At 42.1% G+C, this 139,216-nt stretch overlaps 1 protein-coding gene across 1 annotated transcript; it reads left to right on the top strand.

Annotated features, from left to right (window-relative positions):
- The first annotated feature begins 67,842 nt into the window (after positions 1-67,842).
- On the top strand, positions 67,843-116,229 carry LOC115098898 (transient receptor potential cation channel subfamily M member 6-like). Its single transcript, XM_029615993.1, has 8 exons — positions 67,843-67,919; positions 79,820-79,899; positions 82,587-82,625; positions 94,260-94,440; positions 95,284-95,497; positions 106,185-106,309; positions 112,960-113,131; positions 116,051-116,229. The coding sequence occupies exons 1-8, from the start codon at positions 67,860-67,862 to the stop codon at positions 116,227-116,229; spliced, it is 1,050 nt and encodes a 349-aa protein (XP_029471853.1). The 5' UTR covers positions 67,843-67,859.
- The last annotated feature ends 22,987 nt before the right edge of the window (positions 116,230-139,216 follow it).

Raw genomic sequence — 139,216 nt, 5'->3', positions numbered from 1 at the left:
TCAGCTTTTGGCAGGCAGGGACAGCTTAACATCATTCTCAGGGCAATGGGCCCAGAATTTACAGATGCCTCTGTCACATGGTAGGAGCAATGGATGGCCCAAGATGGCGCCAGCCGTCCATTGCTCCTACCAGGTGATAGAGGCCGGCCAATGGCAGAGATAGCCCCTGTCACATGGTAAGGGCAAAGGGCCATCGACATCATTTTGATTAGTGGCAGCCGACGGCCTGAGAGGGGGAAATCTCTCCCGGGACCCCGCTGGACCACCAGGGACTTTCGGTAAGTCTTTGGGGGGTCGGGAGGGTGGTGGCTTGCAATTAATTAAATTTGAAGGGTTGGGGTAGGTTTTTTTTTTTTAATGTGCCCTTCCCCCCCCCACTGATATATGATAAGAAAACCACACAAAATTAGTGGGTTTTCTTATCATTTCGTTGTCCCCCTGAACAACGACGAAATAAGAAATATCGTCTCTATTTCCTATTTCGTTGTAAAACAAATGCACATCCCTATTGGTAAGCAGTGGGAAAATTGTGATTTAAGTGACTTAATAAGCATGTGGATAAAGATGAACCAGTAAATGTAGTGTATTTGGATTTTCAGAAGGTGTTTGACAAAGTCCCTCATGAAGGCTTCTAAGAAAACTAAAAAATTATGGGATAGGAGGCGATGTCTTTTCATAGATTACAAACTGGCTAAAAGACAGGAAACAGAGAGTAGGATTAAATGGTCAGTTTTCTCAGTCAAAAAGGGTAAACAGTGGAGTGCTTCAGGGATCTATACTTGGACTGGTGCTTTTCAATATATTTATAAATGATCTGGAAAGGAATACAAGTGAGGTAATCAAATTTGCACATGATACAAAATTATTCAGAGTAATTAAATCACAAGTAGATTGAGATAAATTTCAGGAGGACCTTACGTGACTAGAAGATCGGGCATTCAAATGGCAGATTAAATTTTAATGTGGACAACTGCAAGATGATGCTTATAGGGAAAAATAACCCAAGCTGTACTTATATGATGTTAGGTTCCATATTAGGAGCTACCACCCAGGAAAGAGATCTAGGCATCATAGTGGATAATACATTGAAATCATCAGCTCAGTGTGCTGCAGCAGTCAAAAAAGCAAACAGAATGTTAGGAATTATTAGGAAGGGAATGGTTAATAAAATGGAAAATGTCATAATGCCTCTGTATCGCTCCATGGTGAGATTGCACCTTGAATACTGTGTACAATTCTGGTCGCCGCATCTAAAAAAAGATATATAGTTGCAATGGAAAAGGTACAGAGAAAGGCAACCAAAATGATAAAGGGGATAGAACAACTCCCCTATGAGGAAAGGCTGAAGAGGTTAGGGCTGTTCAGATTGGAGAAGAGATGGCTGAGGGGGTATATGATAGAGGTCTTTAAAACCATGAGACATCTTGAACGAGTAGATGTGAATCGGTTATTTACACTTTTGGATAATAGAAGGACTAGGGGCACTCCATGAAGTTAGCAAGTAGCACATTTAAGACTAATTGGAAAAAATTCTTTTTCACTCAACAAACAATTAAGCTCTGGAATTTGTTGCCAGAGGAAGTGGTTAGTGCAGTCTGTATAGCTGCGTTTAAAAAAGGTTTGGATAAATTCTTGGAGGAGAAGTCCATTAACTGCTATTAATCAAGTTTACTAAGGGAATAGCCACTGCTATTAATTGCATCAGTAGCATGGGATCTTCTTGGTGTTTGGGTACTTGCCAGGTTCTTGTGGCCTGGCTTGGCCTCTGTAGGAAACAGGATGCTGGGCTTGATGGACCCTTGGTCTGACCCAGCATGGCAAGTTCTTATATTCTCATGTTACTCCTCACATTGCATCACGTGACCTCCTGAGCTAATTTTTAAACATTCTGATTTGAAGTCTGATATCACAGCAGTCTATTTGCCATTTGAATTTGCTGCTGCCACTCATTCGTTAGCTTGGTGATTCTTTGGGTGGCTTGTTGCTTGACCGCATCTCTATTGAGTTTCTTATTAGCTTTGGTTTTTGGTTGCCAGGTTTTCTATTTAGCATTTGCCAACTTCTCTTATTCTTCAGTTCCTTGCTTCGAGTCTATCACTTTATCATTTTGCAAGTGGAATTTCTGTGATAATTACTTCTTTTCTTTTTAAGCATAAAAAATTCACACTGTGCTTTCTCCTCAAATTCCTTTAACTGGTCACAAAACGTCTGTCTGAAACAATTCAGTTTGGACCCGATCTTTAAATATATTTATGACCATTGTACGTTCAGATAGGGTTTCTGAAGAAATTTTCTGTTTAACCGATAAGATCTTATCCAGAACAATAACAAAAAAATTACTTGACGCAAGCAAATCCTTGGCTTTGCAGGTGAAAAACGCTTTATAGTATCTAAGCATTTTTGGTAAACATTGAGATGCAACCTTGCTTTTCTACAGCTAATCAGTGATCTCTGCTCATAGTAGATGCCATTGTAAACTAAAGATGAAAGCAAAAGATTAGGGCCATGACTCTTCCTGGGTGGAACTGTTCTACTTCTGTCCCACTGCATCTCCAGGATTTAGTGGAAGCCAAGCTTACATGATGCCTTAAATACTCTCAATCTTGAGTTACCTGAAGGATGTGAACTTGCTTATGATATATTTAGCATGAGATAAATGTGTTGTTTTTATTTTGATTGGCACACAGTCACACATTAAGTGAAATGTATTTACTCATATTTTTATTCATACATGATTAATTCTGATATTTTTAGTATATTTATCATAACTGATTTATATTATTGCACAAGCAATGGAAAAATATTGATGCTTATTTGCTTTATTCATTTTTGCATTGACATTTATATCATTGCATTTATCATTTTACTTTGTGTTATTCTGAGTTCAACTTGCACAGTTATATTGCTAATTAGGTTTAAAAGGTAATGTGTCCCTTGCAGGGTATTCCATCTTAAAAGGGGGGAAAATGTAGAGATAAGCTGGGCACCCTAAAAGGAATGTGCATTTGTACCAAGGTCTGCAGGCCTCAGCAATACAAACTGAACCAAAGTTACAGGCCTGTGTAGCACAAAGATTGAGTTCCAGTCATGTGGTGGCCCCTGCAGTTGCCACTGTTCTTTATATCAGACATCTTTCTGTATCTTAGCTGGTACTGCCAAGCCATGGCTTTGACTTACTTTGTTTCTAAACCTTAAGAAATATATAAGCATTCTGCTCTGTTTACATGATCTTTGCATTACATTTTATCTGATTTTAAATGTTAGATAAACCATGTAAGATTAAAATCCCTTACAATCCCCAGCCCATGACCTGAGGGAATTTACCCCACCCAGTTTTGTAGTGTCCAGTGGCTCTCCGGGACTGGGATGTTGACTACCGAGGAAGGTGAGGGTTACACTTTTATCACAAAGGTGGCCATTAAGTTTTTGGGAAGACATTGATGTTTTGCATACTTCAAGTGATCGTGAATACTCAAAAAAAACCCAAACAAACAAAAAAAAAAAACCTGAAGGCTTGTTTTAACATAGAGATGCCATGTAAAGATGGAAAAGAATGTTGCATGCTAACACATAACATAGTAGATGACAGCTGAAAAAGATCAATTGGCTCATCCATTCTGCCCAGTTATTACCAACAAGGATATATCCCAGCTGCCAGCTATAAAGAGTGGCCAATTTTGGAGGACAGTTTCTGTCATCTTCATCCTTTGTACTCTAGCCCAGTGTTCCCAGCCCTCTCCTGGAGGCACATCTATCCAATCAGGCTTTCAGGGTTGCTATAATGGATTTGCACACAATGGGTCTCCACAGAATGGAAATCCTATCTCGTGCATTCATTGTGGCAATCCTGAAAACCCGACTGGATAGGTTAGCCTCCAGGAGAGGGTTGAGAAACTCGGACCTTGCAGGATAGTAAAGAAGCTAGAACAATTTAGTTCACATCCAGCACTAGAGAGCAAATGATCTTCATACAGTTACGAAACAGAAACCATACAAGCCTATGGGCCGGATTTTAAAAGCTCTACGCGTGTAAATTGCCTTATGTGCGCCGGGCCTATTTTCAAAAGGTCCGGCGATGCGCGTAAAGCCCCGGGATGCGTGTAAGTCCCAGGGCTTTCAAAAAGGGGCGGAGCAGGGGCGTGGCCAGAGGCTTCCGGCACAGTGGCCATTTGCTGCTGTGCCGGGGATCGTGCGCTGGCCGACTGCTGGCGCGCAACTTACTTCAGCCCCAGGACTGAAGTAAGTTTGTAAATAACAGAAAAAACAAGGAAAAGGTAGGGGGGAAAGGGCGGGGGAGGCGAGGTGGGGTGGGAGGGAATGGGGGAAGGTGGCTCGGCTCGGCGCACGCAAGGTGCACAATTGTGCGCCCTCTTTTGCGCGCTGACCCCCAATTTTATAACATGTGTGCGCGCTGGGTAGCGCACGTGGACGCACTCACACATCTATTAAAATCTACCCCATGTGTATTGTGTATACCAGGATTTTCTAGCACTGCGCTTATATTATGCATACATTATTAATGAATAGAAAATTATGCATCAGATCTCCTGGGAACGCATTTTCTCAGAATAAAGAATTATAAGTTTTCGAGATCAGGGGCAGAACCAAGATGGCTGCTGCATAGCAGACACGTTTCAGCACAGCTCCTGGGAACTCCCGGTATATATATATTTTTTTTACTATTGCCACTGATATTCTTTTCCTCAATGGGGAAACAGAAAGGAGCTTTTCGGCAGGGCCAGACAGCAAGTTCGCCTGTTCCCTTTCGCCAAACATGATTGACTGAAGCGTGATTCACCCAGAGTTCGGTGATCGAAGCCGGCTTGGCTGGACTTGGACACCAGCCCATCAGTGGCAGATATATCTCTTAGCCCTGATCACCGTTTCACTCCATGCCCTCCCGCTGGACATGTTGCCTCGGTTGAGGCCTTTTTAGGAGCATCTGGGGAGCTGGAAGGCTCCGTTTTTTTTATATCTGGCCCAGCCTCTGCCATCTTGCCAGTGCAATTCCAGCGTGTGATCGCCAAAGAAGGGCCTAGAGGGGCACGGCTTACTGTGGAAAGTTCGGTTCCAATACCTCCATTGATGTAGGATTTGAAAAAAGCAGGTTTGGCAGAAATAATATCTACTGGGACTCCTACCCTAAAAAAAAAACTAAAACCTTTGCTCCATCTCTCTGACTTTCGCACGGTCCTACAAACCACTATTCTTTCTAAAATCGATTACTGCAACTCTCTCCTCTCATCCACCCCCATCTTAAAGGATTTACACTGGCTCCCTATCGCCTCCTGATTCCAGTACAAAACCCTCTCCATCATACATAAAGCACTTCACAACACCAATATGAGATGATTCAATGACTCTCTGCTATTCCATTCCCCCTCTAGACCGACCAGAAACCAGTACCTTGCCACTATACGTACACCCTTCCCCAAACTCACCAATCTTGCAACATCTAAAGCACGCGCTCTCTCCATTGCCAGCCCAGTCCTATGGAACTCGATGCCTGCAAATCTCCGTCTGGAACCTTGCCCAAAGATCTTCAAGCAAAAATGAAAGGCGTGGCTGTTCACTCAGGCTTACACCTAAGCTCCCTCATCCCCGCTATAACCTCTCAACTACTCAGTTTCCCCTCTGTACCCGCCCATTATATCTTTCCTCCCACCATTTGTACAATATCCTCCTCCCTTTAATCACCCCCTCCCTTTCCCTTCATTGCTGCCCTTTCTAACCCATTAACCTTATTCCATGTAACTTAGTCTTAGTCATGTAACTAATAGGTAACTTAGCTCTAGTCATCTTGTAAATTGTGTGTGTGTGTGTGTATATATATATATATATATATATATATATATATATAGCCTATTTTGTATTATATTTTGTTATTGATCTTTTGTTATTGATCTTTTCACGTTCCCTGTCAAGCGCTAATTTAGCAGAGTTCTCTGTTTATTGTAACCCTATGTGATATCCCATTGAACGTCGGTATGTAAAACCTGTTAAATAAAAATAAATAAAATAAATAAAAAAAGTTCTAAAAGTTCCAGAGAAAGCACTTCCTCCTATAGAGAAGGGTTTTTCCCCCAGCTAATAGAAGAGCACTGGATAATAATGCTGTGGATTTTCCTTCTAATCTAACTGATTTTCTTGAAAATTCTGGAGAAGAAACTGATTGATCGAGCTACATTATTAGTGTCATCTGTCCTTAAGCAAGATCGCAATAATATTCTGCATCTTTATTTTGGAAATAAAGACTTTATTTAGAGGCCAAAAGATTTGGATTTTTCCAGATATAACTAAGGCAACGCAAGAACGGAGGAAGAAGTTCTTAGCAATGAAGGACTCAGTTTTTTCCTTGGGAGCAACCTGTATTATTCGTTATCCCTGTAAATGTGTGATAACTCTTGATTTTACCAAATTTGTTTTCTTTGATCCTACCCAGTTACAATTTTTCTTGGAAGCTCGTCGAGGAGTTCAGACCCTTTCTAATACGAATAGAGAGGATATTGTGTAAAGTGGGTTGTTTTTTCTGTTAAGCAGCTACCTTCCTGTTTATTAAGTAAGCTGCATAGTTTTAAAGCCATTCCGCATAGTCTTTTCCCATATGTTCCTCCTCCCACATATTGTAGTCTAAAGTGGCAACTAGAATATTTTTCCTTTGGTGTGATTACTGTATAATTCTTCTGTTTTCAATATGCCAGTATTTCTATATTGAATATTTTATGTATATTTGATTTGAAAATTATAGAGTAAAAAAAAAAAAGAATTGTTTTCTAGACTCTGCGAATGTTGCCCCTTCTTTTATTATTGGACCAGTGCTTTTCAATATATTTATAAATGATCTGGAAAGGAATATGGCGACTGAGGTTATCAAATTTGCGGATGATACAAAATTATTCAGAGTAGTTAAATCACAAGCGGATTGTGATACATTACAGGAGGACCTTGCAAGATTGGGCATCCAAATGGCAGATGAAATTTAATGTGGACAAGTGCAAGGTGTTGCATATAGGGAAAAATAACCCTTGCTGTAGTTACATGATGTTAGGTTCCATATTAGGAGCTACCACCCAGGAAAAAGATCTAGGCGTCATAGTGGATAATACTTTAAAATCGTCTGCTCAGTGTGCTCCAGCAGTCAAAAAGCAGAATGTTAGGAATTATTAGGAAGGGAATGGTTAATAAAACAGAAAATGTCATAATGCCTCTATATCGCTCCATGGTGACCGCACCTTGAATACTGTGTACAATTCTGGTCACTGCATCTCCAAAAAAGATATAGTTGCGATGGAGAAGGTGCAGAGAAGGGCAACCAAAATGATAAAGGGGATGGAACAGCTCCCCTATGAGGAAAGGCTGAAGAGGTTAGGGCTGTTCAGCTTGAAGCAGAGACGGCTGAGGGGGGATATGATAGAGGTCTTTAAAATCATGAGAGGTCTTGAACGAGTAGATGTGAATCGGTTATTTACACTTTCGGATAATAGAAGGACTAGGGGGCACTCCATGAAGTTAGCAAGTAGCACATTTAAGACTAATCGGAGAAAATTCTTTTTCACTTAGTGTACAATAAAGCTCTGTAATTTGTTGACAGAGGATGTAGTTAGTGCAGTTGGTGTAGCTGGGTTTAAAAAAGGTTTGGATAAGTTCTTGGAAGAGAAGTCCATTAACTGCTATTAATCAAGTTGACTTAGGGAATGGCCTCTGCTTTTACTGGCATCAGTAGCATGGGATCTTCTTGGTGTTTGGGTACTTGTCAGGTTCTTGTGGCCTGGTTTGGCCTCTGTTGGAAACAGGATGCTGGGCTTGATGGACCCTTGGTCTGACCCAGTATGGCATGTTCTTATGTTCTAAACAGGCCAAGAATAACTGTATCAAGTATTTGATATAAGCAACTTTTTTCTATGTAATATAATTTCCAGGGATGTCTGGAAATAGAAATGGTAATACCGTTTTCCTAAAATCGAAAACCCTTTTTTGATGAATGTGAGTGATTTACATAGTCTCTATTTTAAGAATTTGGAATTCCTAGTTTCTTGGCCACGGCAAAGTGTTCTGACTGGTGTGCGTGTGTATACATATCTATCTGTCTGTTTATCGTGATCTTGGGCTTCTGTGATTCTGCCCATGCATAGCACTTGGGCCATGGCCCACCCACTTTTTTTCTCAGGCCCACCTAAGTTTTTTCCATTGTTTTGCTATAGGGCCAAATGGCTAATGGCAAACAGCATCATGGTGCAGTCAAACAGATTGCCTGGTGGTGACTTTGGCAAGCGACATTGCAGTCCAAACAAATGCTGCTAGTGTCAGGAAGCAGGCTCAGCAGTCGCAGGGTAGAAGGTGGAAACCATGCACTCAGGGGAGGAGCCAAAGCTGGATCAGAGTAGCTCATGGCTGCAGGAGCTTTTCCAGCCAGCATTTACGTGATGATCAGCAATAGCAGGCGTCCCTCCTATTACAGAATATCAGCATCACTGGGAGGACAGGCAGCCTGTCCTCAGATTACTCATCTGAATGGTGCTGCTGTCAATGTGAGACAGCTTGAGGAGGTGTGAGGGGGAAATGTGGGGGAAGGAGGAGAGGGGTGAATGAAACTGCTAAGAATGGGGGGGGGGGGGAGGGGGAGAGGAGTAAGTGTGAGACTGCTGGGGATTGGGGAGGGGTAAGTGTAGACTGCTGGGGATGTAGGGAAAGAGGAGAAGGATGAATGTGAAACTGCCAGGAAAAGGTGGAGAGAAGGATGAGTGCAATACTGCCAGGGACAGGTGGACAGGGCTAAGGGTGAGACTGCTGGGGATGGGTGAGGAGGGAGAGGGGGTGAATGTGAGACTGCCAGGGATGTGGGGAGAGGGGTGAGTGTGAGACTGTCGGGGGCAGGTGTATAGGGGGAGAGAGGTGAATGAGAATACTGGGGATGGTGGGGAGGAGGAGAGGGGTGAGTGTGAGACTCCTAGAGATTGGTAGGAGGAGAAGGGCAAGTGTGAGACTGTTAGGAATGGGAGGGTATAAGAAGGCTGAGTGTGAAATTGCTGAGGAAAGGGGATGAGTGTGAAATTCTCACTCTTCATGCCCTCCCTGTCCCCTGTACTTCAGCAGTCTCTCAGTTTTCAGCCCATCAGCTATCTCTTTCAATGCCCCTCCTCTCTACCAGGGTCTCTCTCTCTCTCTCTCTCGCTCATCATGGGAGGATGGGCATTGAGATCATGGGGAAAGAGTTTTGAGAGAGAGACTGCTGGGGATAGGAGTTTAGATTTAAGAGATCCAATTCAATAAACTTTCTGGCCTCACAAGTTTGTACATGTGTTACCAAAATAGATAAAATTTTTAAAATAAAAAGGAACATAACGTGAACAAATTACATAACTGTGATAACTGTAAAATAAAAGTACAGTTTGAAACAAGGGCAATAGCAAGATCAATTCTCAGGTTCTGGTACAGGTCCATTTTGCACCTTGTCAGATAACGTTTCTGGCCTAGACTGGTTGCAGGATACAACAGATTTTGTTGCTGTAGGATAGTATCATCTTAGATTATTTTCTGATGTATTTTTAGGTGTTTTATGCTTACTGCACTTGAGCTCTTGTTGTATACCTCCCAGGGTCTACTTTAGTTGAGGAAGGCGGAATATAAATGTGAATGTTGTGAATTCCCAGGAGTTTGTCCTGCTCATTCATTTGTGGGAAGAGATTAACTTTGTCCGGTTCTGAGAAATGTGTATCTTTGAGACTATTGTATTTTGCACAGTTTTTGGAAGAAATGCATTTCTGTTTTTCCAGTGTTGCACTGCAGACACAGTCAGGCTTTTTGGAGGTTTCCAGGTTGACTTTTGTCTATATTTCTATTTCTAGCTTGTGGTCAAGTATTCTCTCCTTGCTGAGGGTTTATGTACTGCATGCGTGACTGAGATGAAGTAATCTGCTAGCATGTTTCTTTGTAGGGATCTGTAGCAGCCAGTTTGTTTTTTCTATTTTCTAATCTGCACTTCCCTGTAGAAGAGTGCATTGTGTTACAGGGAAGTGGTTCTCAACCTTTCATGACTACTGTACTTTTTTCAAGAGTTTGATTTCTTGCGTACACCTAGAGTCCTAAAAATACAAAATTCACAACAAATAACATTGAATAGAAGCTATAGTAACACTTAACCTGCCAAAACATGCACTGTTTAGTATGCATGTACACTTGTATACACAAGATTACACCTGCTGAAGAGGTGCAACTGGGAGTTACGCTCACACCCATAAATTTTCAAAGTGGATTTATGCGCACAAATCCGCTTTGAATATTCTGGCTATAAAGTCTGTAGATAAAAGGGACCCATACCCTTTAGCCTATACAGTTTGAAAATTTTCCCTCAAAATATTTAAAGTATTAACTATGAAATATGAGCATAGTTGCTCACTATTTAGAAATCTGTTGTCAGGTGCACTCTAAAGAATCACTCATCAATAAGAGTGTAACTGCCGTGGCTCAGACCTGTATGCTTATGTCCATCCACCCATGTGAACCTTGGACCCAGCTAAAAAAAAAAAAATCAGCTCTGGCTCTGCCATTGGATTCCGCGGCCATGCAGCAAACCACATAATTAGCCTGTTACATAATTTACAAGCTGCTCCACAAACATGAAGCTCCCTCTCTCCTAATTCAATCATGTAAAGAAAGCTTAGGATGCTGGCTTTCTCTTTCTCTCACCGTCAGAATGGAGTGATCCCTTAACCATCTTTTAAATCCAATATCCTTTTGAAATAATGCTTGGATGGAGTGATGAAATAATTCTAAAAGGACATTTTTGATATAAAGATTCTTGCACTTAACATATGTGGCCAACCATACACCAGCCACAAAGACTTGGATGTGTTTTGGAAGATTGCAACTGCTGATACCCTACAGCTGGTAGAGAGAGCTTTTAATTTCAGTTTAGAGAAGCCTTGACAACTGGTATAACTGCTCACAAGTTTCAAACTTGTGCTAATTCAGCCCCCTTCTGAGTCTATAAGCGCACACGCCTTCCTGTGCCATTAACAGCAGGACCAACTGCTGATTGTCGAGGCCATTTTCAGCATGCATAAGCTCATGTACTCTTTTTCAAGAAAATATAAAACAATAGTGACTATTACAGTTGTTTGTAATTTATGTCATGATCATTTTTACACTTGATAATTTTTGTTTGTATATAGTTTACATATTTAAAAACAATGCAAAAGGTTTTAATAATAAAAAATAAAACTTGTTTTTTGTGCACAGTGAGAGATGTGACTCTCTATGCAAAATTGGTGCAAATTTGCCACATAATTGCTGTAAAATTTCAAAGAAGCTGCCAAAGTGTGACAAGAGTATAGTTTTGGGGTATCTTGTGTGGCTAATTCTTACAGTTAGTGGGTAATTTCATGCTATGGATCTTAGGACTTTAAGGAGGTGAAGTGTCCTTTTGTAGTCAGTGGATTTCCCTATTGTCAGAATCCTCCTACTCATGGATCCTAAACCTCCAACAATGAGACAAAGGGTGTATCAAAGCTGTCATTTGTCCTCTCAGGTAAGCACTTGGTGGTATAAGTACTCCTCCCTGAGGAGAGAGAATACCTGGGGTTCCTGTCCCTAGCATGTTGCTAATTCTAAGTGTCATACACCTAGGACTAGTGTAAATCAGTAACCAGGGGTCTGTGCGGAAGATTGAATTCCAATACTTCAACTTTGTCTTTGATAACAGTGCCAGGAGTCTTTGCCTTTTAAACAAAACCTAGAACTGGACTCCTGTCAAATCTTGGAATGTCCTACCAGTGACTTCAAAACTCCTGCACAATTCCAGCCCCCAGTGATAACTGAGAAAGCCACAGTTCAGTTCCCAAATTATTTTATTCATTAGCTATTATCTAACCCTGAACCACAAGAGAACAACAGTTTGAAGCATGTATTAGCACTGTTTTAGATAGCTTAACCTCCAAGTTTCCCAACCAGTCTCAAACACATGGAGAAATGTACAACTCCTAGTTCTACATTATTATTTGTACAGATTGAGTGGATTCCATTCCAGAGTTTTCCAAGGAATAGACTAGAATAACCCTGGAGCGCTGAATATACGGTGAGCAGCATAGGTTACAGCCGTTAATGACAGGGGACTTTTCAGTCTCATATATTTGGGATTTTCCAATGCCACAGTTCCTCAAAAGCCTAAACCAAAAACTAATTGAGCATGGTTTTAAAATGAATTCAGCAGTCCAAATGTACGAGGTTTCAAAATCAACTAACTAGCACACCTGCAAACTACAGCAGCATGGGTTAAGGTAGCTTCAACCTAGTATGTCTGTGTGTATATTGCTCAGCCTTCCTGCTGCCCATAATATTGGGTTCCTCTCTCAAAGAATATTCTGGTCAATAACTTTAAAACTTAAAGGGGAACAAAAAAAAAGAAAAAAACCCCCTCTCCTTGAAATTGGCTGCAAGTTTGATTAAGGGTCTCTGTCATCTGAGTAAGCTGATTCTAGACTTTTTTTTTTCTCTTCGTGCAGTCACTCTGTCTCTCTTAGGAGCTGTGCAATAATAAAGCTAACATTCTGCAGTGTTCTATTAGTTTAATACAGAGTCTAACAAGCTAACTTTTTATCTCTTGCATATTTATTTCGTATCCTAAAAACAGGATTAGCTGTGGGGACCCCCAGACAGGTTTGGTAAGCCCTGGCTTAATAGCCACTAAAGTTTGTGAATGGGTCCCCGTAAAACATAAACATATTTTTTGTAAATCTGGGGCCATTACATATACCTCCAGCCCCCAGTCTTTTGCGACAGATTTTTCAAGATCCTGTGGCAAAAGTTAGCAAATTCTGTGTGCAAGGGACCGTTGGTTTTCCCTTACTAAGGGGTTCAGTGAGGAAGTGAGTAAGAGAGGCTTGGGTTTTATGTGGGAATGTGCAGATGAGGCGTCCTAGCTATTTATCATCCCACTGCACCTGCTATCCTCTTCGATTTTGATTTAGACTTTCAAGCAGTAAGGAGCTTGTTTCCTTCTGCGTAATTTTTATAAGTTATGGGAAACGAGTACTGAAATGTTCTCATTTAGGGACCGGCCTCCCATTTGGCCTGTTGATCCACCATTGTAATTGCTTTGGACTCTTAATTTTAAGACAAATTTGAGAATTCTAGTCCTGGGGGAATTCTGTGCTAGAATTCCCCCCTCCTGCGCAGAATTGCCATTTTCTGCGCAGAATTTGGCGATGATGAATGCCCCAGCGTGCCATCAGTGGAGCCTTGTCCCGCTCGTATTGAAGATGAAGGTCCCAGTGAGTGTGTGTAAGACTGCAAGGTGGGGGGGTGGGGGTAAGAGAGCATGTGCGTGGGTACTTGAGTGTGGGCTCCAGAGAGGGAGCCTATGTGAGGAGATTGTGAAGGAGTGTGTATGTGTGTGAGAGTGTTATGGTTATTGATGTTTGGGTGGATCCTTGGACACTGTGGCAGCTGACCTCGCCCATGGGGGGCAGTCCCGTGAGGGACCACGGTGTCAGGCTAGATTCTGGACAGACAAACACAGATTTGAATCTTTATTTAAACAGTCTTGGAAACCACTAGAGGTGGCAGTAGTGAGTAGTATATGTTGAGCCCGGCTGGGCGAGTATCCCACAGAACGCTGGAACAGCGAATCCTCTGCTTGGCTGTGCTGTAGTGGAAAGAGACCGAGAGTTATGAGTACACAGTGAGAAACATACAGAGTCCCAGGTAGAATAGGAGAAGCTCTGAGACAGGGAGAGCAGGCCCTCGAGGAGCGAGTACCTGATCCCTTAGAGTAGAGAGACTCAGTGATATTGTACTCACACAGCGATTCCACTAGACGAGAGGTCTGGCACTGGAACAGAGGGCAGGCCCTCGAGGAGCTAGTACCTGGTTCCAGGGAAGCAGTACTGTGGAATAGATGGTAGTTGTACTCACAGATGGAAACTGTTAGTGAAGACTTCCAAGTAGAAAGGGTTGTAGATGCAGGTAGTGATTCAGGGAACATGGGCCCTCGAGGAGCGAGTACCGGTTTCCTGATAGCACCTGAAAGAAGCAGAAGAGGCCCCCGAGGAGTGGGTACCCCATTAGCAATAAGAGTTCCAGATAACGCTGGAGTGGCAGAGTAGCTTGGTACGGAGAGCGAATCCCATCCATAGAGTTCCGGGTTGCTAACTTGTAAAGCCAGCAAAAAATAGGCTTAAATATCCGGGCAGTGTGACGCCATCTCAGGGGGACGCCCCTGAGGATCACGCCAACGAGGAAATAAAGATGAGGACAGTGTGCACACGTGCACCCTATGGTACCTTGAAGGAGCATGGCGGGAAGCCGCACCAAAGCCGGTCCGGGGATGCCGGAGAGGTTGGCAGACAGACGCCGTGGCAGCCAGTAGTCCGAGGTGAGTGGGAGGAGCCGCAAGAAGAGTGAGGTAGGCGGGGCGAAGCCGTCGCAGACCAACGGTCGCAACAGAGACATTGGGAGCTGCTGTGTGTGAAAAAGGGATTGTGTATATGTGAGAGTGCTTGTTTGTGAGAGAGGGAGCCTGTGTGAAGGGATTGTGTATGTGTGAGAGAGAGGCTGTGTGAGAGACATAGGTAGCCTGTGTGGATGTGTATGCAAGAGAGATGGACCCTGTATGAGGGGATGTGTGTGTGAGAGAGAGAGAGAGACCCTGTATGAGGGGATGTGTGTGCGTGAAAAAGAGAGAGACCCTGTATTAGGGGATGTGTGTATGTGCACTAGAGAGAGGGAGCATGTGTGTGAGAGGGACAGAAGGAGCCTGTGTGAGGGGCAGTACTGAGAGAGGGGTCAAACTCTGGGAGTGGAGAGAGAATGGAAGGAGTTGAAGCTAGAGATGGAGGGGAGAGATGCTGGCAGGTGGAGGAGATGGGGCCTGAGAGGGCAAAGTGGCCAGGGGAGTAGGGAAAGAGAATGGAAGGGACACTCTTACAGTAAACTTCTAGGGAATTTCTGCTCAAAATATTAAAAATTCTGCATCTTTAAGTAATTTTTTCTGTATTACATTTTAAATGAATGACTTAAAGACTGTAATATATATTGTGTTATTTTGATCAATATAAAGTTTGTAGAATTTCAAGTTTTTGTGCATAGAATTCCCTGTGAGAGCCAAGCCCCCTGGTTGCAGTGGAAAGGCTGTCCCTGTATCCTAGGCTGGATTTGGGGTAAGGAAGACCTGCTGTATGTTATATCTCCTGCCAGTGACCTGGTGCAGAGGAAGAATAGTTTTGCATTAGCAGTATTTTGAACTATCCCCTCTCTTTGGAGACATGGAAACTTTATTCCATCCTTCCTGCTTCTTGCTTGATTTTTTCCCCTTTCGGGGTCATCTAATATTTTTACCCACATGGAGCTGATAACCCATGCTTACCTGGGAGTCAGAATACCAGATCTTTTGGAAGAGGGAAGTCTTTCATCCAGAAAGATACAGAGATGTGTTAGATTCCATCTAAAGCAAGGGATCCCAGTAAAGTGCACTACCAGGAGAAACAAAGAAGATACAGCATAAAGGTAATAAGAACTTTGTTGCTATTGAGAGAAATCTTACATGAGAGAGTGAGAAGGCGCTGCCTAACGAGATAAAAGAATCAAGAAAGAGAGTGAAGTTCCCTTCTGGTGCTGTCTGAGGAGTTAAAGGAAGTCTTAAGGATTTCTTGGAAGAGATGAAACCTGAGATTAAGTTCTGATCGCGTTTTGGGACCGTATACATTCTAAGCACCTTCAGTGGGAAGACTTAAGAATTAAATTGGGAGTTAAAAAGCGATTGGATTACATTCAATCTATTAGGATATTGGAGAAAGAAATTGGAGAACAAAAGGAATTCAGTGAAAATCTAAGAGCTTCCAGTTGAGAATAGAGACTTTGATGAAGAATTGGAGTCACAAGGTTATTCATTCTTCTTGCTAGCTTATTTACTTGAACTGCAAAGAGAATTAAATTGTAAATCGCATCTCATTATCTAATCTACTATCAGTAAAGAAGTTGGATATTGCCATTCTTCTCCTGTGTGCTAATTGGATGCAGAGACAATGTAAAGCTTAGTGTTGTGTTCTGAGGACAGGAAAAGGGTTTTGAGATGCAAAGAAACGGGGTATATAAGAACTGTTGTTCGTCCTCACACTTAGGAGCGTGGGTCTCAGAGAGTAAAGCTATTTGGTGGGAGGAAAAGAGTTTCATAGCGATATTGGCGTGATGGTGTGAAAAGGATCCATCTCAAATTCTTACTGTGTGCTCCGGGTGCCAGTTAAAAGGATTTGTCCCACCCAGGGGTTAGTGTGTAAGGATTTAGTGGTGTTAGTGTTGATCTCTGTACAAAAGACAGCTTTGAAGTATGAAGCAGGAACAGTTGTGAAGGAGAGATTATAGCTACTCTATTGGGACTACATCTCCCAGGTTCCCCAGCACCTAGTTTGAGAGAGGTGGTGCAGGAAGGGCTCAGTCATGTGCCCACCAATAGGCTGCTAGTGCCCATAAAAGGAACCAAAGGGAAACTGAGAGTATGAGGTGGAGAGAAGGAACAGCATTCAGTTTAGCCATGGAGTTCAATGCCTAGAAGGAGACAATCAGATGGACGTTTCAGTTTTTCAGCTAAGTCTGTTCCTTAAAAAGCAGCAGGGAGACTTTACCCCCTAAAAAAATGGTAACAGAATGTGAGAACCCTGTGTAAAAAAAATAACAGCATATACTAGGTTTCCAGTGTATGCAAATTTCTCATGCATATTCATTGTGGATATTCTGAAAACCCAACTGGCAATAGAGTCCCAGGACAGGTTAGGGAAGTCCTGGCATTGTTGGTAAGAGAGGCAGCTGATCATTTTAGGAGGCTGAATTAATTCAGGTTTTGCATACTGCATCCATACATTTACAGTTCAGAATGATTTCCCTAACAAATATACAGGGATAAGCATTCAACTTACCTGACTCTGCTGACCAGTAGCTCTGGAAAGTCTTCAAGGACAAAATAAGTCTCCGACCTTTCTGGACGCTAGACCAATAGTGTCCTGGAGCTGGTTGTTTATTATTTAGTTTTAGTTTATATTTTGCCTTTCAGGCACTTTGAAGCAGATTACGTTGAGGTACTGTAGGTATTTCCCTGTTCCAGAGAGGTTACAGCCCAAGGGCCTGATTTATTAAGTCTTTTCTTCCATTCCCTGTCTATGGGAAAAATGCTTAATAAATGAGGCTTTAAAGTTTGTACATGAGACAATGGAGGATAAAGTGACTTTCTCAAGGCGTGGCAGTGGGATCTGAACCCTGGATTCCCTGACTTACAGCCCACTGCTTTTAACCATCAAGCTACTCCTCTGGCTATGCTTGGCTGCTCCAAGTGCAGACAGAGTTCTGAATTGTGACTCGCCCTTTTCTACTAGAATTGTTTCCAGGTTAAATAAAATGAGTTGGTGTAAGGCCTCAGTAAATGCTTTTTTCATCTTTTTATTTCCCCTTAATCCTTGTTTCTTTTTCTCAGTTACTCCACAGTTTGCTAGGCATTGGCTTGGCTTGTATGTTGTTTGCATGTTAATCATTGAGAAGCTGTGTGAGAAAGACAGTGGTGCTGACTGCAGTGGATTGCTTGGAAATGATTCCAAAGGTTGTTCTGTATCTTGAAGTAATAGTGCCTCAGAGTTCATTGTCTCAGTTTGGCAGAATGAAAAGCAGACTAGACAAGGCTAAGTCAGAAAGGGCATGTTTCTGAAAGGAAAAGTTCATGTTGGTGATATGTCTCCAAGCTGGTTAGAGGCAGTATTTTATAAAAGTAAATGAAAATCAAACCCGTGAAATGGATTTATATTGCCAGCCTGTACAGATAGTGCTACATGTGAACATTAAAGGTAGGGATGGGCAGTTATGATTGAATCTGGAAATGTTTCTCTTTTCTGCCAGAAAATCCAGTTTGTTTTGACCTAGAAGAATTGAAACCATTTTGTATATGACCTGGATTCAACTTCATTGCCTCTGACTAGACCCGGTTCAAACTTTGCTAAAATGTATTGATGTGCAAGATCATGTTTTGAACATTGGCTCTTGAAATGTCCTGAATATTTGTGACATTTCCCAATATTCTGGGCATTTTAATAGTGTTTTCGTGGTAGACATGGGATCAGAACGTAACCTTCCATCCCCTCAAGCAGAAATCTCTGAAGCATCAGATTTCCCATCAAATCTAACTCATGTTGCTAGGCTGGATCATTTGGGCCCTAGAGATCGAGACTAAAATATTCTAATATCAAGTTAAGGATCCTTAAAAGCTTGGAATGTAGTAATTTATTTTTGGGTTATCTAAATTTCATATTTTCAGTTATAATACACTTGCCATATCTCCTTGATGTACATATCTTTGCAAGGTTATATAAAGTAGGCCAAACAGCAGTAGAATATTATGTCCAGTTCTGGAGGCTGTACCTTCAAAAGCATATTTAATTTATTTACTCATTTTTATACCCTGCAGATCCAATATAGGATTGATCAGGACAGCTGATATGGACAAAGTAGACAGAGAAAAGCCACTAAAATGATGCAGAGTCTTCACCAGAAGTCCTACAAATTGAGATTAAGAACCTAAATATGTACACTTGAGGGTGGAAAAGTTTTCTGAAAACTTGGCAACCAAAATCTTTTAGGAAGCAGTGGAAAACTCCGCCTACCTTGCCCAACTTTTCAAATTTGTTTATTCATAACTTACATTTTTTTCTTTTCTTGTTTTTTCTAATTTTTTTAAATTTCTGAATATATAATGCATAGAATATTAAGAAAACAATCCTGAGTGGCAATAACATGAAATGAACATAATTTGACAAGAAAATTTTACACCTTCCCCCCACCCCCCCTGTTGTGGGTTACCAAAATAAATACTTCATAATAGCAGCTTAAGAAAGATCTTTATTTAGATAAAGTATTGGAATATTCCAGGAGAGGCGATTCAGAAGCAGTCTCGGAGAGCATTGTTAGCACAATAGATTAAATCAATTAACTAGTTTGTTTTCATAATATTTTTCTATTTGGGTGACTGTTATGTTTGCCAGCTCACTTACCCCACACTGCCCAGCCATGCCAGCACCTCCACTCTGAGTGGCCAGGAACGCCACAGCTCCATGCGGCCAAGGATACCACCGTCATCGACTGCCAGGCTCTCCCTTAGGCATGCACCGACACTTAAAGGCCCTGCAGTGGGAACAGCGCTTGTTGGTACCCACAGATGACGTCACACAGCCAGGTATTTAAATCCTGGCCATGCAACAATACAGTGCCTCAGCGATGGGTCGACTATCTTCAGGATAGTGTAAGTTCCAGCGTTCCAGTTTCTGTTCCAGCCTTGCCTTCATTCTCCAGCCTGCCCAGTGTGTCTCCAGCCTTGCCCAGCCTGCCTTTGTCTCCTCAGTCTGCCCTTCAGCATCCATGTTCCTATCCTTGGACAGATTTCTGGTAATTGACCTTAGCCTGGACTCTCGACATCCCTGCCTGCCGCCTGCCTTCAATCTCAACCTGACTCCAGATATTCTCTTCTGCCTGTTTCCCAGAGACTGCTCCTTAAGACCTGCTGTTCCCTGGAACCCAAAGGCTCAACCAGAGGGGAAAGGGGCTGGCTCAGGCGAAGCTCCAGTTCAGTCTTTGCACAGTCTGTTCCACCAGGTGGCAGTGGGAACCTACAGGGTCTTCCCTGTAGGTTGCACCAACCTCACCCCAACACAAGGGTCCACAGACCAGCAGTGACATTAAAACATCTTGTTAATAGGATATTTTTATTTCATATATATTAATGAAGCTGGGATTCTTGCAAGTCATGTTATTTCTTGTAAATTGAGCCCAGAAGGCAGGAACGAAATTTAAGGCTGAACTCAATATATGTTTTGACTTTTGGCCTACATTCTACCATTCAACATGTTCTGGCATGTCGGCAATCTCCAATAATTCTACAAGTCTAATCCAGTATAAATTTCCAGTGCAATCATAACAGCTTTATAGGAAAATCCTTTTCAAAGTACCTTAACACCCCCCTCCAACTATATGATTTCTGGCACTTCAGGCCTTCTAGTAGTGAGGCATTCAAACTAATAGGGATGTGCATTCATTTTGTTTTATTATTTTGTGTGTAAGTAGTGAAACAGACTTTAAAAAAGAAACTAATAAAAATTGTTCTTACGTACACCCCTAGAAGCCCACAAAGTGAAAAGATATAGAAACATAGAAACATAGAAATGACGGCAGAAGAAGACCAAACGAAGAGTACAAACACACAAACTAGTTATTTGAAACAAAAGTAGCAAATATGGCTATTATATAAACATAGCAATAGCAATTAGAGCTAGATATAAACACAATTTTAACCCAGTGCTAAAGTAGGGGATGTTAGAGGCAATTGCAGGATAGCTTTATTCCTCAGGAGAAAAGAAAGATGCTGAGAAAGAAAGATGCTGAGGATCAAAAAAAATTAGTAAGCCTGTTGATATGAAATTGTACATTTTGCAGGGAGATTTGGGAAAAAATAATGAGCCTCTGCTTGGTCCATTTTGCTACTTAACTCTAAGAAGAACTTTTTCCTTTTTTATGTGGCCCAAGCCATAATTGGGAAATACTTGCACATTTTAAGTTTATAAATAATTAGTGATGTGCATTCGTTTTGGGCGAATTCAACGAAATTGTCTAATTCGTCCTGGTTCGGAGGACCTGAAAAACGGACGCAATTGTTCCGATAAATGAATTTTTCCGAAATTTCGGGTTAGTGCGCGCTAACTCCTGTTAGTGCGCTAACCCGAAAAACAGCGTTTCCCCCACAAAAAAAAAAACCCGAACCGCGGGAAAAATGAAATTTCCCGCTGCCAAAAACGAAGCCCGAATCGAAGTGCAGTATCGCTGCACATCTCTATAAATGATACATTTCAGGATCAGAAAAGCTGTTTAAGAATTCATTCTTTGACTGCACGGTGAAATTCATAATCTGGGAAGAGCTCACTTCTAACTCTTCCTCCAGTCTTTTCTAACAAAGCCAGTTTCTAAGCTAATAAAAGATGAGGAATATGAGCCCGATTGATCTCATGGATGATCCTCTTAGCTGGAGGTGGTGGACTTTAATGGTCAATGGTATTGCCTCAGTAGGTACCTTCAAGATCTCACATGGGCTTTTCCTGAACATATTCACCAGGCTTTCTCCAAAAATTTCCAAAAAATAGCCCTGTCTCTTTCCTCCAGCACAGTCATTTACATATAGCAGTTCAGTGGTGGCTGGTTTTTTCCCCCAGCACAGTTAATTCTCCGTAGCTGCAGGGGGGATTGCCAGCTCCTACTTGTAAGAAAACCCAAAAGCTGAATTACTCAATTTCAGTCGATAAGGATTTCAGCCTTTTCCTACTCCTCCCCTGCAATCCAGTTGGGGAATAGTCCCAGCTTTTTGGACCCACCGGATTCGGCTCCTCCCTGTTTGGTTTCCCCAGTGGCTTTGTCTATCCTGTAGCTCCTTCCTAATTAGGTCACCACCTGGTTCCTGGTCTTGCACAGTCTCCCTTTCCTTAGTCCCGTGGCTCTCTGGGAGCCATAGTTGTCCCTTCCCCCACCTCTAGCTCTGCCTACGCTGGCTTCTGCTTTCTGCTTACTATCCTTTAGTCTGAGTGATAGGACATACCTCCTATTACATGTGTTAAAGCTATTAAAGGGTATTGGAAGTAGAAGAGGACATAGGAAATAATGAATTCTTGGATTGATGCGCACTGAAGTTAGGTAACTTCTGTTGGGGATCATTGGCTTTCAGTGGTTTTATATAATTGACACTTTTTCATGCTGTTCTGCAAACAATTTTTTTTTTTTAAGTTTGGGCAATACATTTTTATGACAAGACTCTCTCATTTTTATCATACGTGTTCACATTGCTCCTCAAGGTAGCACTGCAAAAATCGGTTCCTAGATTGATTGATTATTCACAAATGCAAGCATTTAGTCCAGTGAGAGAGACTGTCCAGACTGAAGTAGCAAGAAGTGAAAACCAGAAACATTTCCAGCTTACTCCAAAAAAAAGCAGTGCAATCAGTAAGACCTTTGCTTAATGAAAATAAAATCATCATGAGCCTTCGAAAATGCTTCGATACATTTTCCTGATTGTTGTGTCCGCATTACGCCCTGAGCCTGTGGGTAGCCTTCAGTTAAATCCTGTGGCCATGTTGCTATAATTCATCAGTATCGGGTATTGTAAGTTCTCTCCATAAGCATGTTTCATCCTTGCTTGTGCTGCTAGACAGCCGGTTAACCCTTTGATCCAGCTTCAGCTAATGGACTCGGTACTAAACTTCCAAAACGTTTTATTACAACATTGACAACTTCATACTCACTGTGACGAATTGGCATCAAGATTAACTGCACAGATTCTGGAATTGTCACAGCTGTGATGAGTTTCTCTGATGTTTTAGTTGAGTTTAATTGAAGCAAATGGCAACTGTGATAGAAGCCAGAGTTGTAAATGCAAGTGTGATGATAAACCATGCCTTTCTCAGGAGTTTGTGGATAAGAGATACAGAAGGAGCAAGCTAGCCTGCTGAGAGCCTTTATCATCGTGAAAATCCCTCCAAGCAATAAACTGTCCCAGGCTGCTTTGGGTCAAAGGGACCAACTTAAAAAGGGAGAAACATATAAGAAAAAAAAAATGGCAGAATAGGCGATGACCAATTGGGAAGTTCAAAACAATAAAAACAGCAGCTCTGATGACCTATTGGATGAAAGGTCTTAATCCCTGCAGAAAATCTAAGCTGAACAATATTATAAGAAGACACAGGGTGGCAGTGCAATAAGGGAAATATATCAAATAAACTGTGAAGACAGAACAAATTGTAACACAGTAACAGGGAGTGTAGCAGTATTTATAGGGTTGTTTTGTTTTACCACGTTGTATAGTTTTGTTAAGTCTGTCTTATTTTTTGTTACGTTTGTGTTATTCTTTGTTTTAATTCTTGAAATCTATATCAAACAAAACTTTTCGCATTAATCAAATATAAATGCTTTAAATAAAATAAGTAATGCTACAAATATGCTTTGTGCAAGGTTTAACTTTTCTGTAATGCTTCGTTTGCATATGCTGTACGTTTTTGGTTTCTTTTAATGCCTAGGAAGGAGGCATTGAAACTAATGGTAAGAATATTGTGTAACCAATGAAAGTGGGTGGCGAATTCCCCACAAAAAGGGAGAACTAGCAACTCTGCAAAATGTGTCCTTGCATAAGAGTGAAAAGAGCCAGGCTCAGTTCTGAACTGGGGCCTCTTCAATTGGTGGGTTGCAGCTCTGTCCCTGAATCATAGGGTGGGTCACTTTACTTGCTGTCCCAGTGTTCCTGGCAACTCAATGGTTCTTTGGAGGAGAGCCAAACTGTTGATCCTAGAGGAAACTCTGTACCTTGCCCTGAATCCTTGAACCAGAACCCTTGTCTCTAGTCCTGTACCTTGGATCCAGAGCATCTTGTGCCTGTTATCCATATGGATATCATGCCTTGTATTGTGGTAGCCTCATGATCAGTTATCTGGTACTGCAGACCAGTGGTAGCAGCCTCTGCTGTGTTTTGTGTTTGATTTACATGGTGAAGTAACTTTCTTTGAGTTGGACAATAAAATACAAGAGTTTAAACCTGGCCAGGAACTGTTTCATGCCTTGCTTGTATCTGGGAATAATGATCATACCATATAGTGATAATTCCACATGTCCCCTTCCTCTAGCTCTGTAATATATAGCTTTAATGCAAACCCCCACTACACATCTTCCAGGCAGAGCACAGCCCCAAAGCCACCAGAGGGAACCAACATTTCCATCTCCTAGCTCAGATTTTGTCAGTCTGTTGAAATGGAATGTCATTCCTTTTGTTGTCTCTGCACAGAAGTTTCAGAAATGTCTTGCTGTGAGCAGCCATTGATTAGAAAATGACTGGGAGGGGGGGAAGAGAGGAGAAAAGAAGAGCCCGAGGAGGTTTACATTTTTACATTACCTTTTTCTAATTGTCTGGGACTGACACGCAGTGTGCCGCGAATGAGGTATCTGACTGCCAAGCCCCCAATCTGAACGGAGTTCATGAGAGGGGAGGAGCCTCCGCCGACGTCATCAGGGAGGGACCGGAAGCTCTTCAAAAACCGGCCCCTCCTGCGGCTTATTCGGGGAGGAGAGGAGAAAAGAGGAGCATGAGGAGGTTTACATTACCTTTTTCTAATTGCCTGGGACTGACACGCTGTGTGCCCCGAACGAGATATCTGGCTGCCAAGCCCCCAATCTGAACGGACTTCGTGAGAGGGAAGGAGCCTCCGCCGACTTCATCAGGGAGGGACCGGAAGCTCTTCAAAAACCGGTCCCTCCTGCGGTGCGTAGGTGCCGCCGGCACGTCGCCCAAGCCGCGTGCGTGCCTAAGGGGTGCACAGCTTTGCCTGAACTTTCATCTTGGTAAACCCATAATAAGAACAAGACGTTTCGTCAACTGTAAGTGAGACTTTTATAATTTAATTTCTTGCTCCTCTCTCTCCTCAGCTTCCCCCCAAGCCAGGGGGACAATAGAATTAACATTATTAGAGGAGCATAAAAGATGAGGGGACTGAATAATACCAGTAAACCTTTCTTTATTCTCATGCCTCATACCAAGAGAAAGGCTCGCTTAAGGGAGACACAGACCTCGTCTCCCTTATTAACACCAACGCAGCCTCAAATCTCCTCTTTTTTTAATGCTACAAATGGTAAAATGCCAGTTGAGCAGACTGCTGTACATGAAGCTTCGGAGTGAGAAGCTACTGCACTGGTCAGTGACATCTCTTTGACCCCTGGAGCCCCTAAAATTCCCTCCCCACCATTAGTAAAAGGGAAAATATCTGCTCAACCTATAGAGGATGTATCCATAGATGAAATCCTTATGTTATCTAAGACTGGAGAAAAGAATGGCAACCTAGCTGAAGGGGGGAGAAATCAAATCACAACCTGTTATGAACAAACTTCTACCACAGAAACCTTTGGAAATAACTATGGACACATTATGGACAGCTATCAAATCATTAGAATTGGCCATAAATAAACTAACTCAGATTGCAGCTAACTCTCAACAAAACATAATGAATGTGGAAAGCATGGCTTTAACATCTCAAAATAACTTGGCTAAATATGAAGGAAGATTAGAAAAAGTGGAAAATATTCAGCAAAATCTTATAAAATCTGAATTAGTAAATTCAAAGAAATTGGAATATATAGCAAATCAACTTAAGTATACTAATTTAAGAGTTTTGAATTTTCCAAAACAAGATCTGATACCTCCTGCTGAGATGTTTAAGGAGTATATGGTAAATGTATTAAAAATACCTAACCAAGCACTACCTGCTTTAGAGAAAATGTATTATATCTCCTTGAAATCGGATACAGAAATACAGTCAGGTAAAAGACAGTCAGGAATTTTAAATCTATCAGAAATAATTGAAACATCAATAGATAACAGATATAAAAACTAGAGCTACACTTGTGGTATCATTTCTGTTTTCCAAAGAAAGAGATACTGTGTTGCGTCTGTTTCTGAGAAATAGACTAGAGAAATTCCATGGGTATCAGGTTTGGGTATACCCAGACCTATATAGATCTACGCAGATCAGACGAAAAGAATTCCTCAAATTAAAATCAGAGTTACTTCTTAGAGGAGCTGGATTCATGCTAAAGTTTCCTTGTCGGTGTGAAGTTAATTACTTGGAGCATAAATATGTATTCTTTGAAATTTCTGAATTACAGGTTTTTTTTAGATTCGCATCCCCCCAGTACAGGACTAGGTTAGGGGCAATACATATGATACCATTGAATATGTATAAATATTTCCTGTTATATCGCTCAGTAATATAAATTGTCATGCCTTGGAATTTCCTGTGTAGAAACAGATTGATTGTAAATATTCTATATATTACTTGTAAGGCAATATTTACTATATACGATTGTGGTATGAGTGTTGAATCATCTGTATAAATTATACAAAATGTTTTGTGTAAGATTATTGAAAATGCAAAAATTAAAAATAAAAATAAATAAATAAATAAACTGACTGGGACAGGTAATTAAGGACATCTTTAGAGTTGCCAAGATCAAAGTTAATTGAATTTGGCTGGAAAGATAAATTGCAAGCATATTGTGAAGAAGTATCAAAGAAAAAGGATTAGAGAATGTTACTGTTGATGATTTGGTGCAAAAATCGCTCCATAAGGCAGAGTGCATCTGCAAACGTCACAGGAAGTATTAAATTACTTAAATTACCACTAGCGCTGCAGGACAATGATGTGCCCCAAGTCAACCTGCCACTCTGTAGCATCCGGGACCTGCACCAGAGGACTGTTTTTTTCTGCCCTCCGATGTTTGTATGAGTTCAACTCCTCTCTGTGACCCATCCTCTGCCTGCCTGGCTCAGCCGTCACCAGCCAGTGCTTCGTCCCTTGGTGACATCATCACCAGGCATGGGTGAAAAGCTGGTTGGAATGAGTCAGATGGTCACTGTCAAAGGGGCGTGCTTAAGGCACATTCCCCCTTGTGAGCCACTTTGTACCATCTTATTGGTTTTTTTTTTTTTTTTTACAGTGCTTTTCCGTTTATTTAATATGTGTTTTGGGCCTGCCTCTTGTGGGGTATTCTATCTCACTGTAACAGGGTTTCTCAAAATAAATAAATAAAAACAATTACTTGGAAAAAGAGCTGAGGAAAAAGTGTTTGAAGCCCTGGAGGAGTTTGAGCACCTTAGGCAAAGTGACTGGGTTTTTATTTTGAAACATAAAAGAAACAGGGCCAACTAAAGACTGGATGCTCTGAATGCTTTTTGTATTTATCCTCTAAAGAGTTAAAGAGAAATGTTTTGGGGGTTATTAAGACTTTGGGCACTATTTGGGAGTGATGCTCACTGCACGGAGCAAAAGGAAACCAACGAACCAGCAGTTTAGCCCAGGGCTTATATGTAGCAGTTGTCATAGCACCTGTGTTTGCCGTTAGGAGGGCCTGGTGCTGAGAGAAAAAATAAACAGGATGATCTCCTGCTGGGGGAAACAAACAGGGGAGTTTTTGCAAGGTGCGCATGTAGGAGTTTGCTACAGAAACAGAGAGCGCCAGATGTGCCCAGTTCATCTGCACAGTGGTTATAAAGTTTCTCGGGTTTGAAAAGAAATTGTCTGAATCTGTTAAGGAGTTGTTTAATTTTTGAAAAAGTGCTGTTTTGATTTTCTGGAGAAAGAGAATTGTGTGTTAATTCAAAGCCTGGGTGAATGAGTAGATGATTGCATTCGAAGTTGGGCCTCTAAAAAGTTGTGGACATAATAGGATTAATTCCCAGCATGCTGCTCCAGTTTAATTTATCATTACTCCATGTCACAATCTGGTTGAGAAGAGTGTGAAAGTTTTTTGTTTTTTTTTTTTTTAACAGAAATATATCTCTTGGTTGTAAGAAAAGTCAAAGTGGGAAGCTGACCAGATATATACTGCTAATCTATATGAAGATAAGAGGTTCATAGTGATTATTTTGTACCTCTCTTTTGAAGTTATTGTTGGCTACAGCAGGAAAACTTTACTAAAAAGAGTTTTTCAGCAAATATAGGCTGACCACTAACAACTTTTGCTTCCCTTTTGGAGGAGAGCATTTTGGAGGTCTTATGTAGTGTCTGCTGCCTTCTTGCAAAGTTGTGATTTCCCTCTACACTGAATATACAGGCCACAGATCCTTAATTCAGGCTGCAGTCAGTTTGTAGAAGCCTGGCAGAATTCATTACCCATTGACACAATACGGGGATATAGAAAAATAAATACCAAGTTCTGGTGTCCGGTACTGTGTAATGGAAAATAATCATGCATACGGTTGTTGTTGTTCACATCTTACTACAGTATCTTTTTTACTTTGTGTGATCTAAAAGATAATTAATTTTTTTCATTTTTTAATTTTTTTTTGTGATAAAGCTTTTTTATGTGTCTGTATCAGTCGTTCCTCAAATGACTATAGCTCCCCCAACTTCATTTCATCAAATGATGTTGACCTTATCTCATCAGTCATATTTGGCAAAAGTCATTCACATCAGCGGTTCCTCTGTTCAAATAATTTCTTCAATAGTAAAACTTGCCCGCCTGATACTCGGTTTCGACACGTAAGCATCTGCTTCAGGGGCTGGAGAAATAAGTGCAGACAAGTGTAAATGTTAACAGCATAAGTTATTGGACACCAGATACAAGATAACTACAGTGTAACTTACTTTAACGAGGATTCATTTCCTTCCTTTAACCACCATTTTTCTATCAGATGGTGTTGGTCCGAATTTCAGCATAATTTAAACAATTTTCCACCAATCACTAACCTTACCGGAAGCAGAAGTCTCCCTCATTATCAAGTGATATCCTCTACTATTTTACTTTTATTCATTAGTTGTTTTCCATCTCAACTGGAGTCCGGTGCCACTTAATCCCGAGATGAGTTCTCTCTAAGATCTGCTATTAAGAATACTGTTTAGAGGATCATAGTTCCCTGTCAGTTCCACCATACCCAAAGTGTTGCAAGTGCGCTCGTTAAAGAATGCTGTATATAGTCCTCTGCAACGTCCGTGAAAATTTCCCCACAATGTCCCAGATCCGTCTTTCATAACATGGTGCATCAAATGTAGTTCTCTTTCAGGTCACTTTTAAAATATCATCTCAAGAAACTACGAAGTTAACAATTTAAAAATAGAATTACTTTGCACCATATTGATCGTTGCTCTTACCGGCTCAATCTATTAAGAGAAAGTTGTTACGGACCTAAAAGAGATGGTGACCAATCAATGCAGTGTGTGAAGAAAACTTCCTCTAGGGTGTGCATGTTTATATCTTTAAGTCTGTCCCCATATTGCTTTAGAATCAAGACCACAGATCATTTTAGTAGCCACTCTCTGGACTGACTCCAACCAGTTTATGTCCTTCTGAAGGTGCGGTCTCCAGAACTGCACAGAATATTCCAAGTGAGGTCTCACCAGGGTCCTATACAGAGGCAATATCACCTCCCTTTTTCTGCTGATCCTTCCTCTCCCTATGCAGCCAAGCATCTTTTTGGCTTTTTAGTCACTTTATCCACCTGTCTGGCCACCTTAAAATCATCAGATACAGTTACCCCCAGGTCCTGCTCTTCTTTCATGCTTAGAGCCTTTTCAATTGCTTGAGCCCACAGTTTGGAACAATCTACCAATACAGCTCTGGAGGATTACAGACCCGAAAGAATTCAGGAAGAACCTGAAAACATGTTTATTTAAAGAAGCTTTATGTAACCTGGCCTGAACTTGGAGGGTGTAGGATACAAGTAAATTTAAATAAGTAGAAGAATTTCACCTCTAATACTGTACTTCTCCCTTGAGTTTTTGCACCCTAAATACATTACTCTGCATTTTTTTTAGCATTCAGTTTTACCTGACAATCTTTGGACCATTCCTCACATTTCACTAGATCCCACTTCATATTTTCCAACCTTCCTGGCAATCTACCATGTTGCATATTTTGGTATAATCTTCAAAAAGGCAAACCTTTTTGCCACAATCCTCCTGCTAGGTTGCTCATGAAAATGTTGAAAAGAACCAGGCCCAGGAGTGGTCCCTGAGGCACACCACTAGTAACTCCCCCCTCCTCAGAATAAAGAGCATTTACCACTACCCTTTATTGCTTCCCACTCAAGACAGTTTCTAACTCAGTCACTCACTCTAGGTTCCATACCAAGGGCGTTCAATTTATAAGTCTTCTGTGCAGAACTATGTCAAAAACCTTACTGAAATCCAGATACATTGTCTAGCGCTTTCACTTGATCCAACTCTCTGGTCACCTAATCATATTTTATCAAATTTGTCTGACAAGATCAACCTCTGGTAAAACCTTGCTGTCTCAGATCTTACAAACCATTGGATTCTAGCAACTTCACTAACCTCTGTTTTAGCAGCGATTCCATTAATTTGCTCACCATAGAGGTCAGACTAACTGGCCTGTAGTTCCCAGTCTCCTCCTTATTTCCACTTTTATGAATTGGAGCCACATCCAGTCCTCTGGAGCTACTCCTGACTCTAAAGAAGCATTGAAAAAGTCGGCCAGTGCAGCTGTCAGGATATCTCTTAAGTTCCCTCAGTACCCTTTGAAGTATCCCATCAGGCCCCATTGCCTTATTTATTTTAAATATAGTTGTTCCTCATGAATATACTGTTCAGAACATTGAGTTTTACCTTGCTTTTCAATCTTATTTGTGTTCATTTTATGTGGTCCTGCTCCAGGCTCTTGCACAAACACCAAACAGTAATATTTGTTAATCAATTTTGGTTTACCTCATCAGCCTTTACATATTCCTCCTGCCCCTTCACCTCTGAATCTAACAATGCCGCTTTTGCACTTCCTTCTATCACTAATAAAATCTTGTGCCCCCCTTTTTCTGTATTTGCTATTTTTAATTCTGTTTGAATTTTTGTATTCCTATTTTCCCAGCTTCCCTTTAGCTTCTCCAGATATTGTTGCCTGTCTTCGTCTTTCTGTGATCTCTTGTAGTTTATAAATGCTAACCTTTTCTCTATTACCTTTTCAGCTACTTCTTTAGAAAACCATAGCAGCCTCTTTCCTGTATTTACCTTTCTAACAGAAAAGGTTAGTTGCACTTGTATCTCCCCTTTTGTTTACCCACTACTCTTCTTTTTTATTTTAATTAAAGTTTTATTATGATCAATAATAACACACAAAGACTGTGCTCACTGGCACAGTAAACATTAGAGTAAAGCAAACAAATTATTAATCAAAGTTATACAATCATAACATCCCCTCACCCGCTCGAACCCTCCCTAGATCGTCCATTGTTATCATTTAGGATCTCTTATGTCCATAACGTATTCACCTTTAGAAGTCTAAAGGATCAGTCTCAGCAATCTGTTGCTGTTTTTGTTGCTCTTCATTGCTCATATAACATTGCTCTAATTTATCGTGAAACGTGGCAGTCAATTTATTAAGATAGTAGACACCAGCCATTTTCCCCAAGACTTCTGCTAGGCATGGACATTCTTTTTGCTTCCATGTTGCAGCAATTGCTAATCGGGTGGCTCTGACCATCTGGGATATCAAAACCTGGCGATCCTTATTGAAGTCCGGATGTGGAAGAGTAAGCAAACATTTAATGTCCTTAGATATCAAACTTCTCAACATCTCAGAAAGAGTTTGAAAAACAGAGTCCCAAAGTGTGCATATGTCCGGGCATGACCACCACATAGGCAGGAATGTTCCATCTTGTGTGCGGTTTCTCCAACATTTACCAGAATGATTAGGATATATCGTATGCAGTTTATAAGGAGTAAGATACCATCTCTATAGCAATTTATATCCATTTTCCATGAGAATGGTTGATACAGAAGTACACTTAATCCTATAAAAACAGGCATTCCACTCCTCTTCATCTAATGCCTCCCCCAGATCTTTTTCCCAGGCTTGAATGTGTTTAGGCAATTCTTTTATATCTCCCAAAAGATAGAGGTATAGTTTTGAAATCAAACTCTTAGATTTTCCTGACGTGACGCATAAGCCCTCAAATAGTGATCTTTCTAATTGTAATTGATCTTTAACTGTGGAGGACGAAATGTAATGCACTAGCTGCATATACAAAAATATGTCTGAACTGGGCAAGTTAAATTTGTCCTGTAACCATTCATAACTTAATAGGTGGTTTTGTTCCCATAGATGCCCATAGATGCCCTAATGTTTGTATGCCCAGCTTATGCCATTGCTGAAATCTACCTTGTGTGAGACCTGGTGGGAATTCTTTATTGTCGCAAATAGGGGAATTTCTAAAGATTATCTGATTTCCTATTAATCCGCGTTTTCATTTATCCTATAGTCTAAAAGTATGTATAGAATATGACTAAATAGACTTCTCAACTATCCTACTATTTTGTGGGAGCCAAATTTGCCCAGCGCACTGTTAACCCGCGTTTGGACGTGTGTTTTTGACGCGCTAGCTTTACCCCTTATTCAGTAAGGGGTAATAGTGCGTCGAAAACGCGCGTCCAACCCTCCGAAACTAATAGCTCCCGCAACATGCAAATGCATGTTGATGGCCCTATTAGTTATTCCCGTGCGATTCAGTAAGTAAAATGTGCAGCCAAGCTGCACATTTTACTTTCAGAAATTAGCGCCTGGTGCCGGTATTAATTTCTGTTGGCACCAGGAAAGTGCACAGAAAAGCAGTAAAAACTGCTTTCTGTATACCCTCCGACTTAATATCATGGCGATATTAAGTCGGAGGTCCCAAAAGTTAAAAATAATTTAAAAAAAATAAAAATTTTAAATCGGCCCGTGGCTCATGGGTTGAAAACCGGACGCTCAATTTTGCCGGCGTCCGGTTTCCGAACCCGTGGCTGTCAGCGGGTTTGAGAAAAGACGCCAGCAAAATTGAGCGTCGGCTGTCAAAATTGCTGACAGCCACCGCTCCTGTCAAAAAAGAGGCGCTAGGGACGCACTAGTGTCCCTAGCGCCTCTTTTTACCGCGGGCCCTCATTTGCATGCGGGCCGATACTAAATTGAGCGCACAGGAGAGTGGCCTGTGCGATCACCGGGAGAGCGGGCGCTCGCCGGCTCTTCCACGACTTTTACTGTATCGGCCCGTATGATAGGCTGTATGTTAGCCAGTCTATAATATAGGTGGGGGAAGTGAGACTCCTCGTGTCTTCCAACTGACCCAGATTAACAATTGAAAACTTCAGTACACCTGAAAGCCATTAATGAATAAACTGAAACATATGCATTATATTTTGTCTTAACCCCCATTTGTTTGCCAAGACATAACGTAAATTAATGTTCTAATTACCATAAAGTATTTTTTTTTAAATGTAACCAAACATATAGCCGACTGCTTGAACTACCTGGAAACTATTTAAGGAAAAAAAAAACCCTATAAGGAATGCAGGTAAGTCTGACTGCCAAATAATAGAGCAGTGGTGTGACTCCCGTGTGGATGAGTATTGATCATGTTTCTACATTTTTGGATGAGGAAGAGCCTCCCGAATTCCTCCTTAGCCTTCTCCTGACATTTGTTATCCTTTGCCATCTTGTTGTGTCTTTCATTCTTGGAGGATTCTTGGAGGACCGAAGGCAAGGATGTTATTTATTTATTTATTTGTGCTTTTCTATACCGGCATTCACGGTTGGTCGTATCATGTCGGTTTACATAGAACAAGGGGTGAGCAATAAATTATAACATACAGAATTATAACCTGAGTATATACAGTACGAACTATAACAAGTGCAAAGAAAAAAGAAGTTACAATAAAACAGGGATGATTCGAACTGGGAGTAAAAGAAGAAGATGGTAACTGTTTAACATAAGTGATAGAACGTTGCAGTAACTAGTGATGTCTGGATCAGTTTGATGGAGGATAATCAGTAAGGCTCAGTTATCCCAGCTGCTTTAAGAATTTGTGCAGCTTCTGTGTGGGTTTTGACCCTTGAGGTGACTCTGCTAAGCATAAAGGCAAGCCCAAAGGGAAACAGCCATTAATATTTTTTTTCTCAGCGCAGGGCTTCAGTAATCCCTTGTAGTCTTTTTCTTTTCTGCAGCGTTAGCGGTGAAAGGTCAGCAAATATCATTATTTTGTGTCCTTGCAATATTGTTTGGCTGCCCTTCCTAGCTGCTTGAAAAATTTCCTCCTTCAACTGATAAGTCCTGTAGCAGGCTATTATATATCTCGGTAGATTTCTCCTCTGGCCCAGGGATCTGTGCGCTCTCTCTACATATATTTCTTCAATATCGCTTTCCTTTCTTGTTTTAAGGAGGATGAATTTGCTAATTTGCTGAATTACCATTCTGGCGTCTTTGTGCTCCTCGTGTTCCGGGATCCCCTGGAAACAGAGATTGCAACGTCTGGATCTGTTCTCTAGATCTTCTATCTTTTTTTGGGCCAAGCTCTGCAATATTTCCATAGCCATAAATTTTTTTGAGAATTTATCCACGGCAACCATTTGCTCCTTTAATTGATTTTCTATATCATCTACGCATTGTCATATTGCTCCGATATCTTGTCTAAGCTCGGCAACCATTTGAGATAGTTCTGTTTTAATACCTCTGATATTGTTTAAGTCTTCAAACCATCTAATGAAGTCTGATTTAGAGACTGCGTCATATTGGTTTAAGTTTGTTCCTTCTGGTTGCTGACTGTCTCTTGAGATCTCGTTGTTCTGCTGCAGTTCTGGCAGCCATTTTGTCTTTCGGGCCATCGTTGTTTTCTGAAGAAGCTACAGCATAGGAGAACTGGTGCAAATCTACCGTTTTTATTTTTAGATGCCATCTGGGAAGGTAACAGTTTTGTAATTTGTCAAATAAGAGAGCTTTTGACGCGTTTCTGGGTCCCAAAACAGTGATTTACACGGTGGGGGAATGGGAGCTCTGCAGCTATGCTTCCATTCATGCTGGTGACGTCACTTCCCCCTCTACTCACTACTCTTCTAAATCCCCTAGATTTTCCCAACCAGCTAATGACTCCTTGAGGTATTCCCCCTGTTTTAACAGTTTTCTTGAAGTCTAAGACCCCCCTGCCTTTGAATGAACCTTCATCTCTCTACTCTTAATACTGCTCTAATACTGAACCACACTATCCAGTGATCATTGGATTTCAGATGATCATAAACTACAACAGCAGAGATACTGTCACCATTGGTAAGCACCAAGTCAGTATCACCCCCTTCCATGTGGGTTCTGTTACCAGTTGACAGAAAAATTTCCTTGCACAAAATCCAGGATTTTCCTGGACACCACAGCTGGGATGTCCTAATCAATATCCCAAGCAGATTGAAATCTCCTAACAATAGCACCTCCCCTTTCATAACAATTTTGTGAATATCCTCCATTAAATCTCTGCCCATCTCCTCCATCTGTAATAGAGGTCTTTATATTACACCAGTACAAGTAGATATTCCATTCCTTCTTACCTCTTAAGCCCTGCAGTTCTGTTTTTAATCCTACCTAATAAACGAAGGATGACCGACGTGCCACAAATGCGCAGTAGAGACCAGCTCTACCGCGCATGTGCGGGCGAGCACGTCGGTCTGAGCCAGAAAAAAAAGAAAAAAAATGGCGGCGTCGAGTGGCAGCGGCGTCCAGTGGCAGTGGCGGCGTCGGGAGGCAGCGGTGGCAGCGTTGAGTGGCGGCGGCGGCGGGTGGCAGCGGCGGCGTCGGGTGGTGGCGTCGGGTGGCAGTGGCGGTGGCGGCGTTGAGTGGCAGCAGTGGCGGCGGCGGCGTCCGGTGGTAGCGGCGGCGGGTGGCAGCGGAGGCGTTCGGTGGCAGCGGCGGCGGCGGCAACGAGGGAGGAGAGAGAGAGGGAGGGACTGACAGAGAGAGGGAGGGACTGAGTGAGAGGGGAGGAGAGAGAGGGAGTGGGACTGAGTGAGAGGGAGGGAGTGGGACTGAGTGAGAGGGAAGGAGTGAGACTGAGTGAGAGGGAGGGAGTGGGACTGAGTGAGAGGGGGGACTGAGTGAGAGGGGGGACTGAGTGAGGAGAGAGAGAGGGAGAGGGAGAGAGGGGGGGGAGAGAGAGGGAGAGGGAGGGAGAGGGAGGGAGGGAGTGGGACTGAGAGTGGGACTGAGGGGGAGGGAGTGGGACTGAGGGAGAGTGAGAGGGAGTGGGACTGAGGGAGAGTGAGAGGGAGGGGGGACTGAGGGAGAGGGAGGGAGGGAGAGGGACTGAGTGGGAGGGAGGGAGGGAGGTAGGGGTGGTGAAGAGGGGGAGGTGAGAGACAGAGGGATGTAGCCCGTTTTAACGGGCTTAACGGCTTGTAATTTTATATGTAATGCCACACCTCCTCCCTTTCATCCTATCCAGTTCTTCCTGAATAGATTAGATTGTAGCCCTAGTATAACTATATTCCAGTCATGGTTTTCTGTGTACTAAGTCTCCGTAATAGCCACTATATCTAAATCCGTTCCTTTAATGACTTCCTCTAAATCCGGGACTTTATTTTGGATACTGTGAGCATTAGTGTACATTGCTTTCCATATACTGCCCACTTTTTCTCATTTATATACAAGTATTTAATGTTTTATTTACCTTTTAGGGTTTTGTCCACTCATCCCCGACAATTCTAATTTAAAGCTCTTCTCAGTAGGTTTGCTGGGCCATCCATTGCTCCTACCATGTGACAGGGGCCGACCAATGGCACCGGTAGCCCCTGTCACATGGTAAGGGCAAAGAGCTACAGGCGCTATTTTGATTACTGGCAGCTGACGGCCCGAGAAGGGGAGATTGCTTTCGGGACTCCTGCTGGACTACCAGGGTCTTTCAGCAAGTCTTGGGGAGGGGGGGTCGGAACAGTGGGGTTTTGTAATTAATTAAATTTGAAGGGTTGGGGTTTTTTTGGGGGGTGGCTGAAAAAAATCGGCCTGAACTGCAGGAAAATGAAATTTCCCGTGGCAGGCCGATAACGAAGGCCAAATCAAAAGGTTCGGCTGAATCACATCTCTGTTGATAAGTGTTTTCGCTTCCTGGACCATGAGACGTTTCAAGGACTGCTGAGCAGAGATGGGGTCAACTTGGCGAAGAAGGGGCATAGCATTTTCCAACACAGACCAGCAAACCTACTGAGAAGAGCTTTAAATTAGAATTGTCGGGGATGGGTGGACAAAACCCTAAAAGGCTGAAGGGTTGGGGTGGGTTTGGGGTTTTTTTTAATGTGCCCCCCCGAAATGCAATGAAATAGGAAATATCATCTTTATTTCCTATTTCGTTGCAAACGAATGCACATCCCTACTTATCAACACCATCTATGCAGCCATTAGTTTATCTCCAGAATCTGAGCTTCCTGCATGGGCCTTTATCCTTGACGGGGAGGATGGAGGAGAATACCACCTGTGCACCTGTCTGCTTTACCCTCTCTCCCAGAGCCATGAAGTCACTTTTGATAAGATCTGCGTGGTGCCTTGCAGTATTATTCATGCCAACATGGATGAGCATCATCAGATAGTACTCATTAGGCTTGAGCATTTATAGCAATCTCTCTGTAATGTCTTGGATTTTGGCACTTGGCCCACAGCACACTTTCTGAGACAACATATCTGGTCAGCAGATGGATGCCTCCGTGCCCCTCAGAAGCAAGTCATCAATAACCAATACCTTCTGCCTCCTAGGTGCAGTGTTTGTTGAGCTTGCTGCTTTGGGGTCTGCATGTTTTGGTTCTTTCTCAACCTGGTGATGGTTTCTCTTCCTCCTCTTTCAGGGCTGCATACTGGTTCTTTAGCTCAAAGGAAATCAGAGTCAGGGTGTAGGGTCTAGTAGCCGTAGTAATCTTAATTGAGCTCTCATCTCATAGTCCAGTTATACCTGTCTACTAGAGTTCTCCCCCTTTGATGCCTTGACAAGCATTTTATTGATGTGGTCCTCATTTTCCCGAATGCTTCTCAAACTCGCCACTTCCTTTCTGAGTTGTGCCATCTCTTTCCTGAGGGAGTCAATCTGCAGATATCTTTCACACTGAACTGGTTCCTCACTATGGATCAAGACATCTGTCTGGACAACAGTAAAAGTGGTAACAGTAGCAACAGCTTTGGCAGTACAATGCTTCCTGGCCAGTTCTTGGTAGCTTAAGGTACCTGTTAAAAGAATCGAGAAAGATCTGCCAAAGTCCTTGCCTTTTCTTCAACTGTCCTGAAAGTAAAATTAGCTAGCCTATGGGAATCCTTACTTTTGGTCCTGTTTACTTGTTTATTTGATGCTTGGAAGTATGAAGAGTCTTATCTTAATCTTTCAGACTAAAAAGTATATTTATAAATCTATGAAGAATATAGTTTGGGGTTGTACCCTTTGTAGGCTGCTGAGGGTATAAAAAATAAACCAGAGCAGCTAGTAATTATTTTTATCACAATGCTCAAATATGATACAACTAATCAAGCTCAGAAGAAATTTACTTAATTTATTCTGTCTGCAGAAGACACAGAATGAACTAAATCACTTGCTATCCCTCTACTTTCTGGTATCGAGCAGTACTTTTCTCCAACTGATAACTAGTAATTTATACTAATTTATGATCTTAATCTGTTTACCTATGGTCTCTCTAATAGTCCTACTATTTCTTGTACTTTTTGTGAGGGCTAATGTTATACTTGTTTAAAGTCACTAATAAGTGCAGTTGTATACTATTTTCCAAAACCCTTTTAAATATGTTTTTGTATCTATTAAGGGGATCCATTTTCAACTACTGTGTGGCTTGGCTAGTTACCCAGATAAACATTTCTGGCTAACTAGTAGGGTATATTCAGTAGTGCAGTCAAGCCGCTGAATATACCCGGCTATTAAAGTAACCCAGTTATATGTAACTGGCTAAATTTAGGACAGCCTTATGGCCTGACTCCTCTCCTTCTCGGAATTTCTCTTGCCTGCCCATGGAGCGCCCCCTTCGGATAAGGGCTAAATATAGCTGGGTAAGCCATTTACACAGATAGCTATTACATTATTCTTCTAAATGTTTTTTGAATCTGGACCTCTAAGTGTCTATTTTATAAACAATCCTGTTGCCTTAGCTACTGTAGATCAGACTAATTGAAAATAAATTACCTGAAGTATACATTTATGATATTACTAATTAGCTCCACTTGAACTTTTGTGTTTTGATTCCACAAATGACTAAATTTATCTAAATTAGTTCGTTGTGCTACTTTGCCAACCAATATCATATTATTCTGTGTAGTCCAACCCCCTAATTAGTGGGTTAGTCTATAAAGTTATAATTGAACCTAGGGGTAGGTGGGAGTTGAGATGGTGGGAAGGGAGTCCCTTCCCTTCTGCGCTTCCTTTCTAAGCCTAAGTAGAAAAAATGTCCAAGAAGCAAAAAAACCAAAACACTTTTTTTTTTTTTTTTAAATAAAAAGTACAAAAGCAATTAATAAAACAAAATCCCCCTTCAGAATAAGATCTCAGCAGTTGAATTCAAGTTAGAAAAATAACCTGACATTCTCTATATTTATTTTGTCTGGCCAGACTAGAGAAACAGACTACTGATGTTAATGTTACAGACTAAGTTCTACAGAGACACAGTCTGGATGAACTGAAATTTGTTTTTGTCAAACTTATACTTACCTGGGTGAGTTTGCAGAAGTGAGACTGAAAGGATCAATCTTTATAACACTGGAGTGTCTAACACTGTATAACACTGGAGTGTTCTAAAAAAGAAATGAGATACCTGCTTTATGGTATATGGTGAAATAATTTGAGTTTTTAGTGCTCTTGGAAAGTCTTGAACTAAAGTCAGAAAACAACATAGGTAAGAAGGTTTTTTTTTGTGCAACACATTTACTGTTTGGTATTGTTCAAAGTATAACTGATAAGTCTTGCATTGTTTGATTTCTCATCACTGTGTTTTATATGCTTTATCAAATGTTATGAAGAAGTTTTTTGTAACTGCTGGAGTTTGTTTTATTAAATTTTTCTTCATCTTAAAATAAAAGGAAAATAAATTAGAAGTGTTACACTAACAAATTTGCAATTTCTTCCAACCAAAATGTACTTAGCTCTTGTTTTCCCTCCCTACCTCTGGGAGACTGATTTGGGGTATGTTTTTGGGTCCCTTTAATGTACAGAACCTGATAGGGAAAAGGAGTTCTGTTTTGTTTTTTTTGTGGCAGCCAGCGAGAGAATGCATCTCAGAAAAAACTCTGAAATTAACAACCACAATTTCCCCTCTACCATGTGCAGAAGGGTTTTTCTGTTCCTCTGTGTGTTACACCCATAATTACTGAAAGTGGCAGGTATGGTGAACCTTGTAATCTGACCATGCCTTGGTTTAGAAGAGAGAGATGGTGCATTTGCATCCTGTTATCATGTCACGGTTATCAGTCTGATGGGAGACTTCAGTTGCTTAATCCTCCTTATTGGAATATGCATCTGGCAAATGTTAGATTTATTTCTAGAAACTGTTCAACTATTTTTAACTTAATTATAGATAAGCAGGTCAACTTAATATGCTTTAACAAAACCTGCCTTAACAGGTCTGAGGTTGTCCTCTCCCAAATCCATCCATCTGGCTTTTCTGTTTACCATCAGCCACATTTGGAGAAAAGGGGTGGGAGTGGCAATGGATTTTCAGAATCTAATTAAGTTAAGAAAACTGCTTGTACATCAACCTCATGGCTCACAGTGCTCATTTTCATATTTAGTTGGTCCTGAAAAAGTTGATATATTATTGGCAAGTTTTTTTGTATCCTATAGATACACACAAACTTATGCCTACATATAAAAAAAAACATAAAACTATTGCTGATGCAATTTTATATCCCCAGGTTGGTGTTCGTAGTTGATGATAATATTCATGTGGAGATGACCTGCTTTGTCTGTGCTGCAGATGTTTTTATCTGTAATGTCTTTCTTGGGCTTATCCAAGGCTGTCCAGGCATCAACACACATTACTGGCCATATGCTTGTTTTAATTTTCCATTCAGCTGATAAGCTGTGGGTTTTAAAAGTTGAGGAAATTAGTTGACACTTTTTTCCCTGTGAAGACTTAACACTATAGAATTTGGGAAATCTTTCTCTAGATAAAAGATTCAGTCATCATATTGTAAGTTAAAAATTTCTGACTTGGCATAGCTCCATAATGATATAGACATTTTAGTTACTAATTGGACTAGAGAGATCAGGGTAGCTCTAGACAAAATTGTTCCACTAAAATGTTTTCAAGTCTCCCAATAATAATAGTTCATTCAGTATATTTTTATGTTTCTTGTTTATTTTCCTTTTATTGTTATGGATTAGTTCTGTTTTTTCAATAAAGATGTATTCTTGTAATTATGTGAAGAATTTCACAAGTGTAAAGTTAACAAAAAAAAAAAAAAAAATTGGTGTCTGCATCTGTCTGCCCCTTTAGGCACAGCTGAATTTGATTTGAAACATATAGGATAGAGACTAGAAAGAAAGTAGAGAGTCTAAGACTGGTTTCCATTGTTCTTTATTGATTGCACTTAATTTAAGGGTGTTTCCTACATACATCATATCTGCTAAAACTAAATACTTCTCTTGCTCTGTACCAACAATTCATAATTCTACCAAGAAATTACTTGATGTAATGAAAATTCCTCTTTACTCCTGTGGAGCGCCAATGATTTGCCACTCATTCACTTCCATTCAGAGAGAGTTAGATGCCTTTGTTTACCTGTTCTCCATGATCCTGTAGCCATGACGATGTGGATACAGCTTTTTACTCTTGTGACCCCCCCCCCCCCCCTTCCGCCCCTTTTCAGGGTTCATTCAATGGAGCTATACTTTATAATGGAGAATATTCCAGTAATGGGAGGTGCATGGGTGGTAGTGTGTAAAGTGAGTGATAGAAGAGTCCTTCCTCCAAAGGGGTTGGGTTAGATGCAGTATAAATGTGCTTTCCGCGTGGTACCTGTCCTGCGGCTTCAGTTGTGAATCTTGAGGAAGAACATACCTGACGTGGAAAGGTGTAACCAGGGAACCTTTGACCACCTAAACTAAGTGGCAGGATCTATCTTTGGCCAGCGAATTCAGACTGACAGTACTTTGGCAATTTTCAAGAAGGATTCTCTACTATTTTCTTTGGAGCTAAGCACGAGAAAAACTTGGGAGAGGGTATAGTACTATCAGTGAATAAGAACTGCCTGCACTAAATGATTTGAGAATCTGAAGAATTGCAAGCTGTGGTTTCTTTTTGACTGTTGTATCATCTGGACTTTTTATTGTATTTGCTGCAACTTTGCCACTTTTTCAAGTAACCTTTTTTGTTGTTTGAAGCACATCTTTTGGCGTGGCCTGTTTTCTTTTTGGACTGTGATACTCTCTTGGTGGCCCTACAGGAGTAATCCTGCCCCCCATTCCATGGAACAAAAGTATTCCCCTAACCTGTGTGAGTGATCCAGTGCCGGGAAGGAGGCCTCTGCCCTCAGGGGAGGGGCTACATTCTCTTAATGACTTGTCTTGATGAGGTAGATAAAAGCTCCTTGAGGAAGCAAAACCTTCCACCTGTACGTTAGATCTCTGTCCCTCATAGCCGATAAAATCTGCTGGAGACTGGCTTGTACAGTGGATCTGCCAGATAATTAATATCGCATTAGGAGAGGGGAATGTGCCTGATTTGCTAAAACTTGAAGTAATCTGCCCTCTCTTGAAAAAGGCCACTTTGGATTTACGTGATCCTGGTAACTACAGGCCCATCTCAAATGCTCTCTTTCTGCGGCAGACTGAGTGGGTATTTACTTTGCATCTTCAGAATTTCCTAGACAATGCAAGCAGTTCAGACCATGTAGAGAATGAAGACAAATTTGACTGCTTTGATGGATGACCTACACATAGGGGTAGATTTTATAAATTTACGCGCGCGCGTACTTTTGTTCGTGCACCAGGCGCGAACAAAAGTACGCTGGATTTTATAAGATACACGCATAGCCGGGCGTATCTTATAAAATCCGGGGTTGGCGCGCGCAAGGGGGTGCACATTTGTGCAACCTGCGCGTGCCGAGCCTGGCGCACGCTGCCTGTTCCCTCCGAGGCCGCTACGAAATCGATACTAAACCCCCCCCCTACCTTTGTTGGCAGATTTACGCCTGCCAAAAGCAGGCGTAAATCTGCGTGTCACGCCCCTGACACGCCTCCTGCCCCGCCCAAAATTTGTGCCGCCCACCCGACACGCCCCCGACACACCCCCTTTGCAAAGCCCCGGGACTTACGCGCATCCCGGGGCTTGCGCGTGCCGCCGAGCCTATGCAAAATAGGCTCGGCGCGCGCAGGGGGGGGGGTGTTTGGGGTAGGTTTTCGGGGGGTACGCGCGTATCTTACGCGCGTACTCCTTTGAAAATCTACCCCATAGTGATGGATAAATCATAAAAAAGGGAATTTCTTCCCTTTTTAAACTTGCTTGATTTCTTGCAGCTTTTGTTATGCGTTCACCTGCAAGGTTTGGGAATTGGTGGGTTGTTTTAAAATGGTTGAACTCCTTTTTCTTTTCTTTTTTTTTTACTATCATATCTTACTACCAAGTTGGAGTGAAGCTGTCTCTGATCAAGTTTGTAACCTGAGCATAGTTTTAGTTTCTGCCCAACGTTTTAGCTGAGCAAATTTCATCCGTGGTTAGATGTCTTTTAATTTTATCTTCACCATCTATGAAGATTACATCAATTTTTAGAATATGTGAATCCTAACTTTAGTAATCCATGCTATGGTTACTTCTAGGTTTGATTCCTGTAATCTCTTTCTTTTAAGTACTTCCTCAAAATAATTTTGAAGAGACTACAGTTAGTACAAATTGCAGCTGTTCTTTCTTGAAGAATACTAACTTTTATGGTCGCATTAGTCCTATTCTGTTGAAAGTACATTGGCTACCTGTTTGTTTTGGGACATCATTTAAAGTTTTAACCTGGATTTTTAAAGCGCTGTTTCCAGCTGACCATTCATCCCATATGTTTACTAGGGATATGCGCCCCTCTCAAGAAGCATATTTAATTATTCCCTTTTTAAAGAAGATTACATTCAGGCCAATACAGTACAGTGTGCTCCGGTGGAGCGCTCTGTTAACCCGCGTTTGGACGCACGTTTTCGACGCGCTGGCTTTGCCCCTTATTCAGTAAGGGGTAATAGCGCGTTGAAAATGCACGTCCAACCCATGTTGATGGCTCTATTAGTTATTCCCACGCGATTCAGTAAGTAAACTGTGCAGCCAAGCCGCACATTTTACTTTCAGAAATTAGCACCTACCCAAAGGTAGGCGTTAATTTCTGCTGGCACCGGTGCTTTTCTGTGCACCCTCCGACTTAATATCATGGCGATATTAAGTCGGAGATCCCAAAAGTTAAAAATAATTAAAAAAAAAAATAAAAATTTAAAATTGGCCCGTGGCTCGCGGGTTGAAAACTGGAAGCTCAATTTTGCAGGCGTCCAGTTTCCGAACCCATGGCTGTCAGCGGGTTTGAGAACCGACACCGGCAAAATTGAGCATCGGCTGTCAAACTCGCTGACAGCCGCTGCTCCTGTCAAAAAGGAGGCGCTAGGGACGCGCTAGTATCCCTAGCGCCTCTTTTTACCGCGGGTCCTCATTTGCATGCGGGCCGATACTAAATTGCGCGCACAGGAGAGTGGCCTGTGCGCGCGCCGGGAGAGCAGGTGCTCTCCCGCGGCTTTTACTGTACCAGCCCGATTGTCAGGGGCCTGCCCACATGCATTTTCTGTGGTTGTGCTTAGGCCCTTGATCTTCCATCCTAGGGAGATTCGTGTTTTGCTTTCAGACACACGGTCAAGACGTGGCTTTTTGCTCAGGCTTTTAATGGATTAGTTCAGGGATTGCTAAACCACGGTCCATGGGCCACGTTTACCCGTAGCATGACATTTTCTGGCATGCAGCCAAATCAGACCATGGAGCAGGGTTTACTTTGTTTGTTCTTTTGCTCCTGCGCAGCAGTGGTGAATGCTTCAGTGCTGGGAGGTTCTTAATCCCGGTCTGCAGGAAATGAAGTCCTGCGTGTTGGTGCAGTGAAGGCTGCAATGCTGGTAGGGTCCCCAACCAAAACAGGTAAGGGAGGGGGGAGTGATGGGAATGAGAAGAAGGGAAGGGGGAGTGTGGCAGGAGGAGAATGCAGTGTGGATAAGGAGAGGAAGGAAAGGGAATGATGAAAGGGCATTGGGTAAGGAGGGAAAGGAGTGAGTATGATAAGGGGAGAGGAAAGGGAAGAGGAGGGAAGTAGATAGCAAGAGTGAATGGGGGGAGGTTCAGTAGGAGAATCTGCTACAAACACACCATCCTGCCATTCACCCATGCCCACTCCACCAGATGCAGATGCCGAGGAAGGGAAGAGGCAGGTGGTAGAGTTGCTAACTTCCTAGAAATACTTTTACTGACATTTTTTCTGCCATACATCTGTAGGAGCCCTGCCTCCCCTCTTCCACAGCATTACAAATCACTGCAAAAGCCAGGCTCCAAGGGAGAGACCACCTCTCCATATACACACTCATCAAAACTCCAAGGAAAACCCCGCATCCTTGATTTGAAATGTCAAATGTGGCTTGTCATTTAAAAAGTTTGAGAATCCCGGGGTTAACTGATTAATTTCTATTGTATTTATTTAGTTGTTTTTATTTGTTGCTGTATTTCTCTTACTTCTGTTTTATTTTTTGTTTCATGTTTTTTTTATTCATATATATCTATTTTACTTTATTGTACTATTTTATTCATTGTAGTTTTCGTATTTATCATTTTTATTTATTGTACCTGTCTTGATTAACTGGAAAGATGGGCTATATATTTGAATAAAATAAATATTTAGGACTGCTGGGCCTCTTCATAAATATATTGGTTGTGTATCCTGTTTGGGACTTTTTGGGGGAGACATTCAAATGCCACGTAGTCGGATAAGTCAGACTTATCTGGTTAAGTGGCTGCCACTGAATATCTGACTATACTTCTCAGCTATATAAGTCACTTATGTAGCCGTATGGTCAGTGGGTGGGCAGCAGGCATAAGTGGGCAGCGCTACCTATCCAGCTAACTTACCCCTAGGATTCATCATTCTGCTATATTTATAGCAGAATGTTTCGCGAAAAAAAAAAAGGGGCGGGGAGTGCGATAGTGGGCAGCCGGCCGCCTCACGGCAGTGCAGTTTTACCCACCTTGGTGCAGCAGCATTGCACACTATCGCCCCCATAGCGCCATGGGAAAAAGTGTCATTATTTTCTGTGGTGCTGCCGGAGATAATGTCGGTGGTATTGTGTGAGGTAGAGCCTTATTGCATGCAATACCGGCACATCGCACAGTAAAGAATGACCCTGTAAGCTAGATAAGTAGCGATATTGAGCCTTAACTGGTTAAGTTAACCGGATAAGTTAGATGTGGCCTATTGCAGGTCTAAAGTTACCCTACTAAGCTTATCCGGCTAACTTTAACACACATTCAGTGACATTGCCGTGCCACTGAATATCCCATGTAAGTTAGCTGGATAAGTCTTTTCACTTGGAGCATCTACCAGCCCAGTCTTCTGTTTTGTTTTTTTTTCTTTTTCTTCTCCTCATGATTCAATGTCAGAAAATCAAATAAGGCTTTTACATGGGCAAAACCAAGCAAAAACTAAAATAGACCTTTGTAGGTTGACAGGGAGATAGATGCTACAAAAGGATTCTTGTTGCTGCCAGTTTCTTACCAAGGTGCTCGCCACACAGCTGTTTCTCTGGGTGAGACAGTTATGTTCTTCTTAAATTTAGATGCAGCTTTCCAGGAGACGTGGGGAGTCTCTTCCGGCACATCTCTGTGCACAGACAGGAATGTACTGAACAGAAACAGAAGCAAACCTACTATGCCTCAGAATAGATTAGCCCATTTACCTCCTGATTTTTGTCTGACTTGGAAATCCAGCTCAAGCTGGAGTGGAGGAACAGCTGGTGGTTAGACCAGTAAGCTGAAAACCAGGGAAGGCTTCTCCCAGCGATGCTTATCATGAGCCATATTGCTTAATCTGCCATTGCCTTTAGGTAAAAAGCAGAGCATTGCTCTCTCTCTTCCACTCGCATGTTTGTAGGAATACAGAATGAAAAAAATGTTTTTGTTTGTGTTTTATGTGTAAAGAAATAGAGATTAAAATGGGGCATGACTGTAATGAGAGATGCATATATTTTATTTTCTCAAAACGTGAAAACATAAAACCTAAAATAACATGGAGGCAAAAAAAGGAGAAATCCAAGCATAAAGCCAAAAGGCGGAGGATCAGAAACCTTGATATGTTGATCAAATTCAATGGTGGTGCTGCTTTAACATGATCAGTAGGTGCGTGTTCATGATATCACGGTTTCCTTTTTTTTGTTTCTCCTTCTAAGCCTTAATCCTATAACATGCCCTGACATATCCCCATCACTTCACGCTCTTCTCATTATGCTCCCCTTAGCATGCCCCCTCTATTCCTCATCCCCCCTCCCCCCACGCCACTCCTGCAATGGAAAGAAAACACACTGCTTTTTATACAGTTTCCAATTGTCTGGTCTGTTGGACCCATTTTCTTTCTGCGTCTTTGGCCCCATAACCCTCCCTGCTCAGCAGTACTGTGTGCAGTCCATAACTGCATCCAACTCCTGTTCCTCTTCATACCAAGTCCTGCCGATCTTATCAATTATTTATTATTCATTAAAGCCTCTTATAATTCTGCGATTCCAGTACATTCTGCTGGATTGCAACATTGCAGTCATAAAATTAAAACAGAAACACTGAAACAATCAACATAAATATAAAATAACATAAATATAAAATAAACATAACCTTAAATAAATCTTATGCTGCTAAACTCCAAAAAAACAACAAAAAAACCCCTACAGTTTGCAAGACATTTATTTAGTTCAATCAGAAGATAAGTTGTTGTTAGTGCTACCTTTTGTAGAGAGTATTTAAAAAAAAAAAAAAAAAGAATTAATTTACAGTCATTTCCTTTTTAAGCAGCACCATAAGGACCATTTTTAGATCGTTCATTTCGTAGTTGGAGTAAACAAAATTATTATTATTTTTTTTTTAGTTTATTAATGTTTACAGCTTTTGAAAGTTTTCTCCTGCTTAGTTTTAGTCTTTCAGGATGTTGCTGTGCTGACCTGTATCAGAATCCTGGCCAGACACTTTTATTTTTTTAAATTTAAAGTTTATTAATAACACAACATGACTTAATAATCAAATGATGATAACAGAGTACATGACCTTCAGGTATACCTTTCATGCATCTTATGTAACCGATAGATAACAGTGATATCAAGGTGAAAATCACATACGGTGCATTACAACCATATGGATGTATATTGCTAATATTGAATATAATAAAACAGCATGGTTTCAAGAAAGATGTTGTGTCAATTGTTATTTAGTCTATAGCCCGTGGTGAGACAAAATTTCCCCCTATGTCTTCCCCCTCTCCCCCCCCCATTTAAGTACAACACCCCCCCCCCCCCCACCAATGCCACCAATATGGTTGAAAACAAGAGTAAGAGCTGTGTGTTACTAAAATGCAGCAGAGAGTTGGAACCCCTGTTTAATGTGCAGGAACCTGACTTCTCAAAGACAGAGCCCCCCAAAGAACCGAAATTAGAGGTGATTAGTGATTAGTGAGGTGGGTCATACTACATATATCTAGCCCACGGTATTGGACTAAACCTCTCTCCTTCCAGGCCAGGTAAGGCTGCCGCACTTTTTTTCAAAAATTTCGTAACTGGTCACATCTAATAGCTGTCAACTTCCCCATATAAAATACGGTTTCCAGCCGGGACAGAAAGTGGTTCAAGGATGGCACGGGGGCCTGGTGCCACCATAAAGCAATTTCACACGTAACAGCTGAAAAGACCTGATGTATCCATCTTAACACAGAGCCTGCCTCAAACAGGGCTCGTAATAAACATACTTTTGGGTCTGCAGGTAGAGTTACTCCTGTCACCTGATGGATAAAGTCCCGGGTATCCTCCCACAACTTCCTCACCTTTGGACACTCCCACCACACGTGTGAGAAAGTCCCAGGCTGCCCGCACCCTTTCCAGCAAGAGTTGTCTGTGCCACCATAAATCTTAAGAGGTTTTCTGGTGTGATATGCCAGCGATATAATGCCTTATATCCATTTTCTTTTATGGTAGTTGACACTGAGCTTCTACCAATAGCAGAAAAGATCTGATCCCCTTCATCGTCCTCCAGGCCCACGCCCCCAGATCCCGTTCCCATGCTCGTTGGGAGGGTGCTTTGCTCTGGTACTGGCCAGACATTTTGCACACCTTTTCATTCCAAAAAAAAAAAGTGCAGACCGAGAATAACTATTGCCTGAGTTTGGGCCCTATGAACCAATGGCTGTTAGTGTTAACACCCTTGTTAAATGGATTTTAATGTGCACGTTGGCTAACACTCATGTTTAACACACATTTTGCATGCATGCTTGCATCACCTGTTTTCTTTTTTTTTTTTTTTTAATTTATATTCTGCTTTTCAGGCACTTTCAAAGCAGATTACATTCAGGTGCTGTAGGTATTTTCCTGTCCCCCAGAGGGCTCACAATCTTAAGTTTTATACCTGAGGCAACAGAGGGGGAAAGTGACCTGCCCAGCGTCGCAAGGAGTGAAAGTGGGATTCCCCCGATTTGCAGCTGCTGCTCTTAACCACCAGGCTACTTCTCTACTCTTCAATGGCAATGCTAATGCATAAGCAAATGAGTGCGTAAAAATCACAATTACTGCGCCATCAGTATATCCAGCATTAATACTCACAGGTTAATGTAGCCCTACCAATGCAGGGATTTTAACCAAGGCCCCTCCATCACCCACTGCCCCTTCCCAAAAGACAAATCCAGGGGCCCTGGACTCTCCACGTGAACAAGGGAATGGGTGTCTGGACCCCTGCACCTTCGGCACTCCCCAGCTAAAACAAAGACTGGTCCCTGCCTTCCGCCTGCCTCTGAAAACGTCACCAGCAGTGGCGGTGCCAAGTCCCGAAGGAGGGACCTGACGCCATTTTGTCCAGAGGCCTGCATAATTTTGCAGAGTGGAGGGATCCGGGGGCCTGTATGTCTCTTGGGAGTGGCGTTATAGGGGGACTTAAAGATCTGTATTTGCCTTCCTAAAGGGTGGCATGTGTGTGTGTGTGTGTGTGTGAGTTTGAGGAGGGGTGGGATACAGGGCCCAGGCCCATTTTGACTTTTGGGGATTGTGGTGGTGGTGGTGGGGAGATTCTAACTGATCCTTTTATTTTGGGCTAATTAGTGCAGGGGAAATGGAACACGGTTATGTTGCCCCTGCCATGTTGTGCATCTAATTATCTTAAAACACTGGGCGTTAAAGCCAAATGTACTGGACCTGTTAAAAACAGACAACTCTCCAATTTTAACATAAAATGATTTTATTTAGCTCATGCCTTTCCTCATAAATGCCCTAGGTGAGTTACAACATTTAACACACAAATTTCACATCTTATTTTTTAGACTTCTGGCACTTGCATATGGACATCTATGTATATTCTTTTTATTCCTATTCACAATCCGCTTATTGGCACCAGTTGATTAAGAAGAATCTGGAATCAATCATTGTCTGCTCCTCTTTTACATTTACCTGAATTCCCTCAACTTTTCCCACATCATCTCTGTCAATATACTGTAACTTCTCTTTGAAAATATGTCACGTCTGAATGGCTGTGGGATTTCCCTTATTATCTAGTTTAAAGTTTGTTCTGTCTCCTTTCCAATTGTTGAAGTGGGCAGATGGATTCCGTTCTGGTTAAGGCGGATCCCATCCCATTGGAATAGGATCCCTCTTCTGCTAAAAGTTTCCCTCCTCCCTACATCATCATGTCATTCATTCACAGAGAGTACGGCGTGCAGCCTACTTCTGGGTCCTGCGTGTGGGACTTGGGAACATTTCTGAAACGCAGAACATGATGGCGGATAAAGACCATAAGGCTCGTCTTCTGCCCTTCCAAATCTCCTGTTTAGCTTTCGAGTCTCTCTTTCTCCCTTGTCTCGGGTTTTCTTGGATTCTGACTCTTCTTTCATTTCCACCACTTCCACAGGGAGGCTGTGCCAGGTGTCGTCCCCGCTTTGTATAAAGATTGCCTTTGATTACTCCCGAGACTACCTCTTTTTACCCTTATTCCATGGCTCTTCATTCCAGAGCTTTCTTTCAGTTAAGAGGCCTGCCTCTTGTGCATGTATTCCTTTAAACATCTTTATCATATCTCCCCTTTCCTCTGAGGTGTACATGTTTAGATGTATGGCTGGGCCTAGAAGCTTTATGATGGAGACCATTGACCACTTTAGTAGCTGCCCTGGCTCTGTCCTTTTAATGGTGTGGTCTAGAATTGTACACTGTACTCCAAATGAGGTCGCACTAGAGACATACACAGTATACAGATGCAATATTGTGTCCTTTATTTTCTGCTGGCTGTTCCTCTTCCTATGTATCCAAGCATCCTTTTGACTTTTACCGTTTGCTTATCTACCAGTCTGGCCACATTGGGATCATCGTATATGATCTCACCCTCCAGATCCTGCTCTTGTTTTGTGCAGAGAAGAGCTTCATTCTCTATGCAGTATTGCTTCCTTGGGTTTTCGGATCCTAAACGGATGACCCTGCATTTTATTTATTTATTTATTTATCTGTCTATCTATCTATTTATTTATTTATTTAAAAAAATATTTTATTTTTTTCAGCATTTTACTTATCAGACTGTAGATCTTTCCTCAGAGTTAATTTCATTTGCCACTGATCTTTGCTGCTGCCTAGTCAGTCACTTTAGGGTCCGTTCCTAGAGTGCTCTGTTTGTTTATAAGTCACCTGTGCAGAACCATGTCAAAAGCCATGCTGAATCAAAGTACTACTTCTAGCACTGTACCGTGATCTAACTCTCACACAGCAAACCATGCTGCTTTGGATCCTGTTATTCACTGAATTCCAGAATCTTTATTATCCTTTGTTTTAGCAATGACTTGATTTCATTAATTTACTTGCAACTGGGGCTAGACTACCTGGCCTGAAATTCTCGGACTTCTCCTTCTTTCCACTTTTGTGAAAAGAAACCACATCTGCCTGTCTCCATTTCCTTGGAACTACTCGTGACTATAAAGAAGTGTTGAAGAGATCAGATCGTGGAGCTGACAGAACTTCTGTAAACTCCCATCCAGCCCCGTTGCTTTATCAACTTTTAGTTTTGCTAGATCCTCATGAACATAAGCTTCTAAAACAGATTTAGATCTGCTTCACTTCCATTCCTATTTGTGGCAATTTTTTTTTACAGTGCTATTCTAAACCTTTCCTCCATGAACATTGAACAAAATTATTTGTTAAACAATTCTGCTTTCTCCTCATCAGCTTTTACATATCCCCTCCCCTTAACCTTTGAGTTTTACAATCCTATTTTTGTACTACTTCCTGTTGGCAACTAGGTGGGGCCACCAAGCTGCAAGAGAGAAATATAGATGAGATGGAGTGTGGGTAAATGACAGAAGAAAGAAAGGATTCAGGAGGCAGACTAGCTGAAAGCAGACAAAGGGTTATTAGCCATGTGATGTAGAATAAACGGACAACAAAGTTAGAAATAATATATTATGTTGCCTTAGAAAGTTTACATTTTTTATTTTATAAACACTTTTTTTTTAAATCAAGTATAATAATTGAGAGGTAGCACCTCCTGTGATCGGTTTAGCTCTGTCGCCTATATCATTTAGCAAATTATTATGTTTGATGACCTTTTATTTTGGGAGGGAGGAGAGTTATTTGTGGTATAACTACCTCTTGCTTGTCATCTATTCTGTATTGGTGAGCCAGAGAAGTTTAGGCAACTATGAATTTCATCTTTTATCAGTTATGTTATAAAGTAGAACAAAAAGGCATGGACTTGAAACCAAACATTTGGCCTTCTTTTCTTGGCCTTTAATTTTTGGTTTGCATCAACTGTGACAAAATTCAGTATTTTTAGGCCTAGATGTGGGATTTTAGTTTAGGAGAGGCAATATTTATTTTATTTATTTACATTTGTTACTCGCCTTGCCTTGAAGGCCCAAGGTGAAAGTGCATAACAAAACACACTCCAAAAGTACAGCACAGTAGTAAATATATTAACATAAAATGTATACACCTAATCATCCAGGACATCATCCAGGTAGGAAGGCAATGAGCATGCAAAGACAAAAATAACCACAACAAATCAAACATTTTACACAAATCCATTTAGCCAATCATAACCCATAACAAACCTAATTTAACAGAAACAATAAAAGGGAGGGCAAAACAAAAACAATGGAGATCTGGGGGCTGATGAGGAAGCTTTGTGGTTTTAGATGCCTTGATGTGCAACCTAGGCAAATTTCTAATATGCTTCATTCCTAAAAAAAAACAAACCAGTCCGAATGGAATGAGTAATTCATAATTAAATTACAAGGAAGAACAATTTTTCAGATGTACACTTAACTAAATAGAGATTTTAGGGGCACTGGGCAAGAGGGAGAGAACTTAAGAACATAAGAAACTGCCATGCTGGGTCAGACCAAGGGTCCATCAAGCCCAGCATCCTGTTTCCAATAGAGGCCAAAACCAGGCCACAAGAACCTGGCAATTACCCAAACACTAAGAAGATCCCATGCTACTGATGCAATTAATAGCAGTGGCTATTCCCTAAGTAAAATTGATTAATAGCCATTAATGGACTTCTCCTCCAAGAACTTATCCAAACCTTTTTTGAACCCAGCTACACTAACTGCACTAACCACATCCTCTGGCAACAAATTCCAGAGCTTTATTGTGCGTTGAGTGAAAAATAATTTTCTCCGATTAGTCTTAAATGTGCTACTTGCTAACTTCATGGAATGCCCCCTAGTCTTTCTATTATTCGAAAGTGAAAATAACCGAGTCACATCTACTCGTTCAAGACCTCTCATGATCTTAAAGACCTCTATCATATCCCCCCTCAGCCGTCTCTTCTCCAAGCTGAACAGCCCTAACCTCTTCAGCCTTTCCTCATAGGGAAGCTGTTCCATCCCCTTTATCATTTTGGTTGCCCTTCTCTGTACCTTCTCCATCGCAACTATATCTTTTTTGAGATGCGGCAACCAGAATTGTACACAGTATTCAAGGTGTGGTCTCACCATGGAGCGATATAGAGGCATTATGACATTTTCCGTTCTATTAACCATTCCCTTCCTAATAATTCCTATATATATAACTTTATATATACTGAGACTGCACACCCAATTCTGATGTCTGAACATTTTCTCCAGTGGTTACATGCCACAGTACTCTAGTATACAGTCCATGCTTTCTCTGCCATATCTGTATCTCAAATGTTCCACTTAGAGCTACTTTCTCAGTTCTCTACCACAAATTGCTCTGTTCAACCCCCCAAGGCTGTTTGTTACCTTTCAGGTATGATAACTGTTCAGACTACCATGCCACCTAATCCTTTTCTGGTAATAGACATGGTCATCTCCTCAGAGTCTTGGGCCTGATCGCCAGTGATTCCTATGGCCCTACCAGTTAATCACCCATAGTCACCTTTGCAGTCTTTGGAATCCCAGCCCACACTCGCTTCTAGGACTCCACCTCCAGGCCCTTGTTTGCTAGGTACAGAGAAAAACCTCTGCCAGTTCTCTGCATTTGCTGTTTACAACCCTTGGGGGCCCTATTTAGATTCTCAGAACCCTACCTTTCTTCTAATAGGGTACATACACCTACTGCCTGCAGGTTCCAATGATTCCGTGACTACAGGAGAAATCGCATAACTAGTGTATTGCTGCATAATTTACAACCTGCTACACAATCAACATACCTGAAGCTCCCTCACCATGTACTTCAATTGTCTGCATAGTGCTTGCAGGGCTGATTCAACAGCCTTCTGCCTGCAACTACTCTCTCAGCTTCATGTTCCGTCTCTGTCCCTCTCAGGCAGCTGTAGGAAACAGGTGCAAAGGGAAGGATGAGGCTGAGGCTGCAGAGAATAGAGCTAAACTCCCAAATCCAATAACTCCCATCCTGTTTCTCTTCTCCTCCTATTCTGAAGGGAGCATGAGAGGAGAAGGTGACGTTAGAGTGGACAAATCAAGCAGTCAGAAAATTGGATCATTTAAAGATCTCTTTTTAAAGTCAAAGCAAAGATGATTTTGATATTATTCATGGATGGAGTGATGTCCCTGTTTAGAAACATTTGACTCTTTTTTATTTTTACAAAGGTTCTCACCCCTGTCAATGTGGCCAACCATACACAGGCAGGCAAAGAACTGGATGTATATTGGAACTCTGCAACTACTTGTGTTCCATAGCTGGCAGAGCTGGCATTCATTTTAATTAACAGCATGATAAGCTCAGCTGAAGCTGAGTACAGTTTCGATGTACTTCAGTATACATAAGTTCATATATTCAGAAAGATGAAGACTTTCTCAAGATAATATAAAAAGGAGGATTACATTGTATTTCGAACCAAAACAAAAGTGATACTTCCCAATTAAGTTTGTAAATATGTGTCTTTTCTTGATCGTTTATTTTTGTACATGGTAAATTTTGTATTTGCATACAGTTGAAATGTTTTAAAAACACTGTGAAAGGTTTCTAGTAAAAAAAATTGCAGTTTTTGTGTAGCGAAAGATATGAAACCTTATGTAAAATTTATGAAAATTTGTCAAATTCCTGTAGAAATGTGAAAACTCTGCTACACAATTTGCTGTCACTGTAGAATCTTCAAAAATCTGCTGCAGGAAACTGGGGGCTGTGTGTATATATATATCCGATTACAATATCGGTATTGAATTTATGCAAAACAGTTGTTTTTAGGTAACTGTAAGTAGCTGGATATTGTTTTTCAGACAGAAATTTATTTAAATCCAAAAAACTTAAAATACTGTAGGAAAAGAAGAAGAGGTGGTGAGAGTTCCATTAAGATGTAGTGAAATACAGACCTGATGCCACAGTTGATGTTACCTCGTTCCTCAAGTGTCGTATTTCATCACAATAACATAACACCTTAAGTGTTATTGCTTAATTGTTGTAGGTTTTACCCAGAGAGAATTTTAATTGCAGGTTGAAGGTCTAAGAAATATCAATGTATTGAATTTTTTTGTATTTAGCTCATCTGCTTTGCATAATGGCTTTTGGGTGTCAAATAAAACTGAACACATTCATTTTCCTTTCCTGTAATAGCCATCACAGAAATAGGAATATAGGAGAGGTAGGGATGTATAGGACCATAGGAGAAGTAGATGGTATAACCGGATAATCAGGCAAGCAACCATGAATGTTAAATGCAGGGATGAGCAAACTTTTAGAGCTGCAGCTCCTTCCCTTTCCAGCTGTGTGTGTGAGTGTGTGTGTGTGTGTATATATATATATATATATATATATATATATATATATATATATATATATATACATATACATTTATACATATACACATGAAGGGTATCCTGGATTCTGGGGCCTCTCACCAACCAATCGGCTGTTGAATCATTTTGCCAAGTAGCAGGCAATTGCAATACCAGCCAGCAGCTTAAAGGTCCAGTTTGGACCTCTTCAAGTTGCTGAAAGGAGGAAACTGATATATATTTACCCCCCCCCCCCCCTTCCTCCTCCGGACATAGTGAGGCAGACACTACATCACATTCAGAGAGACACAGGCACACTGAGGTAAAGTCAAAAACAGAGACAGACACAGATACTCTATAGCAGGGGTGGCTGAAGGTAATCTGCTATCACACGTGAGGAAAAAGATGGTGCTGCCCTGCCCCCCCCAAAAGGCATGGCACAGATCACATGAGAGAATGGGGGAAGGGGGCCCCCTTGGAGTCTAGCCTTTTTGGTGATTTGAAATGCTGGAGATGAGGGGGGGGGGTCAGAGGTCAGGGTTCCCAGAGGAGTTGGTAACCTTGTCACACTTCCATGAACTCTACCATCGGGTGAAAGGTGTGCGTGGGTGTGTGTATGAAACACTCCGGGTCCATGCAAGGGTATTTGGGAACTCAGGCAAATTTTACAGCCTTGCGCCTCTCCACCCCACCCCCCCAACCCTGTGCCCCGCCTGCACACATGTACAAATGATACATTTATAATAGGTTTTACATGAAAGAGTATAGTCTTAAAGTAAGAACATCACTTACAGCAGGTATACTATTTTTACATACATTATTATTGTGGTGTCAACCAGAAACCCTGTAAAAAAGCAAGACATTTGGATCCCACTTGGTATTAGGCCATCAGAAAGCCATGAGTAAACTGAACTACAATTTACAATATAGTAAACCTCTCCTATCAAAAACAGCAGTAACTGCCAGCAATCAAACCAGTAACAACCCTACCCATGAATCACATCCCTGGAAATATTACACCAGGGTCTAAAACACCAGTTCAGCTCCTTTTAGGAAAACAGAGCAAATCAGGCTGCTCTAGGCCCCAATACAGAAACTACACGCTAGCAGAATACCTCACCAAAATCATACATGCAGAATACAGACAGATCCTCACCAACTACAGAATAAAGAGACCATAAATTACAAATAAACATACAGAAAAAAAATTGAACTGGAAATTGCAACAAGCCAGACTCAGTGTGTAGGGCACAATGAAAAAACAGAAAATCACCATTCCTCATAAAACAATACAATCAAGAAAAATAAAATATCAATCATAATAAAAACATACTAAGAAAATCAATATTTCAAAACAGCTGACAAATAGAACAATCAGTATGTAACACATTTTTAAAAAGCTCTCAAAAGTAATAAAATGTTAAAAAAAAAAATAAAAAAAGTAGACGCATCACATACCCAACATTAAAACTAATAAGGATAAAAAAAAATTCCCTACTTTTCATACTTGCGAACTTTTGATTTCTATTTACCCTGAGATTGTCATGGAAAAGTAGGAGGGGCTGCAAACAAACTTTGTCCTCTTTTATTAATACACACACTTGCTCACACACACCACCTTCTTCTTCCCCTCTGGAATGCACAAGCTGCAGCAGCCTCCGTCTTCAGCCAGCACAGCCGATGGGATTACTCCACTTTCCTCTTGGGATGTAGGCAGAAGCTGCTCCTGCTCCTTTCTTCTGGCCACATGGGCAAACGCTCCTGCACCTTCTGGCTATGGTTATTGTGCCTCCTTTTTCTCGGGCCCATGTGACACAATTTCCTATGCTGGGCCCACACGGGCAAGAAGAACAAGGAGTCACAATCGTCGCCATCCCCCAAACTGTGACACTGTAGATAGCCACCTATTTCTTCTACTGGCCTTGCACTTTCTCCCATTCACACCCTCCCAGAACATTCTTGATCCCTCTCACTCCCCTCTTCCACCTTACTCACCTTCTTTCCTCCTTCCCTCTCTCACTCATCCCCTTCCTTTTTACCCACTCACCTTCTTCCCCTTCCCTTCTTTCTTCCTTCTCCTTACTCCTCTTCCCTTCCCTTCCCTTCCCTTCCCACACCCACTTCCCTTCCTTCTTCTCTTCCCTCTCATTCGTACCTCCTCTCACTCATCCTCCATTCCATTACCATCTGGCTGTACCCCCTCCCCTTTCCTTTCACTCACTCACTCTACTCCGTCCTTGGGAGGGAGGGGGAGGGAAGGAGAGCTGAGCTGAGTGATGGGAAGGGGACGAGAAGTTCTCTGTTCTTTCCCTTCCCTACCCTTCTTTTCCCCTTCCTTGTCTCTCCTCCTGGACAAGTTCTTTCTGCCCGCAGAGGGTGAGAACCCTGTTGACAGTCATTTTTGGTGCCACTACAGCTCTGCTTCGGCCTGTGTGTGGGGGAGGGGACCCCCACAAGCACGTCATTAATACTGTGCACCTACAATTCTTTTCTTCCTCTTTGATGCTTGAGGCAGCCGCCTTCGCCATAGAACCAATCCTGCTCCACAGCCAGAGGTAGGGAGAAGGATAAAGAAACACCATACCAGGACAGAGACAGAGAGAGAGAGAGAGACAGACACCCAACCTCCAGATATACAGACACATAGACCACACCCATCTACACAGATGACCCACACCTGATATACACACATTACATCCAGACCAACCACAATAGAGAGATACATGCAGATGGGCCTCAGAGACACATACCACACTACCTTACACCGAAAGAGAGAGAGAGACACCATAGGTCAAATGACACCCAGTCGAAAAGACATACAGAGATACCTAGACACCTCATACTCAGGCAGATAGACAATGCCAGATAGCTACATCGCACCGTGCTTGGAAAGAGAAGCACAGACATCCCTTAACCAGACAGATACACAGATACCCCCCACACTTAGACACATCGCATTCTGATACACAGAGAAAGAGAAATAGAAAGGGAAACAGATCATATCACCCATCATATAAACACAGAGACAGACATCCCACACCTAGATGGGTTCAAAGAGATGTACACTAGTTCATCATACATGGAGAGACAAACAGATCACACCACATTACACATACACATACACACACAATGACACACACACACAGTCATCTCTCTCTCACTCTCCCTCTGCACTTTTCTCCCTAGGGCAGACTAAGCAGGGAGGAAACAAACACAGCAGCATGGTTTTTTTGTTAATTTTTTTTCCACAATATATTTGCCTTTTATAATCATACACACCAAAACAGTAATACTCTCACATAAATAAAAAAAACCATGATAGTTACGTCTCAACAATAAGCTGCCTTCAGCTTAATATAAAACGTACAACTACAATAGTTATGAAATGAGACATATCAGCCCCCCTACCCCTCCCCCCACTTCATCATCAAGATTGACATAAGTTCCTTCACCAACTCCAACCCAGGTCAGCTTGCATCTTACCAAGCGCCATCATGAGCTCCTCCTGCCTGAATCCTCAAAGAGGACTCTTTGTTGCATATGTTAATAAGACCAAAGAGGTCTGCAGAGCCCCTGGTGCCAGTGGGAAAAAGGGGGACCAGATTTCAGAGAACTGTTGTGTAGGTTTAGCAACCCAAAGGGTCAAGAGATTTGAATTCTAGCATGTTCCCCTTCCAAATTGCCACTGATGGCTCAGTATCAGCCAGCCAAGAAGAGAAAATACACTTTTTTTGCAATTAGTCACTTTTATCATCAATTTCTCTCGAGCTTTGGGAGTACAGATTCTTTCCCCTTTTGTAGCAAGCAAACAGAATGCTGCAGACCATGCCAACTGACAATTTAAAAGTGACTTAAAAAATATTAATATTCCACCCCCCCCCCAAAAAAAAAAAGAATTTTAAGCACTGCACACTCCCAAAAAACAATGTAGAAATGTGGCCGTCTGTGCCTTGCATTTCAAACATTGATCTGAAATAACGATACGAGCTCTGTAGGCTTTTACTGGTCAAAAATATATCTTGTGCAACAGTTTAAATTGCATCTCTTTAAGTCATACTTTCCATGGACTTATTAATCTGCCATATACCTGTTAACAGCTCTTTACTAGTAATAGACTCACTCAAATCTCTGCCCCACCTTCCCGCCAAAGCATCTAACAACTGATATGTAATGATAGAATGTAATAATTTGTACTCCAGAGACATAGTTATTGTCCTTGCTTTCCCTAAAAGTAGGAATCTCTGGAACGCCTCTGATGTATATCCATCTGCTCTATACTTCATGATACTTTAAATATAACTGTACCTGAAGATAGGGCAAGAAGTCAGTACATCGGAAGCCCAAATGCTCTATATAGTATGGTAGTGACTGTACTTTCTTAAGCTGTAAGTCATAAAAAGATTGTACTGCATTCATATTAGCACACTCCAATCTCCTAAATAAGGGGTTATCATCCCCTACCCCAAAAGCTGGATTTCCTGTAAGTGGGAGACAGGGAGAGACATCCCAGGCTAGCCCAATTAATGATCGAAAAAATCTCCAGGCCTTCCTTAACATTGAAAAATATAGGGACTGAGCAACAGGAATCGGGAGAGGGGTTACTGGTGCATGCAATATATACAATAATTTAAGCGGATAAACATAGTTATCCTCTATCGCTAAGATATTAAAGCTACTGCGTCCACTAAGCCAGGCAGCCAGGGTACCCAGGGGGCATGCCATATTGTTGTATCTGATATGAGAAAAATTCATGCCCCCTTCTACTTTACGATAACAGAATTTTACCAAAGAGAATCATGTCTTTTTACACTTCCAAATAAAATTTGTACAAATAGAATTCAATAACTTGATGTCTTGTCGCTTCAGAATAAGTTGGAACATTTGAAGTATGTACAATAATTTGGGAATTAAGACCATTTTCAATAAAGCCACCCACCCCAGAAGAGAGATGGGCAGATCCATCCATACCTTTGTTTTCTGTCTAATTTCCCGAATTAAAGGAGGCACATTGCAGCTGTACCAATGGTGTAGATCTCTGTGAATCATAACTCCTAAGTACTTAATCTTCCATCCTGCTCACCGTAAAGGAAAATCCTTCCAATCACTCTCCATACTGCACATCAAGTCTAACCCCTTTGATTTGTTTAAATTCAATTTTAAACCTGAAAATTTCCCATAATCAGAGATCAATCTAAGGACATGTATAAGGGAGGAAGGAGCCTCTGACAACATCATTAATATATCATCTGCAAACGGCATGATTTTCAATTCAGTGGGCCCAAACAGAATACCCTGGATAGGGATGTGAATTGTTTTTTGACGATTTAAAAAAATCGTCGATATTTTTTAAATTGTCAAAAATCGTTAGAGTGCACGATACAATACAAATTCCCCCGATTTAGCGTCAAATCGTTAAATCGGGCACAGGAATTATTTGGGGGGAGGGCGGGAAAACCGGCACACCAAAACAACCCCTAAACCCACCCTGACCCTTTAAAACCAATCCCTTACCCTCCCCCACCCTCCCGAACCCCCCCAAAATGTTAAATTGCCTGGTGGACCAGTGGGGGGGGGGGGGTGTCCCAGCACGATCTCCCACTCTCGGGCCATCGGCACCATTTTGGCTGCCACTAATCTAAATGGCGCCAATGGCCCGATAAAAAAAAAACCCCACCCGACCCTTTAAACCGACCCCCTTAGCCTTCCCCACCCTCCCGACACCCCCTCCAAAACCTTTTAAAATTACCTGGTGGTCCGGGGGGGGGGGGGGGCGCGGGGAGCGATCTCCCGCTCTTGGGCCATCGGCTGCCACTCATAAAGATGGCGCCGATGGCCCTTTGCCCTTACCATGTGACAGGGTATCCATGCCATTTGCCATCTTTAAAGATGGCGCCGGCCATCCAGTGCTCCTACCATGTGACAGGGGCCGGCCAATGGCACGGATACTCTGTCACATGGTAAGGGCAAAGGGCCATCGGCGCCATTTTTTTTTAGCGCAGCTGATGGCCTGGGAACGGGAGATCGCTCCCCGCGGCCCCCCTGGACCACCAGGTATGTGTAAAAAGTTTGGGGGGGGGGGTCAGGAGAGTGGGGGAGGCTAAGGGGGTAATTTTAAAGGGTATAGTTTTTTGGGTTTTTTTGCAGTACAGTGTATTTAATGCAGGAGTGAAGTACAGGAGGAAAGGAAGGTTTTAAGGCAGTGGTATTCATGGATAGTTCCTGAGTAGCACAAATGGGTTGAGTTTTCAGGATCATTTTAATGAATATGGTTGACAGATTTGCATACAAGTGAGGTAGGATCCATGTAAATCTATTTCACTAGTATTCATTAACGGATGGATTTTAAAAGCCCTGCTCGCGTAAATCCGCCTGGATTTACGCGAGCAAGGCCTTGGGCGCCGGCGCGCCTATTATCCATAGGTCGCCGGTGCACGTGTAGGTCCCGGGGTTTTTCGAAGGGGGCGTGTCAAGGGTGTGTCGGGGGGGGCGGGACAGGATGACGCGGCGTTTCGGGGGCGGGGCGTGGCATTTCGGGGGCGGGGCCGGGGCGTGGCACCGGCCCGGGGGCGTGGTCCAGGCCTCTGGACCAGCCCCCGGGTCGGAAGACGGCGCACCAGCAGTCCGCTGGCGCGCGTAGATTTAAGTCTGCTTCTCGCAGGCGTAAATCTAGGGACAAAGGTAAGGGGGGGTTTAGATAGGGCCCGGGGGGTGGGTTAGGTAGAGGAAGGGAGGGGAAGGTGAGGGGAGGGTGAAAGAGAGTTCCCTCTGAGGCCGCTCCGATTTCGGAGCGGCCTCGGAGGGAACGGAGGCAGGCTGTGCGGCTCGGCGCGCGCAGGCTGCCCAAAATCGGCAGCCTTGCGCGCGCCGATCCAGGATTTTAGAGGATACGCGCGGCTATGCGCGTATCTTATAAAATCCAGCGTACTTTTGTTTGCGCCTGCTGCGCAAACAAAAGTACGCGATCGCGCTTTTTTAAAAAATCTACCCCTAAAGATATGATTAGTCTTTGTATAGAAAACATTTTAAATAAATAACTAATATTCTGAAAACCTGGCCTAGTTGTAGCCCCTAAGGACTGGAATTGAATGCTACTGCTCTAATTTGAAACTGTGAATTAAAAAAAATAGCAAAACATGCCTGACATATATTGGTTTCTTATGCAAAAACGAATCTACGTATATGAGAATGCGCAATCTCAATAGCAGGTCCCGCACTGTGGAAGAAATTACCATCAAATCTCAGAACAGAACCCTCAACACAGAATTTCCAGAAATCCAAAAAGCCTACCCAACCAGCAACTAACCCATGACTAAAGATTCAACCCCAAACAACCAGAACTCCAACCCGTTACTACTCCTAATCCTACAAAAAACCGTAATACCCCAATCGAATATCCAATTTGTTACAATAACGTTAGCTGTTATAATGTTAAAGATAATATGTCGCTGTTGTTTAAATGTCATGTTATATTGTTAAGATAATTCGTTGCCTTGTTTTACAATGTTTTACAATGTTACAATGTAAAAGATAATATGACCTGGTGTCAAATTATCCCAGAAGTTGTCATGTAAACCGATGTGATACTCGTTTTGAATGTCGGTATATAAAAAACAAATAAATAAATAAACAAATGCATCCCAAGCAATAGAAAGGGTAACAGTGAACAAAATCTCATATTTTCAATATTTCTCCCCTATTCCATCACAATCCCTCCCCCATCATCCAAGTCACTATAGAAAGTCAATACTAGAATCAAGTAATTGTGACATTACAGCCAAGAATTCAAATCTTCCAGAAAACACTAACTCAGTTAGAAGCCTAGCCAGAACCTCGACGTAGCATCCTTTTATGACCTTTAACATAGCCCATTGCTTCCAAATATTCACCCCTTCCCCTTCCCCTTCCCCATCCCTATTTTAACATAAATTCAATCGCCAAACTATTGGAGAGGCAGACAGTCTGATTAGCAACCATATAACGCCACATGGAAAAGGTAGAGGTAAATCCAGCTGATACTGCTGCCGCCTAACATGGGTAGTTCATTCTCATGCTCCATGCCCTAGGCCAAAGTGATTGCAGGTATTTGTCCCAGATTTAAACAAAATGGAGCTTACTCCTGAAAGGACGGGTATAGTGTCCAAGTTTTCCATTAGCCTTAAATAATGAAGCAGATTTCGCCAAGCCCAGTAGGCCGGGGGCACACCCTCACACCAAGCTAGCAGTATCAATTTATTCCCCAAAAGACAAGCTTTCTGAACAAACTGTTTATCCCCCGTGCTGATAATTGAAACCCTGAATGAACATCAAATAAGACTGCTTCTGGGGGACACCTCAAGTTTGTTTTTGTTTTTTTTTTTACTAAAAAGACTTTCTCCTCAAATTTTTGGATTGCAGAACACGTCCAAAAATAATGTCCCAAAGTTACTCTGGACACTTGACATTTAGTGCAGTTATCTGAATCAGGTACTCCCACCCTGAATAATTTAGGGGGGGGGGGGGTGCAAAAAGGCATGCTTCAAAAATTTATATTGCATTTCCCTCAGATTAGCATTCTCCAGCAAGCCTGATATTTTCTAAAACTGGCAGAAAACTGCTCCTCTGTTAATGTAAGTGTTATTTTTAATTTCCATTTGCACAGCAACGATCCTATTTAGAACTCCCTTATTGAGTTTCCAAAGAGCTCGATATAGGTAAGAAATACCCATCCTCTCTTTCCTCAAGCTGAAAAAGCCCTCAAGCCTATCCTTAAATCCCTCTGTGAGGTTAGTAATCAAAAAAGTCTGAATAGAATGTTTTAGCTGGAGATAAGTTAAAATGTACGTAGGATCAAGCCCATATTTAAGTACTAAGTCCAGAAGGAGAAGAAACTTCCTCATCCACCACTTGTGCTACATTTCTAATCCCTTTTTGTTTCCATTGGCGCATAGATTTTGGGTGCATTCCGGGCATGTAATCCTGGTTTCCTTATAGCAGTATGAATAAAGATTCCCTATGATTATGATCTAACTTGACACACACAAACTTCCAAACCTGCCTAAGGGATGTCACCATTAAATCCCTACGTAAATATAGTGGGAGCCTATCTTTATCTGCATGCAAAACATACCTGAGATGCAAAGGCACATCCAATCATTTTTCAGATGACGAGGGAGTATAATAAGAAGTGTCATGAAGCCAGTCTTTTAAAGGTCTAAGAAGGCAGGCCATAAAAGGGTTTCAAAGTGATGGATACCCATTCCCCATCACTCCATCCTCTCAACATCTGTTTTATAGGAATCCGAGCTTGCTGCCCCCACCACAAAAACCGTGACAGTGTCATATAACCTAGATTAATATCTCTTTTCTGGAGGATTAGGGGCAAAACTTGAAATACATGGAACCATCTTGGCCATAGGATCGTCTTGAACACATTTAAATCTCCTGGACACAGATATTGGAAAGGAATCCCATAATAGGAATTTGTCTTTCAGGCCCTTCAAAAGCGGAAGCACATTGAGATCGTAAAGCTTAAGAAAATCCATGGGCAAAACAATCCCCAAGTAAGTAAATGCTTCTCGTACCCACCTAAAAGGAAACTCCGAGCCCCATAATATTCCTGAACTTGGAGAGTAGAAGCCAAAGCTTCCAACTTGCCCATATTACGTTTAAACCCTGAAAAGGCACCAAAACCTGTAAACTCATCTCAAAGTGCCACAAAGGAGCTCTTATGGCTAGTGAGATGAACAAGTAAGTCATCTACAAAAGCCACTATTTTAATTTCTTGATCTCCAATGGAAACTCTTCTGATCATCTCATTTAGAATGTATTGATTTAAGCAAGGGCTCCAGAGACAACAAGAAAAGTAATGGAGAGAGGGATCAGCCTTGGCGTGTACCTGCCAAATGGGAAACTCATCTGTAGTTTGCCCATTAATCAAAATCCGTGTTTTCAGATTAGAATAGAGAAGCTTTACTGCATTTAAGAAGAAACCCTCAAAACCAAATATTAGTATAACTTTTCAATTAATATTTCTTGAGGAATGTATAACTAGAAATGGGCAGACAAAAACGGACCTGGAAATAGCAAGAAGCCAAACTATCTGATTGCAGTGCATCAATGGAAAAACAAAAGCAATAGCTTTATCTCTTTATTCTGTATTTGGTGAGGGTTTATCTGTTATGTATATGTGACCCAGGTAAGGTATTCTGCAAACTTGTAGATTCGTGAAAGGTTGTATTATAACTGGGCTTTTCTGCTTTCCTAATAAGAGGTGTATTGGTGTTTAGGGCCTGGTTTAATATTTGTAGTGTTGCCGTTTCATAGGTTGGGTTGTTACTGTTTGAGTGTGTTCTATAATACAGACATAACTTTGTACGGATTACTTTGTGTGCATTATTGCAGATCCTGGGAGTGGTTAGGTGCTATGTTTCTGTTTCCATTTCTGCACGTTGCACTGCATGCAGAGTGGCTTTTTTGGATTTCCATATTTGTAATTTGTGATCTTTCTGTATTTGGTGAACGTCAGTTCTGGGTGTGTGACCGAGGTGAGGTTTTTTACTAGCATGTAGTCATTTGGATCAGACTTCTGTGTTGTGTTTTTCTCAATAGGACATGCATTAGTGGTGAACTGCTATCTTTTCATAAAAAGGGCTATTGTGCCTGATAGTAGGGAGAGTTTGTGTTGCTGTTACTGAGATAATACCAGAATATCTTTTATGTACGATGAGTTGTACAAAGAATATCCTAGTTCTGCTCTGCACCCATTGTTGGGGGTCAGGGGGAATCCTGTGGATGCAGAGTATGGGGCAGATTTTCAAAGGGTTACACACGTAACCCCCGAAAAGCTGCCCTTCTACCCCCTGCACGCGCCGAGCCTATCTTGCATAGGCTCGGCGGTGCGTGCACGCCCCGGGATGCGCGTAAGTCCCGGGGCTTTCCTGGGGGGGGGGCGTGTCGGGGGTGTGTGTTACGGTCAGTGCGTCATCAGGGGTGGGGCCGTGGGCGTGGTTACTGCCCAGGGGCGTTCCAGGGGCATGGTTGCGGCCTCTGGACCAGGCCCCGGACCGGAACATGGTGCGCCGGCAGCTGGTCGGTGCACGCAAGTTACGCCTGCTTCAGGCAGGCGTAACTTGTAAAATAAAGGTGTGTGTGGGGGGGGAATTAGTTAGGGCTGGGGTGTGGGTTAGATAGGGGAAGGGAGGGGAAGGTGGGGGGGGCCGGAAGGAAAGTTCCCTCCGAGGCCGCTTCGATTTCGGAGCGGCCTCGGAGGGAATTGAGGATGGCTGCGCGGCTCGGTGTGCGCAGGCTGCCGATTTTGCGCAGCCTTGTGCACGCTGACCCTGTATTTTATAACATGCACGTGGCAGCGCGCACATGTTATAAAATCGGGAATAGACTTGTTCATGCCGGGTTGCGTGAACAAATCAACTCCCGCGCGTACCTTTTAAAATCTACCCCTATATGTTTACATTTAGCCTCGTGATGGTCATGTGTTCAGTGTGTCATACACATGTGAGAACCATCTGTCAGGTGTGTCCCAATAGCAAAAAGGTTGAGAACCACTGCTCTAGAGTACCTCAGTGAAAGTCTGATTGACTTGGGCATATTCTTAATTATGCTGTACTGTACAATTATGCCCTATTTAGGGAAAAGATGAGGAAACTGGCTTGGTGTTATGGAAATAGCACAACTTGTGCATGTCCATACTTTATAATTATATAGGCATGTTTTCAGTCCATGCCTGGAAAGTTTGTAAATATTACTCAATAAGGAAAAGGCTGGGACCATTGGAGTTGCAAAAGAGGCGTAATGGCTTTCGCTTGTCACTAAGGATCACTTGAGTATTGGGGAGCCTGAGAGACTATAAAGAGGAAGGTATGAAAGTAACAAGCCAGTTTCTGGAATGTTTACTGCTGCTGCAGAATTTAGCTTTGATTCTTTATGTGCCATCTTCCTTTAGTCTATGCTAGACTTTTGCACCCTGCTCGAACAATTTGTTGATGTTATTACATCTGCAACCACAGAAAACCTCAGCAGCCCAAAGGCTGGGAAGGATGACTGCATTTTCAGTTATTTGGGAGAGTGTTGAAGAATAAGGTTCTGTCCATACACTATGCAGTCCAGGCCGGTCGGATCCACCACTCCTACCATGTTGAGCTTGCCTTTGCAACACACCACAGCTCTGCCATCAGAAGATAAAGGGATCCAGGTGAGAGAAAAGGGAAATCATTTTATGAAGGTCTTTTGCTCCTAATCTGCATGATCCTTTCGCAGGGAATAATGGACTGCTGTTTCTTACACTAGCTGCTTGCATTTTAGTCCAAAATGGTAACATGGAAAACTACATTCATAAGTATAGTGTAGAATGGCAACGTTTTGTATACTAAGGTGTGAAATGATGGTGACTGGTCAAGAAATACAGGTTTGATGTGATGAGCATAGACGGAAATACACCTTTATTAGTGTACTTAAGAAGTTGCATTACTGAGCTCATCTCTGTAGTCTGTGGTAATTGTGATGGTTGAGGAAGCCACCTAAACAAGAACTGAGTCTTAAAGAACCAGCCATTTGCAGATGCTCTTTTATATTGCTCTTAAAAAAAAAAAAGAAAGTTCAGCTGCATTTTTTTTTAAATTTTTTTTTTTTTTTAATTTTCACTGTGAAAGCCAAAGTTGGCTGTAAAGGTATAAACAGAATACCATTTAATGGGAGATAAAATACGGCGGCCATTTAAAAATCCGATCTCGATATTAGAACTGCACAGCAATCCTAGCAGGGCTGGCTCTAGGCTATCAAACCCTGTTCGAAAACCGAAATTGGTGTCGTTCCCTCCTGCTTTGAAAGTGGTGGCACTGTTACAGCTCTGCCTTCTTCATTAAAGGCAGTGGCTCCGGCACAGAATCCCTTTTCTTTCTCTCCTACCCAACATCCCCTTCTCTCTCCCACATCCTCTTGCCCAGAACCATAATCTCTCTCCCCCCCCCCCCTACCTACATGATGTGGAAGGATATGGAGAGTGGGTGCCAGCAAGGTGGTGCCCCCTCATTCATGGTGCTGTGTGTGGCTATACAGGTCCCACACAGAAGTACTGTCTTTGGTTACTGGCAAGATAGGTAAAAGTAACTCAGATTTCACTGGCGCAACTTTATTTGCTCCCATTTACTTCAAATTTTTTGTATACAGTGCACACCATCTTCAGAGACTCTTTTTTTTCCTTAAAGCATCGTTATTGGGGGAGAGCGCCTGGAGGCTTCCCTTCCACATCCGAGAACCCACCCGCTGAGGCCGCTGACGTCACTGCAAGCCCAGGGCCACGCCGATAAAAGTGTGGCGTTCAACGGCGCGCGAAGCCGCACGCCAAAGAGGGCGCGGCCCCTTCTGTCAGTTTTTTTTTCTTAAGTTTCTCCACAGCATTACTTAAGTTTCATCCCTGGATATGGGCAAGAAGAGAAACGGTACTTCTGAGGAGTATCCCTCCTGCCTTTCAGTCTACCTGACCCGGCTTAGAAACTTTTAACTTTACTAGTTCACCTTTGGGGAACCAAGTGAGCTTGGAGCTTCTGGGATTTCTGGCTCCGCTCCTGCAGAGCTTTCGCTCTCTCTTGGACCTTCTGGTCCAGTCCCACCATAGGTGCCTAATCCACCTCTCCTGGGTCCTAGGGAAGGATCGGTAATTTTAACTAATCTTTCCAGCCCTTCCCCGGAGGTGAGGCCCCAAGAGATAGATGTTTCTTTACCAGTTACACCGTGTAAAATGGTCAGACCTGTTGAAATTGTATTAAACTCTCTATGGTCTGCAATCATTAATTTGGAGTCAGCTCTTTCCTCACGTATTGATAATGTTATGGGACTTTATCAGGTCAAGTTAATGAACAATCGCAGGAAATGACTGAATTAGAAAGTCAAATTACTAGTGTTGTTACTGATTGAATTAATTGCAAAATACTACAGTCTCTTTGATTAGAGACAATCAATCCTTACATAGGAAGATAGAAAATATGGGCAGTCACTCTAAAAGATTTAATTTGAGATTTCTTAATTTCCCTCGCTGCTCTTTAATTTCTCCTTTGGAGATGATTGAGAAGTTTTATATTGACTTTTTGAAAATCTCTAAAGAGAGACCATTTCTGAGATTGTCAATGCTTTTTATCTTCCAGGTGACAAATTTACTGCTCAGGGTGAGGCTGTGGATAGAGAGTTGGATGCGAGAGAGAAATGATTAAATCTTACTACATTTTTGGAAGATTCTGTTACTGATGTTAAAGATCAAGCTACTTTTGTTAGTAATTTTTGCTCGCAAATATGATAAGCAATGGACTCTTAAGCTTTTTTTTCCAGATTTTTAAAGATTCTTCTTTGCTTGGCTTTAAGATAAATGTTTTCCCAGATGTTCTTAAAGAGACACAGGCTCGTAGAAAAATTTTTCTTATTAAAAAAAATCTAGAGTCTTGGCTCTAGGTGCTTCCTTTTTGCTTAATTTCCCTGCAAATGCCTAGTTAAATTTCAAGGTACTAATTATTAGAGATGTGAATCGTGTCCTCGATCGTCTTAACGATTGATTTCGGCTGGGAGGGGGAGGGAATCGTATTGTTGCCGTTTGGGTGTGTAAACTATCGTGAAAATCGTTAAAATCGTGAGCCGACACACTAAAACCCCCTAAAACCCACCCCGACCCTTTAAATTAAATCCCCCATCCTCCCGAACCCCCCCAAATGCTTTAAATAACCTGGGGATCCAGCGGTGGTCCAGAACGGCGGTGGTCCGGAACAGCCCCCTCAATTGAATCCTGTTGTCTTCAGCCGGCGCCATTTGCAAAATGGCCGCCGCAAAATGGCGGCGGCCATAGACAAAAACGATTCGACGCAGGAGGTCGTTCTGGACCCCCGCTGGACTTTTGGCAAGTCTTGTGGGGGTCAGGAGGCCCCCCCAAGCTGGCCAAAAGTTCCTGGGAGTCCAGCGGGGTTCAGGAAGCGATTTCTTGCCGCGAATCGTTTTCCGTACGGAAAATGGCGCCGGCAGGAGATCGACTGCAGGAGGTCGTTCAGCGGCGGTCCGGAACCCCCGCTGAACGACCTCCTGCAGTCGATCTCCTGCTGGCGCCATTTTCCGTACGGAAAACGATTCGCGGCAAGAAATCGCTTCCTGAACCCCGCTGGACTCCCAGGAACTTTTGGCCAGCTTGGGGGGGCCTCCTGACTCCCACAAGACTTGCCAAAAGTCCAGCGGGGGTCCGGAACGACCTCCTGCGTCGAATCGTTTTTGTCTATGGCCGCCGCCATTTTGCGGCGGCCATTTTGCAAAATGGCGCCGGCTGAAGACAACAGGATTCAATTGAGGGGGCCGTTCCGGACTGCCGCCGTTCTGGACCACCGCTGGATCCCCAGGTAATTTAAAGCATTGGGGGGGGGGGGGTTCGGGAGGGTGGGGGATTTAATTTAAAGGGGCGGGGGTGGGTTTTAGGGGGTTTTAGTGTGCCGGTTTTCCTGCCCTCCCCCTTCCCCCGATTTACGATTATTTAACGATAAATCGGGGGAATTGGTATTGTATCGTGGCCCTAACGATTTTTGACGATTTAAAATATATCGGACGATATTTTAAATCGTCAAAAAACGATTCACATCCCTACTAATTATATTTTCTTTGATCTCATTCAATTGGAGAATTTTCTACAAAATAAAACTACTCCTAAATGAGTTGTTTGATGGCCCTAGTGAGTTGGGGATATACCAATTATGATAGAAAAACTAGTGTTTTCTTTTTTTTTTTGTAATTTTTCCTTTTTTTTTTCCTCTCTCCCTATTATGTGGTATGTGATAGTGCAATATTTACATTTGTATATCCTTAAATGTTTCTTTATTTATGTTGCAATTGTTTCCTAAATGCAAGATATTCTTGTAATAATGATAAAATTTAATAAATAGATAATTAAAAGCATCCGTATCGGTGCCAATAAATTTGGAAGAAGTCCAAGCCTGTGTTCTTGCAGCACTCCAGACCCTGACCAGCCTGGGAAAGCTAACGGGTTCAGCTAGGGATCAAACCCCGCTCTTCCACTTGCAGCAAAGAGAGTTAACCACGGGGCTGATCCAGTAAAGAGTATTTTACATACTGGTTCAACTGGACCAGACCCAATGCAAAGGATGTTACTCGCATCCGTTGAAAAACTGGCAGCGGCTTGCTAATACAATTGCCAAAACGTTTTTATCCTGATGACATTTTTCTTCCTCCTACAGTTGAATATGGAAAAGAACATTTGGGGCTTCATTCACCCCTTGTGTTATTGGGCTTTGGAAGTTTTCTGGAATAGCGCCTGTCCTAAATGGCGATAACTGGGAGACAGGGCGAAGGGATATTTAACATGGCCTCACAAAGGTATTTGGGGGGATGCAAGAGAAGGCATTACATACTTTCCCTCATTGTCCTCCATACTGTCGACATCCTCTCTCTCAGTAAAGTAATAAGCGGCGATGCATGACATCTTCATTTTTATAGTGAAGAGTATGCATTGCCTCCATTGTATGCAGATATATTTCATGCATATTCATTGTGGATACTCTGAAAACCTGACCGGCTAGGTGTGCCCTGAGTACTGGGTTGAAAACCACTACGCTAGGAGCACAGCCTGCCACATATTTCTCCAGTAAAGAGTTGGTTTTATAAAAGGGGCAGGAAGAGTGAGTAGCAGCAGTTACTCTTCTGGTCAAAATTTCTCTCTCTCTCTGTCATACAGGTTACTTTCCCAGTATAGGTGATAAATCTGTGCAAGGGAAAGGTATCCTTTGCCATCTGACGTGCTGGTATTGTCCCTAAATGGAAAGGGCAACTCTTCCTGGATTAAGGAGAAGGTAGATTGCAAGGAAGGGAAAAGGTCTTTTCTATTTTCAAACATGCTGCCATGATGGCAGATTTTTACTTTCTGTTTTCCTAAGGCATTTCCGATTGTTATGACTGAAAAGGGCCTTCCTTATTCCTGCCTCATCCCCCGTCCCTTGTTTCCTATGGAGCAGGACCCTGTAAGTGTTTGGGGGAATATTTAAATGAGACTGAGAGGTGGCTAAATAGGAGCGTACTCTGTGCACTTCCTTGGCACTCTTCCAATGCTGCTCGCATCAAGAGAGGGATTGCTGGAAAACCCAAAGCATGAACCTCAGGCAAAAAGCTTGAAAAATCTACTCCTCTGGTTGTTGATAACGAGGAAGGTTTTTGGGCTGACAAGTGAAGGAATGGGAATGAGGGAAGGGGAGGACATTAAAAAAAATGTATTGTTATATTTATGTCTTGCCTATGCAGTCAGTGCTCCAGGTGAGCTACCACAGTTATAAAGGGAAGAGGGGGAAATTAGGAGCCTGAAAGAAGGAAGGAAGAAGAGATCCTAAAAAAAGGGGGATGGAAAAGTTGAGACATCTGAAGAGAGGAAGGAGGGATGAGGAACCTGAAGGAGTGAGGGAGGGAAGGAAGCACTCGAACCACCTCCTCCTGCTTTCTGATCCACTTACCTTACCATCCCTTATTTAAGGAACTGCTACCAGTTATCCTTCCAAGATCTCCTTCAATCATTTTAGCAACACCTTAAGCCTTTCTGGCTTAGCATTACCCTCTGGTGGCTTCTCGTGCCAGAACATATTCAGTTTACATTTTCATCCTGATCTGCCCTCATTGTATAAGGTGTTTAAAAAAAAATAAATTGGCACCATCCTTTACATAGAATGTGCCTACAGATAAACTAAAACCTGAAAGGCATACCTACTCTGTCCATTTTCCTTTCTTCTTGGAGGACCACTGACCCTGTTTCAACTAGGAAGTCATTTTCACTTCCCTGCATGCAAAGATCCTTTGTGGTTACCCACAATTTCTTGAATTCTGTTACTATTTTGGCCTCTACCATCTCCACCAGAAGGCTATTCCTTATATTTGTCACTCTTTCTGGGAAAATTATATTTCCGTTTCATGATCCAGACTCTACCTCCTTTTAAACATACTGGGCCAGATTTTAAAAGGGTTACGCACTTAAGTTAAGCGCGTAACCCTTAAAAAAAACCCTGCATGCGCCGAGCCTATTTTGCATAGGCTTGGCGGCACGCACAAGACCCGGGACATGCGTAAGTCCCGGGGCTTTGCAAGGGGGCGTGTCGGGGGCGTATCGGGTGGGCGGCGCGACGTTCAGGGCGTTCCGGGGGGGGGAGGGGCGTGTCGGGGACGTGGCACCGGCCTGGGGCTTGGTCAAGGCCTCTGGACCAGCCCCCGGGTCAGGTGATGGCGTGCCAACAGCCCGCTGGCGCGCGCAGAGTTACACCTGCAAAGGTAGGGGGAAGGTTTAGATAGGGCCGGGGGGTGGATAGAAGGAAAGTTCCCTCCGAGGCCGCTCCGATTTCAGAGCGGCCTCGGAGGGAACGGGCAGCGTGCGCAGGGCTCGGCGCACGCAAGTTGCACAAATGTGCAACCCCTTGCACGCGCCGACCTCGGATTTTATAAGATACAGGCGGCTACGCGTGTATCTTATAAAATCCGTCGTACTTTTGTTCGTGCCTGGTGAAAAATATTTGCTTTTTGTGTATTATTTTGTGTATTATTTATACCTTTGAGGTGTTTGAATGTCTTTATCATATCTCTCCTCTTCTCCTCTTGAGCATATTTATTTAGTCATTAAATCACACCTCACAGGGCTTTGAAGCTTAGTTGCTAAACTCTTGATGCAAGATTACAAAAGTGTAAACCTGCTCCTGCTTGAAGAATGCCTGCTCTGTGTATTTGTGTTCAAAAGGTTGTGTGCATCAAGCATGTAGTGAATTCACACATCTCTCAAGGGTATGCAATCTGTCATTAATAATAGTAATGCAAGTGCAAGTTATTTTATGATAAGGGGTTTGCATGTCTTGAGGGAGGAAATCTACAATTTAATGATGGCAAACTCTATAATTATTTCTCAGTGCTTGAAATTCTAAATACAGCACATAATCACTTATACTCCCTGATTAATTTTGTTGGGAAGAGAATTTATGCACTGTACATCTGATGCCATTTTATGTATATATAACAATAATTGTCAACCTCAAGTTAAGTAAGTTTGGGAAGAATTGGCATTATCGAAATATGTATGCCTTTAAATTTTTTTTTGTAGATTTAAAAATAAAAAGGGCGTTCCTTAATGTTTGACTAGTGCATGCAAATTTACCTGTTCCTGCTGAAATCTGGTCAATTTTCTTCTCCGCCTCTGGCAACCATGAGAGAAACATTTTGGCACAGGACAATTTTAATTAAAGGCAGCTGAATATTGTGAAACTGATGTTGAGGCTATGATGGATTATTTTCAGATTGCATAGAAATAATAATTGCATGAATAATGTTATCTGGGCATAAAATTCCTGATTGCTGGCTGACTCGTCAGTGCAGCGCTAGCCGTTCGGCACAAGTGAGCTCCAGGAGACCCTTCTGCCGTTCGTCACCAGTAGGTTACAGGAGAAGGCTGAAGCTGACCCGTTTGACAGAAGCACTTTTTGGCAGCTCCCTGTGGTCCGTTCTTGCTGTTGTGCCAGCAGAGTACCATGCCATTTGTATGGAGAGTGCAAAACAGAGAGAGACAATGCAAGAGGAGAGAGCAAGAGAAGAGCAGAAAGAGAGAAAAAATGGGGTGAGAGGACTGGAAAGAGAGTGAGAGAGAGAGAGACTAAAATGGGAGGGACTAGGAAGGAAGAGTTCAGCCCTGTTTTGCCTTGAGGAGGAAAATCCAGTACTCCATGCAGAAGAGGGAAGAAGAGCAGCAAAAGCAGACCTGAGATAGATAAGAGAAGTTGCAGAGGGAAACAAGGGTGGTGGAGGATGATGGAGGAGCTAAAGTAAGAAGAAGAAGGGAAAAATCTACGCAAGAATGGAAACCGGGCATTGCACAGTGTTTTTTGGGGCACATAAAATCAACTTATGTGCAAGTAGATACTGCCGATGGGCCACTGTCTATTTCCTTTGCTTTTTTTTTTTTTGGGGGGGGGGGGGGCAGCAGTTTGCCCCTGCGCCTATTCGGCCCCAACTCAAATTAGAGCTGGGACCGGGATCCTTCTCGTATTTTAAATCCCTTCCCATTTCAGCAATAGTCCTTAGTTGGGGGCTATGCGCCAGGGCTGCTCCTGGAATCCCAGGTCTTAAATCTGTTCATTATTGATATTTATTTATTTATTAAGCTCTTATATACCGTCGTTCAGATTGACCATCACAATGGTTTCCATACATAAAATACAAGTAAAACAAAAATAACAATAAGTAAAATAATGAGCAGTTGTTCCTAAAATAAGGTAAATTAAACAAATAAGATACAATAAACAAAGTATAATAAAATACAATCATAATAACACAGTTTAAAATACATTAAACTACTTAATATGTAAGTGCTATAAATCTCTCATTCTCAGTTGTTTGAAATTGAATGCTTCACGCTATATACATAAATATTTAAAATAGTATTAAAATAGCTCTCAGTCAGTCCCTCCAAATGCAGTTTTCAAAAAGCCAGGTTTTCAAATTCTTTTAAATTCTTTTCTCTCTGCTTGCATCCTTAATTCAGTAGGCATCTCATTCCAGAGTTTTGGGCCAGCCAGGGAGTTACTTTTCTCTCTTACCTGACTAAGATGGGCTGAATTTACTGATGGTGTTGTTAGAAGCCCTTTATTAGCTGATCTCAGGGTTCTCTGGGGTTTAGGTAGTCAGATTGCTGTATTTAACCAATCCGTTTGTTCTCCATAGAGAATTTTGTGTAAGATACAGAGTACTTTATATTGTATATGATATTTTATTGGTAACCAATGATGTTTTTGTAATTTGGGTGTTATGTGATCACTCTCTTTTGTTCCAGTTAATATCCTAGCCGCAGCATTTTGTAATATTTGTAAAGGGTGTATTGTTGAGGCTGGTAGTCCTAGTAACAGGGAATTACAATAATCAGTACTTGAGAAAATTAAAAGCTGCAGCACTGTTCTAAAATCTTCATCCATTAGTAATGGCTTCAACAGCCTCAGTGTCATTAGTTTACCATAGCCTTCTTTAATTTTCTCTGTAATATGCTTTTTTAGGTTGAATTCTGCATCTATAATTATACCGAGATCTCTGGCCTGATCTGTTGAATTAATCATTATATTGTTTTCATATGAAATGTCTGGAAGAGATTCCTGTCTCCTTTTTCTATCTAATACAATTATCTCAGTTTTATTAACATTTAGAATTAGTCTCATAGGTGTAAATAGTTGCCTAATAATTTATTTATTATTTTTTATATACCAACATTCGATCTCAATTGAGATATCACACCAGTTTACATTCAGGTACTGTAGGTATTTATGTATCCCCAGAGGGCTTACAATCTGTTTTTGTACCTGAGGCAATGAAGGGTAAAGTGACTTGCCCATGGTCACAAGGAGCGACAGTGGGACTCAAACTCTGGTCTCCTGGTTCATAGTTCACTGCTCTAACCACAAGGATATTCCTCCTCCCTTAGGTACATCGTTGCCTGTTTATATGCGTTTTCAAGAGTTTAATTTATTGGGACTAGGATTTGAATGTCATCTGCGTAGATAAAATGTGTTAAACCTAAACCAGTTAGTAGGTGGCACAATGGTAACATGTACACATTAAACAGGGTAGCTGACAACATGGAGCCTTGGGGGATACCTGTATCAAGGGTAATTTTATCTGACCTTATGTTATTAATTTGCACTATGTATGAATGATTTTCCAGAAACGATTTGATAGTGACTGACACTCCTTTCCCTCAAGGGAGATTCGCATGCACTGCTCCTGTTGTATGCAAATCTGCCTCCTGCATTTTCATTGTGGATATCATGAAAACCTGACTGGTTAGGTGTGTCCCGTGCACTGGGTTGAGCACCACAATTGTTTTGGATGGCATGGCAGTTGGAAGCCTGTGGCCATTGCTATTCATCTTCCTTTCCACCTACCTGGGCCTGGAACAGGAAGTCATGTCACCTGGGCCTGCATGGGTGGGAAGGAGGAGGAGCAGGAGGAGCCTCCCTTCAGCACTCCTAAATCTTGTCAGCAGCAATCGGGACCACCGATATGCACAGCAGGCTCATATCTGCCTCTCTGAGTGCCCAAGCCATATGTTAAACTGGATCTGGGCCCCTTGCTTTCCCAGATGAGAGGCTGGGATGGGTTGGAGCTGCGAGGAGGAAGCTTGGCACATTCTGCCCAGTGGTGCATGGCATGAAAAGCAATGGGCCGCAGTGCAGGAATCTACATGCCCACAACTGGAGCCTCAGGCAGCAGCTTCGGCAGCAACCTGCCCCTGTTCCCAAACAGAAATAGGTGAGCATGAGTGAGAGAGAGAGAGAGAGTGTGTGTGTGCATATGTGTCACACCCCCCTGCTAATTGATGACAGTCTCAGGGTGACTGGAAATTAAATCCAGGTTTGGAGAAGGAGAGATTTTTTTTTTTTAAATCCTTATTAGTTTTAATTTTTGGGTGTCATTTGACGTGTATGTTTTGACAATTTATTGGTGTTTGGGGGAGGTGCCCCTATTGGCGGGCTGTGCAGTGAGGCCTGATGTGAAGTTCAAATGCTGTCAGAGGTAGAATTGCAGCAAGCAGCCTCGGATGGATCCAAGAGGCAGATGGCAGTTGCACTGGAAGCAAGGTAGTCGAATGATGGTGCCTCTGGTGTCTCGCTTGAACTATCTTCCACCGTCCCATTTCCTCCTTCTGGGAACCTGATCTTCCTTCCTTCCATATGACTCTAAACAATATTGCTGCTGTTTTTGGTGATCCACATGCCCTCAAGGCCTGCTCCAAATGTCGATGACCTGTTTGAGTTCTCGGTGACTTTGACCTCTCTCATCATATTGTTATTGACTAATTTCTCAAGGCTCTTGGAGGGCGGAAGAATAGCTGAGTTGGGAAGATAAATTCTAAGGAGCCTTAGGTGGATGGTTGTTTTTGTGAGGTTTTTGGATTCTCTGCTAGGTTAATTGGAGTTAGGTAGGATTTTTAGATTTATTCTTGATTTGTTTTAGTATTTATAATTGTAATATTTTTATTATGTTATTGCTTTTCATGTTTTTATATTAAATTTTATGTTATTAAAAACTGAATTTTTCTTTGACTTGTAAGCCACATTGGGTTGTCCTTTGTTGGACTGGAAAGGTCAAAATAGAAATATTCCTGTAGTTATGATTTGCCAAAATCCTGAATCCAGATCCAGAATATTGTGTTTTCAGTACCTCTCTCAGCTACATCATTACTTATTTTGTTTTCTGTTATGCCATGTATATAATTAATCATCAACAAAGGCATTTCCTCACAGAGTGGAAAATGTCTTCAGTTAAAGAGTCAATATCCCTCTCCGCTTGTGATGAGAAATCAAAATATGAATGTCTTCCCAAAATCCCGTGCTCTCATCTACAAAAAAAGTTCTAAATGAACTATCTTTTTTTATTTTCAATCAATTTTGATAAAATATATTGAAGAAAGAGGTAAGTTTCATATTACTGGTGCATGCCTCCACAGCCTTGCACCCTTCTTGTAGTAAAATCATTAACTTGCCTCCTTCCTCCTTTTGTCCATTTTGTTTATTTTGTGAATAATTTTAATGTAATATTTTTATCAAAAAAAAATTTTTTTTTTTAAACAGTTATAATCTCAACCTTGCATAGACAGGATAATGCAACTTGTATTTTTTTCTTTTTCTTTCCAATATCGTTTTAACTTTTATTGAATGACTAAATTCCTTTATCCCTATGCTCGTGAAAAGTTATATTTCAATCTCCATTTTGTCTATACGCCATCTATTTTAAATATCCCTAAAAGGGTTTTATGAACGCCAAGTTCTTATATGTTAGACTGCCACTGTCCAAATAAAACTGTTAGAGACTTATCTCCCGACACAGCTGCGTTTCGTTCTTTCTTCGTCAGGGGAGTATGTCCGTTCCTGTTTTCGTTTGTTCCACAGTTGATCCAAAATTCATGACTTTTTTGTTCAGACTGTCCGTTCTCTCTCTCAGGCTTACAAGCTCCGAGTGGCGGCGCCATTGTACATCAGGAATTATGCCCTAATGCTGAGTTTTGCTGTTCTGTAACACATTTTTTTTCTCCATGTCTTTGCTTCCTCTCAGTCCCAGAAATCTTGGATCGAAGGAGTCTTCTATAAAAGGGAATGTGCAAAAGTCATACCCAGTTCAAGAGATCCTCACAGGTATTGCTTGAATCAAGATTTGTGTGATAAGTTTTACATAAACAAAAAAAAAAAAAAAAAAAGTAAGAGGAAATAGAGGTATGATGGACTGCTTCTGATGTTATGTCACTTTTTAAGAGTAACTATACCTACTGCAGCTTTTTTTTTTTTTTTAACAGAATGTTAAGCTATTGCAGTAACTCCTTCTTTTCATCCTTGAAAATTAGAATTTTCTGGATGAAATTTTTAAAAACAGAAAATTATCCAAGATACTGCATTAGAAGAAGCAATGAAAATTGAATAAATAATTCCATCAACTTTTTTGGGGGTTTTCACAAAACTGAAAATTAGTCAATTAAAATTTGACAGGTTAATATTTTAAGCCTGCAATTTGTTTGCCTAGCTTTAGGGATATACTTTAGCTTGTTAGCACTCAAAATTTACACTAATTGGGTAACTTCTTGATGTGACCCAGCCATGCCCATTATTTGACCTGCTAAACTTACACATCTTGTGCATTTTTTAGCTGGCTAAATTTAATTGGTCTGGAACCACATGAGCATTTTTAACCAGTGAAGTTTAACTGGCTAACTAGCAAAGTTAACCAATTAAACCTTTTGAAAATAGAACCTTTGTATATGGCAACCTTTTATCTATATTTTTGTCTTTATTCTGTAAAATTCCTGAGCAATGTAAATTGCCAAATATCTGGAAATATTGAGCCCACAATATATTGTCATGCTGCAAAAAGATGTTTGAGCCAGGGCAGGGTATTCCTCTCTGCCCTATGAAGATTTTACCCTGTAACCAACTTTTTGTGAACCTCTGCATTCCACCGAATAGCCTACATAGAAAAGCAGTTACACAAGGGTACAGTTATCATTTAGCTTTCTTCTCTAAGAAAAAACTGGTTTCAGACTGATAATTAATTGATACATATATTCTCCTTATATGTCAAGGAACTCATTTAAAATTTGTTTCAAATGCACTGTATGAAAGTCAAATGAGGACTGACACTCTGCTAAATAAATTAGAAATAGCTACCTTTACCCCACTGATGATAGTTGAATTTACTGTTATGGAAGAACACATTAAGTAGATATTACTTACAACCTTGCCTTTAGTCTAACCCCCTAGGCTGAGGTCCTCACTGAAGAGTCCAAGAGTCACCTCCAATTCCAGGAGCTTAACATGTCCAAACTTCCCATGCCTTCCATAAGCCCATTGCTTTCCAGGATTCCCTGTTTGGCTGCGGAGGGAGGGACTTCTCTCCAAGACCCTGAGTGTTGTTTTAAGTCCTTAACCAGTACAGTCATAACCATGTTGGACAATGAACGTGGCTCCAACATAACTTTACTGATAATTAGCTATAAGGTGAAATGAATGACAGTTTATAAGTTCTTGTCCAATGCAGTTCGTTATATTCTCACTTTCCAATAAATCTGTTCCTCTGTATTGATGGTTTAATTTAATCTTTTGTTTTCACATCTCACCCCAATTTCAATGGCAGTTTTGGAGCTTCCTCCCAAATTGGTGGACCTGCTGCTTGTATTAGTCTAGATGGCATAATTCAAAGTCCCTTTTCCCATATCTTGATTCAGATGTCAAGAACTGGCTTTTGACTTCATATCCAAACTCTTCCCACAATATCCTGATGATATTGTAGTGGTTAACACTGGATTGGTGCCACGGTTCTCCTTTCTTCCCAACCTTCCCTGCATCTGGGAATAAATGAAGATCCATTCCTTGTATGACCTCTGAAGGGTCACTGGTTCTGTCTGGGTGAGAGACTCCTCTGAAGAACGCATTTCCAGATGATAGCAACTAAATTCCCTTTGACCAAGAGGAATTTCATTGGCTGGTAAACATAAAGCCAGTCTTCAAAATACAAACATAAAGGGAAGGAAAAGGTGGATAAAAACTTCTTTCAACAAAAGAAGGCAAAAAATCACCCCAAAAAAACCCAGACAGAAATAACATTCCTTGAATTGGGAAAAAGGCATCTCTCCTTCTACCTTCTCCATGCCCAAGCCTTAATCCCTAAGGCCCAAAAATAAGAAAAAAAACAAAACAGGAGCAGGGACAACAACATCCTGCCTGCTCAGAAGTCTAACCAGAAATCCACCCCCACCTCTTGATGTTTCTCCTTTATATAGTATTAAGAAGTGACCAAAACAGCAGCCCGCATGGGGGAGCTGTAAATCACTTGGATTGCTTTATCTCTACCTACACAGATGGTTTGTTCTTTCCAGTAGAAACCCAGTAGGGTTCTCCAGTGTACTGGCTGAAATGTATTTTGAACTCTTAGCAAGTCTTTCTGTTCCCTCTAGTCTCGATATCTTTCTGAAAGTAGCATTAAGAAGTCAGGACTCAGCTGCTTTTCAATCTGACACTGTTGAAAAGGTTGGGAGTAGTGGGGAATGGGAGTTTTCCAACTTGTGCTAACACAACCATTTTTCTGTTGTGTTACCCTATGCCCAGTGTATGCACATGTGCTTTTTTTTTTTTTTTTTTTTAATCTTAGATTGAAACTATCAGTAGCATCCTCATTCCCCCTGCCAACCTTCTTAACAACTGAGGAAACGGGGGCCAGCAGAGCATGACCCTATGTTTTCTGATCTTTGGAAGATCAGAAACCCTGCTTGTTAAGCACAGATTGTTGCATGAATTGGAAAATGAAGTCATGTTGTTGAAACCTCTTTTTACAGATGTCTTGCTGGATGCCAGGTATGCCAGAACTTAATCAGGTAAGGCCTTATGTAAACTAGGAGTTGGGAGAATATCAAGAAATGGGCACTCTCAAGCACAGTAATGGAGTGCATCCCATCTGTTTCAATGTTTAGAAGGTATTAGGATACAGTCATTTCATGTGCTCAGCATAAGACCTAACAATCTATTTCTTTCATTGTTTCCTCGCTTACCAATTCTGTATATTTTTAATGGACTTTTAATGCGATATCAATTTTACTTCTGATCCATTTTATTTGCATATTTTTTATTTATTTAAGCTTGCTTTTATTATTTGTATTGTCTGTTCCAAAGCTATTTTAACTTTACTAATAATTTTAATTAATATTGTACTTATAATACAACTATGTAAACTGTTGTGATGGTACCCCAAAACAACGGTATATAAAATCAATCAATCAATCAATCAATAAATAAAATAAATAATACAACAATACACCACTGAAGTGAGGCATATACAAAGTATGTGTTGGAAAGAGGATGCAGGGTTTGAATTACTCTTGGTCTGACCAGTATGGCAGCTTCTTATATTGTTATGTACATTAGACTGCCATTTCTTTTCTTCCTTTTTTATGAAATAAGAGATTTAAGAAACAATGCCTTGTTAAGAGTTAAACTTTGAGGTGCCTAGGTACACATATCATACAAAAGCAATGAGAACAGGAAGCTCTTTTAGGGAAAAGTTAGCCTGGCCTTCATCCATGCAGCTTTGTAACTTTCATTAAATTTGTTACTTTCTCTCGTGGTAATATCTCCAAATCCCGTTACGGTCTTTTAGTTTTCTGCTCTGAAATGGCATGGCTGTGGGGCAGAATAACTTTCTCTGTGTGCATCATACAGAAGGGGAGACCCATAGAATAATACATAAATAAATGTTTGTAAGTTTATGAGGTAGGAGGAATAAAATGTCTAGAATGGTTACTTAAGAACAGAAGAAATTGCCAGGCTGGGTCAGACCAAGGGCCCATCAAGTCCAGCATCCTGTTTCCAACAGAGGCCAAACCAGGCCACAAGAACCTGGCAATTACCCAAACACCAAGAAGATCCCATGCTACTGATCAATTAATAGCAGTGGCTATTCCCTAAAGGGTAGATTTTAAAAAATTGCGCGATCGCGTACTTTTGTTTGCGCACCAGGCGCAAACAAAAGTACGCTGGATTTTATAAGATACGCGCGTAGCCGCGCGTATCTTATAAAATCCGGGGTCGGCGCGCGCAAGAGGGTGCACATTTGTGCAGCCTGCGCGCGCCGAGCCCAGCGCGCGCTGCCTGTTCCCTCTGAGGCCGCTCCGATTTCGGAGCGGCCTCGGAGGGAACTTTCCTTCCTCCTCCCTTCCCCTACCTAACCCACCCCCCCGGCCCTATCTAAACCCCCCCTTACATTTATTCCACGATTTCCGCCTGTGAAAAGCAGACTTAAATCTGCGCGCGTCGGCCGGCTGCCCCGCTCCGTGTTCTGGTCCCAGGGGCTGATCCGGAGGCCGCGGCCACGCCCCGGAACGCCCCCCGGGCTGAAACCACGCCCGCATCGCCGCCCCCAAAACGCCACGTCACGCCCCGAAACGCCGCGTCATTCGGCCACGCCCCCTTCCGCCCCTTTAAAAAAACCCCGGGACTTATGTGCGTCCCGGGGCTCTGCTCGCACCTGCGGCCTATACAAAATAGGCGCGCTGGCACGCGAGGGCCCTGCGCGCGTAAATCCACCTGGATTTACACGCACAGGGCATTTAAAATCCGCCCCTAAGTAAACTTGATTAATAGCATTTAATGGACTTCTCCTCCAAGAACTTATCCAAACCTTTTTTGAACCCAGCTACACTAACTGCACTAACCACATCCTCTGGCAACAAATTCCAGAGCTTAATTATGCATTGAGTAAAAAAGAATTTTCTCCGATTAATCTTAAATGTGCTACTTGCTAACTTCATGGAATGCCCCCTAATCCTCCTATTATCCGAAAGCGTAAACAACCGATTCACATCTACCCGTTCAAGACCTCTCATGATCTTAAAGACCTCTATCATATCCCCCCTAAGCCGGCTCTTCTCCAAACTGAACAGCCCTAACCTCTTCAGCCTTTCCTCATAGGGGAGCTGTTCCATCCCCTTTATCATTTTGGTTGCCCTTCTCTGTACCTTCTCATCGCAACTATATTTTTTTGAGATGCAGCAACCAGAATTGTACACAGTATTCAAGGTGTGGTCTCACCATGGCGCGATACAGAGGCATTATGACATTTTCTGTTTTATTAACCATACCCTTCCTAATAATTCCTAACATTGTTTGCTTTTTTGACTACTGCAGCACACTGAGCAGACTATTTTAAAGTATTATCCACTGTGATTCCTAGATCTTTTTCCTGGGTGGTACCTCCTAATATGGAACCTAACATCGTGTAACTACAGCAAGGGTTATTTTTCCCTATATGCAACACCTTGCACTTGTCCACATTAAATTTAATCTGCCATTTGGAAGCCCAATCTTCAAGTCTTGCAAGGTCCTCCTGTAATGTATCACAATCCGCTTGTGATTTAACTACTCTGAATAATTTTGTATCGTCCGCAAATTTGATAACCTCACTCGTCGTATTGCTTTCCAGATAATTTATATATGTATTGAAAAGCACCGGTCCAAGTACAGATCCCTGAGGCACTCTACTGTTTACCCTTTTCCACTGAGAAAATTGACCATTTAATCCTACTCTCTGTTTCCTGTCTTTTAACCAGTTTCAGGTCGATACAGTAAGGCCGCGGTAAAAACAGTGCGGCAGTGTCAGGCGCACCCTTCCTCCCCGCACGCACAGTTCTCTTCACTAACTCCCCGATACTCTCTTCTAATCGCATGCAAATGCATGCCGCGGCTTTAAAGCGTTAGGGAAAGGTTATGCCCGCGTAACCCATTTTACTGTATAGGCGCTTAATACAGCGCCTATACAGTAACCTGGGTGCGCTGGTACCTGTCATTTCAAATGGCATTTGGAATGACAGGCACCAGGAAGTGTAAAAAACACGAAAAGTCTTTGTTGCTTCATCGCTGTGTCTCTCCTCCTCCCGGAGCAGGGCGCGAAAGCAGCCTTGCTCCGGGAGGAGGTGAGGCACAGCGGCGAAGACAGACGGGAGAGGAGAAAAAGCAGAGCCGAGCCGAGCAAAGCAAAAGCGTGCGAGCAAAGCGAAAGCGTGCAGCAAGCCGGCGAAATAGACCTGCGAGCAGAGGCAATAGCAGCGGTTCGGTAAGCCTGGCACCCTCCTTGATGTAGTACGTCCCGGATGCCCCCCCCTCCCCAGCGCGCCCGCCACTACCCCTTTCATCAGCTGCATCCACTGCGACCCGGCAGTCCCGTGAGGCCTACAAAAAAAAAAAAAATCCCCGGCTCCCGCGCCCCCGTACTGGCCCGCCGACTCTACCCCCCTCCTCCCGATCGGGCGGGTAGGCGGCGGCGAAAACCAAAGCAATTTTTTTTTTTTCAAAAAGCGACATCACACAATGCATAAAATAATTTCTCCAGCCTTAAAGCGACTTACTTTTGGGATCTGTCAAGTAAGTCGCAAAAGTAACTTACTTTTCTGAAGCCATCACGATCGTAGCTCAAGACGAAGATGGCCGCCTGCACGAGGGAAAGCGTGCAATTGGCCGCTGAAGACGTGACGTCACATCTCGTGACGCCAAACGTCGTGACGTCACGTCTTCAGCTGCCAATTGCACGCTTTCCCCGTGCAGGCGGCCATCTTCGTCTTCGTCCAGAGGAGCTAAGATCGTGTTCCTGATGGCTTCAGAAAAGTAAGTTACTTTTGCGACTTACTTTTGGGATCTTGACAGATCCCAAAAGTAAGTCGCTTTTGGAAAAAACCAAAATTGTCGCTTTAAGGCTGGAGAAATTATTTTATGTATTGTGTGATGTCGCTTTTTGAAAAAAAAAAAAAATTGCTTTGGTTTTCGCCGCCGCCTACCCGCCCGATCGGGAGGAGGGGGGTAGAGTCGGCGGGCCAGTGCGGGGGGGGCGGGGAGCAGTGGTAGCATGGCGCTGTGAGGGGGGCGAAAGGGTATATACCCATGAACGGATTTGAGTGGGAGCGCTCTGTGAAGCGGGACATGCCCGTGAGGGGCATAATGGGTGGATGCAGCTGATGAAAGGGGTAGTGGCGGGCGCGCTGGGGAAGGGGGGGCATCCGGGACGTACTACATCTAGGAGGGTGCCAGGCTTATTGTTTTATTGTTTTTGAGTATCTTAAGCGGTGTCGATGGATTTGCTACTAGACTCACAGTCCTAACTCCTTCTAGGGGGAGGCGGTAAAGTAGCACGTTAAGGCCGCGGCAAAACAGCGGGTTACTGAGGAGATAGTATCAGCGCCCATTACAGTATCGGAGGGGAATAGCTAATTCCTTCATTATACAGCTTTTTCGTTCATTTACATGCTGGGTGCGGAAAGGGTTATGTGTTTATTTTAGGAAGCGCTAAGGACGCGTGAAACTGGAGACTGTATCTCTGGATCGCCTTACTCATCTGTATTGTGCGCTCCCAGCATGTTACAGACGGGCAATCTTCGACCGGACGATACTGTATCGAGCTGTTTGTAATCCACGAAAGGACATCACCTCCTATCCCATGACTTTTTAGTTTTCTTAGAAGCCTCTCATGAGGGGCTTTGTCAAACGTCTTCTGAAAATCCAAATACACTACATCTATCGGTTCACATCCCTTAGATTTTGCTCATTTTATGGTTTTATTCTAGACTGCTGTCTGTGACTGACTATACAGGTTATAGCCAGATGATGATTCTTTTTTTTTAGGATCCTAATTATTTCTATAGTCCAAAAAATAGTGAGACCAAAAATTGTGTTTAAAAAAATGACAAATAAGCATACCAAGAAGACATGCATTCCTCACTCAGTTACTCTCAAGCCCCATCCAGTGATAAGCATGAACATATTTATTTAAAAGTTTCTATTCTACCTTCTTGATCAAAAAGAACAGTTAGATTGCTTTTCAGCTTAAAACAAAAATACAATTAAAAAATTAAATAACAAAATACCCCAAACACAAAATAAAAATTTAAATAGCTATAACAAATGAACATCAAGACATAAATATAAACAGAGCAGCAAAGCCAATATAGACTGGGTACCTAAAATTAACAGAACATCATATCTAAATAACCAAGAACCTAAAAGCCTGGTAGATACCATATTTTTCAGTGTATAAGGGCCTTATTTTCCAAGGCTTTCACAGGCTTGCGCTAACAGCGCAAGCCTGCGATAGCTTGCGAAGGTAGCGCACGCCTGTGCTACCTAAATCGGGGCAGAGTCGGCCTCAGAAGAGGAGGAGTCTGGGCATCACCGGGGGCCGACTCCGTGAAGACATCGCGGACGGCGAAAAGGTAAGGGGGTTTTCGCGTCCTACTTCGCGCCCAATAGCTACACCTTCTATGGTGGCGCTATTGGGTGCGAAACCGCCAGCGATTGCACTGCGACGGTGCGATCACTGCTGGCTAGCGCAGGACTGCCCCCCTGCTTCGACCCCCCTGCCCCTCATTAATGCAATTTTCTAAAGTATCACAGGCCTACGATACTTTAGAAAATGAGGCCCTAAGTTGCTTTTTTTTTCCAAATTTACATCAGTGGGCATTATACAGTGGTAAGACATATGTCTCTCTCTCCCTCTATCTCTCTCATCTGAGCCCCTTCAAGAAGAAACGCAGGTGCATCTTATGTAAAGATGCTACTTATTTTCTAACTTCTTTGTAAAAATGGCTTCTCTCCCAATGTAGGTGAAGTATCAAAAGTTTCTTTTTAAAGTGTTCAGTCTTTTATCTCCTACCTCCTCCTGTAGTATTAAGGGTGATACCTTGTTTCTTCTTCTTCTTCGTAGATTCTCATGGACCATTAATGTAGTCCATCTCTTCTCCTTCTCTCCTTCTCTCCTCTTTCTCCTTCCTTCCTTCTCTCAGGTTGACTGAAAGTCATCCTCTCCTTGGATTCTGATAATCTCAGGTTCTTGTGTTAAGAAAATACTGGATCCTTGCTTTTACAAGAAAACTCAAAATAGCTTAGTTGAGCCAAAAAGATTTGGAAAGTCCAAACTCAAATACATTAAAGGTGGCATGAAACAAAAGTCTCCATGGAGCTTAAATTTAGGATTTAGGATTTAGGTAAATAAGAGCACAATTTAAGACATGCTGTATCCTTGAAAGCAAAAAGGATCCACAACAGCAAAATGGTGATCTCTCTAGAAAACACCGGGGATACTACCAATGCTAGCTGCCACATGGGGGAGTTGCAAACCTTACGAACTCTACTCTGTCTCTCCCCATACATAAATGGTACACTCCCATGTATTAGTAGGGGACTAACAGGTTTCCTACATCTCTTTCTATTTTACAGTATATGCTGTCTTCATATAAATGACCACAATTTAACACTCCTAGTTATATATTTAGTCTCTGGGGCACAGAATGCAGCCAAACAGCAGTAAAAGCAAAAATGAAAAAAGTTATAAAAGCAAAACAACAAAAAAAATCTGAAATTGTAGAAAAGCCCAAAAATGATTGAATTTGAAAAAATCTTTTTGGCAGGTGCAGGTTGTTGTTTTTTTTTTAAATAGCATTTGTGGTGATAACTTTAAGATCCTGCTAAAGGTTGCCCTGGCAGAGTCATAAGATGCTTTTGCCCAAGTGTGTGTTGCAAGAAATTAATTTCTATGGGACTGTGGCAGACTGCTGGAGGGGAGGGGGGGGGGGTGAAAACCTGACAGAGGAGACAGAACGCTCTTTTTCGCAAGGATAAAATAAGAAATTGGTTTTATTCCAGCAGACACAGTATGACTCTGCATTAACAATAAAAGAGTTCCTTTATGTCTGCTACCGTCAGCTAGGCTCTGATGTCAGGGCTGGGATTCAGGCTCAAGTTTAAAGTGCCACTCACACCAGTATCTCTTTAATACACAGGAGTTAATCAACCTTTCCTGGCTCAAGGATTAGTTTTAGCTAAGGCTGCAGCCAGGGTCAGCCCTTGGAAGCTGCTGAAGGCAAATTTAGGGTTGCCAACTGAAAATTGAAAAAGCTCACATAAATCTCCCTACCCCAATAATCTCATCTGACCCTCTCCTCTCCATTCTACCTCCCCCTTTTCTTTCTGCAAGTTCCTCCTACCCCCCATAGATCTTTCCTAAGAAGTAGAGACTGCTTTGACTCCTGACTGTGGTGGCAGCAGTAACAGGTTGCAAAGGCATGCACTGGGGTCAATGTCAGCTGCATTCTGATCCCAGGCCCCGTACTGGTCCCACCCCATCCTGTCTTCTGTATAGGAGGCAGGGCCCAGAAGTCGAGCGTGCATTGAGTAAGTCCCAGACCTGCATGCCTTTACCCCATGTCCTTTCTGCCTGTGATCGGCAATATACCAGCATTTACAATACCAATTTAAAGATCCTGCTGGCTGCCAGCCTCCCTTAATGAAAATCAGCTCAGCCAGCCAGCCAAATTCTGCCCGGTTGACAACCTTAGTTAAAATGCAGTGTCTGTAAAAAAAAAAAAGAAAAAAGGGAAACCAATAGATTCCAGTTTAGCTTAATGCAGTCCCAAATCAAAAAACAATTCAACTTTAAAGCAGTTTTACTCTCAATAGTTTTAACTCAAAGTAGCATTAACCATGAACAGCTTTAATTCCCAGTACCTTCAGTTCACATGATGAGAAATCCAGTGGCACGCTCTCAATCCCCCTCTCCTGCTTGTGGGTGTTCACAAAGAAGTCAGGTACAAGCCAGCTGAGGATAATGTAAGCTCATCAGTCTGAGACAGTAAGCAGGTGTATAAATGGTGACCATTAATGAGTTCCAAATATCACTAAATGCTATTTTTACTAGATATAGTGACAGTGCTATATAAAAATAATTTAAATAAAATTGAGTGAAAAAATGGGTATGTTCATACATGCAAGCAAAGAGCTTGCAGCAGAGTCTTCCTTGTAATCACAAGATACCCTTTAAAAACCACTCTCCAAAACAATTTCATCAATGTTAGGGTGCTTTTAAAAGGTTTTTCCTATAAAGTTATTATTACTGCAATGTGAATTTACAGTGATTAGACTTGTAGAATTATTGAAGGTTGCGGACATGACAAAATATGCTGAAATACTAACGCAGGTCAAAGGTTAAAATGTATGGCGAGTTTAGTCTTAAATTTCAGTTCTATCTACAGGGCTCAATTATAAGAAACCACATGACTTATAAGAATCCCAGCTCAATATATATATATATATATATATAATATTAACAGGACGTTGTGTTAATGTGACCCAATTAGGAAAATCTTTTGAAAACTAACATTAACTCATTGTTCTGTAAATTGGATTTAACCTTTTGTGTAAGCAAGCCTCTCAGACTGCTTCTGAATTGAACTCTCCTGAAATATTCCAATATTTTATCTAAAATAAAATATTTTTCTGAAGCTGCTGGTATGATTTGGTTACTTTGATTAAACCTCAACACATTCAAATGTGCTGCATAAGTGTGTTTGCTCTATAGTGCTTCAAAATCTCTCCCATTAATTATTTCTAAGCACATCATCGTACTCTCCAATTGTATCACTTCCAAAGGACCCCAATTCACTTGTTTCAAAAATAAGGAGGCAGTACCCAGGTTTTCCAAACTGACAGCAGCTGAGCCTGCCAGTAGCAAATGCAGGCTTTCCACTTTAAGTTTTCCTTGGCAGTTACCAAGTCTGTCTCTACTGACTTGTGTGTGGGGGTTCATTCACCCTATGGTAGGGATTTTCTGGTCAAATGTGCTAAATTTAAGAACTGGGAAAAAATTTATTTGCCACTTTCTGAATCCACATTTTATGTGGAATTTGTTTTCCACAAGTTGCAGGAAATGAAATCCTTTGCCAAAACGTGTGTTGTCTTAAAATTATTCTTGTGACTGACTTGGTAAGTTTTCACATTTCATTTGCTTGATACTTAGCCTGGCCCTTTTTGGGGCCTGCTTTCAATGCCATTTTCACACGTAAAACAAGGTTTTACGTGTGAAAATTACCTTTATAAAACAGACCAGGGTTTGGAAGGCAGAAAACCATGGGCGTAATTTTCAAAAGGATTTACATGCTTAAAACTTGGCTTTACATGAGTAAATGCACTTTACACACGTAAGTGGGCTTTTGAAAATTGCTACAATATATGCCATAGGATTTTATACACAGAAGTGCATTTTAAGCGCCTAAATGGGCTTTTGAAATTTACTACAAAAATGTTACATTTTCATATGTAGCTCCTTTGAAAATTACCTCCTATGACTATAACTTTCAAACAGTTATGTGGGTGTACATGTACATGCATATGCTGGGTCATGGCCATTTTATAATATACACGCGTATGTGCGCGCATGGTGTAAAATTGGCTATATGTGCGTACATGTATGCACAATTTTATTTGGAAGCATGCAAATGCTGGGGGGGGATGTGTGTGTGTGTGGGGGGTTTAAAAACAACACGCGCTGAGATACATGTGTACCTGAGCGCTTTTTAAAATACGCGTGGTGTGCAAGCAGCCCGAGACACACATGCATCTCCCGGCTTTGGTGTGAATAGGGCTTTTAAAATCAACCTTTACGTGCGTAACCCATTTTCACGCATACTTTCACGTGAACTAGACAGACATTCCAGAGGGGCTGAGTTGGAGATTATATCCCGGATTTTAAAAGGGCTATGCGTGTAAATTTCAGGGTTTATGCATGTGGCTAGGCCTTGCGCGCACCGCGCACATTTTACAATGGCCTGGCCACGCGCGTAAACCCTGGTATGCGCAGAAGTGTCGGCCGAGGGGAAAAGGTGCAGCCCCGGGGGGGGGGGGGGGGGTGTGGTCTGGAAGGAGTGGGGGGGGGGGCCTGGGACAGTGCCATTAGCTGGCAGCCAGCCGGTGCCTGCAGATTCCTTCTGCTTCAGAGGAGCAGTAAGTATTACAATTTAAAAATTAGGGATAGTTAGGGTAGATTTAGGGGGCAGGGAGGAGAGGGGAAGAGGGAGGAAGGAAGAGTTAGGTGTAGAAATGTTCCCTCCCAGTATGCTCCTTAACTGGAGCGGACTGGGAGGGAACTGGGGGAGGCCCGATTGCGTGGCCAAGCGCTGCTTTGTAAAATTCCGCCCCCGTACATGCGCGCGCGGATTTTAAAATACGGCGTGGATGTGCGAGCAGCCATCGGATTTTAAAACATGTGCGCGCTCCTTTTAAAATTGACCCCTAAGCGCATACTTTGTGTAAAAAAACATAAAACAAAACAAAAAAAACCCAAAAAACTTTGAGTTAGCTTGTGTGCGCACCAGTCCACTTACCCGTGAATTTACAAAGTGAACATATGCACATAAGTTCACTTTGAAAATTTGAGGTAAAGTCTGCATGTAAAAGCTATGAGCAGATTTTTCTCCAACACACACCATTTTATGCTTTTGGTTGGTTTGTGTAAGATATTGACCAAATTAAGTGACCTGGAAAGTTATATTTTTAAGCATTTAGTATGAAAGATGTGCTCTTTAGAAAAGGATTATTCCTCCTACAGCTGCCACGAATGAGTTTCAAGAAAGACTTGTACGGTGGCATATCTCACTGTACATTGAACTTTCTTTTAACAAACCCAGGGCTCCAGCAAAGGTCAGCTCGTCATGCCATCTGATTGTCTGAATGCCTTCAAGTATTTTCCATTAGCTTTCTCCTATTATAAAAATGTTTGCTGTCTTTGTTACCCTTCCCCTGCCCCTTCAAATGTGCTAGATGAGATCATTTCCATCCAGAAGTCACTGAATATTAGGGATGTGCTTTTGTTTTTAATAATATAGGCAATGTTGTTGATATTTCGATTCAGTGCACACTATTTGAGTTAGTGCGGACTTACAACTTACATAGTTTAGTAATAGTAATAGTTTAGTTTGCACTAAATCAGACATGGCTGTTTATTGCTGCTTACATTGAAAATGAGAAATAGGCATGCACACTAACTTAACATTTACAACATTTTCTTTTCTTTTAACTATTTATTCCTGAATCCTAAATATGTACGTTTAGTATTTTTATCTATTTAACATCTGTTTTACTATGCTTTACTTTTAATCTTTCTTTATTTTAACAGCTAATGTGTTTTGTATTTTCTGATCTTTTAATTATTTTAGCTGTTCATTCTTTTATGATATGATTGTTATTTCATTACTTTTATGTATTTTATTGAAATGTTAACTGCTGTGAAGGCTATGCTGAGACAACAGTATATAAATGATAAATAAATCTTAAACCTTAGATAAGTGTGTACTGCATAAAATATAGCATGCAGAAGCTCAAATTAGTGCATTCTAAATGAAAAATAAAACAAATGAAAAAATCCCTAATGAAACCAAAACAAAAAAGGGGAAAAAACAAAATGAACTGAAAGTTTTATCTATGCACACCCCTACAGAATATTGAAGATTCCAACAAATATAAGCAAATTCAAAATCATTTCAGCTGTTGATATTCTTCAGAAATATTGCTTTCTTTTTTTCAGAAGGGACTTTTTTTTTTTTTTTGAAAACTGTAAAATAAGAGTGGTTGAAAGCACTTGTAGTGCATATGTGCGTGTAATGTATGCTTGCTGATAAGAAGGGGATTAATTTGTTTTTGAGATGCTGCTGTGGACGGCTGATTGGAGACCACACAGACTTAGATTACAGCTGGCCCATCTATTTGCCCACACAAGAGCATGAAGATAGCGAGTGGAGTGTTCAGACTCACACAAAGACGAGTCCCACGGACGCATTTGGTACCATCAATTTCCAAGACGGAGACCATACCCATCATGCCAAGGTTTGTTCTGTATCAGTGCTTTAAATGAAAAGACATTCTCTGGTACTGAAGCTAGAGAAGGGGTGGGGGTGGGGAACAAATGGATGGTATGACTTGTGGTCACTGAAGGAGTAGAAATCTACTGTTTGTGAGCTTTCCGAATCTCAAAGATTGGCTGTCTTTTTTTCTTCCTCTTCTAAAGGTTCTTCACATTAGTACAAAAACATTATTCTAAGCTAGAGATACTTTGTGGGCTGGCAAGATAATTTGGGGTAGATTTTAAAAGGTGCGCGCAGGCGTACATGTGAGCTCACACATGTACGCCCGATTTTATAACATGCGAGCGCAAGGGGGTGCACAGTTGTGCCCCTTGCAAGCACCGAGCCACGCTGCCTTCCCCTGTTACCTTCCCCCTAGCCTGACCTTCCCACCCCTTCCCCTAATTTTTCCCCCCCCAGCCCTACTCTAACCCCCCTGACCTTTGTCTTACCTTTTGCGCCTGCCGGTAGCCTGCCAGCACACGATCCTCCGACACAGTGGCAAATGGCTGCTAAGTTGGAGGCCTCTGGCTCCACCCCCGGACCACCCCTTTAGTAAAGCCACGGGACTTAGATGTGTCCCGTGGCTTTACGTACATCGCCAGGCCTTTATAAAATAGGCCCGGTGCGCATAAAGCTTTTAAAATCCTGTCCTTTGTTTTTAATTATTTGCTGCAAAATGGACGTGCATATGGTGTACTCTAAAATACTGTGTGAAACTGAGAGAAATTTAGAAGAGGGTCAAGTTTAGAACAGATGAAACACTGTGCATGGCATTTGTTGTTGCTTCAGCTCTGTGCTTACAATGTGAGAACATTTCTTTCAGTATATTAGAATCTCCTATGACACCAAGTTGGATACGCTGTTACACCTGATGGTGAAAGAATGGCAGATGGAGCTGCCAAAGCTGGTGATCTCTGTCCATGGAGGAATCCAGAGCTTTAAACTTTCATCCAAGGTCAAACAGGTTTTCAGCAAGGGCTTGGTGAAAGCTGCTGAAACTACAGGAGCGTGGATAGTGACTGAAGGCATCAACACCGGTACATCCTGTTTCTCTCTCCACTTTCCCTCATATACTTTGTTTCTGGTCTTTGCATAGTGTAGGGTGCTGTTTGATTTTTTTTTTTTATTTTCTATTTTCAAATTTTCACAATCAATCATGAAATATTCTTTATGAGAATTTGGTGCATATTCTAGAACATCATATTACATATCTTTAAGAAACAAAGAATAGGTAAATTTCCTTCTAAGTACACACCTAAATATAAGTATTACGGAGGCAAGAACAAATTGAACGAATATTTAACAAAATTTCAAAATATATTAACATAAAGATAGGTGAGCAACTATTATTTACTTAGCCGATCAGGAGCTTCTTCGGGGTGTCCCAACAGAAAATCCTTCAGTTGTTTGGGGTCAAAGAAAACATAATTGTTCCCTTGGAATCTTATGCAGCATTTGCATGGAAATTTTAGAGAGTATCGGGCACCCATATCTAATACCCTTTGCTTCATTGTAAGAAATTCCTTTTTACGTTGCTGCGTTGTTCTAATTACATCAGGATAAATCCACAATTTTGCTCCATAAAATAGAGCTAATCTATTCCTTAGGAACATTTTCAACACATAGTTGCGGTCTGAAATGAACGCAAAAGATAGTAACATTGCTTTACTTTCTTTCACCTCTGTTTCAATAGACAATTCCAATATCTCAGAAATGTCCATTTCTGGTATGTTTTCTTGTGTAGCCTCGGGAGCACCTTGGGGCACATAGTACGCTCTAGTGCATACAGTAGGGGTGTGCATTCGTTTTGAACTTATATGTAAAACGCTACTTATTTATTTTTTTTAACTTAAAAAAGTGATGAGGCGAAAACGATCGGATTTCTAACTTATTCAACATAGCTATGTTGAATACGTTGGAAATCGCGATCGTTGATCCTAAATAAAAAATTTAAACCCCTCACCCTCCTTAATCCCCCCCAAGACTTACCAAAATTCCCTGGTGGTCCAGCGGGGAGTCAGGAAGCCATTCCTCTATTCCTTTGCGAGGACCACGTACAGCCGCGTCACTCCGACGTGACGCAGCCGTCACGTGGTCCACCACGGTTCTGCTCCCGGACCCCTCGTTGGACACAAACGGAACTTTTGGCCAGCTTGGGGAGGTCAGGAGGCCCCCCCAAGCTGGCCAAAAGTTCCGTTTGTGTCCAACGAGGGGTTCGGGAGCGGAACCGCGGTGGACCAGGTGACGGCCGCGTCACTCCGACGTGACGCAGCCGTCACGTGGTCCACCACGGTTCTGCTCCCGGACCCCTCGTTGGACACAAACGGAACTTTTGGCCAGCTTGGGGAGGTCAGGAGGCCCCCCCAAGCTGGCCAAAAGTTCCGTTTGTGTCCAACGAGGGGTTCGGGAGCGGAACCGCGGTGGACCAGGTGACGGCCGCGTCACTCCGACGTGACGCGGACGTCAAGTGCTCCTCGCAAAGGAATAGAGGAATGGCTTCCTGACTCCCCGCTGGACCACCAGGGAATTTTGGTAAGTCTTGGGGGGGGATTAAGGAGGGTGAGGGGTTTAAATTTTTATTTAGGGAACCGGTGCACATATGGACATAGACTCAACTTATGGAATTCTCCATATGTCCATATTGACCGAAATTGACCCCCCTTTTCGACTTATGGACTTATGAACATAAACGTTTTGTCTGCACATCCCTAGCATACAGGCAGCGCAGTCTCAGGCATCTTTAAAACTTCTTTCATATATGTTTTGAATAGTTCTGCCGGAGAAATTAGTCTCAACACAGGAAAGTTTATCACTCTTAAATTCAACATTCTTAAGTTGTTCTCCACTTTTTCCATTCGTCTTTCTATTGCTATTTCTGATTTCACAAAGTCTTGATGTAGAGACTCCATTTTCATTAACCTTTCCTCATGATCTTGAATTTTCAGATTAAAAGTCCCAATCAATATATTATTCTCTTGTGTTTGCTGTTTTACTTCAGTTATCGACTGAGCTATTGATTTTAAAGCCGTATCTCTATTGCTTTGAGAGCATACCAAACTTTTCCAAGCGTGATATCCTCCGGTTGCCCAATATTTACTTTCACTGATGTGGATTCAATGTAAGACTCACCCCGCTCCTGTTGTGTCCCCTCGCTGCATGTTCCTTGCGAAGTTATCAGCAACACGGGTCCTTTCCTCTCCTCCATGACCCATCTCCAGCACCTCATGGATTCCTCTCCTCGTGGGATGCACACCCCATCTCCTCTCATCCCAGGGCTCACCCATATAGACTCCACCGGCACGCATTGTAAATCACCTTGGGCTGCTTCGGTTGGGAATTCAACAGTGTGCGCTGGGTGCAAGGGCCTAGTCGGTTCGCCAGGGCTCAGAGTAACATCCGGGGTCAGAGGGGAGCCTGCTCGTTCAACCTGCTCCCCTGCAGCGACCAGCTCAACTGGCGTCCCAATTACTCCAGCCAGGAAGCCCTCAATACGCGGCTGGTAAGGGCCCAAAACCGGAGAGCTTGTCAATGCTCCCCGGATTTTCCCCTTGCATTTTGTGTGGGGCATTTCTATTTTTTTTAGATGTATAAGGAAAAACGCCATGGAGCTCACTACCCGTGCATCCTATCTGGTCTGATTTTTCTTGTATCTGGCACACGAATTTGTTTTTGTGGTCTGTTTAGGCCTCTTTTTTTCTCCCCTTGGTGTTTCCTTTCCCAGACAACATCAGCAGGATAAAGGGCCAGAAGAACAGCTCCTCTGAGAGACACTCTCAGCACTACTAATTGGCTGGTTAGTGGCCACCATAGTAACAGGAGATGTCCTCTCTCCCTCCTTGTGCATCACCTCAGCAGTCTATTTTTATACAGACAAACGGGAAAGTACCATGCCGTTTAGATAAACTAGATGTGACGCCCCGACTCCTCCTCTTCCGGGGCCGACTCTGCCCCCATCCTGGTATCGCACGCGATAAGGGACTTTTTGCATGTGAAACGTCCCTTACCGTGTGCGAGCCACTTGGAAAATGAGGCCCATAGTTTGGTGGGGAATGAAATTCACATATTTGAAATTATTTTACTCTAATAACTTTGGGATATGTGTACAGTCATGTTGTTATATATGAACACCTTTTGTGCTTCCTTGTTGCTGAGTGTCTCAAGAGCATGGGGTATTATAAACTATTATAAAGAGAGTGCAATATTTTATTTATTTAAATTTAGCCTTTTTCCTTGGTAGCTCAAAGCGAGTTATATTCAGGTTCAGTCGGTATTTCCCTGTCACCAGAGAGCTTACAGTTTAAGGGCCTAACTTACTAAGTATTTTCTCCCATGCTGTGTCTGTGGGAAAAATGCTTAATAAATCAGGCCCTAGTTTGAATCTGTGGCAATGGAGAATGAAGTGACTTCATCAAAGTCACAAGGATCATCAGCAGACTTTGAACTCTGTATCCTTTGGTTCTCAGCCTGCTGCTCTAGCCATTAGGCTATTCCTTGTTCGAACACTGTGAAAAACTATTTCAAACATTATGAAATATCTTTAAAGACTTCAGTCACAGTCTAATGCTGGCTCAGGACCCAGAACAGATGGAAAATGTGAGGCTGTCCCTACCTGGAGAGCCTATCAGTGTTTCAGAAACTCATGACCCAGGGAATCCAATCAGGGACCAATTTTCATAGGGGCATATTTTAAAAGCCTAAGCGCGCCGGGCCTATTTTCAAAAGGCCCAGCGGTGCGCGTAAAGCCCCGGGATGCATGTAAGTCCCGGGGCTTGAAAAAATGGGCAGTCTGGGGACAGGGTGGTCCAGGGGCGGGGCATGGGCGTGGCCAGAGGCCTCTCCACTGCCGCTGGGCCGGTGCTCTAGGCTAATTTCCTTGCTCCTGCATTGCATGGAATTTTGGGCGAGGAGAGAGAGAACCTCTGTAGAAAACAATATGCCACTCTTATTTATCAATCCACAAACACAATGTATTTGGAGGGATCCACTACTATGTATTCAATCCAAAAAATTCTCACCTCCATCTCCGTTTCTCACATATCGCTTATTTTTCTTGTTTTCTTCAGTTAAATCCTGTGTCACCTTGGTGTGCTACTCTTTTACCGTGTAATACAATAAACATCCAAGAATTTACTACAAAACCAAACGATTTTTAAAGGATGGAGTGGAAGATTTCATACGATGTTGTTATGCCATTACACTCTAGTAATGTGCTCTCACATATAATCACATATAATTTATATTTTCAGCGTGTCACACTCTATTAAAATTGTCCCAGTGATATTCTTTGTTTTTTTCTTTTTTTCAAAAATGTTATCTTCTCAAAGAAATATTAAAAATTAGCGCCGATATCTCATTTGAATGTTACTCAAACTGTTGCTTTTTGTACAATATTACAACCACCGACTTATCTGTATTGAGATGTTATTCACCAACAGGGCCTCATTTCAATTCCTCAGGGGGTCGGAGGAGGTTGGTTAATGATTATATTGTGAGAGCACATTACAAGAGTGTAATGGCATAACAACATCGTATGAAACCTTCCACTCCATCCTTTAAAAATTATTTGGTTTTGTAGTAAATTCTTGTATGTTTATTGTATTACACAGTAAAAGAGTAGCACACCAGGGTGACACAGGATTTAATTGAAGAAAACAAGAAAAATAAGCGATATGTGAGAAATGGAGACAGAGGTAAGAATTTTTCGGATTGACTCTATTATTTATACCATTGTAAGAAGGGGCACTTTTAACTCAGAATGGGTTTGGAGGGGCGGGTGGTTGACGCTAGATAGAGAGTTCATTGTACAAATCAACTCCTCTTGTATCTTTCATCAATTGAAATGACAGAAGTTCTTCAGTGATGTGCACTTTTGCTGTTTTTACCTCCTACTGTGTATGTAACACTCCCCCCCCCCCAAACCTACCCCCCATAGCCCTCTCTGAGTTAAAAGTGCCCCCTTTTCCAGTGGTATAAATAATAGAGTGACATATTGTTTTCTCTCTCTCTCTCTCTGTTTTCCTCCCCCCGAACAAACCTTTTCCCGGTGATGCAGAGCTACCGTGGGCACCATGCACAGAAAAAAGGTGTAGTTATTGTTGCAGTGTGTTACTCCTTCGCATCTGATGTTAGGAGCTGCTCATTACCATGAACTCTGCCCAAACTTCTCCCACTTGCATAGCAGATATGACATTTGCATACTAATGCACGTTGCACTATTTAACACAAAATAATAGATCCCGTTAGGGCCCTAAATTTATGAGCTCAGCTTTTTTTGAATATTGGCTTCAGTGTCCTGGGCCTAAATATAAAAAGAGAATATTTATAATGTGTCCTGATTTAGCAGGTGAATATTCCTTCCTGCACCGCACGTGCAGGACCTTGGATATAAGTGCTGTAGCTGTCCTGGCCTAATCTTGCCCGTGGCTGACCTTGAGATCTCTGGTTATTCTTACAGGTGGTATATCTGGTTATAAAGACTCTTTAACATGCTCTTTAACATGCCTTCCTGCTGGTCCCTTTTTGGTAAAATAGTGATGTAGCTTCTAGAAGAAGGAATCTTTCCATCATGTTGAGACTTCTTCCAAATGCTGCAGACACCGTTTGTTGCATCTGTTGTTCATATGCTCTTCTACCTCTTTGTATTACTAGATGGTCAGAATATTTTCTTTGTGCCTATAAGTTCAGCCTATGCTTTTGATTCTACTAGCTCTGTGTCCTGAAGAGCCCTTTACATATCTTTGTGCAGGTTTACCTATGTATTTACACACAGTGCTGTCATCTTCGCTTTTAAATTGTATAGTTAAAAAAAAAGAAAAATAAAATGTCATTAGGAATTGGGGTGTTTTGTTTGGCGTGAGATCATCAAATTAATATGAAGTTACATTCTACTTACTGTAGATCTCCCAGCTTTATTGCTTATAAAATAACCAGTTAATGACCCCTGCCCAATACCGATAGCTTCACAAGCCCAATATGCTACTCCTAAATGTGCAATAAGACAGACCCTAGTGTACTTCCCAGGGGACTAATATGGAATCTGAATGCACTCTCTATTTCTCATTTTCCTAGGGCATGTGGTATTATCTGTTTTACTGTACGCCCAGCTATAGTTTCTTGCTTGCTCCCACTTTTAAACCTTCCTCTTTTTTATAATTCCTTGGGGCCGATGTAGTAAGCTGTGGTAGACCTGCCGTAGATTTGTGCGCATGGTATTATGCAGGTTTTTCCATGCTTATCTTATGCGGGTATATAATAATGCGGTTAGCACAGAAAAATGCACAAACCTGCTCAAAAATCCATGACTGGTTTTGCACTAGTCCATGCTAATGCCATGCAAAGCAGGCAATTAACTATTCATGGGTAATGTGGAGAACCATGCTGGTGTTAGTGCAGGTTTTTTTAGTGCCTCGGTCAGGGCAGGAGTTAAGTGTAAGCAGCTATCTGGAGGTTGAAAAATTAAGTGCCGGAAGCCAGAAGAGAGGTCGGAGAGGAAACGGGCATATGTCAGAATATGCTGAATGCTTTTGTAGTCTCTTCCAATTCTCTGCTGCATTTTCCCCGCTCACTAGCATCCACCATTATAGCTCCCATGCGGTCAGTGATGGATCATGAAGGGGTTAGACATTGCACCACCCACCTTCAGTCCTTCTCCCGGGCTACTAACTCCCCACTGTCTTAAAGGCTTTTAACCGAGAATCAGTCACCACACGGGTCACCACATTAATGCGGGTTTATGCACGGTTTCTTGCATAGGGCCTTCAGTGCGCATTTTAGCACGCATAATTATTTTGCGCAAATTTTCTGTGCGTATCTCATTTGCATACCGTCCCCTTATTGTATCCTGTGGTGGCGCCTGCTTTTGCCGCACGTGCTAAGAGAAAGATATAGGCGGACAGCCACATTTTATTACATCGGCCCCCTTGGATTCTCAATGACATTGTCTTCTTCAAACTGTCCTTCACCTGAGTAGAGGAGAGAGAGAGAGATTTGACAGCATTTGGGCCCTTTCTCACCAGATCCCTGAATGGCCCCAGAGTCTCTTTGTTGCTTGAGTTTCTTGGCAGGGATTATAACAAATGAATGAAAGTGGCTTTCAGTTAATAGTTTCAAAAGAAATCTGAAAAGTTTATTTTCATACTTTGATTTTGCACTAATGAAGGCAATTTGCATTAACAAAAATGTTTGTTTTTAAAGGTCAGAAATTAGGTTGCTGCAAATGTAGATTTATAAACTACAGTTCCTTTGCAAGACCTCATTGCTGTCCCACGCGTCCCGGGACCCGGCGGAGCGCGTAAAGCCCCAGGACGCGTGTATGTCCCGGGGCTTTTCTGAATGGGCGGGCAGGGGGCAGGACAGGGATGGGGCGGGGCAGGTGGTCCGGGAGTGTGGCGGGGCGGTCCGGGGGCGGTCTGGGAGGCATGGCTGAGGACGCCGACACAGTGGCCGGGGGATCACGCGCCAGCCCAGCACTTGGCTGGCGCGCACAACTTCCAAAACAAAGGTATGGGGTGTTTTTTTTTCGGACTGGGGGCAGGACAGGCAGGGGAAGGGAGGGGAAGGTGGGGGGGGGGTGTGTGTGTGAAGGAAAGTTCCCTCCGAGGCCGCTCCGATTTTGGAGCGGCCTCGGAGGGAACAGGGAAAGCCAGCTGGTTTTCCCCAAGGGCTCGGCATGCGCAAGGTGCACTAGTGCGCACTCCCTTGCGCGCGCCGACCCCTGATTTTATTACATACGCGCTGCTGTGCGCGCATGTTATAAAATCGGGCGTTCATTTGTGCGCGCCGGGCAGCCCGCTCAAATGTACGCCGCGCGTCTGAAGAGATGTGCCATTTTCTCAGGACTTTGACTGGGTGTTTTTCCTTTCTTCCTTTTCTTCCAACTTATTCAGAACCAGGGCTGGGATCTGCTGCCATGAGCCTTCATTCACAGGTACCCGGGGATTTTTTCTCCCTGTTTTGTTTCCCCTTCCACTTACTTGAGTCTTTGTCATTGCAGCGACAGCTCTTGGCCAGCGGTCGTGCACCAGCACTCCTTCCGGAGCCCCGTAACATGGGCTTTAAATCTGGCCACTTATGGATGACCCTAGCTCCCTCCTCCCACCCCTTCCAGGGACTATGCATGCTGTCTTCGACGCGTCCCCAATCACAGCTGATTTGAGGTGTAGAAAACCTGATCCAGGACTCAACCCAGGGATCTGATTCGCCACATGGCCGCGTTGCCTCTGAGCCAACGGGCTGCTCTTTTCCTGGCATTTCTAAGGGTTTGTGATATTTGAATGTTTAGGATGTTTGTTTCTTCTTTTGGTTTCTTGGAGTCTGAAATTGTCCCAGGCAGTACAGCTCATCTCTGATATGCCTCAGAAATACATAAATAAACTTTGGACAGGTGTGACGTTTCATTGATGGTAAAAATTGTTTTCTCCTCTTATTTGTTCTATTTAATTCTATTTTTAAAGTTACGATTTGCATCCTAGAAGTGGCAGGATGTATGGCAGTAACATGATTGCAATTTTTTCTAGAATACATAACAGCATAACCAAACTGATACTGTTTTGGGTTTAAGAATGTAAAAAGTAAGCACACTTGTGTTAAGCCTTCCTCTGAGATGTCAGGGGGAAAAAACATGACAAATTAGACAACTACGAAAAAAAAGGTTGTTTCAATGCTTGCTCGGGGTTAAATCTTCTAAAAAAAACCCCAAAACAACAACAAAAAAACATTGTTTCAGCAAATTAAACGCCCACTGGCTAAACTTTAGCCATACTTCTGGAAGAACCTGATCACGGCCTATCTTTTTATTTGGCTAAATTGTGTGTGGGTAAGAAGTAACTTGGCCAAAACTGAGTGAGAGGGGAGTAATTTTCAAGTCTTTTTTCTCTGGGGAAACTCAAAAAGTTACCCAGACGATACCTTTGAATATAGAATATTGATACAATGCTTGACCTAGGCGCTGCAGTCCTTCCTCTAAAGCAATATTAATGCTATCCTTTCCTGCACAATCTCACCAAAAACCCTACCATACATGAAATCCAACAACTAGGACTCTTAATCCAAAGCTCAGCATCAGTCTGGCGTACCTGAGACTTTTCAACCCAACACAGTCTCGTCACACCTAATGCACTTGACAGCAAACCCACCTCCCCTACTATTTCTCAGGTTGATCCCGAAAGAGCTCCCAAAGGGTTCACCTCTTCCTCCTTTCAGTTTAGCCCTTTGGGAGTAACCCACGTAGGGCAATCCACCCTTCTGCAGTGGGCCCGGTCTTATTGGTGGCCTGTGATGACGTCTGCTTATGTAAGAAAGGCCCAAGAAAGACTGTCTTGGTTCAAGTCTCCTGTGTGCGAGGGCCATCGGGCATTTTGTGGATGTGATACGCTTCAGCTTTGGGAAAGGAAGGAAAGCAGCTGCCACCGACTGGGCAGCAGAGTAGGATGGAAGGAGTTCAGTCTTGAAGACTTTCTCTCCAGGCATTTGAGTTGTCTGGGTATGAAATATATCATGGTAAAAATGAAGGACTCATCTGTGGCCTCCGGCCTCAAGGTCTAATTCACTTCATATGAAAGCTTTACCAGACCTTTCTGAATCTTAATTATTACTAGAAAGTTGAAGTGTTGGCATGGCTTTAGAACATAGCTTGAAATTCAGGTGTGCCCCAGGAGAGGGTTGGGAAACACTGCCCTGGAAGGTATAAGTTTGTATATGTTAATATGTTTTGTATGTTAATATGTTTTGTATCACAAAACATATTAATCTAAGCTCAATTTCTCCAGTGCTCAAAGGAGATGCTGCACCACGTTCTAACATGTTATAGCCTTGGTTGGTTTTCATACTATTAAACAGGTTTTCCTAGGGTTCAGCATTAGAGATATTGAAAGCTTTCTGCATGCTTTGATTGTGTGAAATAATAGATCCAATTTTTGCTCTTGAGGCAGTTTGAGAATACAGCTAGCTAGAAGGAAAGAGGGAGCAAGACAGGCAGCTCTCCTTAAAATTATGCATGAGCAAGATAAAAATAAATAAATAAACAATCAACCGTCTACAGCTCAGGTTGCTCACAATGGTTTAAAAACTGTATCCATTGAATCCAAGCCATAAATTTAATGAATGCTTTTAAAATGCCAAAGAAAAACAGGAGCAGGGTCGGTATGGTAGCTCTGTGACCTGTAGAGGGAGCTGGATCAGTTTCCGTGCAGTGGTGACACCTAGAGACCAGATTTAGCATCTGTGATTGAAGGCTTCTAGAGGGAGTTCTGCTGTTTTGCCCCTAGCTGAAGACTTGTCATTGGGGGAGGGGGCAGGGGGAAATCCCTGGGTAGTTGCAAATGAAGGCTCACTAATGCCTGATCCCAGCCCAGGATCTGACTGAGCTGGAAACCCAAAGGAACAGGTGGATTCTGCTGCCCCCCCTCCCCAAAATGGCAGAGGTTAACATTTGCTGGTATTTTGCTCGATCCTTAAATCTGACCCTTAGCATATTAATATCATAGGCAGATGTACTTTAAGATGTGTAGGTTAGTTAAGTTTAGTAAATTTAATATATGCTTTTCTATTGGAAAATCAAAGCGGGTTTCATAAAAATGAAAGTACAACCATTTTTTATCTGAAATGCTACATCCAGGCATAGTAAATGGGATGCACGGTGGTAATAATTTATACTAATTTGCATTATAGAACTCAGGTAAGTGTCAGTTAACTTTTTTTCTCTTTTTGTAATGAATATCTCATTAGGGGTTTCCAAGCATGTGGGCAATGCCCTGAAAGCTCATGCCTGCCATTGCCCAAGAAAAATGTGTGCAATCGGAATTCCTCCCTGGGGAGTTATCGAGAACCAGAAGGACCTGATTGGAAAAGATGTGAGTAAAATAACATTTTCTTTGTCTTCCTTTGCATCCCAAGGGCTAGTTTTAAATATTGGTCTCAAGTTTCTACTTCTGTGAAATGTTTCCCCCTTCTAGAAGTTGCAATAAATTAACACCTTGTGCAAAAGATGGGGCATTTCCGTACTGGATAAAGAAACTAACTTGCACTGGTTTTGGCCTAATTTTACTCGATCTTCCAATCTAGTCCTTAAGTTTTATGTACTTAGAAAAGGAAGACTAACCCAGAAATGAAGACATGACATTTTCAAGCAGTGGTCAGTGGACAGGGCATGTCATGGTTGTTAATGCCTCTAGAGAGTACTGACCCATCAGATCATTAAGAAGTATAGATTCCAGGCCCAAGTATGCATTATTAGTTTTCTTAAGATTGTGAGTTATCAAAATAAATATAATTACGCATAATGCTTCAAACCTGTGCTGTCCCTCTGTTGGGTTGTTCTGGCTCTGATCAGGTAGTTCATGTAGACCATTCGTCCTCTAGGAAGACGTGCACATTCTGTGCGAGATAGCAGAATGGGTGGGCAGGAAGGAAGAGGATGCCTGCAGCTGGAGAGAGAAGGGTGGAAAGGCAAGGAGTATGCTATTGGGCTGGGGAGCTGGAGAAAGAGTGCAGTGTTCGGGCTGGGGAGAGGAGGGACAGAGTGCTGATAGAGAGTTGGTGATGTGAAGGGCCACACATTCTCCACTGAATTTTTTATGGGTTGCACCTTGTCTGTGGGTGTGTAAATAAGATTCCAGCTAATAATACAAAATGAACTGCTCTAAAAAATGCACCAAAAAACCTCCCACCAGTGGGAAGTGAGCACTAATGATAAAAATGAAAACTTAAAAAAACAAACAAACAAAAAAACCCTTTTATTATTGAATCATTAAGAAACAAAGTCAAAGTAATGTGTACCGTAATACTTAATGTGCATCCATCTATCGGACAATATTTGCAGAAGGAAAAAATCAAGAGCTATGTCTAACTAGACATAAAGGGGCAGATTTTCAAAGCCCTACCCATGCCGGGCCTATTTTCAAAAGGACCAGCAGCGCACGTAAAGCCCTAGGACGCGTTTAAGTCCCAGGGCTTGAAAAAAGGGGCAGTGCATGGGTGGGGCGGTCCGGGGGCAGGGCGGGGCCAGAGCATTCAGACACAGTGGCCATTTGCTGCTGTGCCTGGGATCGTGGGGCCGGCCATCGTAACTGGGTAAGAAATTTTTTTTAGGGGGGGTTTAGCTTAGGGCTGGGGAGCAGGAGAGTTAGGGGAAGAGAAGGGAAGGTGGGATGGGGGGGTAGGGAACGGAGGAAGGCAGCGCGGCTCGGCGCACACAAGGTCCACATTTGTGCACCCCTTGCGCGCGCCGAACCCTGATTTTATAACATGCGCGCGGCTGCGCGTGCATGATATAAAATCGGGCGTACATTTGTGCCCGCACAAATGTACGCCACTCACGTATGTTTTAAAATCTGTCCCCAAAGGACAAATCTGCTCCCTGAAATGCACTTGTCAATTGTACCAATAATAGTCTAAGCTCACTGCTTCAGATACAAAGTAGTAGTGGAAACACTGAATTCAGATGAATGCCACAAGATACAAAGTAGCTACATAGAATGGTGAAAACACTGAATGCAAATAAATTTCACAAAATACCAAGTTTGCTACATAACGAATGGCCCAGGTGTTCAATGCTGGTAACAATGTGTACAATTGTCTTGACCACACAAAAGACAGGACTTATTAGACATTCATACCAACATTCTATTGCACAACTAACTCTGGTGCACATAAACACATTAATTATAACCCAACATATCTAATGATTATAACAATATTGCATTACAGCTGATAGCAATATGACATTATTTAAGGGAGGCCAATAAACTCCATGGTGGCTCCACCAAATGTTAAAATTGTTTGCGAGAACCAGGGTCAGGAAGAAGAAATCCCATAAAGACACGGGACATCTGGAAGAATCCCAACAAGGACCTTGTTTCGCCGAAGTGACTTTTTCAGGGGAGACCCTCAGTACTAACGGATGGGGCAATCTGCTTAATCCGAGCAGGCTCCACCCGACCTGAAGGGATGAGCCAATTCCACTGCTATCTAAAAACAAAAATTTACCAAATGCCCGCCTGCTCCCCGTTTACGTGAAGAAGATGCACCTTACAGGATCTTCTCAATTCACTTTATTAAGGGGCCATTAACTATCGGGAGCTGCGCCCAAAAAAGAGGTGAAGTCACTCAAATTTATCACAGATTACCTAGCAACATCCGACTTGGAAATGTCTTGCAACAGGAAACACTTAAAAGGACAAATTTCTCACAATCCTCCGAAGAGACAGGCATCAGGGCTGAGGAGTTCTCACAGCTAGAGCGGTAAGGAGGGCGCTCTCCTTACCGTTCTAGCTGTGAGAACTCCTCAGCTGTTTTTAAGCTATTGTTTAAAAAAACTATAGACTGTCCCTCCCGACGCAGCCTTCGGGCGAAACACGGGGTCCGTGTCGGGGGACCCTGAAGCAGTCATTAATTGATGCATGGATTAAAAATAAGGAGTGGTTCCGTTTGAACGTTTAAAATAAACATTGTGATGATACAACCATTGGACCTATAGTATTCTTGCACTCCTTTGGGATTGTGTATATTAATTGTGGAGTGCAGCTTTGCTCCTTCTCTATATTTGGATAGCTTAAGTATTATGTACAATAATAGACCAACGGAACGTTTGATCTGGTGTGTCTGTTCCATTTTTTATTCTGTTCTATTGTCCTTATATCCTGCTTGTGCTTTTGGTTGCCATTTATTTTTCAACATGGGTTTAATTCTCCCGTTTTGTTAATAGTTTATTTAAAATATTTTTATGCTGCATTATCTAAAAATTCCAAGCTGCTTACAATAAATCCATTCATAAAACCAAAAATAACAGAAAATTGAACAGAAAAATAACAAGCAAATAATAAAGGCATAATAAATATAAACCAAAAGCAATAAAAATAAGAGGCTTAATGACCTCATAAAAACAAAGATAAGTCAAAATAAATAAATGAAAATGAAATAGACCTGATGCACTCTGAAACTCTGCAGAATCTATCATTGCAGCAACCACATTTTAATGACCAATTTCAGAGAAAGCTTATTTGAATAATAATGTCTTTAATTTCCTTATAAAAGATTTAAAGCATATTTTCTTATGCAGAGGCTCTGGGAGGTCATTACACCAAATAGTGTTTGCAGTGACCAGCCCTTTCTTTCAAGAGTGAACCAACTGGATAACGGATGGTTTATTAAGGAAACATTGCAGATGGTTTATTAAGGAAACGTTGCACAGAAGAACACAAATTTCTCTTGGGCCTATAAATTTTCAGCAGCACACTGATGCATGGAGGGGCTTCATTATTCAATGATTTGTGAATTAAAAATAATGCTTTAAACATTATCCTGTAAGCAACTAGCAACAGTACAAATAATAAAGAATTGGTGAAGTATGATCAAACTGTCAAATTCCGTTGAGAACATGAGCTGCTGAATTCTGTATAACCTTTAGGGCCCGGATGATGGAAACTGGAAGGCCTAAGAAGATTGAGTTACAGTAATCAAGTACAGTTAAAATCAGTGTCTGCAGTCCTAAAATCACAAGGGAATAAAAAATGGTTTCGTTTCCGGGGTATTCATAGTTTTAAAAAAAAGGTTCTCCTCACTACAGTTTTAATATGTGGTTTAAATGATAATGTGCTGTTAAATGTAATCCCCAGAATATGAACTTCATCTGCTAAAGGAATATGAACCATCAAAAAACGCACATTTAGGACATGATGTTGTGTCTCAGACTCCCCAATTCTTATAATTTTACACTTTTCGAGGTTTAATGCCAATTGTGTACTAGTTATTCAAATTTGAATATCTCTAGGGTAAATACAAATTAAACCAACATGGTTTTGACATCAGAAGTAATAGGAAAAAGATCCCCTGAATGTCGTCAGCAGTTTACAGATTGGCATTATGTATATATTTAAAAGTGTTGCTGATAAATCTGATCCTTGCAAAACTCCAGTCCTCAATGGAAGCAATTTGAAGTTGAAGAGTTATATCTAATTTGTTGATGCCTATCAGTAAGGTAGCATTGAAACCAATCTAAAACACACCGGATATGCCAATCTGACAAGCGAACTAATGAGATTTCATGATCAAGGGCACTGAAGTCAGCTGACACATCCCAACCCCCCCCCCCCCCCCCCCCCCCCAAAACCCCCCTAATATGAATTCAATGCCAATGTCTAAGCCATGCTGAAAAGTATCCCGGCTTGAAATCATCAATGTTTCTGTACTAAATTTTGGCCGAAATCTGAAAACCTGGCTCTTTAAACAAGCTTTTTATAAAGATAAAGATAAGGAGAATAACAGCTAATGGATAAGGACGCACCAAACTAAAAGTTGTCACTAGTAACCTACAAATGCATATTAATGTTAATTTCAAACCACCTAATATGTTCCAAACATACAAGCTTAACTTTCACACATAGATTATTGCATTACATTGTTACCGTACTTTTGATGGCACATGATTAAATTTGTAAACTATACCACTCATATTTTCTTTATCGTGCCTTGTTGTAAACCATTGTGATGGTTAGCTAACTTAACGACGGTATAGAAAAGTTTTTAAATAAAATAAATAAATAAACTAAAAGGTGTCCAAAATATTATAGGTTTCCATGTAATCATAGAATTGCCTAAACACAGTCGCTTCTTTCACTTTAGTAGCAAATGATATGGAGGAATTTAGATGGACATTATTTACAACAGATTGATCTAAAAGTGGCTTTTTTAGTAAAGGTCTCAATGACGCTCTTTTCAACAATGGCAGCCAATTTCACTATGTAAAGATAGATTAACTAAAGTAGCTAAAGGGGTATGGATGCTATCAACCATGCTGTTAAGAACAACCATGTCACATGGGTTTAAAGGACAGTTTGAGTGACTGAGAACTGTTTTAATTATCATATTTTATATACCTACTAAGCAGCTATTTTCTACAACTGAGAGTGCGAGACGCAAAACTTCCTTAAATACTATGAATTTTAGATTACTTTACATTGATTTATATCATGAAAGCAGTTTATTATGTTTTATTTCTTGATTAATTACATTTATTTGAATGGGGTGATTTTATATTATCAGATTATTTTAATTATGTTTATTTTAATTTTATTTTTATAATAATTTAGTAGATGTGTTTTATATGAATTTAAACTATTTTTATTTGCATTTTATGTTTGGAAACCGTTGTGATGGCCTGTCTGAATGATGATATATAAGAATTTTATAAATAAATAAATTGTGGATTTAATTATATTAATTATGTCTTTTTGCGAAGCATAATCATGTGTCCCATTTAGCTGTAGCATCCAGTAGCAGAGATACTACAGTAATGGCACAGGAATTAGAATTTGTAACAAGTTTAACAATTTTCTCTTGAAAAAAGTTAGCAAATAATTCAGGGTTTAACTGAGAAGATGTACTGTTGGATCCAGATGAAATATTCATGGTACTACCAATTAGATGGGACACAACATGGAATAACTCCCGAGAGCTGGAATCCGCCTTCTAATTGTTCTACAAACATAGGTGGTCTTGGCCTCATTAACTGTATCTTGATATTTCTGTAAAGCATGAGTATACATTGATAGGGAAACATTGTCACATAATTTACACCAGTGTCGTTGTACCAACCTCCGTCCTAGCTAAGCTCAACTTTAATGTGATCCGGGGGACTCTGTGAGACTTGTTCACATTAACCTGTTTCAAGGGAGCCACTTTATACAAAGCAGCCTGTAAGGAATCTTACCATAAATTGTCAGCCTCGTCTGCAGTTCCTGTAACAGCATTGGTTAATTGTGGTAATAAAATAGACTGAAATTGGTCAGGATCAATATGTCCACTTTTCAAAACATGGAAACTGGAATCTGTAGCAATCAACTTCCGAAATCTAAGTTGTTTTAATTAATTAAAAAGTGATCACTCCAAGATTATAACATAATCTTGTTCCCCATGGGGCTGGGTGGGCCTTCTAACAGTGCTGCCCCCCTTATTGAACAAGTCAGTCTCTGCCAAAAGGCCAAGAAGGGACCTATTTTCAGCTCATAGTCCAGACCCTACTTGAGGATCTTAACCAGATGGCTAACAAGTGGTCTGTCTCACTTTTCACACGTGAGCACCTGTTTCAGTTCTGTATTCTGTGCAATGTTTTGCTTAGTGGTAAGGCTCGGCTGAATCAGGAAAGACATTCTTTGTAGTGGAAATGCACAGCCTTGTCAGCTAAGCATCTGGGTTTCTCCAGGTCGCATGTGGCAAGCAAGGGGATTTACTGCACCACAAATTTCCAACAGGTATTTTGCTTTGAGCTGATGAAGGGAGCACATTTGTGGAAAGGTAGTTAAATATATTTAGATAATGTATTAAATAGGTATCGTCTCAAGTTGGTGACTTTTATTTCTAAGCAGTAGAGAGGTTTGGTGATTAAATACATTTATTAGATTTAGCCAGGTCACATTTACTGTATATTTTCTTACAAACATTTTTATGCATTACTTAACTAATTAATTTAATTTAAACCATAAATGTATTGTTTTTACTTTCTTAGGTAGTCTGTCTCTACCAGACTCTGGGCAATCCCCTCAGTAAACTGACCAGCCTCAATAGCATGCACTCCCACTTCCTACTAGCAGACGATGGGACGGTGGGCAAATATGGTAATGAAAAGAAACTCAGGAGAAATCTTGAAAAATACATCTCCCTACAGAAAATACACACCAGTGAGTATCCACTTTGTTTTATTTTTCAGAGGTGTGGTTGGAAAAGCTGAGCACTTTGTGGAAAGCAGTTGGGATTGTGAGCTAGGAATAGGTCGATGGCAGATAATGGTGGATACGATCCAAGACAGTCATATGCAGACCCAATTCATAATGGGGCAGATTTTATAAAACTATGCGCGCGTGTATTTTTGTTCACGCACCAGGCGCAAACAAAAGTACCGTATTTTCCGGCGTATAAGACGAGTTTTTAACCCCCTGAAAATCTTCTCAAAAGTCGGGGGTCGTCTTATATGCCGGGTGTCGTCTTATAGGGCGTATAATTAATTTATAAGCCCTCCCTGTCTCCAAGACTATCAGAGCTGCAGCGCATCCCTCTGGCCCGCCCTTGTATCCTATTACCGGCAAAGTTATTAGATTCCTTTTTCAGAATGACAGGTCGTATCTTTTGGCAATAAAATAAATTAGATAATCCTTTTCCCTACCTTCCATCACAAAGTTCTTTTGGTATATATAGAAATGCCCCCCCCCCGCCCTCCCCTTATTCGTTTCTCCGAAAGGTCTTGTAGCAGCAGGTAGAGAACGTTTCGGGGACGGGGAGGCACGTCCTGCCCCCACCACTCTCCCATGACCCATATACTCACCTGATATTCCACTCCCCACCCTCCTGTTCTTCCTTCCTTTTGAATCCATTCCAGCCCTTCCCTCGCACTCCCCATCCGCCTTCCCTCTAGGCACGTCAGCGTGTATTTTGCAGTTCTCCCTCTCTCCGATTGGTGGGAAGTGCGGTTGGGCCCGGGCAGGCGGCCCTGGGATTGGCGGCAGCGGGCGGGGCACTGGAGAGTAGTTGGGGTTGCGCTCTGTCAATAACACATGCCTGGGTAGAGCTGCGGCGGACGCAGCAGTGGCAGTGGTAGAGGCAGCGAGGGCCTGTCTGGGCTGCAAACTCCGGCCATCACCTTTTCCTCGGAGCGCACGCGCTCTCTCTCTCTCCCGCCATCGCCTTTTCCCCGGGTTATCTGCGGAGGCCCGGGCGGGGACTATAAAGTGAAGTCTCAGCGGCGGCAGCAGCCGGAGCTCCAGCAGCAGAGTTCACTGCGATTTGTGGCTGCGGGCGCTTTCCTGCCTCTCAGATCTCGCACATGCGTGTCTGCGCTGCTTCACTGCAGTCCTCAGGAGCGAGATCTGAGAGGCAGAGAAGGAGGTACCGATAATAGGATACAAGGGCGGGCCAGAGGGATGCGTTACCGCTCTGATAGTCTTGGAGACAGGGAGGGCTGGGCAGGCAGGGAGAGCTGACCAATCCAAGCAGGATTTGTATACGTCGTCTTATACGCCGGAAAATACGGTACACTGGATTTCAAATCCGGGGTCGGCGTGCGCAAAGCTGCCCAAAATTGGCAGCCTGCGCGCGCCGAGCCGCACAGCCTGCCTCCGTTCCCTCCGAGGCCGCTCTGAAATCGGAGCGGCCTCGGAGGGAACTTTCCTTCCACCCCCCGCACCTTCCCCTCCCTTCCCCTACCTAACCCACCCCCCCAGCCCTATCTAAACCCCCCCCCTACCTTTGTTGCACAAGTTACGTCTGCCCAAGGCAGGCGTAACTTGTGCGTGCCAGGCCGGTCGCCGGCGCACCATGGTCCGGTCCGGGGGCTGGTCCAGAGGCCGCGGCCACGCCCCCGGAACACCCCCGACACGCCCTCCAGGAAAGCCCCGGGACTTATGCGCGTCCCGGGGCTTTGCATGCGCGCTGGCAGCCTATGCAAGATAGGCTGCCAGCGCGCAGGGGGGGGGGGGGGTTGGGGTAGGTTTTTGGGGGTTACGCGCATAGGTTACGCGCGTAACCCTTTGAAAATCTACCCCAGAATGTCACATTCTTCAGATGAAAATGGATGATTTTTTTTTTTCGCTGTTATACATTTTATACTTGCAGTTGTACTGCAGCAATGGCCACAGCCTCCCTGCTAATTTTAGTAATTGGTTCTTTATGCCTCTGAGGCTTGTTGTTTTTAAGATGCATCCCTCTCACCCTCAGTGCACAGCTGAGTGGAACTTATCAACTCCAGGTGTATTCACGCTTTGGAACGTTCAGAGTTGTGCTTGGAAAGCTTTCTTTTGATGACCATACACAGAGGGATTGAGTTACACAAGTCTGAACACTTGCGATCATTAGCATGGATGATTTGCATTTCTGCTCACAAGTTTTTAACCTGGGCTACTTTAACCCCTTTTTGTTTCTGTTACCTGCACATATAATGGACACATGGTATTTTTCAGTTGAACAATAGCCTCAATATTTTACTTTGAACTTGTGCACAAGGAAGATGCTGCAGAAGATTTGAAAATTAAATACTCATTTTACCTTGGTACTGAAGTAGAAACCAGAAAAAAATTGGAAAGTATGTATTTTCCTGAAGTAAGGTGTCATTGTGGTAGACTTTCTCTTCACTCAGATATTTAATAATTCAAGTAAACATTTTGTTTTAATTGTATGAACACCGGACAACTTGTGTCATAGAAAAGGTCAACGGTGCTAGTATGTTTTTCTTCCTGTAGTTCTCATTTCCTCTGACTCATTTAGAATACCTTTTCTGCTCACCTCATATGAGGCTCTCCACCACTGTTTATGAGGTCCATGGTGGCCAAAGAAGGAGAGGACTGCCATGGACCCCATCTTGTGGAGGCCGAAGAATAACCTGGCAATGCCTCAAAAAGATGCCCTGGGTGTGTGTGATGTGTATATGAGTGGGAGTGGGAGCCTACGTGTGTCTGTGTGTGTGCATAATTGGGAGCCTGTGTGGGGGAGCCTTATGTGCATGCCTGCCTGTGCTTGTGTATGGAAATCTGAAAGGCAGATTAAAGATAAATATTCCGAGGCTAAGGAATGTGGTGTCGAGAATAATTCCCTTTTGTATCACTAAACAGGAATGGGCCAAGGTGTGCCGGTGGTGGGGCTGGTGGTCGAAGGAGGTCCAAACGTGATCCTGATGGTGTGGGAATACGTGAGAGAGACTCCTCCTGTCCCAGTAGTGGTTTGCGAAGGAACTGGCAGAGCTGCGGATATTCTGGCTTTCACTCACAAGCATACAGCAGATATTGGGTGAGCGTGCACCAGCTTATGCATTTCCTTGTTTGAAAGTGGGTCTGTCCTGGGCTTGTAAGACTCTTAGGGATGTGCATTTGTTTTGAACAAATGCACAATCCACAACTTACAAGTCCCTATTCGTTGCATTTGTGGGTTCCCGAAACGTATGGCGAACCCCCACGAATGCAACATATCATTAACGAATAAAACCCCCACCCACCTGACCCCCCTAAGACTTGCCAAAAGTCACTGGTGGTCCAGCGGGGTTCCTGGAGCAATCTCCTGCACTCGGGTCGTCGGCTGCCGGTATTCAAAATGGCGCCGATAGCCTTTGCCCTTACTATATCACAGGGGCTACCGGTGCCATGGTCGGCCCCTGTCACATGGTAGGAGCAATGGACGGCCGGCGCCATCTTGTACTCTTACCATGTGACAGGGGCCGACCAATAGCACCGGTAGCCCCTGTGACAACTAATGGACGAATCGGGTTTCCCCCTATGAAAACGAATGCAACGTATTTGGGTCCCGACAAATACAAATACCGAATCGAACGAATCCGTCCCTTCTACACATCCCTAACGACTCTTGGATCCAACATTTGTTTACAAAGAACCCCAGCTGCTCTGTGCTGAAGGAATTTAGATGGTTGTAAACTTCCCCCTGGTAGTGCATACTTTATGCTAGGACTTGGAAGTACAAACTTCATTTAGCTTTGCTTCAGATGTGTTTTGGAATTAATTTCATTTGAATGAGGGTGAGCTATACTTGGGCCTCCCGTTTGGAACTTGTGAACTTCACTGCTTGAAAGCGGTGTTAATTTCAGTGTGAACAAAAACTTCCACTCTATCAAAATTTTGATTTGGCGAGGTCGAGATCCCCATCAACCCACCAAAATCATTAGAAAACAAAAATGTGGAATAAGTTGCTCCTTCCATAGCAGGCTTCACCCAGCGATGTCAGAAACATGTCTCCTTGGGATGTCATGCCATTTGTGGGTGCCAGTATGATTTTGAGTACCTCCTGGCTACCATTTAGTTTCTTCAACTGATCTGCACATATGTTGTATGCCTATGGGCAGTTTTAAATAAATTTTTAATGCTGAAGTATATGCTTATAATATTAATAAGTAATGTAATTTAATGTACTTACATTTGTCCTGTTTCATGATTGAAAATCTTCTGAATTGTCTTGTGTGATTTGTGTACATGGCTCCATACCATCTCCGAGGTATGGTGCTGTGTGTGGTTTGACCACAATTTACCATCTCCTTTGGAGACCTAGCACCATACCCTGGTCATGCATCATAGGAACAGCACTGTGTATATAATATACAGTGGTGACCCAAGTTGAGGCTTGAGCTACAGTATTATATACTGCTATGTCATTGCCTCAGGAGCTCATAATAGTTACATAAAGTACTCTGCATAGTTGTAAAACAAGAAAATAAACATATTTTACTTATAAATAGGCCGATTCAGTACGGTGCGCTCAGGTCGAGCGCACCATTAGCCCCCGTTTGGACACGCGCTTTCGACACGCTATTATTACCCCATATACAGTAAGGGGTAATAGCGCATGGAAAACGCGAGTCCACCCCCCCGAAACTAATAGTGCCCTCAACATGCAAATGCATGTTGATGAGCCTATTAGTTAGTCCCGTGCGATACAGAAATTCAGAAATTAACATCTGCCCAAAGGCAGGCATTAATTTCGGCCAGTACCGGGAAAGTGTACAGAAAAGCAGAAAAAATTGAAGAAATAAATCTGCCTGCGGGTTGGAAAACGGTAAAATTGTGCATTGGCTGTCAAATCCGCTGACAGCTGCCGCTTCTGCCAATAAGGAGGTGTTAGGGACGCGCTAGTGTCCCTAGCGCCTCCTTATTAGCGAGGTCCATCATTTGCATACAGAATCGCGCGCCCAGGAGAATGGCCTGGGCGCGCATTGGGAGAGCGGGTGCTCGCCTTGGAGTGTCGGCTCTCCCGCGCATTTTACTGAATTGGCCCGATAATATCTTTTATTCAAACTGCAAGGCAATCTGCTTGACAGAGCACATAAGAGGCATACCTGCCATCACAGCTGTGATGGAGAAGTTGGACGGACATGCAGGGCCTAAACTGTATGACTGCCTCCGGAAGAAAGAGAAGGGAAAAGAAACTCTATTACTAAATCCAGGAACAATTAAATAATTTACAGCACTAGTAATCAAAGTAATTTTGCCCAAGATCACAAAGTACATTATCCATAACACTAGGATATAAATTTGTTTAACAAAAAAAAAAAAAATCCAAAATTTATTGTTGATAAAATTTAAAACAATATTAGTTCTAGAATATTCTAATGCAGGGGAGGGATGCATGGCTGTAACCCTGGTATTTATTGTGCTGTACTTTCTCAAGGGCCTATAGCTATCTGTCTAATCTCTCTCTCTTTCTATTATTTTTAAATGTTATATATGTATAGATAAAGGTATTAGAAAATAAAATTCAGAAATCTTTATTTAGAACATAATTACAACATAACATTTTCTGTTCCTAGAACAATTATGCATGTGTAAGCTTCACTGAAATCTTGTGCGAAAGTGAATCCTAGATAGTGTGTTGCAAAGTCTAATAGAACCAGGATCAGTGCAGTATTTTGAATTTGGCAGACTCCTAGTTCCATGTGCTTCCTTCTGATTAACTTGTAGGTAATTACTTACCCTAGATTCATCAAAATGCTATAATTTCGCATGGATAAAGCCTGCGATAAGAAAAATGGTCGTGTTTATGATGATTTTAGAATTACCGCGCTATGTTAGCGCTTCACATAGGTAGTATATCGTAGGGTGCATTAAAGTTTTCACACCTCGCGAAACTTACATTTCGCAGAGAGAAAGAGAGGGTACTATCAAGCTTGGGCGAGAGAACATTGTAGAAATCTCATCTTTGGGAGACTTCCCTCACTCTAAATGATGTTAAATCTTCACTGGGGGGTGTACTGTGCTGTTCGTACGTCTCATTCTACTTGTCAAAGTGGCCCCCAAAACCCTAAACCACCACCAAAACCTCACCTCAAGTTATTAGCTGGCCCTCCTATAGTGATATAAATAGTTAAATATTGTGAAGGCCTCTCCAGAGGCTCAGACTCTCTCTCTCTCTCTCTCTCTCTCTCTCTCCCCCCCCCCCCCCCCCCCCCCAAAGAAATGTCTGAAATGCTATTTGCAATCTTTATCGCAAATTGCGTTATGTCCGTTTTGGGCATATCACACAGTGCGATATTGCCCTTCATTTTCATTAATCCCGCCCCTATGATGCACACACATAGGGACGCAATAGTATTAATAACGCATGTGTTATGGCGTTATCGAAGGCATTAACGCCATAACGCATTTTGATGTATGACCCTGTTAGTTAGATCAGTGACTCAGGGTAGGGTTACTGAAGAATATGGTCATGATTTATTCTCATGTGAGAAGTGACGGTGAGAAGGTCCCAATTGTGAACTCTCAGAGCTGATTGTAGAATGAACTGTTTTGTGTCACAGGTACAAAATATGAACAAGAACAGTCTAACAGCCCGGAGGCACCATTTTATTCTGCCTTTCTGTCTACCTCAGGGAGATGCAACCTTCACTGAAGGAAGAGATATTGCTGATGATTCAGAAGACTTTCAATCTTGGGCAGAAGCAATCCAATCACCTTTTTAAAATTCTGATGGAGTGTATGGAGCACAGGGAATTGGTGAGCACAAACGGTCATTGGCAAAAAAAACCCCCAAAACATAAAGAGTCTCTTTATTCCATGTTTCCTTGCTGCTGTCAGTCTGTAGACAAGACTGGACATACTTCTCAGAAAACATGAGAGCCCTTTTGTCACGGCCGTGTTTCCCATTTAGTGTGCCTGTGGCAAAATCGTTTTGAAAGTGTGGTCCTTACTGTACAGAGTGATGAAAATTTGACTGTTGCACAAGCTTTAAGTCCAATGTTACTGGGAAGAATTCCTCATCAGTGTCATCAGAGTTTTCCTTTTAAAAGGAACTAAATACAGTTACTAGATAATCAAAGGAAAAGCAGTTAGTTACCCTCACTCTTTCTTTTTAAACTACTTTGCCTGTACTTGAAAACTAGATATACCTGTTAAGACATTGAGGGGTAGATTTTAAAAGCCTATTTTGCATAGGCCGCCGGCTTGCGCAAAGCCCCGGGACGCGCGTAAGTCCCGGGGCTTCGTAAAAGGGGCGGGGGGGGGGGCATGTCCGGGGGCGTGTTGGCAGGCCCGGTGTGTGTCCGGGGGCGTGTCTGGGTTCAGGGGGCGGTCCGGGGCGGGTCCGGGGGCATGGTGATGGTTTGGGGGCGGGCCGTGAGGGCGGTCCCGAGGCCCCAGGCACTGCGGCCTGCGCCAGGGGATGCCGAGGCGGAGCGCGCAAGTTATGCCTGCCTCAAGCAGGCGTAACTTGCACAACAAAGGTAGGGGGGGATTTAGGTAGGGCTGGGGGGTGGGTTAGATAGGGGAAGGGAGGGGAAGATGGGGGGATGTGGAAGGAAAGTTCCCTCCGAGGCCGCTCCAATTTCGGAGCGGCCTCGGAGGGAATGGAGGCAGGCTGCGCGGCTCGGCGCACGCAGGCTGCCGATTTTGTGCAGCCTTGCGCGCGCCACGCATATCTTATAAAATCCGGCGTACTTTTGTTTGCGCCGGTTGCGTGAACAAAAGGGCGTGCGCGCATACTTTTTAAAGATCTAAAAATAAAAAAATAATTCTGGGCCTTTTGCAAAACCAAATAAAATTAGTTTACTTCCTGCTCCTTTTTTAGCTTTAACACAGACTTCAGATATTAATAAAATGCTTCTTTTTAGTAATGTTTTCAAGAAGATGGGAATGCTGGAAATGCTTTGGTGCACATAAAATATTTATTCTTTTTTTGACAGGAAATAGTTATTTGTAGAGATGAACATTTGGGAAAAATTAAATAGGAAATGAGATGAAATTTCCTATTTTGTTTCAGATTGTTTTCAAAATGGGACAAGTTAAATTCCATCGAGATTTCATCAGAATCTTGTTTTGTTTTTAAAAACTATTATTAAAAAAAAAAAAAAGAGTTGCTGTTTGGCCCTAGGCCTAGTCCTGAAGCTGGAGTCTTGCCTACGGAGTAGGCCAAAATCCAAAGCAGGGGTCCTGGACTATGCCCGAGCGCAACTCTTGATGCCTTGGCCAAGACCTAGGCCTAAAGCTTGGTCCTTGCCTAGGCATAGGCTGTGGCCCGACAAAGAGACTGTAGTCTACACCCGAGCGCAACACCGGGGCTTTTGCCTAGGCCCTGGCCTGGGAAATTTCCTGATGATACCCCAGCCAATACTTACCAAATCTGATACCACATCCTGGCCTGGTCCCAATGCCAGGGCCTCCGCCCAGACCTAGCCCTGACCCTGCAGCCCAGCCCGGAAGCCGGGTCCCAACACAGGGACCCAGGCCCAGGCCCAACACCACACTCTGGGCTCTGGGCTGGGTCCCGACAACTGGGCCTTGGCCTAGGGTCAGGCCCAGGCCTGGAATCTAGGTCTTGGAGCTCCTCTTTGGCATCTTCTTTCTTTGACTCTTCTTTGCCAACTGACTAGGCCAAGACCCTGGTGTCGAGACCCAGACTCTGGGCTGGGCCATGGCATCTCGCCTGGGCTCGGGCCCTGGTCTATGCCCAGGTCTAGGCATTGGGTCCAGGCCTCCAAGCCTGGGCCTTGCGTAGGACCCAGTCTGAGGTTGTGGTGATCTACCATGGCCTAGGCATGTGCAAAGTCCAAATGCCTAGGCCTAGGCCAAAGCCTTGGCCTTCAATAGACCTAGGCCATGGTAGATCACCGCAACCTCTCACTAGGCCCCATGCAAGGCTCCGGCCCAAGCTGGAGACTAGGCCTCATCTGTGGCTTCCCCCCTGGATCAGGTAAGCAGGGACTGGGGAAGATCCTAGCCCCAGCATTTTTCCGGGTGGGAGGCATGTGTGGGGGGCATGGGAGGCCCTGTTTCTTTTTTTCTTTTCTTGGATTTCAATGATTTTTTTTTTCTTTAACTAAAGAAATTGGATAAACATTCCATGAAACAAAATTTGTTGGAAAAAAGCCTCCCAAAAACGAAATGAAAATGAATCAAAATTTTCCCCCTTCCACCCCATGTTATTTGAACATTTATTTACTGAAAGAAAAAGCAATTCATTTGCTCTACTTAAACTAATGAGCTACTAATTGCTTTAAAATGCTGCTTAGTGTGGGACTATTTTATTTCTGACACCCAGCCATAGTTGGCTGTCGCATTAGTGTGTTTTTGCTCAGTGTTTATGGGCTGTGTCTGAAGGACAGATCTTCTGCATTTTGTGCCAATGAACCAAGCTCTTGCTTTTTTTGTAATCTTAAGTCCATATATGGGATTTTTCTTTTGGAAGGATTTCTAATACCATGTTTTCTTAATGCACGTTCCAAACAGATCACCATATTTGATGCCGAGTCAGAAGAACAGCAGGACATTGATTTAGCAATCTTGACAGCCTTGCTGAAAGGTATGTACTTGTGTACCTCAGCTCCTTTTGTGTCTGGTCATGTGGTACTATAGTCTTTGCCCTTTTCCTGCCTGTCAGATAGGCCGATGCAATAAAGTGCGCTCAGCCTGGGGCGCAGGGTAACCCGTGGTTGGCTGCAGGTTTTGGACGTGCTAGACTAACACCCGGTGCAATAAGGGGATTAGCACGTCCAAAACCTGCGTCCAAACAAACTAACTAGTAGCGCTCATCACATGTAAATGGCATATAAATGAGGCTATTAGCTATTACCTCCGATACAAAAGATTGCTGTGCGCCTGACGCACACTTTTTAACACAGCAGAATGAATGCCAGCCCTGGAGCTGGCATAAAGCCTTGCCGTGCGTCAAGGACGCAACCAAAAAATAAAAATTACTGCTTTTCTGTGGTTCCACCTACTTAGTATGGTCTCAATGCTAAGATCTACTCCTTGCGATGACTAAAAATTATTAAAAACAATAAAAGGCTTGATACAAAAAAAAAATGTTTTGGGTGCACAATATGCACACTCCAGGCCGTGTATATTGTGTATGCATATTGTGCTGGTAAATTATCTGCGGCGGGATAATATGGTTGCTCAGCCACGTCTCCTGGGCGCCCAATGCTTTTGAGCACTAGGGATGCACAGTTTGTCCCTAGTGTTTTTTAGCCCGGCAGCTCATTAGAATATTGCATCGTGAGCCAGGAGAGGTGGATGTATGCACATTGAAGAAAGTACGCCCAGTTTGGATGCATGTTTTTATACACATGATGTTGCAACAGCCCCAGAGAGTAGCAGGTTCTCAGCTTTTCTCACATTTTAACATAGTGCAGCATCTGCTGTTTATCTTTGAAGAAATGAATAATAGTAGTGCAGCACATAAGAGAGGCCTGAAGTGGACTGCCCAATCATGTTTTTATTCTTGGGTTTGATAGAACTGGGAGGTCTGCAGAGGTGGTGCACATGCACACACCCTGGCTTTAAAAAAACCCCAAAAAGCTTTAGCTAGCACTCAACAGCAGCTTCTCCTCATCTAGTTCCTCATCTGAAAGTTAGGTTAGTTTTCTTCTTTGGTCTTTGAGGTGGAAAGGGGAATGAATAAAGGAGGGAAGAATATCAGACTACATTAATGATGGTCTGATGCCAAAACCTAGAACAAGCACAACCATAATAAATCACTAGCTAGCAGAAAGAGTGGTCCCCACTGGGGCAAAACAAGCTCTGATTTAACCAATCCTAAAATATAAAACTGGCAGAATTGATTGGGACCATTATCGACCATTGCTAAAATCCTAGAAAAAGCAGTGTTATCACAATTAGAGAGCCACATAGAAGACAATGTATTATACCCAAACCAATTCAGATTCAGAAAAAAATCGATCAACAGAAACCCTACACATTTTCTTATCTGACAATGTACTACAGGGGTTTGACAACAATGAGTCCTAGGTCCTGGTACTAATTGACCTAACAGCAGCCTTTGACACAGTTGACCATACTCTGCTATGCAGTCAGCTGAGAAAAATTGTAATAAACAGAGTTGTTAACAAATGGTTCTCTTCCTTCCTAGAAGATAGGTTATTCCAAGTCAAACTAAGCAATAACATTTCTGACAACTTCCCAATCGATACAGGTGTCCTCCAGGGTTCAGCACTCTTTGCTACACTATTCAACATTTATTTACTGCCTCCACATTACTAGCAAATCTAGGAATCAACTTCTTCCTATATGCAGATGACATACAATTCTACATCCCTTTTGACAAAACATTTGAAAAAACTGCGTCAACTCTATCAATATACATGAAGGCAATACAACAAAAACTTTCTCAACTGAAACTAACACTAAACCCAAAAAAACCCTGAAATTGTGTGGTTAAGGAGAAATAGCATGATAATCAAACCACCAACCCTAGACCTGGGAATTTTTAACATTTATTCATTCATTCATTCATTCATTCATTTATTTATTTATTTATTTTATTTTATTTAACATTTTTATATACCGACAATCGTTGGGAACAACTTATCGGTTTACAGAAAAAAATAATGCAGCAACAGGCTTTACAATGAACACGGAACTCAGGGTATTAATTCTAAAAGATATCCAAAACATAATGAGGAGCTATGTATGGAAAGCATAATTATAATAAATTATATAAACAAATGTAAATGTAAAAACATAATTACATAAACAAGATAAGACCTGGAAAGCTATTTACATTTACAGGGTGCGTCGCTGTGACCTGAGGGGGATATGAATATTGAGAGAAAGTCATGGGGGGGGGGGGGTTGGAATGGGAAATTAGAGGCAAAGGCTGTTGGTGCGATGTATATATAAGGAAGGGGGGAGAAGGTTAGGATTATTCAAGTGAATGCCTGCTTGAAAAGCCAGGTCTTGAGGTTCTGTTTAAATTTCTTTGGGCACAGTTCCTGGCGAAGACTGGGGGGCATGTTGTTCCAAAGCAAAGGACCTGCAATAGAGAGTGCTCGGTCTGTGGTGGACTTAAGTTTTTGAGGGAGTAAAACATTACTCCCTCAGACCAGGTACGGGATCTAGGAATACAGATCGATGAGAATTTCACAATGAAAAAGCATATATGCAAATTAATTAAAACAGGGTACTCCAGCTGAGAATATTACATCGGCTGAAACCATAACTAACAATACAGGACTTCTGCACTGTTCTTCAAACTCTAATATTTTCCAACTTAGATTATTGCAACTTCCTATTACTAGGTCTACTCTCAGGGCTATTAAAACCACTACAGTTGCTACAAAATGCCTCTGCCAGACTATTACTAGGGGCAAGGAAATTTGACCACATCTCCTCCTCGCTGACAGCAATACACTGGCTTCCTGTACAATCCAGAATTCATTATAAAGTATTATCTCTAATTTTTAATATCATCAACATTAACCCTTGCTTAATAGGAGTGACACTTCAACCTTACACACCGCAGAGAGCCCTAAGATCACAAAACAAAGGACTTCTAAAGGTGCCTACAACACGGAACACACACCTAATGCAAATAAGAGACCAAATGTTTTCCATAGCGGGCCCAAAGTTGTGGAACTCTCTTCCAGAGTCATTACGTCTTGATAACAGAAAAAAAGAGTTCCAAGCATGAACTGGAAACATAGCTCTTTAGAAATGCATACAATTTAACATAAAATACCAATATGCCAATAACTTTACTGCTAGCACCAGAGATAATGTTAGTTGAGTAAGCAATATGTACTGAATGATATAAAGAGTCATGTTAGTAAAATTAGAATTTATATTTGCTGTTTATATTTGCTGTTGTGTTGACCTAGTAAATGTACGAATAAGACCTAGATTATGTAATCACTTATATGTTAACCTAGAAATTGTAAGATTATGAACTAGTGTATGGATATGCTGTTGTGTTGACCCAGAATGTTGACCCAGTACATGAATGTTGACCAAGAATATGAATGCTGATAATGTAAACTGTTGTGATCTTCTTTTAGAATGACACCTAAATAAATAAATAGTTTCTGAGCAGTGAAGAAAAGACCCATTAGGCCAATAGATCCAAGGTAATGTCTGTCTCAAGTGGTGTAGAAAAGCTGGAATGTAGCAGCATGTGGGATTGGGGTAAGGATATCTCATTTGTTATAGAGAGGTGCAGGTGCAGCTGAGGTTCATGAAGGGGAAAAAGATCACCAGTGACTAAAGGATCTTTCATTTTTAGGTGCAAATATGTCTGCGTCAAATCAATTAAGTTTGGCATTGGCCTGGGACAGAGTGGATATCGCCAAGAAACACATTCTAGTGTATGGGCAACATTGGCAGGTATGTTTTATTGTAATACTGTAGAGGTCCATATTCAGTAAGTGGACAAGATATCTGGCTAAAGTTAATTGGATAATTTGTCTTTGATATGTAATGGTAAACATCCTGAATATGCTCACCCAAAATTATCCAGCTAGGCCTCATGTAGTTGGATGACTTAAAACTTAACCGGCTATGTTTCAATATAACCAGTTAGGTTTTTTGTTTTCTGGCTTTGTGTGGCCAGATAACTTGCCAATTTATTTGAATGTAATCTGCTTCAAAGTGCCTGAAAATCAGAATATAAATCATGTAAATATATACTTAAATGGATAACTTCAAAATATATTTAGTTATGTAACACTGTCAAACAACAACAAAAACATAAAGAAGGAGCCTGTGGCTTGATTCTCTCCCTCCCTCCTCCAAACTTCATATATGGCCCTGTTGGGCGATGCACCTTCCACCACCTAATTCCCTCCTAAATTTAACAAAGATGTGAGTAAGTGTGTGCAAGAGAGCATGTGTGATTGAGAGAAACTGGTCAGAGATGTGATGTGTGTATATGTGAGAGACAATAAAAGTGACTGGTCAGGGAGATGACTGGAGTTTGTGTGAGAGAGTGAGAGATTGGTCAGGGAGGTGACCGGTGTTTGTGTGTGTGTGAGAGAGAGAGGAAAAAAGCATGGAAGTGAGAAATCTGGGTATGTGAGAGAGCATGGTGTTGTGGGGGGTGTGTGTGTGTGTGTGTGTGAAAGAAAGCATGGGACTGAGAAGCCTGTATATGTGAGAGAGAGCATGGGAGTGGGAAGCTTGTGTGTGTGCATGAATGAGAGAGAGAGACTAGTTGGTAAGGTAACGGTGTGTGTGAGAGAGAGAGAGTCTGGGGTGTATGTATGTGAAAGAAAGTGATTAAGGGAATGAGAAGCCTGTGCATGTGGAGAGAGTGAGCATGGGAATGAGAGAGAGACTGGTGCATGTGTGTGTAAGAGAGAGAAAGTGATTATGGGAATGAGATGCCTGTGCATGTGGAGAGAATGAGCATGGGAGTGAGAAACCTGGGTGTGTGGGTGTGTGAGACACAGTATGGGAGTGAGAAGCCCGTACATGTAAGATAGAACACGGTAGTGGGAAGCCTGTGTGTGTGTGTATATGGCATGAGAGAAACTGTTCAGGAAGGTGACTGGTGTGTGTGTCAAAGACTGATTGGGAGATGATTGGTGTGTGAGACCAGAAACTGGTCATGGGGGTGTGACTAGTATGGTGTGTGTGTGTGTGTGTGTGTGTGTGAGAGAGAGACAGAGGGACTAGTCATGGGCCCTAAGGAAGAGGGCCATGAGTATAGAGCTTAGCCACTACTGCTGCTTCTGGTGTGTGCTACAGCCTGCATGGAAGAGGACAGGAGTAGGAGAGCTGCTGGAGGGGGGAAGTAAAGGTGGCTTTTTAAGTTTATCTTTCTTGATTGACTGCCATTTTAATTATTTTATATTATGTAATGTGTCTGCTTTTTTGAAATATTTTATTGGTGTTTGGAGAATTTTTAATAGTTTTTATGAGTTTTTAATTGTTGGATGTTATTCTGTTCATAGCTGTTTTGAAACATTTATTCTGCTTATTAGTATAATTTTACAATTATTTCTGTGTTGAGATCTATAGCTGCTTGCTAGTTCTGTTTTCCTAATAGGAGGTGTATTGGTGTTTAGGACCTGATTTAATATTTGTAGTGTTGCCTTTCCATAGGTAGGGTTGTTACTGGTTGAGTGCATTCCATAATACAGGTGTAACTGTGTGCGGATTAGTTTATGTACATAACTGCAGATCCTGGGAGTATGTTAGATCGTGTTACTGAGGTGTGTGTGTGTGTGTTACTGAGGTGAGATATTTTACTAGCATGTAAGTGTTTGTATCAGTCTTATTTGTTGTGTTTTCTCAAGAGGACATGCATTGGTGGTAAACTGCTGTCTTTTCATAAGTAGGGCTATTGAGCCTGGTAGTAGAAGGAGTTTTTGCTGTTACTGAGATGACACCAGAACCAGAATACCTTTTTTGTAGGGTGAGTCATATGGGGAATGTCGTAATTCTGCTTTACATCCATTATTGTGGATCAGGGGGGTTCCCGTGGATGCAAACTGTACTTTTACACCTAGCCCTGTGACGATCATGGGTTCAGTGTGTCATGCATGTGAAAACCATCTGTCAGGTGTGTCCCGACAGAAAAAAGGTTGAGAACCACTGCTCTAGGTTGTTCAGTTTCCAATTTATAAATCCAAAATTGCTCTCTATAATTCAGTCGCGCTGAAATGTCTCCTGCTTCAACATAGTATCCACTTTGTCAATAACAGTCCATTTTAGTTGTTCAAAACTATGTTTATATTTGATACAATGGGCTACTATCAGAGCTGTTAGTGTTTTAGTTTTCAGCCTTGAATGATGTTCAATTAATCTTAATTTCACCACTCTTTTAGTACAGCCAGCATAAACCATAGGGCATGGACAAATAATGACATATATCACTTGTTGGGTTTTACAATCTGTCTCGAATTTCCTTGTTACTTGGTATCTAGAAACAGAGTCAGTCCATATTTGTCCTTCTATCATATTTCCACACATTTGACACTGTTCACATTTACGATGACATCCCATCTCTTTATTTTATGACATTCTTATCTGGGAATGTACAACTCTGTCTCTGATGTTTGACCCACGGCAAATCAACGGAGGTTCACTAAATATCTTATGTAGGCTTAAAATGTGCCAATGCTTTTTAATTGATCTTGCTATCACTGAGGTAGATGTGCTTTGCTGTAAAACACTTACCAGTCATGTTTGATCTTTCTTCACTTGATATTTTAACAACTGTTCACGATCACTATATTTAACACATTTATATGCCTGCATTTTCACTTTATTTGGATATCCTCATTTTCAAAATCATCCTGACAGTATCTTTGCTTGCTGTTTAAATTCTTCATCCGTGGAGCAAATGCATCTTATCCGAAAAAAATTGGGAAACAGATAATCCCCTCTTAAAGGACTGAGCATGATGGCTATGAAAGCAAGTTATTTTTGTCTGTGGGTTTATGATTAATAGTTATAACAATCTTTTGTCCTTGCATAATAACCAAAATATCCAAATATGCTATAAACTTCTTACTGATATGTAAACTACAAATGTTTATCAAGAGTGTTGATCCAATCCACGAAATTCATTAAAGCCTCCACTTTTGAAATCCAGATGATAAATGTATCTATGTATTGATACCACTGGGAAATGTAATTCCTCCAAACTGAAGGATATGTAAACTTCTCCTCAAAATCGGCTATATACAAATCAGCCATGGAAGGAGCTAAAAAAGACCCATAGGAATCCCATGATCTTGATGATAAAAAGTATCCTTAAATTGAAAGTTATTACTAGATAATCCCAACTGTGTAAGTTGTATTAAAAATGATCCTGGTATTCTAGATGGACCCTGCGGGATCTTGGTATACAGACCCTGCAGGATCTTTGTATACAGTGACTGTATGTCCATTGTAACCAACAATGTGGACCCTTCTTGAATCTGTGCCCCTGAATGTTTATTAAAAAATTGGATAGGGTCTTTTAAGTAGGATGTCTTCTGTATCACTGACATTTGTAAAAAAAAAAAAAACAAAAAAAAACTATAAAAATAGCAGGTGGTTCTAACTGTTTCTTGTAATGATACTATAGGTCTAATTGGAGGGTTGTATAAGTCCTTATGAATTTTAGGGACTGCATAAATTACAAGCATTCTAGGATACTTTTTAATCAAAAAAGCTTTTCTCATTATCAGTAAAAAAAAATTGGCAGTATCAATTAATTTTTTAAAATTCTTCCTGTAAAACAAATAGTAGGATCTTGCTGCATAGGGCTGTAAAAGCCCATGTCCCTCAAATGTTCAATCATCGATTGTTCATATTTAATCCTGTCTGGTACCACAATAGCTCCCCCTTTGTCCGCTGGTTTAATTATCAGATCCAGTGTGTCTGATAAAGATGATAAAGCTTGTCTTTGCATTAAAGCTAAATTATGAAAAACCTTTTTCTTCTTATTTTCAAAGAACTCAATATACTTTAATACTAACTGATGAAATGTGAGGACATGGGGGTCTATTGGCCCAGGAGGGTTCCACTTAGACCTTTCTTTAACTATTGACATATCTTGAAACTTCGACTTGTTCTGATTGAAATACAACTTAAGATTCAATTTTCTAATGAACCAGCATAGTGCAATCCTGCTATCAAACGGATTATGAAAAGTTGTAGGCAGAAATGAGAGCCCATTATCCAAAAGTTGTTGCCCAGATGAACTCAGTAATTGAGGTGATAAGTTCACTATGGCTGTTGGATCTTGTATCTCAGATTCCGTGATCCTCACCGCAACTCCTGTTGTAATTCCGGATAAAATTTTTGTCTGCCTTTCTTCAAATTCTCTTTCCTGGGGCGTTTCTGCCCAACTGTTCCTAAACAATTCTTAGAAGATGATGGTTCAACTTGTACTCCCTCATTATTATCTTCCGACCCACTTGAACTGTCCCCCAATGAAAATGCGAAATGAACTTCCTTATAGCCTTGCTCCGCAGACTTTTATCCATCCCTGTATATACCTTATTGTTTAAATAATCAGTTTGATCACGTTTGAATTTCTTAACTTTTACTTCCTTAATAGAGCTTCGGAACTGTTCTAAAGTGGTCTTAAATTCTGTCAATTTCCCATCAAATTCAGGTGTAGCTTTTAACGATTTCTCTACCTCTTCTATTTGTTGGCCAATCACAACTGTAAATTTCTTAACTCGATAGATCTCATCTTGTTGATCATCAAATGAGCATTTGTTCAATATTGCTGACCATGTGCCAACAAAGTTCTCGTCTTTCACAAATAACATAGGCGCCTTCTGTATGCGTAGCCCCCTAGGTATTATCTGCTGCTTAATATATTCAATCAAAGTGATACCATGAAGGTCTGATCTGATTAATTTTTTATTCAAGCACATATATTCATCCCAACCGTGAGCCTCATTTGGTGGTTGACTTGATGTGAATAAAGATGTTTCTTTCTTAATGTCCGCTATTTGTTCCTCTGTGTAACTGAATATATTTCTTCAAATCTCCATGATGGTAATTTAAACAAAACAAATGGTCAAATCACATAACACACTGAATAATATGGACCAATATTGTAGGTTAATCCTAGATATCTACAAATCACACCAAACCTACAAACATATATATATTACGGTGAATACATTCTTATGAAGTGCTTATAAAAATTTTTTTTAAGGAGGGAGGTGACATAGCGCTGCTGCCGGGCCCTCCCATCCACCTGCAAGTCCAAATGTCCTTCGTTGCACCCTCCCTCATCCCCCCAAATCATAAAAATCCTTTCCAGGAGGAGCAGGGTATGAACTTAACCTGCTCCTGGTATTCCAATGCTGCTTGTGAAAAAGCAGCCTCGGATCGCCAGGAGTGGGTAACACCCTGCTCCTGGCAGGGATTTTAATAATTCAGGATGAGGGGGGTGGGCATGGTGTTGGAATATTAGGATTGCGAGTGGATGGGAGGAGATGGGAGGATCCAGCACAATTTTTTCATATTAATAGACCCAGGAAGGAGGAAGGGTGTGGAGGCCTGACCTGCAAATCTGGGAACAGTTTTGTTAAATTTAGGAGGGGGTTAGGGGGCTAATGGTAGTGTATGGAATGTGGGGAGAGGATAGAAAATCAGGTTGAATGCACCTTCTTTTTTGTTTTTTGACAGTGCTACTTACCTGGATATCTTTTGAAGATCTCCGGTTAAGTAGCAAGTTATCCAGCCACACAAGGTCTAAAGCTTTCAGTCTAACTTAGCTGGATAGAACTGAAATTTGGCTAAGTTAGCCGGAAAACCTAACTCCTCCTCAAAATTCACATTTTTTTTTAAATCTGGCTAGACTTAAGTCGGTTATTGACTTATTTGGCTAAAATCTAGCCGGATAAGTGGCTCAATATTCAGAAACTTGCCATTTAGTCAGATATAACTTGTGAATTGTCTCATCTAAATGACTTTGAATATTGACATCATAGTACACTAGATATAGAGTAGGGATGTACAATCGTTTTTCCTGAATTAGTCAATGTCAACATAAGAACATAAGAACATGCCATACTGGGTCAGACCAAGGGTCCATCAAGCCCAGAATCCTGTTTCCAACAGTGGCCAATCCAGGCCATAAGAACCTGGCAAGTACCCAAAAACTAAGTCTATTCCATGATACCGTTGCTAATGGCAGTGGCTATTCTCTAAGTGAACTTAATAGCAGGTAATGGACTTCTCCTCCAAGAACTTATCCAATCCTTTTTTAAACACAGCTATACTAACTGCACTAACCACATCCTCTGGCAACAAATTCCAGAGTTTAATTGTGCGTTGAGTAAAAAAGAACTTTCTCCGATTAGTTTTAAATGTGCCACATGCTAACTTCATGGAGTGCCCCTTAGTCTTTCTATTATCCGAAAGAGTAAATAACCGATTCACATCTACCCATTCTAGACCTCTCATGATTTTAAGCATCTCTATCATATCCCCCCTCAGCCATCTCTTCTCTAAGCTGAAAAGTCCTAACCTCTTTAGTCTTTCCTTACAGGGGAGCTGTTCCATTCCCCTTATCTTTTTGGTAGCCCTTCTCTGTACCTTCTCCATCGCAATTATATCTTTTTTGAGATGTGGCGACCAGAATTGTACACAGTATTCAAGGTGCGGTCTCACCATGGAGTGATACAGAGGCATTATGATATTTTCCGTTTTATTCACCATTCCCTTTCTAATAATTCCCAACATTCTGTTTGCTTTTTTGACTGCTGCAGCACACTGAACCGATGATTTCAATGTGTTATCCACTATGATGCCTAGATCTCTTTCTTGGGTTGTAGCAACTAATATGGAACCCAACATTGTGTAACTATAGCAGGGGTTATTTTTCCCTATATGTATCACCTTGCACTTATCCACATTAAATTTCATCTGCCATTTGGATGCTCAATTTTCCAGTCTCACAAGGTCTTCCTGCAATTTATCACAATCTGCTTGTGATTTAACTACTCTGAACAATTTTGTGTCATCTGCAAATTTGATTATCTCACTCGTCGTATTTCTTTCCAGATCATTTATAAATATATTGAAAAGTAAGGGTCTCAATACAGATCCCTGAGGTACTCCACTGCCCACTCCCTTCCACTGAGAAAATTGTCCATTTAATCCTACTCTCTGTTTCCTGTCTTTTAGCCAGTTTGCAATCCATGAAAGGACATCACCTCCTATCCCATGACTTTTTACTTTTCCTAGAAGCCTCTCATGAGGAACTTTGTCAAACGCCTTCTGAAAATCCAAGTATGCTACATCTACCGGTTCACCTTTATCCACATGTTTATTACCTCCTTCAAAAAGTGAAGCAAATTTGTGAGGCAAGACTTGCCTTGGGTAAAGCCATGCTGACTTTGTTCCATTAAACCATGTCTTTCTATATGTTCTGTGATTTTGATGTTTAGTCAGGCTAACCGGTCTGTAGTTTCCCGGATCACCCCTGGAACCCTTTTAAAATATTGGGGTTACATTTGCTATCCTCCAGTCTTCAGGTACAATGGATGATTTTAATGATAAGTTACAAATTTTTACTAATAGGTTTGAAATTTCATTTTTTAGTTCCTTCAGAACTCTGGGGTGTATACCATCCGGTCCATGAGATTTACTACTCTTCAGTTTGTAAATCAGGTCTACCACGTTTTCTAGGTTCACTTAATTCAGAATGGTTCAGGAGAACCAAAAAACGATAGAAATTTTTCCGAAATTTTGGAAAAAAATTCATTTTTGAGTTAGTGCGCGCTAACTCCCGATAGTGCACACTAACCCGAAAATCGGGGCCACCAAAAAACCCCCCCTCAAACCACAGGAAAAACGAAATTCCCATAGGGGGGGCCCCGAAATGAAGCCCAACACGAAATTTTTACCCGAAGCACATCTCTAATATAGAGTAAATCTAAATTTCCAAGATGCTAGGAACTTGGAACTAAATTATTTTCATATTTGTACTTTGAGGAGCTGGGGCTGAAAAAGTTCAAAACTGATACACAATGTCAGAAAAATAGCTGTATCTATTTCAAAGTGCATTTTTCATCATAGGATGTACAATCTTCTATTTTACATTTCCTCAACCCACATACAAGTCAGCTGCTGCCTCAGGAATCCCAATGTGATACTTTACAAGGGAACATTACCTCATGTGCTGAGCTCCAAGCACAGGAGCTCACCCCAGACTTGAGGAAATGCTGCTGCTGCTCCTCACCCTACATGCTGTTGTCACCACCATCCCCGAAAGGCCTAGAGGACAATGAAAGTTTCAGGGTTCGGGTGGGAGTCGGGGAGATCATTCAGTGTTTGTTGGGAGAATGAGAGGGTCGGTGAGTGGATTGTGTCTGAGGAAGGGGGAATTTATGACTTTGAATGAGTACCTTGGAGAGTAGAAGAGGGTGAACACCAACAACAGTATATTATTATTGCCAGAGAGGTGTGTGTGTGTGTGTGTGTGTGTGTGGGGGGGGGGGGGGGGTTTGAAGACAGAAGTTAACACTGGTTGGGAGTGCAGAAACAATGACAGTGGGTGATTGTGTCTGAGGAGGGGACACTGGCAAGTGCCCGTCGGAGAAGGAACAGGTGATATCAGTGAACAACGACAGAGGGAAGATGGATGGATCTGCCTGTATTCGAAGGAAGAAGGGTCAATCTGTGCCTATCTGAAGAATGGGATGGGGAGACATGGGGAACAAAGTCAGAGCAAATGAGTGACTAAGAAAGGGGGTGGGTTGAGTGAGTGCCACCTTGAGGAATGTGGTGGGGGGGATTAATGTGTGCCTGTCTGAGAAGAAAGGGGGAGGGTTTCAGTGAGTGGTAGTCAATAAGAGTTTCTGGGGAGGAGAAGGGGGCAAGAGAGAGAACATTTAGGGACAAGACAATGAATGTTTGCTAGGGAAAATGAACATACAGCTAATACAATTGAATGTATGTACATTTATTTATTTATTTATTCAGTCTTGCATTCCACCTTTCCAAAATATCTGCTGTAGATGGAGAACAAAACATAAAACAAATAACATAGTAGAAGAACATATTCATAAAATATGCCTACAAATAAAATAAAATAATGAGCAGAACAGGCTAATGCAAATTAATTTAGCAGATTACCAATAGCATTGTATATGAGCTGTCATTTGTAGCCTTATATTACCAGTGCCAAAGTCTCATACAATGTTCCATCAAAATTTGTGAGCTATTCTCACAAAGCTTTGGTTATAGACATGTTTTGTTGATATTTTGTTTGTCAGTGTATAGTTGTTAATTGCTATGAACTTCCACAATTTCCTTGCATTATTCATCACAGTATATATCTGGTTCAAGCTTTCAGTTTCTGATAAACAATTTGTTTGTGTATATTTGTGTAGATGGATTCTCTGGTCATCTGAGGGTTAGAAGGAAATGCTTCATTCATATTTGTCAAAATGGGAGTCGTATTTAGACCTTGTTTGTCCAGACTTTTGGAGGTCTGCATATCTTCTGGGAAATGCTTTCATATTTGATGGAAGCCCCAAGTGTACAAACTATTTTGGAGAAATCAGGCCAAGAAATACTTAAAACTTGGCACAGTCATATTGTGGTGAGTTAATAAACTGTCACAGTTTTGCTGCCGAAGACCCCAGCCTGAGGGTAAGAGAAAGTAGTCTGGTGTGGCCATGTGGAAGGAGCTGGGTTTGAATTCTGGGTCAGGTCCGCCAGAGCTGGGGATGTCATGGAGGCAGCGCTCTCACAGTCCCTGCTGGCCGGATTCAAGGCCCAAGATTGCAGGGTTGCAGAAGGAGCCCTGGTGCATGCCCCCGGCATGCACCATGGCTCCCAATACACCTAGTCAGTGACCAGACTAGGTGTATTGGGGAGGTGTGGGTGTGTATGTGTGTGGGTATATATAAAACAGGGGGAAAAATCGCTGGTTAGTTGTGAATGAAGGTTCAGGGCACCACATCCCAGCTCTGGATCTGAATGAGCTGGAGGGAACTGCTGGGCCCCCAATAAGAATAAGAGGGAGCTGTCTTTTCTATCCTCTGAGCTCCTGCTCATTCGTAATTTAGTTCCCAAAAGCCTGTATTGTTCACTTTGCAATTTCTGTTCCTCTTCCTAGCATTTCAATCTGAATTTTCTTTGAGACAGACATGCTCTGCTGAGCTCTTTCTTTTAGAGTAGTCTGATGTTGCTAAGTGAATGCCGGGGATGGATTGGGCAGACTCCACCCTCAAACGCTGATTTAGTGCTGGTGCCATTCTGCTCCTCCCCTCCGGTGATAAACCTCCCAGCTCTAGGTCATCTCTCCCCTTCACCCGTGAACCTCTGCTGCAGTGACTCAATCCACCCAGTGCAGTGAGCGTGGGAAGTAAGCCTGTGCTCCCAGGCTCCACCCTCTGCACCGACACTCAGAGGGGGGGTGGGGCCTGTAAGTGTGAATTAATCCCGGCACTTGCCGCATTATGAGGATCGCGTTGCTGGAAGGGATAGTGGCAGTGGCAGCTGGAGGGGTGCCTTTAGAAGTCCAGGGCAGGATCGCAGAGAGTTGGCAATGTTGCCACCTCCCAAATTTTCCCTAGGAATAAATCCAGGCCTGGTGAGCTCCCTTCCTGGGTCTATTTTACTCATTTCATAAACTGCCTTCCCATGCACGTTCTCCTTCTCTTTGTCTTCCCATCTCCGTCTGCCTTGTTTTGTATTGCCTGTCTCTGTGCAGCCATCCTCTCCTTGACCCAGCCCAAGTACTTATGGCTGGCCATTCCTCTGTTGGCAGCCCACTGGCCCTACATTGACCGCTGCTTCAGGCAGGCCCAGGTACACAGTGGTAATTGGGATGCCTGAGCCTATGAAGTGCCTTTTCCTTCAGATCTTCAGTCATCTTAGCTGAGTGAGATGTGATTCAAAGCTCCGTCTTGTGTATTTTCTGGAGGAGGGAGTTGAGTTGTAATTCCCCTGCCTAGGCTATTTTTATGGTACAAACAGAGGTAGTACCTTTTGTCTTGTTGTGCCTGAAATAGCAGAATGCAAGGAAATAAATCAGGAGGTGCCGGAAAATGTATATAAACATCTTTATTTTTTCCCTTCCTGTTAAATTATGCATTTGACCGTGCTAGTTCAGCTCTTGTTTTTCCCTTTAATTATAGTGTTTTGTTCGTGACCCTTTCTTTTCATGCAGAAACATCTCAAACTGCATTCAGATGCAAAGTTCATACTGCCTTTGATTAGGTTGCAGTCACAAAGTATGCAGACAGGGTTTGCCTGTAGAGCAGATTGAGCAAGAAGGAGGTAGAAACAAAGTTAAGTTTGAAAAAAACAACAAAAAAAGGAAAGGCCTATCTTTTATTTATTTTATTTATTTAACAGTTTTTTATACCGACCTTCATAGTAAATAACCATATCGGATCGGTTTACATTTAACATAGGGTATAACTGAAGGAACAATTCAGGTAAACAATAAATAACCATAGATAGGAATAAGTCAAAGTTACAATCAACGGGAGTCAAAATCAACATTTAAAATGCTTTTAAATGTCTATTGTGGCTCCAGAGCATGCAAAGTCCTTAAGTACACATTATGCTAATTTTGATCTGTATGGTCCATCCAATGGTCACCTTAGAGATGAGAAGGAGCTCACTGTGTGTGAATTTGATTGGGAAAACAAATATCAACAAGTCTAAAGCTCACTAGCAACTTTGGTCTTTTTTTTTGATCCCCTCTCAGTTTTTTACTACCTGTTAATTGTATTTAAGCAAGTCGTGCCACGTATAGCTCGACGAGAGTAACAGAGGGAAAGCGCGCAATCGTAAGCGGGCGAGGGGGAGGGGAGCAGCCATAAGAACGGGAAAAAAGGGCAAAGGGAAGGGGGGGATGGATGGGTGAGCAGGAGGGGAGAAAATTCAAGTAGGAGGAGGCGATTGGTGGGAAGGGGTGACGTCAGGGATGAGAGCGTCAGTTGAGAGGGAGGCTTGAAGGCAGGTTGAGGGAAAGTGTCCCGCCCTCCCGCCCTCTACCAAGCAAATATAAACAAGGTGTGGTTTTGAATAGTGTCACAGTGTTGGTGGGTAACCCGAGCCCAGAGTTATTATTATTGTTGTAAAGGGGAGTTGGGGGGGGTCGGAGGAGGGGCTAAGGCCCTGTGTAGCCGGGGGAAGGCTGCTACGCTGGAAGACCAGTGAGCCGTGGGGCATAGGTTCCCGGTGCATGCTTACTCACGCTGGCACGAGGCGGGGCAGGTGGGGGGAGGGGGGAGGGGTTATCCACCATTAGGGCTCATGGTGGTGAAGGCAAAACTTGAGGGGGAGAGGGGGAGGAGTTGGGGGTTGAAGAGTATGTTATGATTGTAAGGGCTCGGGTTCAGTGGAATAAACTGCGGCCAATTTATAAATGCCAATTGAGAGTTGTGTTTTTTGTGGGACGGGGTGGAGTGGGTAAGGGATACGGATAGAGAGCGCTATGTCTTTCCTCCTTCTGTTACCGTTTTTATCTCAAGTTTATTGTAAACCGATATGATGTGCTTGCGAATACTGATCTATAAAAGCCTTTAAATAAATAAATACATAAACTAGAAAACCTGAAAATAATTCTTA

Source organism: Rhinatrema bivittatum, chromosome 1, assembly GCF_901001135.1.
Source record: "Rhinatrema bivittatum chromosome 1, aRhiBiv1.1, whole genome shotgun sequence".
In the NCBI taxonomy this organism is placed as follows: domain Eukaryota; kingdom Metazoa; phylum Chordata; class Amphibia; order Gymnophiona; family Rhinatrematidae; genus Rhinatrema; species Rhinatrema bivittatum.
Note: the sequence above shows the minus strand (reverse complement) of the source record. Positions and strands in the feature narration are given on the sequence as shown.

What these genes read in the sequence shown, in the direction of transcription:
- LOC115098898 (XM_029615993.1), top strand. Translation starts at nt 67,860, where the DNA reads ATGTTGAGCTTGCCTTTGCAACACACCACAGCTCTGCCATCAGAAGAT. An exon ending in CAGAAGATAAAGGGATCCAG is followed by an intron (nt 67,920 to 79,819) that starts GTGAGAGAAAAG and finishes GCTTCCTCTCAG; the next exon opens with TCCCAGAAATCTTGGATCGA. An exon ending in CCTACAGAAAATACACACCA is followed by an intron (nt 113,132 to 116,050) that starts GTGAGTATCCAC and finishes ATCACTAAACAG; the next exon opens with GAATGGGCCAAGGTGTGCCG.